This window comes from Coturnix japonica, chromosome 2, assembly GCF_001577835.2.
Source record: "Coturnix japonica isolate 7356 chromosome 2, Coturnix japonica 2.1, whole genome shotgun sequence".
NCBI classification, from domain to species: domain Eukaryota; kingdom Metazoa; phylum Chordata; class Aves; order Galliformes; family Phasianidae; genus Coturnix; species Coturnix japonica.
The window spans coordinates 62,217,899-62,362,077 of NC_029517.1; the positions used below are offsets into that span (position 1 = coordinate 62,217,899).

The 144,179-nt window shown below is 41.3% G+C and overlaps 1 protein-coding gene across 2 annotated transcripts; it reads right to left on the reverse strand.

The window, feature by feature from the left end:
* Positions 1–5,479: 5,479 nt before the first annotated feature.
* On the reverse strand, positions 5,480–116,266 carry CDH20 (cadherin 20). Of its 2 annotated transcripts, XM_015854639.2 has the most exons (13): positions 116,020–116,266; positions 53,882–54,017; positions 39,210–39,577; positions 32,828–33,122; positions 31,011–31,130; positions 27,811–27,978; positions 25,774–25,961; positions 22,384–22,637; positions 19,019–19,155; positions 16,405–16,526; positions 14,599–14,716; positions 8,373–8,624; positions 5,480–7,130 (listed from the first exon to the last, which is right to left on the reverse strand). In XM_015854639.2, exons 3-13 carry the CDS (start codon positions 39,450–39,452, stop codon positions 6,631–6,633), a joined length of 2,397 nt encoding a protein of 798 aa, XP_015710125.1. In that variant the 5' UTR covers positions 39,453–39,577; positions 53,882–54,017; positions 116,020–116,266; the 3' UTR covers positions 5,480–6,630. The 2 variants fall into 2 exon arrangements, with proteins under 2 accessions (XP_015710125.1, XP_015710126.1); XM_015854640.2 differs by lacking the exon at positions 53,882–54,017.
* Between the last annotated feature and the right edge of the window lie 27,913 nt (positions 116,267–144,179).

Here is a 144,179-nt window from a genome sequence, read left to right on the forward strand (position 1 = left end):
TGAAGAGGATTCATACTGATGGCTTAAAGGGAAAAACCGTATATTGATTATTGGCATCAAGCTCTCTGTCCCTGTGAGAATGTCTCCTCAATTTTTCTTCTTGGAAAAGCAGTGTGCAAAGTCAATAATGGTTTCATAGTAGAGTCAAAAGTATTTTCTCAGGTCTGTTTGTTTCATCTGGACTTTAAATTGCCTTAGGACTAAATCAGGGCAGATAGAATTGTTATAATTAAATTGATGAAGTCAGAGAGTGTAAGATGCAAATTACACATACAACAGCATGCAAATGTGTTTGGAGTAAATTGAATTAGAAAGGTTTAAGAGAAGAGTTTGGAGGCCCAGTTTTCCAGGAGATATCTTAGTGCCATTCCAGATGACTCCTAATTGTACTCTCCAGCTGCTTCTCTAGGAGGATGCAGATTTCCAGTCTCATGTCCTATATGTTGGCCCAACATAGATGGCTTGCAAACTTAAGAGCATCTGAAATGGCTCTTGATTCTTGTGCTCAGGCAGCTAAGTCCTCTCTGAACGACTGAAATGAGTGGCTACTTAGAAGAGTGGTTGACTTTACAATAAACCCTTGATAGTTATTGGACTTGAGTTTGAACACTAAAACATGCATGTGCTGTATTTATACGTTGTCATTCTTTCTTTTTCTTTGCCTAGCAAGATAATAAATTCAGTTATTTCAGAACTGTTCTGCTTCCTTTCTTCCAAAATTGTTCCAGTTCCTTTCAGTGAATAATAATTACTTTTTAAAGCAATTTTCTGTGCACTGGAGGGCAATATTTGATATTTGGAGAATCCAGGCTTTTTCAGTAATTCGTCTGAGAGAAGGATCTTGTCATTTTTGTATCCCATAAAGCAGCCAGTACACTGCTCTTCATTTCCATGTAGGGTTCTATGCCATTCCAGCATCTGAATGCCTTCTGGTGCTATGGTAAGCAGTGTGATTAGGATTTTGTGGACTCCAAATTCCTTTAGACTGAAAGCAGAGCTAGAGATTGCTTTTCCTTTGTTTTTCTAGCTACACTAGGGAGATATGAGCAGATTTTATACTTGGTGCTTCCATCTGACCTTGCAAATATCAGTTATAAAGGTTTCTTTAGATTGGTTTACAGAACAGTCTGCTTCTTTGGAGCTCAAACAATTAAATGAATTAAGCAACTTCGAGGTTTTAATGCAATTTAACAAAATAATGATATCTTTGAGTGTTTTAAGTACTCCTACTTCCAGCTAGATGAGTTAATCTGATAATAACTATGTGCTCAGAGTTTGCTGGTAACCCAAAATTTACAGGTTTACATACAGAACTATATTTTTTGCTGAGGAATCAATGTATTATGAGCTCTGATTGCTGCTGGCTAGTCTCTGCTGCCATCAGTTGTGTAGCTGAAAGATGAATTTCTCCCTTTTAAATTGTGAGCAGCTCTGTGGGAATCTTTTTAATCTGTGTAAAACAGGCCGTGCATAGCAATAGAAATTGCCATGATACCACGATGCAAACAGTATGGAGCAGGAAAAAAATGTTCTTCACACTGCTTTGTTTGTTTCAACTAACTCTTGAGCCGCATCAAAAACAATCTCCAAGAATAATTTTGAATTCTTGAAAACCTCTGTACCGTGTTAAAGTGGAGCAGTGGGAGGATGAATCAGTGTGAGAGAAGGAAATATGGCTGTGGGCATTACGTGATGCAGTACTTTGTGCAAAGTAGGCCTTTGAGATTTGTCATAATTTATTGACTATTTGGGAGGAAGAAAGAGGTTCTGTAATGACTGTTTGCACCAATAAATTGTCTTGTAGATGTACCAGAGCACATTACCAGAGCAGGAAGGCAAATTGGAAACTCTTACTTAACAAGTTGCCATGTTAAGGTTTCAATTATACACTTTTACTGAGCATCCCCAAAGTCAAATCTTCAATGAAGCAGCCTCAGTGTGCTGACTGTGGTTCACTGTCACACCATACCTGCTGTTGGGCCCACAGCTGTCCCTGCTGTGACTGTAGCTAGGCAGAACTTCTGAGACTTGAGCACAACTCTTCTCAGAGGTGCTCTGCTGCTCCACATGGCTTTGATATCAGATGCATGTGCCTTGCTGGTAGAATCCTGGTAAACTTCTAGCAGTTTTGCTTTGGGTGCTTGTGCGCTGTGAGCTGCCCTAGATAGATGCTTTTCAATACTCTCAGCTTCTTATTCCATTTAGCTGGAGGTTCTGATTGCCTCCTGGCATGCTGCTCAGCCTTTGAGCAGAAGTAGAAGACACTATAACATCCAGGCTTTGTACTCTTTCTGCCCACATATTATTCTCTGTGCCTAAGTGGAGCTCTGTTGTATTCCCTCTACACGAGAGCTCCTTCTGTAATGCGGATTACTTTAATTATTCACCATTCTCTGAACATAAACTATGAACATTGTCCCTTTTCTTCCTTCTGCCTTGTGAATCCCAATGAAAAAGTGTGGGAGGGTCATGATGAAGGTGTACAGAATACAAGATGTTGCATTATAAAGGTTTTACTGACACTCGTTTGGCATGACCTACATAAGTCACTGGTCACGTCATGCTTTAGAAAATTAGAAGGAATTAATTCATAAATGAAATTAATGGAGAAAAATGACCATGAATTTTAATAGAAGTATAACATTAAAAGAAATGGAACTCATTAAGCTTTGAAATATGAGCAGCCTCTTCATCCGCTAGACTCCACCACTATGATTATAACTGATGGGGATTCAGGGGCATTAAATTGGCTGCATGAGGGCTTTATAATTGGCCCATGAATAGAGTAAGAGTAAGGAGAAAGAAGAGATGTAGTTGTAGGGGAATAGCAAAAAAATAACACATGGGATTGAGAGAAAAACCTATTGAGCTTACACCATGCCTCTTCTCCAGTTTAGGGTGAGTTGCAGCGTTCATTATCTCCACCGCCTGGGAGTTTGGTTTCACTAGTAAGAGCTCCAGAAGACATTTTTCTACCTCTTACATCCTTCCTTGTGTGCATTCCCCAGTTAAAATGATTCCCCTGTGCTTGCTCTCTCTCCTGCCCAATCGGCAGCAATCTCTGTATAACCTGTTGCACTTTAGTCAGTTTCTTCAACACAATGTCTAAAGTTTGCCTTCGCTTTGCTTGTATGTCTGATTGGTGCCTAGTTCTGGTTCACTTAGTGTGCACTTATATGTCTTACTTTTCACTTGAACTTTTACCCGCCATGGGCTGAGAGCCAAGCTATATTGCCAGCTCTCAGTTAATTACCAGTGTCGTTATTGTTTTAATTTGTGGTGCCTGAGTAAGCAGGGGAGCAGCAGATTAAGTCACATTTGCAAAGAGATCATGACTCAATTTGTGCTTGCGAGTAAAAGAGAAAAAAGGCATAATGAAGGACATGACAGTAACAGCATCGTATGCTTGCCTAAATGATGAGGAACCTGCTCAAAACAGCAGCCCTATGAAAGAACAGAGGGCTAAAAAAAGTGTATAGAAAGCCTTGAAGGCAACCAGAAATTTCTGTGAGAGACTTCAAACAGAGGAATTAAAGGAGCTTGTTAAGAGCAGGGCAGAAAATCTTGACTCCTGTTTTGCAAAATCAATGAGCACAAATGCCCTGGTTTTGGAAGGTTTGCTGTGTGGCTCGTTTAATTTTGGTTGTGAAAGCAAAATAAAAAGCACCAAACATTCGAAGTCAACCCTGTCTGTTACAATTAGAAAGGCACTAAAGTGTAAAGATTTTGCTCATAAGCTTAGCTGTTTCTCACTGGGAAAACTGTTTTGATATTCAGCTATTCTTCTGCTTTCTCCAGTAACTTATTATTAGTTATACTAATTCACATTATTTTTCACTACTTGCATCAAAAATCAATGAAATACAAACTCAAGGACAAAATGGATCACTACATGAGATTTGCCTCTTCAACTTTCTGGACAGGTTGTGTGTTTTGTTATTCCTCAGACATGCTTTAATAACATGGTGCTGTGTTGTTGGGATATTTGTCCTTGGCTGAAAACTACCCTGAGGAACATAATGTGCATGCTGTTTATTATCTAAGTGAAATCTTTCTGAATGACATGGTAGTTAAAAGATTTTTGAAGCAATTATAGGGAAGAAATTGCTGTAGACGGTAGCACGGATAGTCCACAAAAGGTTCTCTACCTTTTGAAAATGTGAGCAATAAAGTTTTGCCCTTGAAATCAGTGTGCTGATTTCAGTGAGAGCAAGGGCACCATGGGATCCCATCAGGACACTGACTACTGTGTTTTCCACAGCCTTTCAGAGACGCAAGGGAAGTACTTACCTGGCTGAGTTTACAATGTTTTGATATGCTCGATGGCAATGACATCCATAAGGAAAACAAACAGAGCAGGAGAATTTCTCCAGCTTTTCTCCTGATGGTACTTCTCACTGTCTGAGCTTAGACATGAAGAATTCCACAAGCAAGTATTTGTTTAGCTTTTTCTATTTTGTCTGTTTTCAGATATATGGCCTTGTTACTATGTTTTCAGGAGAAATCAAGAAAACAAGAGCAGAGCTGTGCTAGCCAGGCTTGATGTATTACTATCTACTCTGGGTACTCTGTGGTACAGGTCCTACAGCAGCTGTCATGTCTCCTTTCCTCTCCATCCCCTGAGTATAGTGCTATGTTCATGACCCGCATGGATGCCTAACTGTGCAGCCTGCTGTAGGGAGACTGCTTTGCAGGGGATCTGGACTTGATGATCTCTGGAGATCTCTTCCAACCCCTACAATTCTGTGATTCTGTTATGCACGACTTCATTGATCACAGTGGTTACAGGTCTTTGTATAGTGTTATCAAGTGAACCCAGTATGGGAGGGTAAGTGCTACTGCGTGAGTAAAAGAATCATTATTGTGTATATTTCAGTGCATTTTCTCCAGAGGTGTTAAGCTCAGTTCCAGTTCAGTTCCAGTTGAGATGAAGAGGGTTCTTAGCTAGAAAGTAACCAGCAAATGCCACTGCAGACTGTTCTGATTCCAGAAGCTTTCTATGACCTTTTGTGAAACTTGCATTAGTGTAAGTTGTCCCCATTTATACAGGCAAACAAGATTAGATCCAGGCTCAAAACTTCATCTGCAGAGTAAAATGGACCATGAATGACTAATGTGTGTTGTGGATGGTCTTGTCATGTTTCTGAAGGCATGAGCTTCTTTTGGGGCTGTGTAACTAGTTTCCAAGATTCTTAGTGACCCAGCTGTAATACTCAAAAACAAACAGACTTCCTTGGGTCAGAAATGTTAACTACTCCGTTGGGCTAGTTGTGGGCTGATTCACTGCTAAGGGCACTGTCCAAGCCAATGCCAATAAAAGCAGGAGGCAGACTGCTCAAACCTACAGACTAAAGGCTTGTATCCTTGGTGCAGTGCAGAGAAACCACTTCTTCTTCTTGATGCCCGAGGCAGGTGACAATAAAGCCACAGATAAGCACTAACTGCTATTTGCAAGGTAGTCAATAAATTGCCATCAGACTTTCCCTTCTGTTTAACTTTTATTAAAAGAGGTGCTAAGGTAGTGTACTGTATGCAGTACATCATATTTATTACCAAAATTAACAAATATACAAAACTTATACATGTAATTTTCTTACATCCATTTATTGGTCTATAATACTGCATTTGTTCAAGTAGGTTATCTACAGTATGTAAACATCCCTTGGATTGACCTCACACAGATTAGGAAAGCCCATCTAACCCATGTAGTTACCAAATATAGCTTTTTCTTTTTTCTTTTTTTTTAATGTATTTGGCTTTCATTGGTAGAATCTAATCTTCACATTTGGCACATGGAAGAGACATCTACAGTGCAAAAGAGGCAGATTTTCTGGTTTTGTTCTGAGCAGTTTAGCAGTGTCATGGTTTTAAAGAGCCGAGAGGAGAATAAATTTACACAAACTCAATAGGAGATGGATTAGTATTAATGTCAATGACTCATAGGTCAGCCATTAAACTAGAGCAGAAAGTCAAAGCCTCTTCCCCAGCTCTCTCGGCCAGGTGAAGAAAAATCTCAGCCTTGCTTCCAAAGGTTTAGGAAAGGACTCTGTTAGCAACAGAGAAAGGAGGTTTAGTTTACAAAGAGCACTCTGAGATTCCAGTTTCAATTTTCTGCTTTGTGTTTTTGTTTTTTTGTTTTTTTTTTAATAATTATTTTCTCATAAGCAAGCATGTCTTTTTTATTTATTGTTTTCTCCCACTATAATCTGGGAAAATAACCAATGAGGAACCAGTCTTCTGTGAGTTGGAGATTACAATTGGTGCTTACAAATCTTTGAACCCAGACATACAGAGCTCAGTAAGCTGCCATTTATAAGAGAGAGAAAGAGGGAGGGAGGGAGGGATGGAGAGAGTAATGTCATTATATTCCAGGAGTGGAGCTTTCCAATTTTTCTGTAGAAAAACAGGAAAAACTTTCTTCCTTCTGCTTCTCATTGTTTCAGAAATGACTTAATTTAACCAAGTAAAGCTGATCCAGAGAGACCTTCATTCACGCTCTTCTTCCCATTCTCATTTGAGCACGGTATTGCTATTTTAGGAGGCCTCACCCATGTCCATGGAAGCATCTGATGAGAATGGATCTAATCGGACACCATTTCACAGGGAAACCCCTCTGCAATTCCTTGTCTGTTACCACAGGGCCCCGCTGCTGTCCGTGGCGCCATACATCTCGGCCAGCTTTTTGAAGCGTGGCCCCCAGTCCGTCAGGTAGTCGTAGCTCTGGTCTGAGTCTGTCGTCACTGACTGTAGGGAGCTGAGTGACTCTGCCACCGAGCCGTTCCCTTCAAACATGTATGTCTGGAGGGAGTCGAAGGGAGGAGCCCAGAGGTCCATGTCAGCCTCATACAGCTTAGCGAGCACATAGTTGTGGACATTGTTGTCCATGATGCACGCCTGAGGCACGTATCTGGAGAGGCTCTCTATTTCAGGGAGCATGTCCTGCCTGTTTTTCACCACAAGCTGGGCCTCCCGCGGGTTCCACATGGCGGCGATATCAAAGGCCTCAGTGTCCTCCTCCCCGCCGCCTTCATCGTCGTACCTGACGATGTTCTCATGGATGTTCTCCTCCTCGTCAATGATGTATGGCTGCTTCCGCTGGCGCCGCATGGAGAGGATGAGGAGCACCAGAACTGTGGGAGGCAATCAAAACATAGGGTTGTCAGTAAGAGGGCAGATCTTGCAAAGTCTTTATGCCCGAGGCAGACCCTTGGATATGAAGAGCTGTGATGTTTGAAGGTTGAGGGATGCAAATATCTGCCTGAAATCAGTGTCTTGAGATCCTGCTAATCTGTCCCTTAGCTTACCTTAAGTCTTAACTCTTGGTCACACTTGGGACAAGTCTAACCAATAGTGTTTGCAGTGTGGTACTTGAGATCCTTTAAAAGTAGCCGGATCAAGTATCAGTAACTACTTATCTGCAGCAGCACACAGCTCCACAAAGACGTGGGTTCTTTTTTCCCTCTTTGTAGCAGAGTTTTGCATCCTTTTTTAGAAAAGCCTCTTGGTCTGGGTGCTGCATGTGATGCAAGGAGGGGAATGGTAAACCCATGATGGAAGATGCACTGTGGTGATATGTCTTCCTACATGGCAAATGGCTGAGATAGCTCCTTCATTTGCTCCAAAGCATTTCTGCTTTTATCTGAAAGATGCTGCTTTGGGCTGAGCAGAACTAATACCAGTTGCTCAGCAATACTGAGATACAGATGATTCTTAGTATATACAGGAACCAAGAGGTTTTCCCTGCAGAAAATATGCTGTTACTTGGTGACTGTATGTTCAGCTGGAACTCAGCAAGTGTTTTGAATGCTGAAAGTTCGGGCTGAGGCATCTAGACTCCTTTATAGAGATAGAATGTAAAGTTTTTTGTTGTTTTTATTCCTCAGACTGACCTTCTGAAATTTCAGTGAGGATGTGTTTTGAACTAATATCTCACAAGTCAAGAGACTGAACAGAAGTTCTTTTGATAGTAAAAGCTAACAGGGGAAACAGAAGGTCTGGGCAAAAAAACCCCAAACAAACAAAAAAGATAAAATATGATTGTGGAGAAAGGACACAAGGAAGATGCTCAGCTTTCTACTTCCTCTTGGCAAACCTCTTCTCATATAGCAGGGCCATATGAGACAACCTGGCACAATGAGGATCTGCCAGAATACTTGCAGGCCATATTTTTTTCCCATCCCTATACCCCCGTCTGAAGCCATATGGTGCCAACTGCATCTGTTCCTTGTTTTGGCCCTTTATGTGCATGTGTGAGTCTACATGTAATATATATAAATGCACATGTGCATGTGTATCCTTCATCTTTGGTAGATCAGCAACCCCCTGGTCAGGACAGAAGAGCTCGTCCTATAAAGAAGCAGACAAGGCTTTACCTAGCAGGACAAATATGCAGGCGAGGATTGCAATGAGTGCCCCTCTGCTCAGGCTGACGGGGAGGACGTAGGCCTCAGCATTGCAGGACATCACCATGCCGCCTTCATCACAGCTGCACACGTGCACAGTCAGTGTGCCCGTGCTGCTCAGCACAGGGCGGCCGTTGTCACTGATCAGGATGGGGAGGTAAAAGATGTTCTGCTCGTGCTGTCTGAACCCAGAGCGCCTTGTCAAAATCCACGCTGTGTTGTCTATGGGTGGAAAATAAATGGAGAGAAAAGATCAAATATACCCATCAGAAAAGTAGGTTTAAAAAAAAAAATAATCAGCCCTAGACCCACATCCATTTGTCTCCCCCCCTTTTTTTTCCTCATCCTTTTTTTAAAATTAATTTGTCACTGATCAGCATTTTGCCTCTGCCTCCCTTATTTCAATCTCTTCCGAGGCCATAGCTCAAAACCTGCAAGGCATGCACACCTTATGATTTGCTGTTACCCCTTCTGACATAAAGTGCCTAGAGCAAACTCACAGCCTTCAGTTTTAGCCAGAAGAGCTCTCAGAAGGCAGGATGGAAATGAACAGTTGAAGGAAACTAGCTATCCCTGTTTGTTCTTGCTCAGCGCCTTTTCTAGACATGGCTCTTAAGGACCACCACCATTTTGTAGGTGCTGGTGTATAACCCTTGCAGACATGTCAAGGTTGTCTTTATGGTTTTTGATACGTGGCATGGCCATCTGCTTGAGGCAACAAGAAGACAAAGGAGCAAAAAAAACCAAAAATGACAGCTGGCTATCCTAAAGAGCAGTGAGTCGAAAATTTTGCAACTAAACATCTTTTCAGTGAAATATGTGCAATTTCATCAGCACTTCTGCCACTGGAAAAAGTCAGAGTACTTTGTCGTCATTGTCAAAATTGTTCTGATTTAATTTGACCATTCTGCCACCTGATTTTTATTAGAACTTGAAACAAATTGGGTTGAAATGATGCTGCAGAAACAAAGGAGTAAAAGAGTGACCAAAGAGGAAATCGTCTTTAATTTTCATGTCAAGGGAAATTCCTTCATCTGGGACTTTCCCCCCAAATATATATATATATGTATATAAGAACAAGACTATGTATACATATTTAATGTCAGGATTTCCCAGAGGCTTCTGATTCCATATACCTCTCCCTCAAATTCCTCAAACTGTGAACTGAGTTCCGTGGACTCAGGAATTTGTTCTCCTCAAGTCTTATCTCAGAAACCACCAAGGCAAATCCTTGGAGATTGCTGTCATTTCTTCGCCTCCCCGTAACCTGACTTTTAAGCTTTTTGTCCTCAGAGACTTGGGCTGAATTGAATGTCTCCAATGTGATCTGGCCCACCCCAGGCCCGGTCTAAAAGAACCTGCAGGAAAGTTGGCAAATCTTATAAATATGTTTGCAAATCCTGGGCCAGCAAAGATAGGTGGAAAACAAAGGACCTTTTTTCTCTTTTGGCAGACCTACAAACCCTGACCATGCCCAGTGTTGCTGTGGGATTTTGGGGATTTTGAGTTTCATGCAGTTCTTTTACTACTTAGTTTGTTTCCTGTTCCCTGGGTCCAAAATGGGTGGTCTATCCGCATCTTTAGGTTGTTTCCAGCATACATGTGCTGTACTTGGAACCTACAGCGCATCTCGGACACACCACCCCGAGGACTGAGCACACTGCAACCTACTCTCCCACTAAAGCCAAACGAAATGCACAAATCACACTCCCACTACTCACACCAATAACAGCTCACACATAAAAACACTCACGGTTAATTTCCACCTCTGTGATTCTATGATTCCTTATTATTTCTGTGTCAACTCACTGCTAAAATTTAAATCTTTGTGTTTTTTTTGTTTTTTTTGTTTTTTTTTTTTTTTTAGTGCTAGAAACTGACCTGTCTTGTAGGTTAATCAGTGGGATCAGAAATTGTTTGATGGCGTTTAGGAGTGAGATTGGGAGCCTGATATGCAGTCAGCTAGGGAATGTATACAAACTAATACTAGACTCTTTACACTTCCCTGCCAGACTTTAACTATGCTGCGAGTTCCATATTTTGTGCTGCAAATCTTTCAGCATCAGGCATTACTGGCATATGTGAGTGTCTGGCTCTGTAGTTTGTTGTTAAAAGTAATCTCCTGATCTTACACGCTTTATACATCCATGACATTTTAAGCTTTTGCTCTGAAAGCGTAAAATACTGAAGTGCACCTGTGTCCGTATGTAACAAAATTATAGGGTATCCTTAAATCACGGGATCCCAAGAGCTGAGGCTTTGAGAAGAACTGCCAAATTATAGCACCAGATGTAGGGTGAAATCCCCAAGGTTGCTTAAAACTGATGATATTTCAGCTTTTGCTGACTTTACCATCCTTCAATTGGCTTCTCTGAACAAGCGCAGCAGGTGTGACAGATTCAGACACACTTTCAGCACTGTGTCCCAGGACCCAGCAGAGATCAGACCCCCCTCCCAGGACACACACAAATGCTTTTTCTCCTTCTTCAGGCTATATACCTGCTCCACAGCTATCAACACCACATCTTTTCATTATTTGGCCTGTCGTGGCATGAGAGAAAGCAGTCCAAAGGGTAGAAAATGACAAAATGTCTGGATTTATATTGCACTTCAGTCATCCTAACAGTGTAGTGGTTTCGTTGCCTTTCTCTTTCCTGGGTGAAAGACTCACGCTCTTTAAACTGGCTTATAACAGAAGTCATAAATTCCACTCAGGTGACAGCAAACCTTCATTTTGTGTGAAGCTGCTCTTTGTGGAGGAAAAAGACTTCATTATTTTGGAGCTGGCCCATACTTTGCCTGTAGAAGAAATCACAGGCAGTGAATGTGATTCAAGTTGTGCAAAATCCCTTAGTGAGAGACCTCAAGAGTTTTTAACCATAATTCTTTATTTTTTATTTTTATTTTATTATATATATATATTTCCAGGCTGAGAAACAAGTTTTTGTAATCAAATGTTGACGGATATATACATATGTGTACATGTACATCATTTTGCTGTGATGTGCTGATCCTATCACATAGATCCTAAATATTCTTGGCTGGATGGTTCCCTTGGTGTCTGTCAGCATTATGTTTCAGCCCTTTTGCTTTGTTTTGCTCTGTACTAGGCAAGCATCTACATAAATCATCCCTAAGGAATCACTGTACCTGTTATACCACAGTGGCAATATGCTGGTGCCAGAGCTTGTTGTGTGACTCATCAGAAGCCAATGCCATTTGATGCGCTGCTGCAGTGCAAAGCTGCATGATGGAACATGGTGCAGCAAGGCAGAAACTGGAATAAGCTATGTTCTTCCAAATATGATATCTGCTAAATCCTAGCCAACAACAGAACAGGGCCTGGGAGAACACGACAGTCTCATTATATTAAAAATAAATTATTTTTAAAAGCACAATAAGAATGCACAGTACTTTTCCATCTAGCTTCCAGTACAGCACTGCTGTCTCGCAGAGGACTGGATGATATCAGTTAGCTACCACAGTGAGCAGAGGCACTGTAGAGCACAATGTGTGTCCCTGAGCCCCTGAAATTGGTGCAAATATGAGAACTATCATGGGCATTCTGACTGGTGTGTATGTGAGAGCAAGCCTTACAGCCTCTCCTCCCTGACTTTTAATTTAAATGCAAGAGAGAAGACTTCTAGAGACTTCCACTGATTGTCCTAATGGTGGTATGACACCAATGCCTGCACCCACTCAATTGACAATTCTCTTCATTAATTCCTGTTAATTAGCCAACAATTAATTAATGTAGCCAACAGGAGACCAGCTCAGAATTTAGTCTGGATATTTGGTAAGCTTATTTTGTTGCTCATCCCATTCATACAACAAGCCTCTTTTACCAACTCTTTCCCAGCACAATCTTACCTGGATTTAGAAGTGGGACAAAGACAGCTCACTGATGCCCTCTAACAGTTACCAAAGAGAAGGGAGAACTCAGCTCAGTTCCCTGCTTCATCACATATTCCCTCTATGTCCTTGAGAAGTAATACAGGCCATGATCTTTGCAGATATTCACATGACTATTGATCACTGATCTTACCAAACTCAAAGGGAACCAGGCACATAAGCAGATTAATTTCTCTTCACCCCAGATCCCTGTCTACAAAGTGGAGACAATAGGATTTCCCTGGCTGCCAGAGATACTGGGAGAATGAATAGCCTAAAGTAGTTCTCAGAGACTGTAATAACAAGGGCCAAAGAAATATGTAAAGCAGCTCATCAGAATGCGAACTGTGATCTATTTGTTACTCATTGTAAACCAAAGTTTTCATTGTTGCCAGGATGGCTTCATGTCTCGCAGTTTTTCTTACTGCTGTATGGCACAACCAAATAATTAGCACAACAGCTGATCTGAATAGCGTCTTCCCACAGCCAGGAAAGCATTGTTGTCTCATGGTTAGATGCACAGGCTGCAATGAGCAAGGCAGGATCCATTCCTTGCCACCCTATGACATGCAGTATATCTTTGCCTTCAGTGAATAAGTCGTACAATTTATGTAGTGCTTAGTGGTCCCTAGATGAAAATATAAATATAAATTATCGGTACTGAAACAACTACTGCACTCCAAATTTCTGCAGCAGTAAATTAACCCTTAATGTGTATATTTCAAATAGTTGGTGATATGATATTTCACATTTTTATTTCAGATTTGTAACCAACAGCACCCTCTGCTTCTTGTGATATGTAGCTCTGGAAAACTGGTATTTTACAGAGTGCAGGAGGCACGGCCATTCAGTCACTGCTGTCACTATAAATTACAGCATGTATGGCCTTAGACAGAAAAAATGCATCTGATGGCGGGAATTATGTGTTCCTTTTTTAGAACAATGCCTTCAGGACAGAATGAGCCTACACTGCCAAACGTTTTAGCAATGGTCGTGTTTTATCCTCTAATTTATTTTGGCAATACACATTCAAAAGTAAAAGAAACAAAAGAGAGAGAATGAGAGAGAAAAATGCAAGAAATGGTGTGGTGAGACTTAAGGGACTCTGAAGGACAGAATGGTTTTGGGATGTAAAAGCACTAGCATGCTGTGAAGGAGAGCTCCAGGCTCTGCAAGCAGCATCTTTTAAGATATATTTGGTTAGTGATGGAAGAAGCTTGTTTATTAGCCTATAGGTTACTCTTTCATATGCTTGCAAGAGGCACAGATGGGGGCTTACAGAAACAAGTGTGACAAGTAGGCATGTGTGCTTATGTGGGAGTAGGATCAGCACTATGCCTGGAGACAGGTCACGGATGCAGCAGGTGCCTCTATCCCCATTTATAACATAATTCCTTGCAGGTTTGTGGTACTTTGCAAGCTCCTATTGACACCACACCAACTTTCGGTGCTCTGCACTGGGTTATTCAAGGTCATTCCTCTTTTCTGCCAAAGGCAGCTGTGGACTTCACTTCTTCACCACTGTTTGCCCACAAAGATCCTCTATCAGCTAGAATCATACTTAAACAAGTAAACATGTGAATGCATGCTCACAACAGAGTTTTCCTTCAGGCTCCAAAACCACCAAAACTTCCCTAAAAGTAGTGAATTCCACTGGTGAGGATACACAAATGCCAGCCCTTAGCCACGAGTCTCCTCACTGGTATTACAGTTTCTGCTGAAACTTTTTACATAGACATTTAGCTGTATTCCAAATGACTCCCTAAGGCTTGGTATCTTTCCCCACCTCCCTGCCTTTCCTAGGCAATAAATGAGGATGTGTAAAGAGGAAGAAAAAAAGTGCTTGGGGAAGAAGATGGGAACAATATGAGAAACTTCTATTTCGGTGCCTGGAAGAAAACAAGAGTACAAAAATGAGCAATGTAATTCCCCTCAGATTTGTATCCTCATTCCAGTTTCTAACCTACCTTTAAGCATCTCCTTTTGAACGAATGCAATTTCCATTCTAGTAATCCAAGATGCCTGCAGCCTGACCACAGGACCTGAATTTGCACAAAACACTGACACATTTCCTCAAAGAAGAAAAGGGGGCCTATTGCTAGAGAATATTTATAGAGAAGAAAATATCATATAACCTTCAAATGTTTTAAGTAATCTGTCATTTTATCACTGCCTTTAAGGAGCAGGTGTCACTCGGTATTATTTGAAATGGCAGTCTTAGCACACATTGTAAGTCACAGACTCTCGAGCCTAATTCGGACATTAGAAATTAGAGTAGCTAACTGTCCATGTCTGCTCTGATTACCTTGATTGTCCCTCAGAGTAAAGTTGGGGTTGTTGGCAGCCTCTGGAGCCAGGCTGTAGTAGAAGTGCTGACCCTCCTGTGGGTCATCCCGGTCAATGGCGCTCACTGTCTGGATCAGCTGCTCAGTAGGAGAACAAAGCAGAAGCAGGTGAGAAGCCAAATACACATCACATACATAAACAAGTAAACAATCAGAATTATATATATTTATGTATGTAAATATAAGCAACCTGGGATAAAACTGCCTTGAAGGTTTCATTTTATTTTGCTATCACTCTGCAAATCACTTTTTAACAAAGGAGGAGACAATTTAGTTCAAATAACAGATACTTTTCCTCCATCTGTCTAGCTTTTGTCATGCCTTTTCTTTTGAGAACCTGGGGTGTTCAGAAAATACACCATGCTTTAGGGAGCTTGTAAGAAAGCCCATACATATTTTCAGCTTCATTTTGCAGGTAGAAAAGGACTTGAAGTTGGTTCCTCTTATCGCTCTCATTAAGCTCTCATTTTTTTTTCCGAAAAGTCAGTGGAAAACAAAGAAACAAAATGCAACCATGTAGAGCAACAAATAAAACAAAGGGAAGAAACTAAGACAATAATAAATCCAAGAAAAGATTTGTCAACTCACTTACAGAGGCTTAGAATCATAAAACTATTAAGGTTGGAAAAGACCACAAAGATCATTTAGTCCAACTGCTACCTGATCCCTACCATTCCCACTAACCATGTCCCTCAGTGAAACACCTACATGATTCTTGAACACCACCAAGGCAATGACTCCATCATTTCCCTGGGCAGCCTGTTCCGGTGTCTTATCACTCTTCCAGAAAATAAGTCTTCTGAATATCCAACCTGACATTGTCCTTTTGAAACCAGGAAAATGTCTGGGCAATGATTTCTATTCCTTATGTTCTTTATTAAGTTAGTAGGATGAAATTATCCCGTACATGGTTTTTAGCGAGCTGGTTGCCCCAGAAGTGAACAACTATTTCGTTCTGCTTCACAGCAAGCTGGGAGGAGCCCAACAACACCAATATTGCCACTGTCATTTTTTCTTCATAAATAATCAGTTGTGCATCTGTGTGCTTACACTATGCTTGTCAGCCATGTATTTGGAGACACAGGTCCCCACTGTGGCAGTGAAACAGCAGGTTGCATCCCACCAGCAATCAGCAATAGATCAGCAGGGGAGAGCTCCTGTCTGTGTGAGACACAGGTAGACCGTGTTCAAGGGGCTTTGGATGCAAGGAGGCATGATTGCTTGCTTGCAGATGTGGCTTCACAGTGTGCGGAAGGGGGAGTCCTGTTTTAACTATGATTCTCTGTAATTTTCAGTTCACAGCAGAATGGTTTCAGTTGGCCACCCTTTTAAGCTGATGTAGCATATTATGTCCAGCTCCCATAAGCTGAGGTGCTTAAGGCTCTTATAAATAGGGTCTTTTACAAATAAGCCTTGCTGGTCATACACAGGCTGGGATGACTCTGTGGCATTTCTTGTAACACTTGTCCTCTCTTCGTTGCTCCTACAGGAAACACTGGCTGCTTGCCTGCTGGCACCTGCCCAAGGGCAGGCTTTATTTCAGCAGTGAAATGTACTGTGCAGTGAATTTGGAAACTACTGTTGGAGAGAAAAATGGCTCTCTATATGATGCACATATCAGTGTGATGTGCTTGCCCTTAGAAAGCAGCACAGGCAACTGCTCACGAGAGCTCAGGTGCAATGTTTGGTTAGGCAAGCCCTGTTTTCCATGCTTATCCTTTCTGATGGGACCCCTGACAGCCCCCGGCATTCCCAGCATTTCTCACCTGTCCTGCTTTGGCATTTTCACAAACAAAAGCTTCATAGAACCTCGCAAACTCTGGCGCGTTGTCATTCACATCCAGGACTTTCACCGTGACGGAGACACTGCCCACCTGTGAGGGGTTGTCTGGAAGGAGGAGGGACAATGTAAGGAAAGGCAAAATGTGGCGAGGGAAAGGGCACGCTCCCTGCTCTGCTGACAAGCTACAGCAGCCTTTTTGCTACCAATTCCCATTAAGTTACTTTTATTCCATTAGAGACTGCAGTCACTTTTGTGTTTTATGACTCAGAGTGAAGCTGCAAATGCTACTCTATCTATCCTGGCTTTCCATCTGGTCACATCATTTTCAAATTCCTTTGGATACAAAAGGCTTCAAACTGGTTCAGTCAAAGCGGACTATTTCTATAGTAAAAGTTTTAGACAGTGCCCTGCAGTCACAGCGTTGGCTGGCAAATGCTGCTTGTTGAGCCTCCGTACCGGTAGCGTGAGTTATGCTGAGGCTGTTTTTAAGGACAGGCTTGTTATTTGGAGCCTGTTGGAAACAGTACTTCTGCATTTCAGGTATCTTTCTGCTGAGAATTTATATTCCTTGAACACAAAAATAAAGTGTCAAGATTTTTTACTACTTTGTACAGGGGGTTAAAACGCAATAACACATGAAGTGGTACAGAAAAGCTTTCAGTGAGGCTTAAAATTGCAATGAAAATTTCACATTCTGCATGACATCATTTGTGATATTTCTGTCCACTGGTTCATTAGCTCTCTTGCCCAGTATATTCAGACATCATTTCACATCTCTTCACAGTTTCCAAACTCGGTAGCCACAGAGTACGTTTTATTTTACTGTGTTTTTCTACCCCCAGAACAACTTTTTCCCCTCATTAAAAGATAAAATGAAACTCTAAGAGGAAAGAAAAAAGAAAATCATGATTAGGAGGTTAAGAAAGGGAGCAAAAATGTAGAAATTTCTTTAAAACTAAGCTTGTCTGAGCCGTAGAGTGTCATGCATAGATCTCCAAATACATCTCACTTCATGGCATAAAATGATGTGTTCATATAATTTTCTCACACTCTGGAATTCTCTTGAAAGCTCAGTGTGAAAAATCCATAATGTGTGTTATACCGCGTCATTCAGATAATACTCTTAAATTAAACTGTTTCTCCCTGATAGATTATTTCAACCTTTGGCTTCCCACATACTCATACATGTCTGGCTCACACACCCATCACTGTGGCACATGAGCATCTCCATTTATACTCAACAATACTCACCTGACTTCTGAAACTAAAAGCTTTAGGAGTGCACAGCTGTGGCACTTCTGAAGCTAAGATACTGTGCTGCACACGTACAGTGCAAAACTGGCAGAGGAGGCAGGGAGGGAGAGTAAAAGGAAGACATCATTGGACTGCTCTAGCTTTGCGGTGCAGCTACAGGGGTGTCTTCTAAGGACTTCCATGGCAGTGTGCATCTACACGGAACTGTGATGACCATCAGTGGCTGGAAATAAAACTAGCATTGAAGCAGATGGGGTGAGATCCCATCATGTCACCAGCCGCTCTTGCTATTAAAAATGCAACAGGAAGGCTTTGTAGGCTGTTCTAGCATGCAAATGTGCGGCAGATTCCCCCTCACTCTTGTGAAATATCCCCCCTGCTAACTTAGTTGATTGGTTGGGTTTGGGACAGCTTCTCACAGTTTGTTTCCTTTCAAACTGCCCCACATCTCTGGTGCACCCTGGATGTAACAGTAGCTTCCTCAGAGATGAGGAATGGCTCAGCTTATGGCAGAGAGCTTCTGGAAGACTGCTGTTTCTCCACCAACGAACTGAAATCCTGACCAATATCTATGTGGAACAGAGAGATTTCAGTTGAAGATTGAGTGAACTCTTTGTTTTATTTGCTCATATATTGTAAGCTCCTTTATTAAGCTCACATTTGTAAGTATTGCGAACTGAGTACCAGTTTTTATTGTATTGCTATAAAATGATCAGCATCTCCTTCTCACAGCCTTGTAAATATCTGGAGGGGGTGAATCCTGAGCTGAGCTTTAGTTCATTGTAAAATCTGAGAGTCTATTAAGTTCCATTTGCTGTGGGGTATTTGTGCAAGAGGATCCCACAGCACCCTCCACAAATCATCCATGCAGAGAGCAGATGGTGATGCCACTCATACACTACTGGCCCAGAGCAGATTTTCAACAGCAACCCACTAGTAAAGAATCACTGCTGCCTGCCAGCCCCTGCACCATGCAGTCCTCCCAGGTAGGACTGGCAGCTCTGGCAGCTGCACAGCCTTTGCACCTGCCCAGTCCTTCTGGAGAAACAGAGCTCTCACAGAGACATATTTCAGGAAGAGTTTTAAATAAATCCCTAGAATACTAATGAAAAGAAAACAATGCACTCTGCCTTTAATTGCCAGCCTCTACTTCTCCCACCACCTTGTGAAAAGGAGCATAAGAAATAAAGAAAATACAGCACCGGCTTGCTGGTATCTGAGAAGTAACTCAATACCACTTCCCCTTCAATACATAAGATCCCATGAATTACTGAATCCTGGTCTTTCAGTCTGCTTTGTCTATTACATCTCTTTAATCTGTGCACAGTCTGCATTCTCCTTACTCAGCTCCATGGCCAGCACTGTGATGTTGTGCCAGGAAACATCCTCCCGATCCAGAGGTCTTGCAGTCATCAGTGCTCCTGATGTGATGTCAACATAGAAGAACCTCCCCGGATCACTGCTCCTGTCAATCGAGTACCTGTGAGAGTACATATTGAAAGCGTTTTGTAACCCATGTGAGATCTGATAGAAACCTTCCAACATCCAAAATGGGGCTGTAAGAAAGAAGGGGGCAGATTCTTTAGCAGGGTCTGCTGTTTTAGGACAGTGGTTTTGAACTGAAAGAAGGGAAATTTAGATTGGATATAAGGAAGATTTTTTTTTCTTTTTTGCAATTAGAGTGGGCACAGGTTGCCCAGAGAGGTGGTGGAAGCCACATCCCTCAAGACACAAGGTCAGGCTGGATGGGGCTCTGAGCAGCCTGATCTCACTGTAGGTGTCCCTGTTCATTGCAGGGTAGTTGGACTGGATGGCATTTAAGTGTCCCTTCCAACACAAATTATTTTGTGATTCTATTTTCAACAAAGTACTCCAGCAGTGGGAGTACTGGGAATCCTATATAGCAAATCCACAACTCAGCTGTGTGCCCCAGTGACTTCTATAGGTATGGAGCAAGACACTTGAAAAATGAGTAGTTTGCATGGCTAATGGCACGTAACAGCGAGTACTGCTGGGATGGAGCTGGAGGACAGGAAGATTTAGAGGAAGCAGCCTCAAAGCAAGACACAGTTCAGCATGGGAACATCTGCTTTACAGAGAAAATCTGTCAGTGAGGAGTGCAAGCTCTTTTTCTAAGCAAAATAATTATACTTTTCCCTTGGGCACAATTCAGACTGTTTGAAAATGACTTCACACCAACTCCTTCACTGGCCACTTAAGCTGATGAGGAGGAACTGCTCCCTTCCTCCTGCTCATACATTCTCCCCTCCAGTGGAATTAACTCCACTTGCACCCTGAACTGCCCTACTGACAGAGCCCTGTCCTTGCAAGGTGAACATCAGGGTTTTTCCCATCAGTCATCAAGTTTTCCTTCAGCAGATGCCAAGACTGGTGGCAAAGACACATTTGCAGGGTGTGTAACATACTCAATTATGTGCTTCAAATACTCTTACCAACAGTCTGTACAAGTCGCTTTCCTAGCTAATTATGTTAACATGGCAAGAGATCCTCTGGCAAAAGCTACCCGTGTGCTTATGCAAATGCCACAGACTTGAACAGAGCCTGGACTACTTCTCTCTTAGTTCTTTCTTCAAAGTTGATGCGAATTGAAAGCATTAGTCATAACAGATGCTGAGCGGGGCTTGCTGTCTGAATTTTCTCCTTTCAGCATAAGTGCATTCACTGGAACGAGAATGCCAGCCCAATCTTTATATAGCGAAGCATTAAGCTGGGATCTAAAATACTGTTAGGTTATGCTGTTTCAGAAAACTGAAGGAGGGTGGAAAGGCAGGCTTGCCTCCCTTTCCCTACCAATTCTTTGTACCTCCTCTTAAATAAAGAGATTTCTGAGGAATGTGATTTAGTTTGGAAATATGTACGAGGGTTGCTATATTTTGCTATAATAATTATTTTTGCATGAAGCTATAAAAAGAATTTCCCTCTGACAGTTTAAGGCCAACAAGTATATGAAATTGAATACAGCCTTGTGACTAGTGGTGCAGAATTAATCACTGGTGTCAAGAAGTACAGGTGGAGTCTTAGTCTGGATTCTTTATTCATATTGTCCCATTAATAAGGCCTGCTTCGACACACTCATTTCTATTGTACTCTAGAGGCAATCTTCCTAAATCCCCTGACAACAGTCATGGGGTACTTCCAGCAATCTGAAGTTCACTGTGTGGGGGTCCAGATTCTGGAGGCTGGAAGAGGAGGCCTTGAGTTCCCATGTTTGATCAGTCTTCCTGAGATACAACCTGACTTCTGTATTTGAGAAAAAGGCCAAAGAAAGGGTCAGGTCTCAGTTTTAATTTCAGATGTATTCCATCTTACGTAATGAGATAGATAGGTGTCTGGGATTCTCCTATTTTGTTTCATCCAGCACAGAGTGAAATTGGAACAATCCCAAAACACAGCCAGACTGATACAGCACAGAGTTGGTGTGGATGGAGAAAACCACATTAGAGGCAAAAAGTGCAAAGTTGTTTGTGCTGCAGTGTCTGAATAATGCTAGACATCAATCAGCAAAATAGATGCAGGCAGAAAAAAAGTTTAGGGTAATGAAGCTGTGCTGCAGACAGTATAACAGTTTGGTTTTGCTCAGTAATTTGAGACAATGTCATGAGAAGTAGGATAGCTTTATAACATCGGTAGAAAAAGTAGGTATATTAAGTAGAAAAGATGGAAAACTTAATTACAGCAGTAACACATCAAGAAAAAAAGGCTTTATGTATGCTTGCACCTCCCAGCAGAAGCCCATAGAGTTGCTCATAGAGACTTCCCTTTCTTCGAAGACTCTCAATACTCAGTGTAATGACTCTCCAGTATTTTCCAGTACTGAGTACAGGTACCTGAGTGCAGACTATTCAGAATCCAAACTGACACAGCTTCAGGTTCAGCACCTAAAGCATTTCTCAGGTGAGAGGAACAGCTGACGTGCTGGGATTAATAACTTGCAATCACCTGGAGTTTCTGCAGGTGGTAAAAGCCAGTATGTGGGCTGGCCTCAGAGAAAATCAGTTTTCTCTAATAAATTGGGCTGGCTCAGCAGCCACCATGGAAAACAGTACTGATATCCTACAAAGCTGCCCCAGTGGCTTCTTTCTGAGTTGTAGCTCTGTAGCTCCCATGGCTTTAAATATACCTTTTACTTTCCATAACTCCTTATAGGTACATTTAGCTCTGCAGCTTTGACCAGGCACTATATAATCCAGTGGCTCATGTGTGCTTATTAGTATGCATTCCAACTACTCCAAAGGTAGCTGTGCATTTGAGCTGTTGACAAAGACAGGTTGCACACAGCTATGATTTTGAAACAGAATGGGAAGAGAGAAGTGAGCTCATTACTTTCCCCTCAGTCTTACAGCAGATTCTCAGCAATGCTGTCAGTTTTCCTGTCAGACTGTGCCAGCAAAAGCACAAAGGTCTGGAGTTTGTTTTTAATGTACGCTGTCAGGGCTTGCCTTGACCAGTTCATGGCAATGCTAGCTATGTGTGCCACAGAAAAAAGCAAGGGTGAGCTCTTGCTTTGCTTTGCTAGTTGTAACCGGGCCCCTTGTAGTATGAGATCTTGTATGATTAAACTCACCGATGATTATAGCAGGCTGGAAATAAAGAGTCCCTCCCACCCATCCTGTGTCAGCCCCATCACCAGTCCATCAACCAGAGGAATCAAGGAACACTCCCGGGGGACACACAAAGAAAAACAGACCTGATTGAATTGTTGGTCACATCCGGGTCCTTGGCAGAAATGATCTGTATGGTGGCCCCAATCTCCACATCCTCAGGCACCTCCACAAAGTAAAAACTGGGCTCGAACACAGGAGGCTCATCCACATCCTCCACGCTGATATGAACAGTGGTGGTGTCTCGGAAAGGACCCAGGTTCAGGAAGCGCATCTCCAGGTGGGGGTTGGCACCTTCTACTTTCAAGGTGTAGCTTTTCTTGCTCTCAAAGCTTAAAGGCTAGGAAGAAAAAATGTATCATAATCATAATCATATGATTTAGTCCATATTCTAATTTTCAGAAGGAAAAGATGCCCTCTCATATAAGCTATCTCTACCACAAGATTTATTCATAAGGGTTATAAAGATTAATATTTGCAGGTGGAGACAGAGCACTGAGTGACAGCTGTATTGGCAGTGGCAATATCTGCACCTTGTTTTTAATTATTTTTGACAGTTGAACTGAAAAAAAGTCAGTTTGCAATATGTATTCATACTGCAGTCACTTTAAAATATGTATTCTTTCATTCTTCTTGCCATAATGAAAACAAAAGTGGCTGCACCGCCCTCGTGTTGTGACTCAGTTTCATTCTACTCTGGGGAAAAAAAACAAAACCAAAAAACCAGTTCAGAAACAGGTAGACTGGAAGCACCTGAAAACAGGTAAAGATGTGATGAGCTGGTTCCTCAGAAATGGGCCCTGGTGGTAGTCATGATGAGGAGGTTCCAGGTCACGCATAAGAAGAGATGAGCTTTATCTATTAGTACTTGCATGATCTTGACTTCCTTTCTAGATAAAGTTATTTATTTGGGAATCCTGGAAATAATAGATTCTGACACTGAAATTTTCAATGAATAAATCTTTCATTTCCCTCTGTGCTCCTTTTCGCAGATCCCCGAATTAAATGGAGCTTCTCTAAGGCCTGCTTACATTTAAATGGACAATTTCATATTTAATGTGCAATTTACCAATCCCAGTAAGAGAAAACCTGACAAGAATGACTGCATGGAACTTTTTCACTGCCATTTAGTGCAATTTACAGAGGACACAGCCATATTTTTCCAGCAGTAGTCAGAAGTTACAAGCAATCATACAGGGATTAAATGATCACAACCCTTTATTTCTGTATCTCAGGGAGTTTTAATGCTGAAAGTCAGAACAACTGGATTTCCTTAACACAGATCCTGAACAGGACAGACTTTGTAACAGGAAAGAAATGTGCCCATTCTCAGGGTTTCCCCGTGAGATATCACGCTCCTTTTTGTTACATGGATGGCTTTCAAAATGTGTGGCTGCATTCATACGCATTGGAGTGCTGTGTGTGGAACTACCATGCACTCTCAGTCCATTCAGACTCCAGTAAGACCACTCTTGTTCTCATCCAAAACCTTTGCTTTTTCCTTTCAGCTTTTTCACTTTGAAGACGTATGACTAGAAAGGGTAAGGAGCTGGACAAGAAAATGGGGGTACAAGCAGATGATCCAAAACCTACGTTCCTGCTGCACTTAATTCTCCTGGAGAATCAGTGACTACTGCAGACATTGCACTTGTCAGCAAGGATTTAACTAGGTGTACAAATATATTACCCATTAGTACAGAGTCATTATGGTCTACCAGTTGCATATTTATGCATCATAAAATAGCAATAAAGTATATTCACATGATTAAGCAATAGTTATTGTCCATCTGGCAAGGAGCATGCAATGTAAAGATGCCTGAACGTATACGAGGAAGTAGGCCATTCTATCTCCTGGATTCTCACATGAAGAAGACCGTGTGAGAAACACTGCACGTAAACCAAAAAGCTGTTATAAAAAGAGCAGTTAAATCACAGAGAGACTTAAAAGCTATAAAACCCAACTATGTTAGGAAATACTTGCCTAGGGTACTCAAATTAGGAAAAAAAATAAAAGAAGAATTGAACATGTGACAGGCTCAAACCACCTCAGTTTGCTTTGGCCTCCTTCATTGTCAGCCATGGCTTAGACTTCTGAACCTTTCGCTTTGGGTGCATTCTGACCTCTTTCCAACATGGCTCCATAAGGAGGGCAAAGCAGACAGCCTCCTGCCAAGGACACAGCCAAAAGGACAGATGCCTTTCTTTCAACAAATTCATTCTGGTTTTAGAAGTTCTCTCTCCCTCTTTCCCCTTATTGTGACGTTCTTTTTTAATGATACCAATTGCATGATAATTTTTGGTTTTGGTTGAGTGGCTCCAAAGGACAACTTTCCAATGTTTGGCAATTGATAATCACAACACTTCAAACAGTGTCAGGTATAGATAACGTTCTAGAGGCATTTATGGATTGCGCAGTGTGATGTCAGTACATATCCAGTTTGATTGATGTCATAAACCTTTTATAACCATTCCTGGTACAAATTAACACCTAGTAAAACTATTTAGGATAACCAAAGTCACACTAATTGACATATGTACTCCACATAAACCGCTTTATTTCATCAAGAAATAAGTGAAAAATTCCAGGAGAGTTCTTTTTCAACATTTATTTTGTGGTAACAAAACATTCAAGCATGCACTCTAGGGCATAGTGCACATGAACAAGAGTTGGAGAGAGGTGACCATAAATATATGCTTAAATGCTTTGCTGTAGGGCACAGAGACTTGAGGGGTCAAATCAACCCCAGGTGTACTCCCATTTTAGTGCACATTTTTGTCCCAGGCTACTTAAAGGGAATATATATTCCCTTATTAGTACATCAGACATACACTTACTCAGAAATATGGTTACGATTTCATAACCTAGAAGTACTTCTTGCACTTATGTAAGACTGTAGAATAAATACCCTATAGCAGGGAGGCTAAGCAGAAAGGTCTACTCCATTCTGTATAGCCCGCAGTACTGAGCACTAGCAGCTTCACAGCTGCCATTTTAAAGACAGCTTCTTCCAGCCTAATTAGCATTTATGGATCTTCTAGCAGCAATTAAAAAAAACACTGCCTGGGTTTTATTGGTTTATAAATAATTCTAAGGCATGCTTTATTATTGTTTGTGGGACACCGTAGTGAAAAATGTGTATAGTTCAAATGCAAATATTGATCTAATTTCTTGCATTGTAGGATAATTAAGCTACAGAGAATATTTAAATAGATAAATAGTGAATCCAAATATTCCTTTGGTGGGAAAAGACATGTTTATGCTAACGCTGTCCCCACTTTTTAAAGGCTGCTCCTAGGAATGCAGTCTGCTCTCATATTTTAGCAATGAATGTTAAAGAAATGCTGTTTTACAGCAGGAAAGGGGCTACTGCCATGCAGTGGGAACCAACTTACTACATGCATAAGGGAATACTGCACACTTAAAGTGTAACCAGGACCACTAGCTATAAATTACCATAAAAAGGAAACTTTACTACCTTTCTTACAGTTATGATGCCAACTTGGTAATTAGGATCGGTATTAATATCAAAGACATCCAATCCATCTCCATCCACAAGGCTGTACTTCATCTCCGCGTTAATGCCTTCATCCAGGTCTTTAGCAACCACGCGGCCCACGGTAGAGCTGACAGGAGCAGACTCCAGCACACTCATCTGGTAGTGCTCTGCCACAAGAAACAGGGAGAAACAGAACAACAAGCTGTGAAAAGGAACCAGAAACTACACGGTAATTCAGAATGTAGCTCAAGATGGGCCATGATACCCCTAGTCTGATGGGAATCTCTATGTCCCTTCCCAGAGTGGACACAGCATGGTGCAATTGCCTTTAACAGACCACAGCCAAACTGAGTTGCCAAGGAATGTTTTATGCAGGTGTTCGTCTTATCAACAGGTTTGTTCAGAACTTTCTGTTGAAAACAGCAATAAAACCAAAACCAGGAACTTCAGGTGGAAAAAACTGAGAAATTAGCACTGATGGTGGTGCAGATATTATCTATAGCAGGATACGAAACACAGTTAGTGGGAAAGATACAGCTGGAGTAAACACACAAATGCTGAGCACCACAAATCCTTCCCGAAGTCTGCACAAACTTTTTTTCAGCCCTCAGTGGTGCTTTGAGAGCTCAGAAGCTTGCCTGATTTTACCAATTTAACAGGTACTCTATTAAAACATACTGCCTCTCCCTACAAACCTGGCCTTGAGCACATTTAGCGCATCACTCATTTGCTTAGCAGCAAATGAAAGAACTGCTATTTTAAAAGTGTGCATTTTAACACCACGCATTTTAAAAACAGAAATGCTCTCTCTAAAATACAGCCCTGCCATCCTACTTTATGTCCGAACCTTCCTCGCTCCACTCCCTCCATCCAATTATTGTGCTTTTACAAGGCAGACTAACACCAAGGGCAGGGTCTGATTTGTTCTCATTTTCCTTAACCCGGGCTTTGACATCAAAGTTACAATTCACGCCATTTTCCAAACAGGACTGATGATGACCAATAAGTTGTTCTCAAAGGAGAAGGAAAGTAGAAGTTGATGCTTCTTGCTGGCCCTTGTGGAGTGTTTTGATATATCAGTGCCACATGTAGAAACAGATGGAGAAGAAGCAGAGCAACAAAAAGAACTGCAGGAGCTTTTGTTCCTCATCCAGATAAGAAAAATGGCAAAACTAAAATAGCGTGAGACTGATCCGTGCCACCAGAAAATGGACTTCTTTTTTTAAAACGACAGGACTTTATTGTAGGTTCTATGGAAGATTTATTAAAATGAATCTGAAATTTAATTTCTGTTTTTTAAATGCAATATCATAGGTAAATTTGGCCTGGAATAATTAACAATAACAACAACAAAAGAGCAAAAGATTGCAAATTGTGCTTTGAGACTTTGTACAGACAAAGCAATGTTTCTGCTAAGAGCGGAGGTGCCTGTTTTCACACTGCATTGGCTGTTGCTGTTGTATTTCTTATCGTTTAGCTGTACACTGCTGAGGTTTAGGGGTACCTTTACTGGAGAACAGCCTGTGGGACAGCCTGCGTGACGCTTACAACTCAGCGACCAGACACTCCCTGCAGTGGCCTGGCTGCGGTGTTGAATGAATTATCTTCCAACTTCCAGCACTGCCACATGGCCCTGATCTGACAGACAGCCTTTTGGAGATAGGACAAGGAGAGAATCAGGGCAGCTATTAGCCGCCAATGGCAACGGCCACGAGCAGCCTTGGAACACAAAAGCCCTCATTCTCTCTCTCTCTTTTTAAAATGTCCCTTAAATTAATTTTCCACCCTGCGAAAAACAGGTTGCCTTTGATGATTTTGGCAGACAGAAACCTCTTCTGAAAGACAAACTATTGGAAGCTTCGTTTTGGTGTTTTCTGAGGGAAAGTTCTTCCTTTGATATGAAATTCTGCTCATCTCTTGTTATTGCCACACCGGGTTTGCAAATAGCTGGAACGGGAGCAGACAGCAGTCATGCAGTGCTGCCCTTTTTGCCATCTTGACAGGGTGGGTACTCACTCTGTGGAAATCTGGGTGGGTTGTCATTGACATCAGAGAGCGTGATGTTGACTGTGGTTGTTCCAGCTAATCCTCCCAGCTGTCCACCCATATCCTTGGCCTGGACAATCACTTCGTAATACTCTTTTGCTTCTCTGTCCATGTTCATCAGAGCTGTCCTAATTAAGCCTGTGAGATTGAAAGGGGAAGTGGTTTGGGGAACAAAGGAGACAGCAGTTAGTGCACAAATGAGGCAGGGTGGTCCTGCTTCTGCAGCGTGCTCCCTACACAAAGCATCAGACCAGACTCTGCACTCAGTCTCACCTTTGTTGGCAAAGTAAAACTCACCCAAATTAAATCTAGGTCAACAGAAGGAGTGAATTTTAAAGGAGCCCGGTTAAAGCGCATCAGATGTGGGGCAGGCTGTCCATTCAAAATTAAAAGCGCTGCCTTCCATGGCAGCTGGAGAAGTACTGTGGGAACACAGTGCGCTACGCTGAATTATGGCTGTGCTTAGGCTAAAAAAAAACAAAGTCTGCATAAAAGGTAGAAGTAATGGGATCAGAGGAAAGATACAGAGGTTTCCAGGGTGCCCTCCTGCATGCAGTCTCCTGGGGACAAGCTGACTGAAGTCCAATAGGCACCCATGCCAGGGGCAACTAGAATTTGACCTTGAAGGTCTTTTCCTACTGAAATGTTCTAATTCTATGGGAAGGCAAGAGGAGGGGGGGTGGGGAAGGTTGGCCATCCCCTTTCTCGGGTGACACTACTGCGAGAGGACATGAGGTGGCAGCAGCACTTCTCTTATAGATGCTGCAAGAATCCAACGGGGCAGGACGTGCAGCCGGGTGCCGCAGCACCCAAAGCCATGGCTACACTCAGACTGTATTTGGGGTGTCCCTCCACATGGCTCCCTCAGCCCCAGGCACCCACCTTGTCTGCACGGAGCAGCGTGCAGGGTGCACCGCCAGCTGGAGGCTTTATTTTTAGCAGGCAAACAATGTATGGGTTTAATAAAAAAGCAATAAAAGGATATTGCATTGGCAATTATCATTGTATGTAAAAGGAAAGAAATAGCGACCAGGACCAGGCAATTCACAGTGTGCTATTTTAATTTTGCTGCCCAAAGTCCTTAAGAGTCTCATCCTGCAAAGTTGAGAAACTCCTCAACTCCTCAGTAATAGAAACAAGAAGTGAAAATAGGTTGTGTAGCATTTTAGAATGTATTTTCTCTATTAGCAAATATTTTGTTGGGAATTTCTCCTCCTTGAGAGAGAGCAAGCTAGATCTAAAGACATAAGCACCTGCATTTGGAACCTGTGGTCCAGCACACCAACCATCACAGCCATTCAGATCCCCACATGCCCTCTGCTACCAGCCCTAGGTCCCCCTTACTCCAACAGGTTTGGCTTTTCTTGGAAAGCCCAGCACACCATTGGCTTGCTTTTCCAAAAAGAAAAATGCAGGTTTCTAAAGGGCCCCTGCACCTGGATATACAGCATTGCTGTGTAATGTTTGAAGGAGGGGCCATGCACCTCCTCCTGATGCTGCACACAATTGGTTGGCAAAGGAATGCTGAGGATGGTGATGAACCTTGAGCCTTCTCTGTGGCCATGGGAAGGGCTCTGATCTCAGATTCTCCAAAATCAGGTGCTAGTACTATTGGTTTTAGCAAATTGAAAACAACACTTAAAAATAGTAAAGAGCAGAGGTGATGTCCTTTCTGTTTCATAACAGCCAAATGGTTTCTCAGGATGTGGGAGAATCAGGGACCTTTGCCCACTGCCTGACAGGACTTAAATCCACATATTTAACATTCTAAGGGTATTTGGTCATGAACAGGCTGCAGAAGTACTCTGGAAAAAAGACAGAGGCTCTTGGCCATTCTTTGAATTGGTTTACATCAAGGCTAATGCAAAATCCATGAGGTGAACGACAGAACAGGGACAGGAGCGGTGTTGAGCTAGGCCATGTTGGGAGGTGAGGGATAAGGATCCCAAGGGCTGCTGGCAGAGGAGTGCACTGAAATGGCCTGCACACCCCTAGGTACTTTAATCATCAGGCATCACTACAAAGGAATTGGTGATTGCTTATGCTCTAGCTCTGCTTTTGAAGAACATGAGAGGGGCAATTACATTTTGTTGGTTATCAAATCCTGCAGGCAGGTTTGCACTGGGGAAATTGGCTAGAGTCCTGTACCTGTGATGGGGAAAAAGCAGTTTCTGAATGACAAGTGTGTGCACCCTTAAATGGATTGAGGTTACTCTGGATCTAATGTACAGAGATGCAGGTCTAAGTGACAGGGAAATTTCCAAATGGAGAGAGAGGATCTTTTCTCGACTAAACAGCAATCAAGGACACGATTTTGGACTAAAAGGACTTCTCTGCAGCCTAAGTTGCACTCTAGTTGTTAATTCAATACTGGATCTGAAGCAGAATGTTACCTCTTTGCTTTCCTAGAAATCATTCAGTACTTAACAAAAATGATGATTACGCCCTTATTTTTCCATGTTTGATAACCTGATTACAAAATGAATGTTACTGCTTTAATTAGATAGCATAGAGCTGGCTTGCCACATGCACTCTGTCTTTGGGTAATACACCTGCTAACCAGAAACTGCTAACTTTCAGAAGTGGATTACATAGTGATTTTTTTTCTACTTTGTTCCCTAGGGCTCAGCAGAGACTATCATCTTATGAGTTTCTGACCTTAGCACTACAGATGCCCTTTAGAAACTGTCAAAACCTGTCAGATTCCTCTTTTGGATATAATCCTTAGATATATACAGAAAAAGAGAGAGAAAACAAGCAAGACAGGGAGATTGTCTTGGAGATAAATTTAAGGTTATTAACAAGAACACCCTTAGGTAAAACTGCTCCACAGAACTACATACTTCAACTTGCACTTTCCAATTCTGGTTACCAACTAGATCTGCTGAAGACATTACAGCAGTGATAGAAGCTAACAAAGATATTTACAGCATCAAACAAGCCCAATTCCTTGACAGCATAATATGACCACTAAGATTAACATATTGCTGCAGTCCTTCTTCTGGAGTTCATTACCACATTCTTGCTTTAACCACCTCACAGTGCTGCTCTGTCCAGTTTCCAAGCCATGGAAATGTGTTTCTGAGTCCACAGTCATGATGTGCCTCTTCTTCTTCCTTCTTAAAACTTTTATTTTCCACACTGGCTCATTCCCAAATGAAATAACATACCTGTCCGAGAGTCCACAGAGAAATATGGCTGTCCTTGGAGAATGCTGTACACAACTCTTGCGCTGTTCCCATAGGTTGGGTCGTCAGCATCTGTTGCTGTCACCTGGATAACAGAGGTTCCTGATAATAAATAAACAAATAAATAAACAAATTAGGAAGATCATGTGGGATAAAGAGCTATTATGAAAAGTACACAGTTCAGACCAAGTCAAAATTTCTGACAAGTTTTCCCACACCAAATTTCTCCATTTGATTCTGGCAAATTTTTTTTTCATTTTTTTTTTTCATTATTATTTTATTCATTGCTTGTACTTGTATTTCAGTAGCACTACAGGAATTAACAGGCATAAATTCAGCAAGCATTTTTAAGAAGATATAATAAGAGCAAGAACTCTGTGGACCACAGTTGCAGAACTGCTTTATTTTGTGGCAGTTTACAGGGAGTTACTAGTAACATGTGACTTGTTTCTTTTCCCCCTTTCTTGCTTTAAAATGTTAACTGAAATCAGTTCAAATAATGTCTATAGAAATTCTGACTTGACCACTGATTGCTGCAGGAGGTCCATGGGTGCTGTATGTTGACTAAGGAATGGAAGTTGCTCACAAATTTTGAGCATGAAGGGATGCATCTCTCTGATAATCTCTCTGTAGCATTGCAATTTATGTTGCATGGACTAAAGATTACACCCTGCTAAAGTGCCTTTTGGGCCCTGCGCAGATGCATATACTTTTCTTTTCCTTCAATTGGTTTTCAAGGTCTGCTTCCTCTGAAGCTAATAATGGCATGTAGGTGATGCAATTTATCAAGAACAAGGAGAAGGTGAGACATAACTGTTTGAAGTATATGAGAGTTTTGACTCCTTAAAATGTCAGACGATGCCTTTACGAATGCCTTTAGCCTTCTACATAATGTTCTGTGTTAGAAACAAATCTAGTGTTACTAGATACACACTGGAAAATAAACACAAATTCAAGCTACCTGCTAGCATTAAGTAACATTACTTCTGAATGGAATTTCTGAATTTGATACTTGTTTCCAGCCTTATGCCAACATTGTATTGAAGAATGAGGACTTGAAGCGTATCTGTAACTTCAGGACGTGATTTATTTGGTATTATTTCAGAGATGATGTCACCGAGCCAAAAAGCAACACACCTCTCCAAAAGAAAGAAAAAAATCCAGTAAAAAAAGAGTATTTAATGTGACTATTAGAATTGTTATATGATAATGGGATAATAGTTTATCCTGACATGTAGATAGGAAGGATGCTATTTGCCCTCTGGCTACGCTGAAATAATGACTGTCTTTGACATGATCTCACTTTCTAGAAGTGCAGAGCAAACACTACTGGATCTTTGGGATCCACTGAACTGTGTTCAGTGCAGGCATACAGGATTATAAGGCAGAAAGTTGCTAAAATTTGTCATTGTGTCTATACAATTTCAAGGACTCCTGGACAGCATTTCAGCTCTCAGTATGAACTTGCGTTGGTTTCTGTAACCATACTTTCCTGGCTGGTAATGGTTATTACTGTTACTACCATCTGAGGGCAGGGGAGAAGAGGCACTACATTACTGCCAGTTGTCTGCAGAGGGCATGTTCAGATTACAGCTTTCTTCAGCTCTCCAGTTCCCCTCCACATTTTTCCATTCAGAGGTGCCCATCTGCTGCTGGTGCAAAGCCTACATTCCTCCTGCAGCAGCCAGGCACCCCTGAAGAAGATCTCCTGCCCCGCAGCTTTCACAAGGAGCAAAGACAGAGTCCAAAGAGTCAGGAAACTGATGTTTCAGAGACTTAAACCACAAAATCTGCCTTACCTACAGGTGACATTTCTGGAACAGAGGCCACATAAGGTCCATCCAGGAACTTGGGCTCATTGTCATTGATGTCTTGGATTTTGATGATGAACTCTGACTCTGGTTCCATTGGCCGGCCTGTTCGTCTGTCCAGAGCCTGTGCTCGCAGGGTATACTGCGATCTTTCTTCTCTGTCCAGCCTCTGAATGGCATGAATGTCCCCTGTGGTATCATCAATTGTAAACACGATGCCAGCTCCCTCTCCTGAGAGGATGTATTTGATGGAACCATCTCCTCTGTCCATGTCGGAATGGAGCTGTGGAAAGGAACAGGATTCAGTTAGAGCACAAACAGAGCAAGTAGCTTCCAACAGACACCAAGCACATCAGCATTTTGGTCTTACTGAACTTTACAATGAAGGAACAGCCCCTGTGCCTCTTTCAAATATCACTCAGCGCAACAATTATCCTTTGCCTGGTTGCAGTGGCCATTGAAAAGGACTCACTGCCAGGTCTGATGGAGAGGTCAGCAAAAATACAGACAGTGCTTGCTCATGGAAGAGAGAGATTGCAGGGGTAGCATAATATCAGGCAGATGAAGTAAATTTCTTTGTGATCAAGGAGGATGGCAGAGCTACTCAGTGAGTGCCATCATTCAGACATCTTCTAAAGAATATCCCCTGAAATTTTCCCATGAAAAGCAAGAAAAATTCAACTGGACCATTACATCTTCAGGAGAGAATTACTGTCAAGCTGTAGGTAAAATAATCAATGAGGAATGTTTCATTGTGTCTGTGGTAGGATATATAGATGAGAAGCATTCCAGAAATTCTAGGGAATTAGCAAATGGATTTATTGCATGACTGCTAATTAGTTCTGAGCAGCCACAGATAGCTGGGAATGCAATAGAACAGAGTAAAAGTAAATGCTGTGAAAATTATCATCTGAAACAGAAACAAATCATCCCAGGGAATACCATTCTGTTAAACACCTGGTTCCTCCAAAATACTGGAATGACTATCAAAAGTCAAACAGAACACTTAATTTCACTCATGCTGTCTGGGTGCTTAACAGTATGCTCATACTTCCATGGTTTTGAGGAACAGAGCGTAAAGTCTTGACCAGTGCCCAGAGAATAGAGAACTGTTTCAGTCCTAACCAACAGGATGGTATTAGAACTGAGGTGCAACAATCAAAAGGGACTTAAAGGAACAGCTGAGGTGTGAATGTTGTTTTGAAATGTGATTATCGTATCTGGAAATGAATAAAGAATAGATAAAACAAAACAACCAACCAACTCTTAATCATCATAGTATCATTCATAGTATCATAGTCTCATGCTGGTTGGAAGGGACCTTAGAGATCATCGAGTCCAACCCCCGGGATTTGAGCCTCTGTGTAGCAGAGCGGCATCAGAGTACTTTGGCGGCATGTTGACCTTCAACAACTACCATGACAACCATCGTCAAAGGCAGGAACCCATCTGCCACAGCTGAACTCTAAAGTGGCTGCAGGAGCTAAAGGTACAGACTGTGACAACTGTCTTGTCAGGTAATTGATTCTTCATTTCATCATTTTGCTCACAGTCTCTGCAGTGGCCGCTGTATCTGAGAAATCTGTATCGGGCCTTTGGAGGAATGCTGGCAGCTCTCAGGTGATGTATCAGCTAAATGGAGGAGGAACAAGCCCAGAAACGATTGGCAAAGCAGTTATGTTTAGATGACTGCCATATGTATTATTTCTCATGCAGGTGCCAGAATTGCAAACTGGCACATCTTCAAGAATCAGCATTTTGTGATTAATTTTAAAAAAACAACAACGGTGGTTGTCATTATTTGCCCTAAATACTCATAGCTCGGAGATTATCATTGTCATAGCTCATAAACAGCATACCTCCATAAGGAGGATGCTGTTATACAAGGGTTGCTCTGAAAGTAATGCCTCCTATTTTACCATGTTGGTACAGAAAGTCAGAGGCAGATATTGGTGCTATGGCAGTATAGGTTGAACCTTCCCACCATTATTCCATTACATTTTGTTGTCTTGTGACAGATGGCATAAGAGGGGCAGTCTGATTAAATTGCATCTGACATGGAAGTATGTATGAAACAAAAGTATGCCGCTGAATTCCTCTTTGTGGAAAAAATGGCACCCATTGACATTAATTGATGTTTATGAAGACCAAACAGTGGATGTGAGCACAGTGAGGCAGTGGGTGCTGTGTTTCAGCAACAATGACATCATAGCAGCTGTGAAACAGTGGGTCACCTCCACCAGTTCAGATTTTTACAAGTGTGTCATACAAGTTTGTTCATTGCTGGTGAAAATGCATAGCTGGTAGTGGTGAATATGCTGAAAAATAACAGTTTGTAGCTGAGAATTTGCTCTATCAAACAGTGTGATGTTGCTCTCTGCATCCATTGTAGTTCGCATGGAAATAAATAGAAGGCATTACTTTCAGAGCAACCTATGTAGGTTTTCAAATTGATTCAGCACCACTAAGCTAAATCTTAGGCATTTGTTTTGGTGCATAAGTGCACTGGTGAGTATGTACAGCTGCTGAGGCCGATACAGATGTTAGACCTGACTGGGGAATTAAGAGTTGGGCCTGATGGAAGAAAACATGTTTTGGAAAATTAGGAAGTCATTATTAAACAGGAAAAAAATAAATAATAAAAATAAAATAAAAAAAATAGCAGATGTTCTGAAAAGTTATGAAGACTTGGAAGAAGATATTGAGTACAACTGATGAGTTAAGTTACCCCTTCTGCTCAAAGCCCTGTTTGGAATGAATATATTTATGTAGGGAGAAAAACAAGGAACAACTGTGGCACACTAATAAGAATTCAGGAGTACAAGAAGATCTCTGTCTAACTGCGATTTGTTAAAAGCCTCAACCAAGGTCTCAGCTAAGACTAGGCAATAAGAAATGCTAGAAGCAGTTTTGTAACTTCTCATATAGCCTGAAGACATGGCAAAGAAAAAAGTAGAAGACTTAATAAATACAGACTGTAATAAATTGGAAAGAATGAGGTGTCCACAGAAACTGAAGCTCGCACTACTGCAGTGACAAACCCAGTATCACAATGGTGGAGTGTATGTAGAAGTGACTGTGCTGGAAAGGTGACTGGGCTTTAAGCTGGCTCTGTTTTATGGGTGGTGCAATAAATTGTGCTGCCATGTGACTGACTCAGAAGTCGGAACAATTCAAAAGTACTTTCTCTTCCGTACTAAAGAAATTTCTACCTGTGACAACCTGAGTTGTTTCTTTTGATAAGGATAGTGCAAAGATTAAGGAGGCTCAATTAAGGCAAAAAGTACATGCAAGAGAGTGGTGCTGCTGAGGGTGGCTCAGGGAAGGACTCACTCAGACCCACTGAATGGGTTGTGATGTGCTCTCCCATCTCTGCCTCCAGGGAGGTAGCACCTGCAGGGGAATCTGTGAGGATGCATGAGAGCACTTCGTTGATATGTAGTGATAGTCTGTAGAAAGAAGGCATTTTATTCGCTCATTCAGTTGCTGTGGTTGAAATGCCTCTTTCCTCTGAAATAGGACTAGGGAGGCTCTGACACTGCAAAGCAATAAAGTCTGTCTCCAGTTCAAGTACCGAAGCAGTTTAGTTTGCCAGACAAATGTGGAAAATACCTGCTACAGCACATGCAGGGACTGTGGTTTCCCTAGTTTGTCCTACTAGCTAACAATAGTTATAAGAAAGCTCAAGCCTCATATCTATGACATGGAAACTTCTGAAGATAAAAAACACTTTATATAAGAATAACGAGCACTGGAGAAAAGCAAAAATTATACTGATTTCATCTCAGGAAGTTTCCTTTCATTTCCCTGCCCAATAGATATTTTGCTCCATGACTTACAGATACATAGGAAAATACAATTTTTATAGCAGCCTTGAAAATCATATTAGGCTCAAGCTATTTTGAGGTTACTTCAGTAGTGCATAACTAGCCAGAAACAGCTGCAGAAGAGCATCAGAGGAGCTCCTCCCTTGTGGGGTTCCTTTAGAGTATGAAGTAAATATATCTGGACCAACACTGTACACTGTTTCCATCTGCCACAGGCTGTGGAAAGCAGGCAGATGAAAGCAAGGCTTGGCAAGCAGGATGTTCCAGGGTGCTGTGGGTGGTAGGGGTCAGAGGAGGCTCTGTCTGTCCAGCAGGCACCCAGGGCAGTTTCAAGGGCTGGTACTTGCACCGAGACCATGGGCCTGAAGTCCTTCTCCATTGCCGCCCAGCTCTGCACGAGATATTTCTGAGCCTGCCTGAGGTGGCTTGGGCTGAAGAATTTCTATCCTGCCAGAACAATTAATTCAGCCCACAGCCTCTTCCCTGCTGACCCCTTTCCTAAGGATCCCTCAGGTGCAAGCAGCATGAACGCAGCCACGGTGATGGATTATGGTAGGCTGCAGCTCCTTCCAAGGGTCTGCGCCTTCAGCTGTTTGAGGGGAGGCCCTTCCCCCCCGGCAGCTGCTGCAGCGTTCACCACACTGCTCTGCACTTGGTTTAGGAATGGGAGAGGGTGAGAGGATGAGATTTTGAACCCCAAAGGCCATTTTGGCAGCGTAATTCCATGATGGTTGGTGTACATGAAACACAGGAGGCTGTTGGAACATGCTAGCCAGCAGCCTGGGAGTACATGAGGCTAATTGGCCTCATGTTAACCCTGAGAGCTAATTAGCCCTAGCTTGCCCCTACTGTAACCCAGCCGTGGTCTAGAAAAGAGATCACTCATGGCAGCTTGGCCCTTTATATAGTGGACACAGACCATGCAGTGCCACTGCTGCTAATCCAATTCAGTAGAACTGAGTGGGAACAAGGTCAAGAGCACTGCTGGATGTGCTGTTTTTGTGCTCCTAATACCACAAGTCTAAAGCAAAGAGGAGTTGATCTCTTCCTGTACTACTTGTAGCTGAAATTCAGCTTACAGTGCAAGTCTGTATTCATTTCAGATGAAACTGAGTATGCAAAATATTGTTTGGTCATTGTTCCAAAGTAATAAGTGGCACGAAAATAAGAATATCTTTAATCAATAGAGATCTCAAGAGCTGAAAAGTTAGGTGCGGAGATGAATGAAGACAAATGTCATCCTATTTGATGGCAATCACTAGTAATACCACTGCTGTGGGAGAAAGGAAGGAGAGCACATCTTGCTGTCAGTCTCACAAGGATAAATTGGAAGGAGGTCCTTTGAAGCCAGTGCATTCATTTTGATTTATACTGGTATGACTGAAGGCTCAGTTTAACTCCGTGGATTTGTAAAACAATAAATGCAAGTCCAGAATGTGCCTTTGGATTTGTGATTCATTTTCTGTGGATGGATAGCTTGGAAAGAAAGTGATGAAATCTAAAGGAATTGTTTTCTGGCATAATTTCTTGGCCTAGTTTGTCATATCTACCTATATTTAGGCCGTACTCATCATCTATGCATGTAAAATCTCATTTGCATTGTTCAAACACTTCACTACAGTAACCCACCCCATTTTTTCCCAGATTTGTCAACTCGGTTTTAATGAAATGCAAACTTAGTGCTGCCCATAGGCCTTTGAATAGCCGGTCAATACTTTGATTAGCAGGTCAATACTTTAAATAGTTCAGAGTCTTTACAAATGTTGGGAAAGCAGACTAAGGAGGATGGATACAGCGACGTATGTTGCGATGGCAGACATTACAGGTCTGACTTCCATCAGCATGTTCTTTGAGGAGGTAAAGTGAATTCAAAATGCTGCCAGATAGACAAGGTGAGCACAGAAGTCAATTTTACAAATATTTGTACTGATGTATATATTCTCAATGTGCAAGGGGTCTGAAAATAGGATTGTTGCATTTAATAAGCTGTCCCTCTACCCTTCCGCTTCTCCCTAGTCCACATAATTAACCTGGGGTCAAACTGTGGTAATAAAGAAGATACTCCGACCCCAGAGATTTTTAGAAAACAAAAACTGAAATGTCAGTTTTCAAGAGATAGTGGCTATTTCATTTGATTGTGAATTTCATCTTCCAGCTGACTTGATCACAGACAGAAGCATGATCACAAACACTTCCTTTCCTTCCTAATCCCCTCATGTCAATACAACCTTGCTTTGTCTTGACATTGAAGGAGTCCCTGGAAAGATCACTGCAGACTTTCTAGCGCTACCTCAATTACAGCTGATGATGGTTACAGCAGATCTCTTTGAAATAGGCAAATATATTGACAGCACCTTGAAAAGGAAATTCTTCACGGCTAAAGGTGACACTGGTGAAGAGTCCTTGGGGGCTGAAGTAAAATTAAGTGTATAGATTCACTGCCAGAAAGAAGGGAATAAAAATGCACTTAGAGAAACCTCCCACGGTCTGCATGCACACAGATGCATGTACTCTACCAGACATCCTCCTGGGGCAGCTCTTACCTTCCCAACATAAAGAGGATCCGTTCCTGTGTACTCCTCCAGAACGAAGAACTGGTTCCACACCCAGCTCCTCTTCATACGCTGATGCAGCTTGTCTGACAGGTTGTCTTCTGGCCCTTCAGTGAAGGGCCTGGCACTCCCTGACAGCACAGTTGTAGTTAGGTCCATCAGTCCCCAAAAGTACAAGGAGACCCCAAGTCCAAACAAGTTCTTTGCATTGCTCATTCTACCTGAAGTCCACATCCGTATACTAGGGCTGACTTAAAAGTCAAAACACAGTATCTTGGGTCCCTTGAGAAGAAAGCAGGTCTTGTGTGTAGTCCTTTGAAATGTCCAAGAGAGATCCTGGTTCTGAGAACGGCAGCCTCCTGTAAAGTTAAAGGAAATTCATAGCAGGATCTTATTTTCCCCAAGGTAAAAGAATTTCCTCAATAGGCAAATATACTATAAAATATTTAATCTTCAATATAAAAATATAATAACAGGATGCGCACATTCTGAAACTTTGAAGACTATTACCATATAAGCAGCAGAACTGGAAACTCAGATAAAAGAATCACCAGGACTCAGTAAGTAAGAGTTCTCTACTTTTTAACTTAGTTACAGGGTTTCTTTATAGTATTGATTGGCATGAGCTAAGTGCACACTCTTTAGAAATATTTATGACCTGAAGTCCTCAGAGAATATTTAATACTACCAACTCTGGAAATTTATATCTTTCTATCTTCTTGGCAACAGGTTTCTTTTTTAATTGTTGTTTGAAAACTATGCCATTGTCATTACACACACGTGGACGCAAACATGTCTACTTAAATACATATATTGCTGCATTACCAACCTTGAATTTCATTTCTAGCAGCTGCAAGTTATTTCTGGTTTTAATTGTACTTTAAACCTTCCCTGCTGCTTGAATTCAGGTTTCACACTCTGCTGCCTCCCCTCTGAGGAGCTGATCGCTGCTACAAATGCAACATTTCTAGAATTTGAATGGTCAGTTAATCATTTTATAACCCACAAAAGGTTTCAGAGTGCTGACGGTCACATGCTATTGTGTGATATGTCCTAACACACTTTCCCTCCACCAGTCTGAAAGACCCATTTTGGCTAAGGAATGCTGACCTCTATCAGAGGACACTTTCTCATCAGTCCGGGATCTTTTGTAGTCATAAAGTCAGATTAGTCGGTGACCTCAGTCCAGGCTATGGATTGTAGCTACCCATTCCTTCGCCGTTATGCTGGGTTTAATGATGTGATACTGCACTCAAATTACACTTCTAAAACTACTCCATACATCCTCTATGGGCTGAGTGTTGTTGCTGCTCTTTTTCAGAACTCTGCTATCAATTCTTTTCAAGACAAATGGATTCATTAGGAAAGGCATACTGGGCTCTGAGGCTTAAGAAAGTAGCATACACTTCATTTTACTGCTGTTCCATAGTTAAGTCTTTTGCCTTAATTAATCGTTCTATCTCCTGGAAATAAAAAGTAGCAGGAGACATCTGTCAAATATTCCTAATTGAAATTCTTGAATGAGTTCAATATCATAAAAAGTATTACAGACTTTTTCAGCAAAGTATTTTGAAGTGATGACTGAGACGGTACAATGTTTTCAACAGAGAAGAGAGCATTAGAAAAACTTCTAGCATCCAAGCTGGTATAACAGGAGTCCTGGGACCCATAGAAATCTCTACTATCTGCTGAATTAGCAAATTGGAATTTAATTCAAAAGTTCACTGAAATCTGAAGGAGACAGATTAATTCTGAAATACATGTCCTCAAGGAAAGTAAACTCAAAATAACTGTCTTAGATTGATTTCTACACAAAATGATGTTTCCAAATATAAAGCCCTGAAGGAATATAACTACACAGTGCTGCTAGCTGATACAGTTGTGAAGAATAACAACAAACAACTACCCAGTGCTTACCTTGAAAAGTTTTAAACCTAGGGTTAGGTGCAAAAAAGAAAAGAAAAACTATAAACAAAGAACATGGTAGATCTCTTCTGAGCACAGCAATTTACAGAACTGCTATCTTGTTTAGATATTAGCTACATAATATGTTGGGTTCGCTGTTTGAAAAGGGATTTATTTGAGCTGTACAAGCCTAGAAGGACCACAGTAAACTCTGTGTATTTGTCATATCACAAAGAAGCCGGCACCTGTGTGAAAGGCAGGGGCAAGGTTCAGCTTTTACTGGATGCTCACAGTCTAAGGAGTTCAACAGCAGTGCATGGAGTGCTTGCTTCACTCTGTCCTGCAAATCCTTAGCTCCTGATGGCCAAAATATGTTTACACTGGGGAAAGGAAGCTGAAGGCCTTATCACATAATAGGTACGTACACTGTGCTCTTTGTATGCTGTCAAGAACAAGTTTTTCTCAACTAAGTTAAGGGGACATCATTGACAACCTGTGTTTTACTGTTGAATAAAGATGAGGAGAGGCTTCCCACCACCTTTCCCTATGTGTTGAGGGAACACATCACTGCCTCCACTGTGCTGCTGGATGGGAAAGCAGAGACAGCCACTGGCTGAGGTCCCATCTAGAGTTTTACTTTTAGAATTCCATCTCCTGTACAAGTCAGTTACATTTTTCTCTGTACGAGAAAAGTAATGACACAGCATGATGAACCATTTCCTGTGGCAATGAGAATTATGTTATAGGTGAATGCCCCAAACATGAATTCAGAACTAATGATGCCAGTTGTCTCCTGCAATTAAATTCAGCCAATGAAGGTCAATAGCCCTCAATCAGGGTAGTATTAGGATATGAATATATAAACTTAAAGAATTAACAGCATACCTGTAGTAAGGTAATAGCAGAAGAATTCTGGTCATCAGGATGTTTTTCCTCTGGATATGCACTATTACAGGTTGTCTATGAAAACAGCTTTTGTTATTTGAAGGTCACACTGTCATGCAGTTCCTTGAAGAACCTTTCTTAAAGAATGTTCAACATTGTGATCCTCAGCAGCAAAATTAGGAAGAGTATTTACTATTCCCAATGCAATCCTACTTTAGTGTAGGGCACTAACAGGAAACACACCAGTAAGTAATATGAAGTCTTGTAGAAGGATGCTTCTTCTCTGAGTAACAGTAGTTTCTCCATTTAATGCCAGCCCACAGTGACATAGTCATATATTTTTATAAGCATGGAAACTACTTGTACTGAGGTGGCTCAGTTGATTTTCAGTTTTTGGTGTCTCATTCCTTTCCAAAACTGTTAACAAGCGGGCCCAATACTACAATGAACAACAGAGTTTAATCACAAATAGCTCCTCTACTTCTGAAGCTGAAGGAGTATTACACTATTTTTTTCTATCTCAGGTCCTTAGCTTATACTGACAGAATGAACAGACCTTTGTAAACTTCTGGTCTGTGGTGCTGTTGATCTCTTTGGTGCTCCTTCTCCTCAGCTTCACCTACTGTTGATCCTTGGCTCTGCAAGGGATACTATTTTTCAAGTGAGGTATTTTTTCAGACATATAAAAATCACTTGTGTAGAACTGGAGTTTGAATTGTACAGTTAAAAGTTATGGATGACTGAGTCTTTCAAAGGACTTGTGCAAATGGCTGCATCACCAGCTGAGTGTGATGGATGAGTACGGAGTCACCTGGACTGTAGCTACAACAGTTGACCAGGATGATAGCCATATGCTCTGATAGTGTTGGCTTGGTAGAGTCTCTAGCCCCATGTGGACCTTAGAGCTTTTTGCTACAGTTGGATGACACGGGCATTTATGCAGTCTGTTCTGCCTCAGGCAGGGTAGTTCTCTGCAGGAACATCAAGGCAATTGATCATACAGGAAGGCACTTGTTAGCATAACTGATAAAGACCTTTAATGGTCTCTTAATGGAAGTCGTTTCTTGGAGCTTTCCAAAACAAGCTCATAATTATATCTGCAAACACAGAATTCATGAACTTCTCCCTATTATATAAAATATATAACAGAAACTCATGTTTCATAGCTCAGTATGGGGATAGGCAAAGGATTTCAAAGCAGTAAAAGGAGGGAAGTCTTATTTTCCTTACTCATACACACAAAAAAACTATTAAGCATAAGAAGATTGAATATGTCCACAATATTCAGAGGGTATTTTACCTTTCGAGAAAAATTAAAATGTGTTTCAGAACACACTTTGTTACTCACAGTAGAGAACCCTACTGTAATAAGCTTAGCTGCATCTGTGCAGTTTAGATCCCTGATCCAAAGTGAACTCCTTGCTTTCCCTTTCTTTTGTGATGAATATTTGACTACCATCTCAGTTGTTGAGGTTGCTTTCTTTTCCTGCACTTGCCTTGAACACGCTGCTGAAAATCCTTTTTCTTGCCAGTCAACAGTTACAAATATGGCTTTTGGCTTCATAAAGACCCATGAAGATCTAATTGAACCCCATGCAACTGGTGGCATATATACAACACAAAGGAACCATCTAATTGTTCTACACAAAAGAGGCACAAGGCACTTTCCACTTTTTCAAATACAAATCTCTCTTTTAGCACACACTCTGCAAGTAAAACAGGCACATTCCAATTGTGAGATATTGCTAATGTTCCATTTTTAAAGACTCCACCACCCCTCCATATTTGTACGGTAATTAAACTGTTCTCAATTGAATGTCTAATTCTGGTCAAAGATGAAAAGGAAAGAGAAATATACACCAGAACCAACTTCTAGCATTTCTTGCGAGTGACACATTTATTGTGTTAATTCTGAAGAGAACAGCACTTCCAAAGAAAGGATAAAGATATTAATAGTTAGGATGACCATGTGAGCAAGCAGAGAGTTCCACTGGGATTGAAATGTATTGTGCTCAATACATATTTACATAAATGCCAAGGGTTCTGTAGTTAAAAAGCTGAAACTTGAAAAGGTTTACACGCATGCTTAGTGAATTTGCCATTTTGAGCAAGTAGTCTCCCAGAAAGTTAGCAGACTATTTGCATTCATAAAATTAATTACATGCTTACATCCTTTATCCCTAGTCTTTCTAATGGATTTTGCTGTATGAACCTAGCACTCATACACAACATTGCAGAGTTCACAGGATCCCATGCAGGCACATCCCCAGAGCAGAAGCAATTCATTTACAGGAGACATACTAAAGTGAAAAATGGGGAAGAAAGAGGCAATCACTTTTAAACTCCTTCCTCCACTTAATCCATACATAAGTACACAAATACATGTGATATTTTTTGATGCATATATTTAAATGCTACTTGGCAGTACATATACTGAAATAATATGTTAATGGAAAATGATTTCCGTGCTTAATGACACTTTTTAAAAGAGTGGGGGACATGCTGTTTTGCCAAAAGAATCCAAACAATCTTAACGAACCCAGTAGGAAGAAACTGAAGTTCAATGAAAAGAATTCTTCAAGTGAGCTATATACTTTGCTCATTGAATTTCTTGTGACATTTTGAACCCAAGATGGGGGTATAAGTGCTATTCTGTTTTTTCCCTTATCAAATATATTGTTCTTTTATGTTTTCAGCTTACTACTTAGTTTCCCATACCCTTACTTACTCATGGCTTTGTTGTCAGATGCCTTTGCAGTAAACCAGTACGAGCATCGGTCAGAAAGAAAGTGCAAGCTGTGTTCTTTGCTAGGCAGACATCCTGTAAAAGGTGCCTAAACACCAGCCTCCAAGACTACTCCCCTGCACTGAACTAGGTTCTAAAATTTCCATGGCAATTTGCATAATCCTGTCTCATTTTGGATTTCCTAATGCTTTCAGCACGTAAAAGTTAGGTACCTTCAACAGGCTGGTTACAGTCCTAAATGAATCTGTACTACTTCCAGAACTGCGTATGTTTTATCCCTGGCCCAGGCCAGTCTTACTGCTATTAGCCCTTGTTATAATCACTAGGCAAGTTCAATGTAAAAAGAAAAACCCAGAGGAGATTGTTACTGAAAATAGACTGGGCCTGAATATGTATTTTTATTTTTGCTTCATTTTATTGAGATCTTCGTAAATACAATGAAGGTTGACAATGTACCATATGGTGCATAAACATTAACTCACAATACAATCCATTGTCATAAAATTACATCCACAGACCAGTCAGCGGTCTCTCCTGGGACACATCAGTGAACTCATTTTACTCAAGATCTGAAGTGCTTCAAAGCTACAGAGTGCAGTCAGAGCAAAAAATCCCACAGAATGACAGGGAATCCCATCGTATAAATCCCAGCCCTATCGTTACAGGCTCATAAAAAGATCAAAAAGAATGAAATATGCACACAGTCACAAAGTAAACATTTCTAAATAAAATGATGCTGATAACTTACATCAGGTGAAGATCTGATACACAGCTTTTACTCAGTGGGAGGTACTGTAAATACTATAGTAAAAAAGCAAGAGAGATGGAAGATAGGATTTCAGACACTGGTTTAACTGACTCTACTGAAGTCAGCCTCAATAGGAACAAATAAGGCATTGCAAATACATAGGAAAATCCAAATAAATGCCAGATAAAAAACTACTGTCCAATAAAGGATATGCAAAAATGTATAATGCATATGAAAGCACACAAAATAAGCTTTCATTATGAATACAAGATTCACTTTAGTTCACACTGTTTTCTGACTGATTTTGACACGCTGTCTAGAAAAAAAATGTATGCAAGCAACTCTAAATTGTTACTTGATGTTCATGTCCTCTCAGACAGGTAACATTTTAAAATATAGGAACTCAAAAATAGGCATATAGGACTATAGGAATTCAAAAAGGAAGAAGGATAGGTCAGGTGTAGCGTGAAGACATGGGCGCCTGTTAGAGAGCCAGTGTAGAGAAGACGAGACGGAAATGCTGGATGAGTCTGCCCTCCATTCTGAATACTGCAGTGCCTACCCAATCTCTGCAAGCCGAGGCCAGCAGGGACATAGCTTAGGGGTACAAATTTGTGCCTCAGCCATTGGAGTACTTATGGCCAGAGTAGGACCTTCTCAGAACTGTTACAATCCTCTCTGACCAAAAAAAAATAAAATATATATATATATATATCAACAGCCCCTTCCTTCTTTCTTATTTTCATTTACTTCCTTCTGCCCCTGTGTCTCCCCTTTTCCAGGTCCTGAGTGGATTCTAACCTGACCTCTCATTCCCCTGCAACCAGATAAAACCCATCCTGCTGCACACCTAGAATGCGTTTTGAACCTGAAGTGTCCCTGTCTGTATTACATGGTGGCTGTGGTAGCAAATCATCTCCTTAGGCTATTAAACATCACACTTCGGGTATGCAAGTCCTCAGAATATGACAGATTTCCAAGCAGCAATGAAAACTGGACTCTTTCTTATCCCTGAGCTGCTGGATAAATGATAAGGCTCACTGATACCCACTAAGTGCTGAAGATGGAAAAAAGAGTTATCTCCTATCTGGAGACAGATAAGGGAAGCAGCTGTCTGTCTGAAGCAGATAGAGGTCTTTCAGGTATATATTTTTACTCATGCATGATGATTGAAAGCAATGATAGGCCAGAACCAATGTGCTGTCATTGGTGAAGACAACTTCCTAGTTTCATAATGATCGCATTCCTTGTTAGCTCAGTATTTCATACAGCATTTTGACACATTAAAACTAGACCCAAAACATCTCACATCCAAGAGTAACTGCTGAAGGCAAAGAATTGAATGGGGTATTTTTATTTCCAGCCAGAAAACATTATTTAGCCATTTCTCAAAATAAGTGCATATACTCACTGGTACTTTTTTTTTATTAACTTAAAACTGTCTCTGTATTCATTTAGAAGAAGCTTCAGAATAGCTGCAGGTGCTGTAAGAGGTGAACATTTTTCCTCTAATTCATATTTCTTGAGTATGACATTGTTCCAGCTGTTCGACACTGGCATCTGTACCTTGTCTTGACTTCAGAGATTTCCCTGTCTGAACATGGAGACATGCTACAAACCAAGAGGATGAACATTTCCATGCTGACTTTAAGCTGCTGTCTATGAAATGAAACAAAAAGTAAAAGAAACAGAAGACTTAAAGCCTTTTTCTATCTGAACTCTTAGTGCTACCTTGTTCTTATCACACAGCTTCAAAATGTTTCTAGAAATACAGAATATGAGTCCCTGGCCTTCACAGGACACTTTCAGACTGAAAAAATGAAAAAGGAATAAAAAATCTGCTGACCTCATTTGCCCCACATCTGTTTAAATATGGTAAGAATAATGTTCATAAAATCTGAAAAACAACCTCATATGCTTTGCATGCCAACTGCTAGATTTTGGTATTCAAAGTCAATTGTTGCAGTCTCCACAGGGAGTGTATGAGAGGTATTAACTAATTGACCCGTGAAAATGTGACATGCACAGAGAGTACCTCTTAAGAAGATGATTCCATTATCTATTTTCTGTCTTCTTCATAATCCACTGTTGGGAGATGTTCCCAGGTTTCCCAGCCCCCTCCCCTGTCAGAAGCTGAGTATTGTAAATGAATTAGTTCCTCTGTCTGGGTTTCTTAAACTCTAAGTATGGACCTGAAAGTAGGCTACGGCTTCCATTTGCTATCCTTCACTGGTGGTCACAAGCAGGTCATTTTGGACCCCTTTAATATCTAAGCATAATGCCTTCTTTTTAAATACAGAGACATCAGTCAGGATATGAAGAACTGCTGATCCTGGACACGGCACATAAGCAGAGAAAGACTCTATTTCCAATAACTGCATGAGACATCAAGGCCCATTTCTCCCACTGTGGGCAGTTTCTTAATGTGATCTCTCAAAGAACTTAATGAGTCTTTCTTAATTCTCAAGAATTCAGGCAGAGCTGCTAATATGTCATCAAAGGAGGGCAAGAAAATGCAGAAAATGTATAAAAGAAAACCAAAATATACTGCAGAAGAGCTTCTCAAATGAGATTGCAGCTTAGCTTCTGGCTTGTGTGCACACTGCAGCAGTTGGTGGTTTTATTTTATTTATTTCTATTCTATCTTACTTGTAGATCTACATTTTTTATTCAGTACTGCGCTGTATCTTTTCAAGACGTGAGGATTCCAAACCAGATCTCTGCTCTGAATGTTGAGATTTTTGCCTTTAGAAATTGGCAATAACTGGTAGTTCCAAGTAGTTAAAAGTTCCCCGCGGTATTCTTCGGATGTGATAGTTCAGAAGCAAAGGAAATTCTGACAAAAGAAACTTGGCATCAGAATAGCTGTAATTAATAGAAGTAAAGAGGATTACAGCAAGAAGCTGGAGGGATAGTACTTCCCAAGCGAAAATGGAGTAGGCTTCTGGTCAGGAACAAGTGAAATACTAACTGCAGAAAGTGTGAGAAAAGGAGGAAAAGTGGAATTTTTCTTAGATACCATTTGATGGATTGCTGGGAAAATGTTTGAAACTTGAAAGACAAGTGCATGCAAACTTAAACAATTTGCCTGAAAGTCAGTTGCTCAAGAAAACTTTGCTTGCAGATGAAGATGAAACATCCATCCTTGATCTCGCTGTTTCCTCCTCTTTGTGGGTGAAATCTAATTAATTAAATATTTTGTATTTGAAATTTTAGACAGGGAAAGGAAGAGAAGAGGAAAACAAAGAGAAATGAGAATAAGCACCAGTGCTTTTAGAGGTCAATAGTGTGAGTCTGCTTGATACATCATCTTTAGTTAATAATGATGAAAAAGAAGGCTGTTCTGTTGTGAGGTGCTGTAAGAGGTAAGAATTCCTTTCTGACCCTTGCAAGTGGTTTAGATACTGAAGTGTGAGTTTTATTTTCTTCCTTTTGACTGAAGAATTATTTCATCTCTAAATATCTAGCAGTGAAAATATCACCTTCTATTTCTTCCAAATTTTCCAGCCTTTACCCCATCTTCTGTTTTAAAGTCTGGGAGAAGCACAAAGAAAAATATAGTTTTACTACATCAGCATAGCTCAGTCTTGGCCAAAGCCTGATCTAGTGTCCAGTGAAAAATTGATGGGGTATCTAGATATTATGTTTGCTTCCTCTCAGGCTGCATAGCCTACTCTTTTGGAATCCCTTGCCAAATCAATCAGTCCACATGAAATTTATCCCTAGTTACTTAGAAACAAGCTGGAGCAATAGCCAAAACATTAGTGATTATCTTCATATGCTTATAGAAGATGAGTGAGTTCCTAGAGGACTGAGAGAAATAAAAATCTACATTTAAAGTAAGGTGAGAGGAATGGGCTTGCTGGGGTGTCAACAGTTAATTACAGATCCTTCAGCTTAAGTTCAGTACCAGGAAATTTACTGGAACAACCAACCAGCTTTTTAGTATCTAGAGGATAGCAGGGTGGTAAGGAACAGTGAATATGGATTTATGAAGAGCACGTTGGCAACAACCTGATCTCCCTCGCTTTGTTAAGACAGTTAGCCTAATAGATGCAAGACGAGACAAACAAAACACATTTTGACTTCTGTAAGATATTTTACAAAGCTCTACAATTCATTGTCAAAAGCAAGACGGGCAATATGGCCCAGGTGAAATAAGACAGACTGGAAAAGAACTCAAAGAGTAGCTATCCATGGCTCAGCGTCTCAGCTAATGGGAGACAACAACAAATGACCATACCAGACTTTGTTTCTTGTCCAGGACTATTCATTTATACTAAGTATTTATACTAACATCTCGGATGATGCAGGACAGTTGTAAAATGTGAGGATGACATCAGGCTGGGAGAGGCTGCAAACACTCGGGAAGATGGGGTTAGACTTAAAAATGATCCTGATAAACTGAAGAAAGGGTAAGAAATCAATATGAGAAAATTCAATAAGGGCAAATTGAAAACACAAGCCTTAGAATTGCTAAATCAAATGCCCGGGAATATGGAAGTGAATAATAGCCTAGGAATCAGCATTGTAAGAAAAGAGCTGACTACAAACCAAATAGGAGCCAGAGCCTCAATGCATGGGTTGTGGTGAACAAGGAAAATGCTGCTCTCATTGTATTAACAGTGTACCATGTGTCTTGCGTGTGTTGTGTATGTGAAACACTTATACTGGCATCCTCAGCACAGAAAAGCAGTGTGCCACAGCTCCTGTTCTGGTGAGTTTGATCTTGTACCATAAGCAAAACACAGAAGGAAGTTAGGAAATTCCTATATTTCTATGATCCCAAAACATATAAAGTCACATATTACAATGTAAAAATAAACAAACAACACAAGTGAGTACTCATTTTGTCTCAGTCTTCTATCATTCCCTTGGGTCTTTTCACCCTTTTGCTTCCTCCTGTTACACTGAATCCACATGTGCTCTGAATTGCCTCTACTGTGCTAGTGCTCAAATAAACCAGTCAGTCTTGTTTAGTGGTAGTGGCTGATACTTTTAAGCATATGTGAACAACTGCTGTGCTGCGGGGCTGTCTGGGAACAGTGCATCCACCCCAACAGCACTCTGCTCCCACTTCTGTAACAGCAGTGTTTTGATGACAAGTAGATTAGACCCAGAGTCTTGTATGTCAAAATATCCTTTATTTATTTATTTATTTGTTTTTAGATTATCTCTGAGGTTGTACCCTCATTCTCTCTATTTTTGTGTAATAGAGTATTCTGCAATCCCTATAACTGCACAAAGGCTGTAATTTTATTTCATCAAATGATCAAGTGATGTTGTATTGATTCAGAAGGAGCTTCTGTTTCTGTATGTGTTAACTGAAGCTTTATGAAAGCTCAAGTTAATATAAAAATGGTAGCTAGGCAGAACTCCCTATAGCTTGTAAGACCATTCTTCCCCACTGCCTTCCAAATGTAAGAAAAACTACCCACACACTTTTCTTATTGATTCCCATCTCAGAGTAAGTTTCACTAAGTATCCAAGTGAAAATAATTAACTGATCCTTCCTGGTAAGTACAACACATTCCCAGTAAAACAAAGTTTGAGTCCCAGTGACTCCATCATAACTTGTACAACATCGGGGGACACACTGAGTAATGCAGACTTTGCATTAGCTCAGGCATAGAAGACTGTAGCTATTTCTGCCTTTAAAAAATGATCGTAACTTACAGTAATAGTGTATGTTCTTTCTCACCTCCTGTAAGCTTACTTTTCTGTTTGTCCAAATTCACTTACAGCTGGCATTGATTCACTTCTGGCCTATACAGCATTACAACAACACTCCACATTATTGCATTCAACCTTGGATGTGCATATTTCAAAAGCAAGAACAGTGCTTTTCTGTGCCTAAGACTGTATTTTCCCTAATGGACTCTGGCCTAGCCTCTACACTTGTACAGACTTCACACAGGACAAATCTCACTTGCTTTGCTCATCTGCACCAGTCAGCATACTCAGGTGAATGGAAACATGAAGATATGACCTCAGGTTCTGCACAGGCACAGAAAAGAATTACAGTTCCTAACTGCATACTTTATAGGCAGCTTTGACATTCAGATGGTGGAGTTAAATGTTTATATTATATCATTTATGACCATTAGCCTATTAACTGTCTCATTAGCAACAATGAATAATTGCAGGCACAAAATAGGTTTGAAGAAATGAAAATTATATTCAGGTGCTATTTATGTAACTGTGACATACTTTGGGATGGAAGTGCAATATAAATTCATAGCATTACCTGTCAAAAATCTATCACATCTTCTCCAGCCACTAAAACATCTTTCCTCCAAGAAATACTTTTCCTGCCAATCACATGATAATAAGCAAAATAGAGATTAAATGAAATTTTCTGCTTTTTAATGTCAGAATGATCTCCACTTGCATAATAGGAGAGGACTGGATTTCTTAATCAATATTTCATTCGCCTAAAATAAAAGGGTATAATATAATATAATAAAATATACTTTAAAAGTAATATAATGCAATATAATATGACACTTATGGAATGCATGGTGTCCATTTTCCCTAGAGGATATGACATACTCATGAATACGCATAGTTTTGTGATCCTAAGAAGGTCAAACCCAACTCATGCAGCTCACATCCACAACTACTTGAACAGTCCCAGGTCACCTTTAAGTCCAGAGTTTCAGTCACACTGAAGAAATTACCAGCTTTTATTAAGATCTGTTGTTGCTAATTTTTAGATAAATATTGAAGGTGGAGTAATAAACCAATGAATGTGACTGGCTTAGGAAGCCACAGTGAAAACTTGCATTTCTAGGAATATATAAGTAGGAGAGAGCTATCTTGCAAAACCTGAATAGAGAAAGCATTGCAGGCTGCTGGTGTGACATGGAGACACAGCAGTCTGGGCTATCCCATTTCTGCAGTGTCAGTCTCAAGCAACACTGTTCAAAGCTGGAACAGGGTTTTCTGCTTGTTCCTTGCTTTGTCTATGGCACCCTCTGTGATCCTTGCATCTTCCACCTGCCCCAGAGGGAACAGGCTCTCAGAAGAACCCCTTCCATAGCTATTTTGATAGGAACTCTCTTGCCACTGCCCTGGGCAGAGGGCAAGCACCATACTCTGGTCTATGGAGATCTTGGTCCCCCTGTGACAGTGTCACCACAACATGTGGGGCAGGGAGGTGGATAGGCATCTGAAGAAGTGGCTTTGACTAAACAGAACAATTACTGCTCCTTGTCCTGCTGCACATGGGGGAAGTGCAAATTTCCTTGTGTGAAGGAATCCTGCTCTTCTGCTTGTGAAGGTCTTCACCTGTTGCTGCGACTTTCCTTAAAGGACACAGAAGACTTTGTCTGATGACAGTCCTCAACTCTACTAATTTCAGTGAGTGCGGCCTGTAGCTGTAGTCCCTAATCATCCTGCTATGAAGGGAAATTGAATAAACTACAAGAAATGTGTACAGTGATTTGGAAAGAAATATGTCAAGGATGATAAAACTTTTGATTTCTGGTTTAACACTCATTCAGTATTCCAAGAGTAGCTGTAGCGCCTGTCCAATGCTATTAATTAGCATAACTGAGCTTCATTCACTCTAACTGTTCTTTTCAAACACATATATTGTTATTTATTCCCTATTTTGTTTTCCCACAAGGCACATTTCAAAACAGCATGTGCTGTTTCTGACGCAATACCATATCAATCTGATTATATTGTACATAATAAAATATGCCCTAAGATAGAGCACTGCAAGATATTTATTTAGAAGGACACCTTTGATGTTATGTGAACTAAAGAAATCTTTAAATTCTACTGAAATAAAAGTGAAATCTGGTGTCACTGTAATCAATCTTGATCCACTGCACAAGTCAGAGCTCTCTACAAGTGCAATTCTAATCTACTTCCAAATACAAGCTTCCAACTAGACAGTCAAGACAGGCGGATTAGCTCTTTGAACAGGAATTTTCTGAAAGCACCAATAGAAATGTATGGGTCTAATGCCTATTTTACAAATCAACTTTTCAATTAGAAGACTTTTACAACTTGTTTAAGAATAAGACGCCCATGTCACTGTCACTGTCACTCCTAAGTAATTCATGGGTTTAAAATTAGAGCCTCCTTGAACAGACTTTTGAGGAGCAAATAATGGAATTATTCCTGAGCTTTTTATATGGATACCAATGACTGCAATAGACAGCTACTTAATACTTCTCAATAACTGTTTTAGACAACTTGTCTAGATCCTGGAGAACACGGCAGATGCATTTGTTTCTTACCAACACAAAAATACAAGGCTTTCTAGAACTTCTCAGTTTTCAATCAATCCATCATATTCAACAAGAAGCTCTACAGAAAGTGCATGTTATAGCAAAGAGAAAAAGAAACAGTAGCATTACAACATACCTTTCACTGTGTTTGTACTACTCTGTGCTCCTGTCATTTGCTATGGCAGCTCAGCTTATCACTGCTTTTCCCTCGTATGCTCCTGGGCAGCACAACAGGCACTTCGGCAGCTTTGTTCTCTTTAACACAATCGGCTCTAAAGAAAAAGTTTCATTTGTATTATAGTATGTGGTAATTTTCAAGGAAAAAAAAAGACATCACCCCAAACCAATCAGAACAGCCTTTGTCTGAAGATCTAGCCTCTTTCTCAACTGATGCACTAATATGTGAATGAGGCCAGTAATCCATGAGATGAGGTATACAGAAGCCACTCACTCAAAAAGATGCTGAGAGAACATAAGCTACGTGGGTGGATGGTGGGAACAATAGCAAACATTTCATGTCGAGGTAGCTGGGAATGAATAATGCATGTGTTGGGGAAACAGTTGCCCCATTCTGGTGTGGGGAGGATGGAAAGCGTGGGTGTGGGAGGTATTTTCCTGATCAAGTTAGCATTTCTAATTAAAATCATCATCTGCATAGACCCAGAAGACGCAGTATGACGATAAAACAATGCATTTATATCCAAAGGGGAACCAATTACTGCTATATGGACCTACAAAGAAAGCTGCTCAGATGCAAAAATAATATTTTATGTAGGCAGGCAAGCAGACATACAAAAATGAAACCAAAAGACCAAGAGAAACTTTAACAGACTACGTGCTCTTTTGATCTGTGTTGTTTAGATATGCCATATAAATGAACACTTCATCTCAGCTGAACCATCCTTTCAAATTATCGTTAATTAAGTAATAATCCCTGAGAAATCTGTCATTACCAACAGTTAGGAACTGCTTTATTATGTTTGCCCCAGGCTATTGATGCTCAGACACAATGGCCACTAATTGCAGTAAGAACTAATTTCCCTAGAAAGACACACACATCTTCTAACTATCTGGCAGCATATTTTTGTTCTAAAATTTACTTTCAACTTGTGTAACTGAAGCATTGATCAGTCAGAAAATCTTTAATCTTTCCTCAAAGAAATCACCATTAACAAAAAGAAGGCAGATTTTCATTAGTGTTGTATGTTCTTAAATTTCTCTTGCAGACAACAACAACGGCAGGGGTTATAATCCCTATAAACGATGCATCAGCTCCAAATCCAGCATTTTCAATCAATGCAGTGAGCTTTGGATCAGTCCCAGCAATTCCTTTAAAAACAAGGGGGGTCTGTTATTTCCTTGGTTAACATTGCAGCTCTTCTTCTGTAACAAATAATTAAAGCAATAAGAAATTCCTGGGATGTCAATGACCAAAGTATGACATTTCATTCTGATAGCTATTTTCAGTGTAGACAAGCCAACTGGCCGTGAGAATTACCATTAAGTTACTGTTAAAGGGATAAATTGACAAAATTAATTGAGAGGCAGGGGGGAAAAAAAGAAATCTACCTGGAATTTAAAGTGATTTGCTCCACAAACACTTCTTCCCTCTTCTCAGGAGCAGAGTGTAAGGAAAAGCCTTAGAGAAAAGTTGCCACTGTCATTGCATTTCAACAGCACCCACACCACAATTTTAAAGGAACTGCCATTTCAGCTATTCCTTAAATAACCTCTTTTTTCCTCCATAATCATGTAATATATTTCTTTCACCTTTTGACTAGTACGTTGCTTTTTCTTTTTTTCTTTTTAATAAACTTACACATTCATTTTGCAGGAAATTGTATTTTAAAATGCTTCTCAAAGGGTTTTTTTTTTTTTTATCCTAACTCTTTCATTTGGGTTGAATTAATGCTGAATCCTGATTTGCAAAATAGAGGGAGAAGAAGAGAGGGAGAGAAAGGGAGAGAAAAAAAGCAGCTTAGCTTGTATCCCGGCTCCAAAACGCACATCCCCAATTCACGTTTCAAAATCAATCTTATTGTAACCTTTATCTGCACTAACGGCACTATTCTGTTACTTCTGAAACACAAACAGCAGCAGTGTAGTTATCTATCAGACTAGGTAGTCAAATCTGTTTTCTCCTCCTTTCCCCCTTTCATCACCAGTTCAGTTTGTTTTCAAGCCCTCAATGCCAGCTCTCACTTTATAGTTTTTATCCTTTTCCTTTTATTCCTTTTTCTTTTATTTTCTTTTCTTTTTTTTTCCCTAATGTTCTTCTCTCTCTTTTTTCCCCATTAAGATTCGAATAGGCCGGTTCCTCCACCAATATGTCTAACATGCGTGAATAGCCTTGCAGAAAAGCAGGGTCTCCTTTTGTCTGGGCCTGTATGGCTTGTAAGTCATTCTGCACCGATAGGCAAGGGCTACTCTCTCTGTGGGAGACTTCCAATAATTGCCAGAACAAATTAAACTGAGGCTTATCTATTCCTCTCTCCTTTCAGCTTGAAAATGGAGGGAACTGAGGAACAAGACCAATTTTAGCAGGTGACAATGCAGTGTACAAATAGATTGGATACAGCTTGTGTGAAGTCATGTTGCAGTCAGCAGTGGCAGGACACTGCTTTGAGGAGTAGGGTGGTGATGTGCTCCATGGACCCAGACAATCCTTCTGATCTGACAAATAAAAAATGAGTTGGAGATTAACAACAGCCCTTATAATCCCCATTGTGGCAGGCAGAATTAAGAAAAGGAGTATTTCTGGTCATACTTATGTGGACTGGGGTGCCCAGAAAAGCAGAATGGAATGTTGTGTGTACAAAGACAGACATGGCGTACCTTGAGAAAAAAAAGACAAGAAGTGCATAAGAAGTTCTGATATTCCCCCTTATACTCCCTACACAGTCTCTCCCAGCAGGCCCACTGTGTGCCTTAGTCTACGGGCAAGTGTCATGAAGTGCAGAATTAACGCTTACAGAGAACCAAAGTAATGAGGAGAGTTCTGTTTTGCCTCTGTGGTGAGCATTTGGCTGTCTGGGGCTGAAAAGAGTGTTTTAAGAGATAATATAGTTATCAGACACAGATTTTCTATAGCAATGAGCTGTCATCTTTTTTTGCAGACGAGATAAAGTGAGTTCAAAGTGCTTTCTCCAGGCAAAGATACACTCAAAGCCATGCAGTGGAAATGAATTCTTTGTCAGTGTCTGACAGAGAGATATGTGAACCATCAGATTTGAAAGGGACTTTTAATTTTTGGGGCTGCTGAATGTTAGTGAGAAATATTAGCATCTTCTCTTGACCAGCATGATTACTGCTATCACATGAGAGTATGTCCAACACTTTTCAGCATACTGTTGTCTGTCAAGCTCTGAAAAAACATCATTCACTGTAAACTAACTTCTCATTAACCACTCCCCCTCAATCAGGCTGTCCAGTTCTCACAGTCAATGAGAAATTAATGTGGAAAAAAAAAAAAACACAACAAAACCAGCAGTACTCAACATTAAGTTTCCTTCTATTTTACTCTCTGAACTATTCAGCAACTATTCACGTAGAGAACCTCCCTGGGCGTCCTCAACCACTGACCTGATGTGTGACTGTGCCAGGGTAGAAGTTAAGCTGAAACAGAAGAGGCAAACACTAGGACCTATAAGACCTAAAGGCAATAAGAAGATAGGGAGTAAATTGAAGGTTGGTGTGGTGCAGAAAAAGGGACTGAAGAATGAATGTGGAAAGAGGTGCGATGGGGTAATTTGATGAGCAAAAACAAGGTTCTCTTCTGAGAGCAAAGAGAGAGAGACTGCATTGTAAAGCCTCTACATCATCTATAGCAGATTTGGAAGATGTGGTTAGATGAGAGGGTATAACTACTGTCCTTTAACCCAATCTTTTATCAGGCATCTCCTAACTGTCCTACATTTACTGGGTTTAAGATTTATCACTCCCTCATATAATCTGCCAAACCTCTGGCCATTTGCTGCTTATGAAACACGGATTCTAAATATAAAATACAAAAAAAAATTTGAAGCAGCTTATAATAGGGCATGCAAAAACAATGGCCTCTGTGACTCAGTTCCTCATTTACAAAGCAGGAATAATATAGTATCAGTATTTCATCTCACATGAGCAATGAGAAGATGCCAAAATCACTAGTCATTTTTGCAAAATAGGGAACAGCAGAGAATTTGAAACCGCGGTGTCCTTGTTTTATCAGTATTCCATATCATGGCATCATGCAGCAGGCTGTCTGATGCTTAAGCACAGTGCTGGGTGCATTTCTCATGTGCTGTGCTTCTAGCAGACTCAGCTACTTCATGTGAGTTCTGGCTCTGGGAGATGTGATTTCCCAATTCCAGGTGAGGGGGAAGCTCTCTCATCTTTTCTAGAAGGCCAGCCGTGCAGGGCCTGCCAATAAAGACTCATACTGACTCTCTTTCTCTCTCCTATGATTACTTTTTGGCTCATTTGATTTATTATTCTTAATTATTCTGTATTATCTCACATTCCTTTTAATAAATTAGTTTCTCCTATCTCAATTGGGTTTCTTCCTCTTCCTTCCCCCAGCTTCTCTCAAGGGGATGAAGGGGTGCTACGAGATTAACTCTTCAAACTGTGACATGGTTACATACTTATACCTATAGTTGAACAAAATGGCTAAAAACCCAGAAGACGAAGTAGACCAACTCAAGAACCATATCAAATTTACTAAGATTATTATGACATAAATTTTTCATTTGGATTATTTCTCTGGGGGGGAACAAGGAAGTGAAGGGTCTACATTATAGAGATTTTATGAACTTTGAAGAGCATTTACAATTGTAACTAATAGCAGTATGGCACAGGTTACAACGTTGATTTGAGGCCAGATCAATTTATACTCTTTAGAGATCCTCTTCAGTATCATGGCCAGGGAAGCACTGCAGTAGCCATCCCTGGAAGTACATAAAAGATGTGTGGACATGGTGCTCAGGGATGTGGTGCAGTGGTGGACCTGGTAGTGTTAGGTTGATGGTTGTATTTGCTGGTCTCTTCCAACCTAAATTATTCTAAATGATATTTGGCATAGAACTCAGGACAAGAGTTAGGCTTGCTCAACAAAGCACTAGAATTTGGCTACTGTCGTTTACAAAGATGATCTCACTCTAACATCAAACATCAAAAGCAAAAACATAATAAAAGGAGGGAAATTATCATGGAATATCAGAGGGATTGAAAAAAAAATAAAATGCAAAGTCATGCTTTCAGTTTGTAATGTCAGACCCGAGAATGGCTTTTTGACCTTGATAACTTCTCTAACTTATCTTAGACAAGCAATTTTGTTTCTTAAACAGCCCATAACTGAACTAATTACTTAAAAAGACGTCGTAATTTTAGATCATTTTTAAAGATCTCTGGAGGAAACTATGGAAAAATACTTAACAGCTTCATTTTCCATTAGGTTCTCCATAAAAAAGAAAAGAAAAAAAAGGAAGAAAGAAATGTGGAAGTTTTACAGTGTGATTTTAATTTCTAAAAACTATGAACAGTCAGCAAATCTGCAACGACAAATCCATTCTGAATTGACTTTTTAACAGTCATAAGCCCACAAATTCAACTACTTCAGAAGCACACACCTCAGATACTCTGCACTATTTTAGCCCCACACACTCTTGTTTCTAGCAGTTCTTTTCAATCAAGGCAGGTAATGGTCAGTCACCATCCAGTGGGCAAATGCTTACATTGGAAATGGGTATTTTTAGAACCCTATGCAAATTAGCTTCTGCTTCCCTCTTGAAAACACAGCGAAGTCAATAAAACATACATTCCTGCAAACAAAATAAGAACTGAGGTTTTAGGATCAATTTCAGACATCATTGTTTATATTCAGGAAACCTTCCTTACTTAGGAGGAGTCAGTGAAGGGGATTTAGTGTCTATAAAATGGGCTAGATTGTCACTGGCTTTAATTAGTGCCATGCTGGAGAAATCTGAATATAGGATGAATGTGACCTTTCTCTTCATAAATAGGGAAATGCATTCATAGCAAGTAATTTTTTTTTGCAGAAAAACAAAGATCTGAAAGTAATTGCATTCTAGGGTGAATTTGGGGTTGACCTTTGAAGTCAATATACAGTGAAGAATGAGACATGCTCTCTGAGGCATGGACATCTATTCACCTGACCAGGACAGACCTCTTGCCAAAGCTTCAGGAACACAAGTCTGACTTTGCTTGTCGTGGCACTCAGTCTGCCCGGCCTGCTGCACCAAATGGGAACAAAACCAATGACTTCAAAAAGCACAAGATTTCATCTGGCTACAAGGCTGTGAGTGAACAAAGTTTTCTAAAGCCATCCATGTTTACCTTGCAGAACTGAAGTCTGTTGGTCCTTTATCACTTCCCCGTGGCTGTCAAAGGCTTCTAATGTAGCAAGGACAACATTACGGCATTCTGGATGCTCATCGACTGCTGCCTGACCTTTGTGGCTTTGGTGGGGCCTGAGGACCAACGTGTTCACTACCCTGCCAACTGCTCTGCAAATGCTTAATACATCAGGCTTTCGACTGGCCTCAATTGCAAATGGATCCAAAATAGCTTTTCCCTCTGCAGCCTGAATTGCTTATTTTTGAACACTGGACCAAACAAGCTTGTCTTTCTTTTGATTAGACAATCTAACTTTCCTGCCTGTTGAAGACCTTGGCAGTCTCATGTCTGCTGACCTCATGCTCAGTGCACAGAGTTCTCTGAAGGCCACTGTGGCCATTCACGTTTCTTTCTTCATAACAATTCTTTTTTTCCTGATTTGGCAAACTTTAATGCCCAAATAGAAACAGAACCCTTCCTGGATGTATCCTGTGGCAGCTTTTAAGCACTCATGTCATATCATATTATGATTCCTGGCCACTTTAAAGCTAGGAAAGGGCTGCACAATGTCATGACTGGGAAACCTCCAAGGAACACCCACTTGTCACAGATATTTCTTGCTAATTCTGCAGATGGTATGTTCTTTCTTCTGAATAGGACTCTGAGGCTTTAAAAGATGCAGCAGTCCTTTCAACAAGGGCAGCAGTGAAGTCTTGTGTGTCCTTTCCAAATTCTCATCCAGCTAATCACATGTGCAAGACACACTGCTAAGCTCTATCACTAGATGCCTGCTTCCTGCTAGAATTTTCTGCATAGCTAAATCCGCTGTTGTTTCCTCTGTGTGTAGCAGCCATCTTTGGTTCCTGGACCATTTGAGAGCATACAGACTCTAACTGCTGTTCTATCTTATTCCAGATAATGGAATGGAGAAATATGGAGAAAATTCAATGATTGTAGCCCATAAAAAAAATCCATAAAGATGAAAGGTGTTATAACTGTACGTTAATTATTCATCACTAATGTTACACATACTAATGCTTTCCTCAAATGATAATGCACCCACCTGAGCTGTAAACATGTAGTTAAAGAGCTATAGGTTTTTTTAATTTGATTTTATTTTTATTATTCAAACTTGGCTAAGATCTTTACCAGAGAGGTAGAAACAAGGTTTTGTGAATATAAAATCCCTTCCTCACCTGGGGATGAATTTAGAGAAGTAAAGGAAAAAGACACTGTTGATAGCTTCTAGAGAACCACGAAGCCCCTGCATCAGATCAAGCACGATTCAAAGCCACCACTACAGCACACATATGCTGTATATGCACAGCAAGGATGCTGAAATCTCTGCTGAGCACAGAACTGCTTAATGCTGTCTGCAAAATTACCCTGTAGGCTGTCCAGCCTATTAACTACTGACGTCAACAAAAATAGCAACTGGAGATTCCTGTAGCTAAATATATTTTTGCCCTGCAAAGCTGTTTTGGGTCTAAACACAAAGATCTCTTCACAACCATGTGAAACAACCGACTCCCGGCAGTAATGCTTAATGGCTCTGTTCAATGTAAACTGTGCACTTAGGAGTGATCATGGTATAATTGTAGAAAAATGCATTAACAAATAAAGCTTTAAAGGAAAAAAAGCACTAAAAATCAGATAGTTAGCTGGAAATGAAGTTGTGAATCTCAGGTAAATTCAATGCAAACTGCAGTCTCTCTAAATAGGAACAGCAATAAAGAAGCTTTGGTATTATATTGTTATGAATGAGATGGTGAGTGGTCTCCTGTTGTTTCACTTTTTCTAAATTCTGCCAACAGATGCTATTAAAAGGAAATAAGATTAAGCTGTAAAACAGAATCTTTTACAGTGGTAATCACAACAGAGTAAACAGTGTCTGTCTCCAGTTCTGAACAGGAGGCAGCAAGTAGCTTTCCACTCAGTAAAACCATATTCATGCCGGAATTTTCTTTCCTTGCGGGACTAAAAAGAACAAGGATGAAGTGAGACCCTGGGCTACAGGCTGCAAGGCACTGAGGTGAGATACGGTGATGGATGTGATCCTGTCACCAGATGAAATGTGTCTGTGAATGTGTGTGTGTACCTAGATGTACATAACATTTACTTTTAGTTAGCTTAACATCAGGTAAAACATTTTACTGTAATTTAGTCACTGCCCATGAAGAAGAGCTTAGAGGGGAACGGTGATCCGGCTGCTGCTTGGAGGAAGGAGTCAGTGCTGGGACACTTGTGGCAAATTCTGTCCTGGGGTGTGAATTGGCAAACACAGCTCCCTGTCCAAGTCAGAGAGTTCATCCAGGGTGCATATCCCATGCTGTGAACTCTCATCCAACCAAGAGCTGCCAAGTACTAGTTTCCAGTAAGCAGGAAACAGTAGTTTCCAAAATATGCATGGTTTGAAAGGCAGAGCACAAAGCTGCTGCAGGTGAGCTGGGAGACCCTATCTAGGTGACCCTGTATAATAATTCCAACTATACTAGCGTTTTCTTTTTGTCTGGACTGGAAATTACAATCAATACTACAAGCCACAGCTAAACACAGTAACTTCAAAACTGTTTTATGTTTTGGATGTGGCATTGCATTAACATGATGAAAATCAGAGGAGCTCATTCTCAATTATTTAGATTTGTCTCATCTGTCCAGACTGAAGAACTATATGGGGTCACGGAGCAGTTATCTCAGTCTTTTATGTCAACAGATGACAAGTTTTTTGTTACATGGGAAAACTGGAGATAGTGCATCTTCTGGGGTTTGATCACTACCCAGCCTGGCTGCACGCCTCAGCAGCACATGAAATATGCAGCCCATGTTAACTTCTCAACAGGCACATCCTGGCAGTTCTTGTGAGCTCCGGTCTCAGCAGGAGATAAGATGCTATGCATCATTAAATCAGCACCAAACAACCACCTATTACTAGTGCAGGAGAAAGGCTCAATCAACAAGTGTTCCCAGTAAGGAATAATCACTAATAATGAACACTGCATGAATTTCAACAATATCTATTGAAACATAAGCCAGAAGACCACAAAAACATCTTCAGTACTACTGAAGCTTGAGCACAAGCACTAGAATAACATGCCAAAAGCTGTTTGAAATTAGATATTTGGAACAGTATTTATGTTCTTGTTCAAGGCCCCTCAGCTCTCAGCTTTTAGACAAAGCAGACAATTTGGCTGCAAAAAAGTTATCATGTACCTTAGTAGGGTAAGTCACCACTTAACATGACTGGAAAACATCAATTTCCTATCATATAACAGATATAATTTGGGACTAATTTTCAGTTGAAATAAAAACTTTGTTCCAGGCTACCCTTAAGAAATGAAATCAAGGTTTTTTGTTTGTTTGTTTTGCTTTGTTTTTTGTTTGTATGTTTTTTCTTTACTGTTGGATAGTATGTGGTGATTGGGATAGACAGAGTGAGAGAAAAATGAAAGGTTAACCAGTACCAAGTTTGTCTGTTCTGCACAGACAAAATATTAGTGGTCTGAACCACTACCCTTGTCTTTGACCAAGGAGGTTCTGGCCTAATCTCTGCTCTCTGGGAGCAGTTCTGCCTCATTATCATCTCACTTAAGCAGCACGTTGCAGCTTGTCCTTGGGTGTCTTCAAACCTCCCTTCAATTTTCACTCCAAGAAAGATGAGTTTTGTTTTTTTTCTTTTTTTAAAATTTAATTTAATTTTTATTTTTCAAATCATAGAATAGAATCACAGAAGGGCTCAGGTTGGAAGGGACCTCAAAGCCCACCAATCCCAAACCCCTGCCATGGTCAGGGCTGCCACCACCAACTCAGCTGCCCAGGGCCCCATCCAACCTGGCCTTGAGCACCTCCAGGGATGGGGCACCACAGCTTCTCTGGGCAGCTGTGCCAGGGCCTCACTGTCCTCTGAATGAAAGATTTCTTGCTAACATCTAACTTGAATTTCCTTTCTTTTAGTTTAAATCCATTCTCCCTTGTCCTGTCACTTTTAAACCATGCTCTTGCACCTTCCGCTGGACTTCTAAACACTTAGCACCCTTTCAGTGCAAATAAATGTTCCTTTCTTCTGCTTCTCAGGATTCACGTGGCTTACAGTGCAATGGGGACACTGACATTTGATTCTAAGGATGGCACGCAATATTTGCTGGCACCCATTATGCCCATATGTAACCTCCTGAGGCTCTGCAGATGTTCAGAGGGCTCAGGGATGCCCAGGGCTTCTTCTGCTAGCAAGAGGACAGTCTCAGAAAACATCTGTGTAGCCTCACTTTTTCCCTTGTAGCTTTGCAGCTTAAAAATACAGCTGTAAATCATACCATGTTGCTGGGAGTAATAACACTTGTATAGTCAACCTTGAGAATAAAGGATTTTAGTTGGATTTCCCAAAGAAAAGGGTGTACAGTCATTTCTTACTGCCTGTCAGTCCTCATCTAATACAATTGGAATCCATTTAGCCAATTTCAACTCTGTTTGACAGAGAAGATGTTATAGCAGATAAGGAAGAGGATTATATGTGATATACCCAAAGGACTTCTTTTTCCACAGCAACTTTGTGTATCAACTTCTCTACAAATATATCTGCTATTTTAATGTGCCACATACATGTTGCTTGAGCAGTTGTGTAATAAATGTCATCTTTTTAATGTGTATTTACAGTTTAAAATATGCCCCGAGATCTTAATTTGGAATGAGAATGATAGTGTGCAATTAAAATCTGAAATGAAATATAGCAGGAACACTGTAGGTTGTAACTGCAATTATTGCCATGAAAAGATGACATGCCTGAGATACAGTCTGTCTATCATTGTGTGAGTGCAAGTTCAGCAGGGAAAGAACCACTATTTGTTATGAGGTTATACCTGCCAATCAGGATAGTCACCTTGATCCTCTCTGTTAAGATAAGATAAAGCCAAGCTGTATCATCAGTGATCTAGTGCTTGATCTAGTGGGGGGAGGGGGCAACCCTGCCCACAGCAGGGAGTTGAAACTAGATGGTCTTTGAGGTTCTTCCAACCCAAGTCATTCAATGAATCCATGATAACCATGACAGCAAAGTATCTGCTTGCTTTTAGAAGATGGCAGCAATGCTGCATCTTCAGGAAGACCTGTGTGGTAAAAGTTAAGTGACCTTTTAATTGTGACAGTTATACGAAATGGTTTGAATAATTACCTATGAAAAGATCCTTTTGTATATCTTTACAGACATCTTGCAATGAGATGCTCTTTTGTGGCATTTTCATTTCCATTCTAAACCACATTAATGATTCATTGAGTTGGAGAATCTGATGGAAAGGAAAAAAACAAAATAACTTGATGCTTCTAATGTTATCACTTGGAGGCTCAGCTGAGCAGCCTCTGTGGCTGTGGTGGGTGAGATCCCTTCAGTGCAGCAGAGAATGTGGGGAGCTCTGCCTTGTACTGGACCATCTCACCCCCCCCCCTCCCCGCAGCCATTCCCAAGCAGATGGTGGGGAAAGACCATCTGAAACAGCTGTAAGCAGCAGTAAACAAGCTGCAAACAAGCCTACCAAGGGAAATTCTCATTTGGTGGTGCTGGCTTTATCATCTGCATCTGAAAGTTTGTGAGTCGTTGCTTCTGTTTAATTCAACATATAACATGCTGCAATAGAAATCAAAATGGGGGATGAAAGAAGAGGTGAAAATTGGAGAAAAGGAACTTGTGTTACAGACAAAGCAGAGACCTGAAAGCCATAATGCAGATTAAAACAGTAGGGTTTTTTTTTTTTTGTATGTTTTTAGCTGTTTCCTTCCCCCTGCCCCAGACACAGATGTTCAAGGTAATATCTACAGAGTAAGAAATGTCCTGCCTATACAGGAGAGGAGTATAAGCTTAATTATATCTGTATGCTTTTGCAGGAAATCACAGAGGTGATGCACTTGTATTAATCTCATCGAACTCTTCTGCATTATTACAATCCTGCAGGAAATTTAAGCCCATATAAACCTAAAGCCTTCCCATTCAAAAGCGAGACCCCAAATCAGCAATTCTTTTCTGTTTTGCATTTTCAGCATGAGAGACAGAATAAGATATACGTTTAGAGAAAGGAAGCAGGCTCCGCAATGCTCACACAAACCTATACGGGATATGAAATGGAAATTAGAAGCATTTTATGTCATGTGTTTCCTCTAGCCTGTCGGCGAAACTTAAAACAGTGGTGATGACAACTGATAACAAACAGCAATATTAATCTTTTCAAGGAAAAGTAACCTGAGATCACTACAAAGCTGAAACTCGGTTTTGTGAAATTCAGAGGTGGTATCGTCAGAAGTCTGAAGGAGTCTCCATCAGCCTTAATTTTTCTCCATACTTTGTGAAAGGAAGTTGTAACAAACTAGGGGGAAAGTGCTATAATGTGATGGAAAGTACAGCAATAACAGCAAGGTAGCAAAGTCTTTATCTGCAGAAAATGAGGACAAGCCCAAATGAGGCAGCCATGGTTGCAAAAATGAAGAAAAATAGCTGCTTATCCTTGGAAGGCCTCAGGTAGGCAGGGATTTCAAGTGAGATCCCTCACCTGCCAACCCTTCAGTGAGGTCTGGGAAGGGGTGCATCCTGATTCCACCTCTTCTAGTCATTCAGATGCATTGCATGCACCTGAGCTCCCCTGAGTTGGCCCTGCCTTCCTACCAGGTGCTCAATCATTGGTTCAAGCCATGATTTAGCATGGCTACAGGGGGTCAACCTCTCCTCCCATGTAACAGCTATAGGACAAGAGGTCCGGGCATCAGGTTGTGCTGGGGAGGTTCAGGTTGGATATTAGAAAAAATCTCTAATCAGAAAGAGTGGCACAGCCTGCCTAGAGAGATGGTGGAGTCACTGTCCATGGAGGTGTTCAAGAAACACATAGATGTGGCACTGAGGGACATGGTCAGTGGGCATGGTGGGGATGGGTTGATGGTTGGACTAGATCATCTTAGAGGTCATTTCTAATCTTAACAATTTGACGATTCTATGACTCATGGTATTTATATAAGACAAATTCTCTAAGTGCCACTGAAGGCAGGTATCACAGTAGTACCACAGACTAAAGGAGCTTCTATAAAGTGATGAAGGACACCTCAAATACAAAACTCAAGTAGCAATCTAACAATCATAATTCTCTTCAGAGTTGAAATATTCTTTTAATAAAACACCTCAAGTAAGAACGGTATTTCAGCATCAGCTTTCCTAGTATTTCAATTGGGTAAATTGTGCCATGCTAACAGGTAGGGTAGAAGTGATGGTGAGATTTTTCTATGTTAGAAGAAGTTGCCATAGAGAACATGAGAAACACTGACCCTAAGACCCTGTAAGGAAATGAGCCCTGTGAGGCTCTTTCTTGTTCATTTTGCAGTCAATATCTTCACAAATTCACTCAATACAATATCTTCAGTCCCTAATTAAGACGTTGGCAGGTAGAGTTTGTTTGAATTTATGTCAGGGGATTTATTCTAATCTCCTCCTTTTCTGTAATGCTCATCTGGAAGGGCAAAGAAAATGTTTCACCACTTCTTGTGAAAGGGACTCTACCTGATACTCCCCTAATTGTGTTAGAAATCCCTGTGAATCTGGGCAGAAGCGAAACATCACCCAGACACGTCTCCTCTTGGATAATCAGCATTTGCTGCCTACAGTGCACTAACTACCTGGCTCACAGCAAGTGGTGCAGGAAGACCATGCTGCAGGAGCTAGAGCTGAGGGAGATCACTTTGGAGGGTCTGAGTCAAGAGAGTAGAACTGGTCTATGCGTCACAGATCATATTCATCAGAAAGTCACAAGTGGAAAAACAGCATTAGTCTAGACCATTCCCAACACAGTTACTCAGCCAGGACCAAATCTGCCACTGATGCATATTAAGAAAGCACTTCATGAATAGCTCACAGAGTAAGGTTGCCTTCAGCATGAATACATCTATTGCAAACTGGCCACAAGCAGGGAAAAGCGCTGCTTGAACAATATCCAGTGAATATGCTATTCAGCTGATTTGTATTGTTGTTGTTTAAAAAAAAAAGATCAACAAAACCTCCCCCCTCTTCCCACTATTCAGCATGCTTTGCTCATCAGAAGAGTTACAACAAGTCCCTACCCTTACATACATCTGCCAGCCCAGTCCACAGAGAAAAGTTCTTCACCAGAGGGCAGCGAGCATGGAACAGGCTGCCCAGGGCAGTGGGCATGACTCCAAGAACACTCCAGAGTTCATGGAGTGTTTGGTCAGTGATCTCATAGGGTTCAGATGTTTGGTAGTGCTGTCTGGAGCCAGGAGTTGGACCTGATGGTCCTTGTGGTCCCCTCCAACTCAGGATATTCTACGATTCTATGAGATGCCCTTCTCCCTTCTCCCTCGCCTACTACTCCACCTCTGCTTCCTCCCTTGCACCCTGCTGCCCATAGCCCTCATAAGCAAGGTCATTCAGGGCTTTTCTTTCATATTTTGACTGCTGCAGCACTTCCCTGCTCTCCTATCTTTTGCTTTGGCTCAGTGCACCATTTGCTCATGGTCCGGTTTATCTGTGTAAGTTAAATGGAAGTCACTTGTGATGCATTCAGCCAGGGATGTGTGGGAAGAGTACAGCACAGCCTGACATTGTGCATGGAGTGGATCTGCTGTGTTGCCACTCCTAACAGTCTCGGGACTGAAAATATCTGCCTTTATCAGATGCTGTGAACATGGCTGGCTTTAATTAAGTCCAACAAAGATATGCTGGGGCTCAGCAGGCTTGCGTTTTAGATGCTAAGGTACGAAGGTAGTGGCATCATTCCATTCCATGCATTAAAATGAGGATTCAGCATGAACCGTGCAATTAAGGACAAAAAGGAGAAAAAAATGCAATTGAATTGAACCTGACAGCGTGAAAGGAATCAATAGCTTTATTTGCTGCTTAATGGTGATGATACTGTTTTCATTTCATTATATGTGAGTCACAACCAGCTTTGTGCTGGCTTAATTGTATTCCTCAGCAAGTAAACTGAGGCATGCAATTTGCACCTGTTAAAGAAAGCTTATTTAAGACTATCATAAATTGGTTCTGAGAAACCAAATCAATTTGCTTCCAATCTAGCACACTAGATCATTTAAGCATGATATCCTTTTAACTTTTTTGTTTTTTATTTTTATTTATTTTTAATAAGAACAGCCTAATAAGGATTCTTTTTACTGACGAGACAGAAAATCTAAAGGGGCTGCAGCAATGCATCTTGTGATCTGTGCACCACAATGACCTGCTTCAGTTTTCACATGTTCAGGATTCCATAGTAAACCCCAGCTTCCTCTGTCTCTCTGAAGTGACTCCAGCTTTTGGCAGTGGTTGAACACACTGTATTTACTGCCTTTCCTTTTCATGGCCTCTCAACCAAAAATATCACATAAAAGAAGCAGAAAGAGGAACAGAAGTGGGTGAGAAAAGAACTTAAAGGAGGCAGCTGAGGAAGGAATGATGGTCACAAGACTGAGGTCATTGTAGGTGTTTTTTAAGCAAAGTTGTAACGAGGAACACTCTCCTCATTCATATTTACTGTACTCTTACTGAGCAGTTCAGCTTTGAAGAGGTTTTGCTATGGTGTATCTGAAAAGGCACAGAGCTGCAAATGAGTTTCAGTAGACCACAGATGCTAGGATGCACTGGCAAAATGCGAAAGAGGTCCGGGATTGCCACCCATGACCAACCCCTTTGTCTTTGTCCTCTTCACATGGTCTACTTTGCCCAATTCCTCTTCCCCCTCAGTGCCTGTGTCTTTGTTTTTAGTAGCCTACTTTCCTCTAGCATCCTGGAGAGGGCTGTGCATGTCATCATCTGTATGTGGGAGTCACACGGAGCCCTCCAGGAGCCCGGAGAGCTCCAGGAAACTGATTAACTCCAGATACCTGCAGAGTTCCATGAGCCTATCGCCCACCTCAGTTGCTGGAGCAGTCAGAAATACCCAGACACTGCCAAATCTACCCCAGGCTCTTCCTGAGTCCTCAAGTGAAGGTGAAACAGAGAGATGCTGAGGCTCTCATCCTGCCTCTAGAACAAGGATGCAAATGCTATTTCTGCTTGATCCTCAGATTTAGCCTGAAGTGGCAGCTTTCTCAGACTTAAATTTGGTTTTGCCCCGGTGCTCTCTTTTTCCTCTTTCTTCATCTTGCAGCACCTGTGCCACTGCTGGATATTCACAAGTTCATGTTTCACGGGAGCAAAGGGACTCATAATTATTACCGCCATTTCCAAATTGCCTTTGCTTCACTGATCTGTCCTTAACTACAATCTCAATTACCAGGGATTGCACGTTTTAATATCACTCTGAATTGCTAAAGTGGGGAGCTTTAAATAGCTCAACTGTCACATCACAGCTGAGGCCTAATATTGTTTTCCTCTAATCAAGAAATGTTAGCTGTGGAGAGGTGTTGAGGTGGGCCTAACAATAGGGTCTCTGCATGGGGAAGGCAGATTTTCATGGCTTTGTGTAGAACCTGAAGATTTCCTTGGGGACCTAATGAATTAAACATTAAGCCTATGTATATGATGGTAGATATAATTCTATGATTAAATTCAGAAAAAGAAAAAAAAAAAAAAAAAGCATCTACATATGAAGACCTCCAAGACCTTTATTATGTCTCACAGCATAATTGGGAGTTAAAATGCACTGCTATTCTACAACAAAAATCACACTATGGATATCTATTATTTCACATTGACTTTCTGCATAAAATACATTCAGCTTGAGAGTAAAGTGCCTACCTGTTTCCTGACTGCAGACTGTACATAGATCTTTCTGGGTGATGTCTTTTTCACAACTACCAAGCACAGATTGCTAACTGGCCACACTATGCCACCGTATACAGTTCTACTGGCCATATTGCTATAAGGCAGGTTGTGACTAATTATCTGTCTGAAAACATTTCTGAGGATTACAGAAACTTCAGTGTCTGCCTGCCTATCTGTGTTGAGTCTTCAGGGCACAGTGAAGAAAAAGCAGTGAAAGAAACTCATGAGTTTCGTTAGACCCTGAGCAAGTAGGTGTTCTTTTTAAGTGGTAATTTTTCAGAATAAAGTTACATGCAAATAGAAGAAAAATCCTCTCCTTCCCCCTCCTCTCTGGGCTATTTAACACCTTTTCAATGTAAGAGGAATCCCTGACAGAGGACCATCAGGTTCTTGGAATAGTAACTTGGGATCTCCACTTCAATCATTCATGACCCCTTTTCTCATTTGATAGAGCTGAGGCCAACTGCAAGGCAAGGAAGGACTTTAAGGGAACTGCAGATTAAGATGTGTTGCCTGTTCCTACCCTTCATAGTTTCTGAGAATAATCAAGAGAAGTCCTTTTTAAGCAGCTGACTTCCATTCCCCTCCTTTCCCGTGCATTAAGGCACATACAGCCTGAAGGTAAGAAGAAAACATAGTCATGGAGACCTTCTGAAAATAACACGCCTTCTCTTCAAGTTGCTCATAGCTAACATTTCCAATTTCCATTATGTGAAGTCAGAATGAATGTTTTGAGTTTTGCTCTGGTGTCAGAGTTGGGAAATTTAATTTCCATGGGCCACCAGAGTGACTGCTGGGCAGACTTTATGGCTTCCCTTACCTCTGGCTCCAGGGGGGAAATGTGGGTGAGAGCACTGCCCAAACTATCAAGGAGACTGTGAAGACAAATACATCCAGTACCTGTCAGCAGATTGGTGCTGTGCAGGCAGAATAGACAGAGATCACACACCACTGGGCTATTTACCCAGAGTTGCTATTTCTGATTGGAAAAGTATCTGATTTAGCAGCTGGGATGTATGACTCTGGGCCAGTATAGCCCAGAGAATAACATTTTATCTAAGTGGAGGTCTGATGCCTATAATGACATAATTTATTCAGCCTGGTTTGGGGAGGAATTTCTATTTTACAAGTTGTATTGATTCAAGAACAAAAGAAAGTATTGTTTTGTTTTTCTCCTTTTGATCCTGAAAGAAAGAAGGAACTGTAGAATAGGAAAGAACCTTTATGCTCAAAACAAGAGGCTAGAATCACTTTGCATAAAGTCTAATATGTCCCTGTGCCCAAAGATCCACTAAGTAAAAATAGGTTGCAAGGTCCTGATTGAGACCAGATCACTGCAGTATGTTAGCAGCCTTTGTCTGCCTGTACATGAGGGGGAGTACAGAGAGAGAAATGCTTTCATGGAAAACAAAGCAAACAGCACTTTGCAATTGCTTTATTAGGGTATTATGAGCTTCCAGACGAGCAAGGTAAACAACTGTTTTTTATTAAAAGTAGCAGATCAATGCTACAAGATCAGCAGGAACTGAGAATAAAGCAGAAAAAGAGAAGATCGACTCTGCTTAGTTGCACCCTCTCTGTCCCATTTTTGCAACCCAATTTAAAATTTCCCCAAATTTAAAACCTAATGTGAAACGTGGCCATCTGTCTATGCTGAGGAAGGGCACACAACTGTGTACAAGCAGAGGAATGAAAGCATGACTCAGCGGATCAGCTCTTCACTGGCTTTCCAGTTTTCTGTGAAGAGTAAGATAATAGAACCCCAGAGAGGTTGGCTTTCTGTCTTCTCTTGGCCATGGAACAGACTCCTGGTTCCAGCTGCTTTGAAGCCGGTCATGGAGGAAAGCCGAACTCAGGAGTTCCTGCTTTTCTCCCAAGGCTGGAGCTGGAACATAAGCAGAGTTGACTGAAAAGCAGAGACATATTGCGACACTTGTGGCTGGGAGATTTGAAGTTTTCCATAGATCTAATTGCCAAATTGGATTACACCAGAAGACAATGATTATATGGGCATCATTCAGCTTGCCTCTTCACTGAGGTTGGAGAACTTTATATCTCATAAACTATGTGAACCTCTGTCCTTTTGCCAGCATGTCAGTATAAAAGCTACTGTTAAGACAGGAAAGCAAGTGATGCTTATGTGAACAGTCAATACAAAGCACAACTATAGCTTTCCATAGTATCTGGTAGCTATACCAGAACTTTTTTTGATGCATCTACCTAGGAAAACCTCATGCTCTTTGCCAATTACATGACTGGGTTATTAGGAAAGCAAAGATGCAACCCTGGCATTCATTTACCAGTGTTTGGAAAACAACAGAAAGAAGATTCAAGTTTGGAAATCAGAAAACAAATGGTGTAAATTATGAAAACCTGAGTTCAAGAGATTAATTGATTACTGGAAAACTGTCCTCTTGATAGTCCCTCTATTACATTTTGAGCACCTATCATGACATTAAAGTATCTGTGAATTTCCATGTATGTTCTAAACATCATTGTTACATTAGTGACAAAACTTTATCTAATGTGTGGTAAAAACAGTCATTGAATGATTCAATACATTTCTGTATTTCCTGGTGGATAAATAATCATCAACAGCTGAGTGAAATAAACAAACTAGATAGCTCTCACATTTCCTTAAGGCTATTGCTGACTTCTGTGAAACATGCAAAAGCGAAGTCATTCTGGTTTCTGTTTGGTAAATCCACAGACAACCAAATCTTTCAAAACTGAAAAACACCATCATGAAATTCTGTATAGTCATATACAGACTTTGCTACTGGTGGCTAGGAGTAAATGATTTGCTATTGCAATAAATAAGAAAAGCTAAATTACACATAGCAAATGAGTGCACAAGAGCTCTTCAAGCGACCCATTTTCCTCTTATATTATTCTGTTCATGTGACACATTACAGAACTCAGACATTCCAAATGAGTAACCCATTTCTTGTTTTACAGTGGATGCAACATGGGAGGAACAAGGTAAGGTATATGTCTTATTTGGGTTAATCAGCCACACTTGTCCTGGGGGAAAATCGTAATGTGCAGTTCAATGGAAAAAGCTCAGAGGTGGTAACAGACCACAAACTGAACAAGACTCAAAAATGTCCTGCTGCTACTGAGAAAGGAAGCACCATACTGGGACGTAGGAACAGGGAAACAGCAAGATATCTAGAACAGCCCTTCTCATTACACTTTGCACTGGGGAAGCTTCATGTGGGGTTGTGTCCGTATCTGTTCGTATTCAACGTGTGTGCAGCTCAAGTGGAGATGTGGCAGAGGTAGGCACTGAGACAGATAAGAGGTCTGGAAAATATGGCTTCAGAGTAGAGCTTTAACGAACAGCAGCTAATTAGCCTGAAGAAGAAGGAACTAAGGAAGCAGTATTGTAACAGTCATCAAGAATGTAAGATGGTGTCATGAAGAAGAAAGGCATGATCTGCTCCTCTGTGCCCATTGGGAACAGTCTACACAGTCAGGCCAGGGAGGGGTGGATCATGGATGAAGGACACTGCGCAGATGTGCCTCATCGAGCATGGTGACAGGCCACGTGGGGAAGTTCTTGTATCTCCACTTGAGGACATCTTAAAAAGCAGGCTTAAGTTGGAGGTATAATTGATCCTGTGTTCAGGAAGAGATGGCCTCTTGACCTTGCAACCCTACTTTCTTTATATTTTACAGATCTACAACTGCTGCTGAGTCAGCACAGAGCACTTACATCCCTCACCCAGGCTCCTGGCTTCACCAGTGTCCAGTCACAGAGATTTCAGAGGGTGTGCAAAGATCCTGTGCAAATGCATGACCAAATCACTTTAGCATTTGGCTCCCCTTGGAAGAATGTACCTTTATGATCCGATATGTTTTTAAGATGATCCAGTTTATCAATAGATATTTCTGCTATTCTGGTATTTCAATAGATACCAATAGCTATGTATGCATGCTGACACAAATATATTTCCAAATTCTTAAGTTTGTCTGTTTGTTTTCTTTTTTCTTTTTTTTCTTTTTTTTCTTTTTTTTTTTTTTTACTAGATTCTTAGCATCAGTGAAAACTAGTGACAATGAATTTCACATTTAACTGTGCTCTTGGGTAAAAAAGATAACCCCTCTAAGCAGTTTGTTGTGTGTTATAAAGAAAAGGTAATTGTGAGTTCCTAAGTTGCCTCCTCTATAATATTCATTACTTAGTATACACCCATCATGCTCCATTTTATTTGTTTAATCTTCAGACTAAACAGCTTCAGGATTTTCACTGTCTCTTCATATGGAAGTCTTTTTGTGTCTCTAGCAATTTTCATCACCAGTTCCTGAATCATCTCTGCTGAACTAAACAGCATGTACAAACCTCTTTCTTTTGATTGAGGCAATGGAAATAAATGCACATTTGGGGGATGGGAAGTAGGGGAGAGAGGAGAATTTATTATTACATTTGTTTTTAGAACATTTTTTCTACATCTGGTTTTCCACAGCTTTTAAAATACATGGCAGTATTGGAGAAATTGCAGACATTTCCAAGGGTTTGTTCTGATCTCAGGAAACAGTGCATGCAAGGCATATCGATTTCTTTCTCTGTATTGATCCTGCTTCATTACTTAACTTTCAAGCCCATAAAATCTGATTGTTGGAAAAAATACTGATAGCTTATTATTGGTTAATTAGAATTTCTATTACAGCTGGTGTGTGATTTTCCCTTTCAAAAGAAAAACAAGAAACTAAATTCAAGATTATTATTCTTCATAGAATTAAAATGTAAACTCCATTAAGAATTAATGAAAAGCACCCAAAGAACTGTAAGCTCTGTACTATTTGTCCAGTATATATGAATAGGAACCTCGTATTTATTGTTCTTGCTGTCTTTTCAAGAGCTGTGTAGATTTTTCAAGCAGTATGTGGTTCATGGTGATAATATACATATTTGCTTCAGTATTTCTCCAAAGCAGATACAACTTCTGACTTCTAGCCCAGCCAGTCAGAGGTTGATAGAATCAAAGAATTACTCAGGCTGGAAAAGACCTCAAAGATCATCAAGTCCAACCACAGCCTAACCATAGTACCCTAACTCTAACAACCCTCTGCTAAATCACATCTCTGAGCACCACATCCAGACTTCTCTAAACACAGTCCAGAGGGATGTGACTCAACCAACCTCGCGGGGGACTGATTCCAGTGTTTAATTACCCCTTCTGTAAAGAAGTGTTTCCTAACATTCAATCTAAACTTACCTTGGCACAACTTGAGGCCATTTCCCCTTGTCCTGTCACCTGTCACCAGTGAGAAGAGACTTGCCCCGCTCTCACTGTAAGCACCTTTCAGATACTGGAAGACAGCAATAAGGTCTTCCCTCAGCCTCCTTTTCCCCAGACTAAACAGCCCCAGCTCCCTCAGCCTCTCCTCATAGGGCTGATTTTCCAAGCCTGAAGAAGACACCACTGAATCCCAAACTCAGCACCACCTCCATACCCTTGCCAAAGTTGACTAGCAATGTAAGAAGTACAAAGCTGCTCTCACTAGCAGGAGAAATAGTGACAGGAAGGTTTGATAAGGGCAAGGAGGTGAGGAACATTCCTGCAAGGCAGAACGTCCCAAGGCCGTCTTCAAGGGGAAAGTGAATCTCAAGCTTTCTCAGTGCATGGATGTCTGTCCCTGTCTTTTGAGGTAATAAATTTTGGCATTTTAAAAATATTCCAATGACAATGTTACCGTTGTGAAAAGTGATCAGTTGGGCATACTCACTTTGTCTGCCTTCAGGTCCTTTTGTCACAGAATTACAGCATAAAAGCTGACATTTTTTTGGAACCTTTTACTGATTTGCATTAATGGCTAGAGGTAGACACAGAATTCTAATATTGTCTATGGGTTGCTTGGCATTTGAGGGCTTATGTCAGATCTTTTGGGTTATATGAATATTTCCTTTGATGTAATGATATTCTTTATTCTTACAAAAAACTATTTAAAAGGCAAAGAAGAATCTCTTTTCAATATGTATAGTTAATGAAACAGCAGTCCATATCACCTCATCCATTGTGCATTTCATAAATATATATTACAACGGGCAGCTTTTAACATTTCCCTTGTTCATCTCAGTCTAATTCTTTGACATCTTCTGGGTCACTGTAGATTTCTTTGAGAAATATGGACACAGCGATGTACACATCAGTACATATAGACATCAAGGAGAGTACGTGGTCTCCCAGACTTTGAGTATTTCTCAAGTATATATTACATGTACTTGATAATACAGGGGTCAAACTACAGTTTTGAATAGATTCCTGTATCACTGGCTCTTCCTTCTAAATTTCTACAGACTCATGTAACTGCTCAAGTTCAACTACAACTTACAGTTTTTACATTTGGTAGGGCCGTGTTTCTTCACTTCATGGTCTTTTTTACAGTATCTGAGCAGATGTAAGTAAGTAACTACTTTTCCTGAAGCAGCATGTATGCAATTCGTTGTGTTGCACAAAATTAACAGCACATAGTCAGCCAAATTCATGAAGAACAATGAGGTATCCAACTGATAAGAATGGGAATTCTGCTGAAGTCTGAGCAACAGGCATGAGAAATTAGACCAAAAATCAATGGTATAAAACAGCGTGCTAATAAAATAAAGAGAATACATGCTATTCTACCTCCTTTTAGGAGGGATATATTTGGAAAACTAATTGGAAGGAAGTATAATTAGACACTAAGGCCATGAATACAAGCAAGCAGTTAGTTATGTGTGATGGGGACACCTCTGATCACTTTCCTTACTTCCCCTGGTCCTGGAAAACAAGGAGATTGAACCAAGGAAGACAGAGAGATCTAGGGGACATCAGCAGCATTTTGTCTCATGACCAGGTCTAGCAAAGCTCTATTGAATTATGAACAAATTCATGGCCCCCTATCTTCTTTTTGTGTTTCTTTCCATTTCCAACCCTTTTCTTTTTCCTTACTCTCCTTTTACCTTCTGTGTAACCTGGACACTCTTATATACTTTGTGTGCGCTTTGGTGTGCCTCTGTCTCTCTGTGTGACTCCTAGTGTGCTTGGCTAAGAGGAGAGCTTTTGTTGCTGCACTGCATATAAAAGGAGTTAACAAATAATTGGCTTAACAGCATTCCAAAGACACCAGCTCTTAAACTGGCCAAGAAGAGTATGTATGTGCTGTGCATGCTACTCTAGAAGTGTCGTTGCAAGTAACAGCCCATCTCAGAAACGAAAACCATTTTTCACTTTTTTTGATGCCCTTTGTGTCTTCTTTGGTTCTTGTTTATCCAATTTTTCCCTTGTCTTCAGGGAGCCAAGACATGACAAAACAGCTACGCTCTAGCTCACCTGACATTTTATCTTTTCTTTAACAAGAATAATTACTATAATCTCGAATATACTGCCGAAGGCTTCCCAAATTGTCTTTCTACAGCTGAAGTCTAAGGAAATGGGGTATACTGCTAAAACTAAGTTAGTTTGCTGTTTATATGTCAAATGCATTAATCTTTTTCTATTCTTACTCTGCATATTTAATAAAGGATGATAGAATTTTAAGCTAGTTGTTTACCATAGTATTACGCAGACTGAGATTTCTCTGTCAAAAACATGAGTGTATTTAATTGTCTAATGTTCAGCTGTGACAAGGTCATGTTAACACCACTGCATTTCTGGACCTATTAACCCACTGAAACCCACACAGAATTCAGTTGTTTTTCCCCTCATGGGAATTTTACATCAGACGGTGATTTGTCTACAAGTTTTACACTTTTCTAATTTCTCAAAGCATTCACACCCAGGTAGCTTTCCCATCTCCCTTCAGGATACATCTTAGTTACATTTCCCCCCTGACAGATTGAGTACTGACTTTCTTCTCATGCAGCAAAAGAGAATTTGGGCATGAAACCAAGACTACTGGTCTTCACCAAATCCCAGACAGAGCTTCAAATGGCTGCATTAACTGCCAGAGACAGGAAAATCTCCCATCTTTATAAGTCTTCCCATCTTTACAAGTCCATTACACTCACTCTTTCCTGGATGAAGACATTCCCGTTCTCCTCCTTGTTCTGGGTACATCTGGGAGGTCTACCATGACACTGTGGAGCTGACTCCCCATTGCTCTCCAGCAAGTGGTGCCGAAAATCGAAAGTAAGGCCAAGCCTACATCCTGGATGAACTGAGCTGCTCCTGGGTATAATGGCCAGGATGGCTGGATGCAGGATATATACATATCACGGGGAATTTGGATGCAGTCCATTTGCAAGCACGAACTACAGTACAGCACCCTTGGAGAAGGGAGCTGCAGGGATCAGCAGCTACTAGTCCAAGAGCCTTTATATTGCTTCTGGAAAAAAGTAAGTAAATCCCTATGGTACCACATGCTGCTGTTGGAGTTATGGAGGTGTGCTCTGAGAATGCAAGATGTTTGGCTATCTTTACCTCAGTAAATTACATCGTGATGGGGCTTAATATTCACCCATCTTTCAGGATTGTAAGAACTCTCCCCAGTCTCACAAGCTCTTTCGTGTCCACTGGTTTCAGTGCTGGAGAGCGGCCCCAGGCATGATTAACTAGGTAGGAAAGAAAAAGCCTCAGGCTCCCTTTAGCAGCTGCCCCTAATCTTCTCCCAGATTCTACTACTACTGAACATCAGAATGTTTTCATTGGGTTGGTGCAGCTGTCCCTCGCAGGAAAAACAAAACACTGTAAATAAATAAGACATAGTAACTTATTCAGGGAGTGTTTGTGCACATGTGGTTCTTCTGAAACCCCCTAAGCTCTTAAGAAATCCATGCAATTGTCTTCTGTTACCTATGGTTTTGTTAAAATATAACTTCAGGCAAAATGTGTCTGACACCTAAAAAACCCTGAGTTTATGCAAATCTAGAAAGTTATGCAAACGCGAAACCTACTTATTATTTTTTACAGATGATGATGGCAAGTATATATAACCTGTCAGCTCTTAGTGTGAGCCCATTATAGTGGTAATACATTCATATGCTCCGTTCTGAAATGACAACCGTCTAATACGTGTGCGCTGGGCAGCACTCAGATGTTCAAAACTCAGCGATTTAAATTTGAAGAGAATGGGAAAAAGAAAAAAAAAAAAAAAGAGCTCATCTACATCATTAATTTCTGTTACACAACATTTCATTTTGAAGAAAAGAACTAAAATTATAGGAGCCTTGAGAAACAGCCAAAACTCTAACTAATTTCTTCTTTCCCACACTAGAACCAACAGGAGAAGTAGTTTACCTGAGCCTTTATTGTTTTGGATTTGAATGGTTTAACAGCATGTGCAAAATGAGCACTCTCTGAAGGGCAGGAAATAACTGCTGCAAGGAAGTCTACCTACGAAACATTAGCAATGCTGCAAGCAGTCATCAAGCCACATTCTAAACCTTTTTTAGGTTTTTTTTTTGGTTTGTTTTTAATACTCACTAATAAGTACCACATCAGTAACAGTAGAAGTGGAGCACCTCAGGTTGTTTATACAAACCAGCCAGCAAAGAAAATGGTTTTCTCCATCTACCATGAAGATGTATCACTTGTGCATCAAATTGCAAACATCTCTGCAAACACTCTGTATTTTTTTCTCTCTCATAAGACTGCAGAGTAAGTCACGCCAGCTGAAAAGCTGGACATTTTCTTCTAGTTTTATATGAAAAAGCCAGCTACAAAACATCAAATTATACTGAGGGTTTTTTTTTTCAACAGACAAACCCAAAACAAAAGAACTACTTCAAGCCACATTTAGTTTTGCACTCCTCACTACTGAAATGGACAAAAATCAATCAAAACATCTCACTTTACTCTTCCTCCTCCCATACTCTTTGCTTTGACTGAGAAGAGATTTCAGTGCTCCTTAAGCACTGAAAAAAAAAAAAAAGGCAAATCAATAAAAATTAGAGCTCAATACATTTTGGAACATTCTATGTGGACTTGAATAAGTGGGAAAATGGGCTTTAAACCTCTGCTTTGAAACAGAGAAATAAGGGATTTCAAACAGGACTTCCAGAGCCAAAAGGTCAAGTTTTCCATCCTAGTTGTCACCAAACATTTTTAAAAACAGGCACAAACATGTTTCTGAGGTTAACTGGTTTCTCGTTCCACATCTGTCTACCATCTCTGTGCACAGGGTGGGTATCTGCCATTTTGTACATCCTGTGCAAGACTCACTTAGACTCTGAGCAAATTGTACCCAGCCGTACGTGCCTTCAAACTGCTGACGCACTGTGAACTGCAAAAGCACCAGGAAAGAAAATTATCATTTCTCAATACAGGTCTCTAAAACACACACATACTTTAAAATAAATTGACTGAACATTTAAACCTGCTTAATTTTGGAATCAATTCCACGTTTGAAATAATCTACAAGTTGGAGCAGCTGAAGCATAAAATGTGTTTGAAACTGAACAAGTTTAAATATTGAATCAATTTTGACATAAATGTGTTTGCATATTAAAGCATTAAAAATGAATCCAGTTTAAATATTAAGCTGATGAGAGAAAGAGCTGTGCTAGGGAAAAAAAGATTAAGGATGACCACTAAAATTACAACACACTCAAATATTAGAAAATCCCAGAGTTTTTTAATCTTAGTGAAACAGCTATGGGTAAAGGAAAACGAAAAATTCTGCTAGCACTGGTATGTTAAAGAGCTCATAAGGCATTTGGGACACAGAATGGTGATGGGTGGAAAGTTTTTAATTCACATTTCACTTGGAGTTTCATCCTTATCTGATTTCAAGGGCCTTCCTATAGGACCTCCTTCCCTCTGCAGCTCCAGTCTCTATTTCTACCTTTAGCTTTCCTTGGGAGCAAAGGAAGGGTTCACAAGTCTCATCCTTCCATCTCACACGTATCATCTTCAGTCACTCTGCCCCTTCCCTGAATTTCTAGCACATTCTTACACTGTAATCATTCACAATGAGCTAGCTGTAGTGGGCTGGGTCTTAAAATACAGATTTCTTGGTCTAGCCAAAGCTACTACTGATGAAGTCTGAGGGGGAACTGCCTTCCAAATGGAGTATTAAGTGCAGCTTGTGGAAAGGCCTCAGCCTTCCTGCATCTGTCCCAGTGCCTGCACGAGGCATGCTGGACAAAGAGAGGGGAGGAGGAGTTGGGTACAAACTTTGGTGTGCAAAGGAGAATAAGCAACTGGGGTAAATGTGCTCCATCACAGGCTGTCATGAGCAATTTCTGTAGCCTGGCACAAGAGAAAGCTCGTTACTGCTTGGGAGCAGCAGCAGGTTCACTAGCTCAGCCCGTGTTTTTCATCTGAATCCAGATGACTGAGGATCGTTGGATTTCATGGTATTTAACCAATTATTCACTTGGGCTGCTCACGCTCTGTTAAGAAAGATGCAGAGACACTGCTCTATGTGCTGCTCTGAGAGCCCACCCAGCTTGAGATGCTGCCTGTCCTTGCAGGCATTCAGCTGTGTGCGGCTGTTAGCAGCCCCTGCACACCTAAACTTGAGCACCTCCTTCATGTCCTTCACCAAGGCAGAACTCATCAGCCAGTTTACATTCTGCCTCCAATATTAATTTCATAGCCGAAGATAGATGGCTATCACTTAGCCATTTTACCCGTGAAGTTGTCCCTTCCTCCACCTCAGTGCCTGGCACTGTTCCTGCTGCAGAGCTCAAGCAGTACCGGTGCTCCAGGTGAGGGGCATGCTCAGCAAGAAGCAACACAACCTCTGGGAAAACATCCTGCTATCATTGACCGCTGCTGAGAGTTTTGGTTCTGAGAACCAAAATCACAGAAGGATCAGTCTCTTGAGAACCGGTTGTCATTTCTGCTAGACTGCACAGCACTGACATTTACTAACCTCTGTAGCAAAGCCAGCACACCACCTCCACATCTCTCCCTGCCAACCCAGTACAAGAAAGTAGCACTTTTGTAGGAATGAATGAAAGCTGGAGGTGAAGACTTGAATGTCTGGAATGATCAGATCTGTACTTATCAAAGAAAACCCCTAGATTACTGTGAGCATTAACAGTCCATGAGCTAAAACATTTCATTAGGAGGACGTTAAATACTTAGATGTCTGGAGCTGCATCTCCTTGCTGGAGAAGTTTCAAAGAGGATGGCGGTTTTAGCTCTTTGTCCGTGCTGTGTGGAAATCTCAAAGTGTGCATTTTTTACTGGAAGTTTATTTTAATAATAGAAAAGTTTATGCATGATGAGAACTATTGGTTGATTATGTGAATCTGACTGCCATCAAGCTGTGGTTATCAAAAGATAATGTTAAGGAAGAGTTGCCTGTACTTGTGCGACGTGCATTAAAAATGTAATCTTCAGAGAAAAGCAAGTAGGGAAGCTTGTTGACAGCAGGTACAAAACCAAGGCTCTGCTCATCCTCCTGACACGCAGCTGTGAAATTCCTCATTGCTGTAAGAACAAGGCAAACCAGTGCTATCACAGCCACCTGTATTTTCGATATTTGCTTGCATCTTCTCAAAAATAACAATGGAAACTGAATGCACGGTTTATTCCACTCATTTTCTTTCCTTGTATAGATTCTCCTCTCACCTGTGAGGACGGCAGACTACTTTATTCTGCAGCATACTATAAATCCTTTGGACTCATTGATTGGAGCTTATCAGCAAGTTGCCTCTCTCCGTATGCTTCTGTGAGAGAAGTCCCTCACAGAACTCACCTTGGCAATGTAAGCTGAAATCCTTTATTCACACAGCATCACAGAATGGCCTGGGTTAGAAGGGACCTCAAGGATCATGAAGCTTCAACCCCTACGCTGCGTGCACCAACATCCACATTTAATATTAGATCAGACTGCCCAGGGCCCCATCCAACCTGGCCTTGAACACCTCCAGGGATGGAGTATCCGCAGCCACCCTGGGCTGAGAGGTTCCTTCATGCAGGAGGGATTTCTATCCTTAACTTTATTGGGTGAGATCTGACGTAGCATTTTTTCCAGCCCTGGCTGTAGGGACTGTGTAGGACACCTCCCCAACTGTGCTGGAGCACAGGACAAACCTTAATCTGGTGCACTTCATTCATTTCCTTTATTCATTTGCTGACGACCTTTCCTTTATCACACATGAAATATTGTCTGCATAAAAAGACCGAAGGAACTCTATCCTGCTTCTTCCTATCTCAGCCTGAATAGGTTAAATTGCCATGGTTACCTCTCCTGTGCTGCTAGACCTTGAAATACATCTCTATTTCACTTCAGCTTTCCAAGCTCAAAGCTGAGCTCTAGACAAATTTAGGAAGACTTTCCATCAGGATATTAGCTCCCCTCCCAGAAGTCCCCTTTTGGGTTTTGCTCATGCCTCCAGCTTTCTTCTGTGCCTGTTTAAACCAACAGTTGCAGCAAACCTCCAAATCAACAGCCTTGTCAGGATGAATAATCTAAAATTAATGTGCACTTGTCGACACGCATTACTGTTCCTGACAGAGATGCGTTGCCGGCGCTGGCTACAAACCGACAATCCTTCAGAAGAAGTTTGCTCAGCGCAGTCTCAGGGCTGATGGAGAGCAGGGATAAGGCTGGCAGCCGGGTTTCAGCCGATAAGTACAATGGCTCCTGACACGGCAGGCTCACAGTGAATCCACCAAAGACCAGGCTGCCTGCTTTTTTCTTTTTTTCTTTTTTTTTTTTTTTTCCCCCCATTTTCCTGCCGTTTGCTTTATTCTCACTGGTGGTGGTTATCACATTTACACAGCACCCCCTGAGAAATCATCCAGATGGGTTCTGAACATCTTGTTTTTACCATCCTCGACTTCCAAGTGGCAGAGCGGGTGTGTGAATAACCCAGCGCACCTCAGGAGCATCACAGCCACACACTTTAACCCATACCTATGTGCCCGGCTCCCCAGTTCCCACCTTGCTTTTTTTTCTCAGCTTAGTCCTGCATTCTCTGCTGTAGTGGTATGGGAAAACTGCAGTGAGTGAAGACAGAGTGGGACATGGGACAGAATCCATAAAAGCGGGTGTGGGGCTGAGGCTGTTAGCTCTGTGCCTGCTAAAGTAATGAAACTCGCTTGGAATGAAAATAAAAGAATGAAGTATTGCTCTGATTTTTGCCCCCTTTTTTTACACAGCTCAGTAATCAGCATTCAGCATATTGCTGCATTTTTTAAGTTAACTGCTACAGAATTCATGAATTCTTCCTCATGAATACCAAAGGATTCAGTCTTCTGCAATTTAATAGGTAACAGAGTCCCTTTAAAAAAAAATTGTTGCCAAGCTTTTGTGTATCAACACTGCTATATGAAAATGGAGAGAGGCCTTTATTTCTGGTTCCACTCAGCCCTCATCACTCCCTCACCCTCTGCACCCAGTGACAACTTGGGGCTGCATGCTGCACAGGGTATCCCCAAGACCCTTGGGAAACATGGTGACAAGCAGTGTTCCCCAGGCTGGAGAGGATGCCCATGCCTCCTGTTCTATGCATCTTCAGGAGCAGCAGGGGCTCGTGGGGGGCAGTGTGTCTGTTGCAGTCCTCTCCCACCTGCTCACACTGGCTCCCAACCATCTTTCATCTTGCAGTTTTTACTACCAAAGAGCTCAAGGCAACTGTGCCTTCACCCTGGGGCACACTGGCCAAGTGCCCTGATCCTGAATCCTCAGCTGAGAGAAGCTGTCCCCTGAGAACGCTGCTTTCCCTTACCAGTGCCACCAATGCCTACTAGGGGCTTTGTAGACAGTGAGGAGCAGCCCTTGTTGCTCATCCTAAGGAACATTTCTACATAGTGCCTGGAGAATTGCAGATTATTCTTCTTTACCGTTTTTCCCTATTTTCTTTACACTTCTAAGAAGAAAATTACCTAGAATTTACTAAGCTGCACAAACAACTACTTGGCAGCTTTCTGCATATTTGGAAAAAACACTTCCTTGGCAGAATGTTATACAGGTTTGCAACTTTGGGATGGTATTGCCATAATACATCTCACGCAGCCCAGACTGGCATCCTGGTGGATTAAATACAGGAGAAATACTTGCAGTCCCGAGAGACTCCCTGCCTCGGATGCACAGTCCCTGGATGCTGCTGCTGAACAAACACTGTGGAAGCCCTCCACTAATGGTTGGCTAATGCTACATACCCCATCCGCTCATTCTGCACTGACTGCAAACAGAGCCAAGGTCTGGGCACAAGGCACGGCTTTCTCTCTCACTTTTGCCTTTGGACTCTTGTCTAGCCGGGAAAGAGTGTGCTGGAAGAGATCAGAATATGAGCTGCAAGAATTTTTTGGGGGGCTATGGGAAGGAGAGATCATGTTTGCAGAAATGTAGGTGAGAAACAAAGCTGCAGAAATGATCTCCTGGTATATGGTGGAACTCTGTGGCTAGGCATGCTCATTTCTATTGCAAACGATCATACAAAAGTGCTGGGAAGCAGAAATGTATCTGCATTTTAATAGTGAAAATAGCCAGCCTGTGGAAGAACCTTCAGGGTTTCAATGGAGGGATGGCACATAGGGAACAAGGCTCAGGGAATCTTAATTAGGTACATCACAGAATCATAAAATGTCTCAGGTTGGAAGGGACCTCAAAGACCGTTACTTAAAATCTTCTGCCGTGGGCAGGGCTGCCCTGTACCAGCTCGGGCTGCCCAGGGCACCATCCAACCTGGTCTTGTGTACCTCCAGAGGTGGGGCCACTGCCTCTCTGCCCTCTGGGTGACAAATTTCCCTCTGACATCTAATCTAAATCTCCTATCTTTTAGTTAAAAACTATTCCCCCTTGTCCTATCACTATCTATCCATGTAAAAAGTTGATTTTCCTCCTGCTTATAAGCTTCCTTTAAGTACTGGAAGATCGCTTTCAAATAAATTCTTTTTTTTTTTAAACCAAAAAGAGAAGAAAGCATGAGAAGGGTTTTCCCATTTCTTTTATTCCTTGTTCTTGAACCCAAGGATTCTTGGATTGGTTTTTTTTGGAGGGACCTTCAGGGTTTTTCAGGTTCCGCCCCTTTTGTTGCGGGCGTTTTTGCCACCCCTTGGTTCAGTTCCAGATTCGGTTTGCCCGGGTTCCTTTTTTTCTTTGCTTTCATTCCTTCCGGGTTCGGGGCTTCCCGGGCTTTTTTGGTTGGCCGTTTACCATTTTTTTCCAGGTTTTTTTAAAACAGGAATGGAGTTGATTTAAACCCATGTAAAGATCGAGGCCTCCAAGCCCAAAACCCACTGACTGCCTCAAACACACAACTAACATACCCTTCTCAGAACCCAGTGAGCCAGCCTTTTCTCCCTTCTTCCCTTTCCCCAAGGCTTTCTGCAGACAGGCTGCTAGGAGGCTCTATCAGCATGCTGACTCCCTGATGCTGATTGGAGCACAGGTTACATCTCATCAGGTTATGCCATGGCACATGTCTATGAAGACAACATGAGGTGCGATCGTGCCACAGAAATTAACAATGCAGAAAGACATTTTCTTGATTCACAGTGTGGCATCAGCTGATGCATCTGAGCAGTGGATTAAGGGCTTCCAGCAGAGAGATGGGGAGGAAGTAAGGGAACAAGCTGCCAAATGGTAAGTATCTACACTAATTTCGCAAATTCAGGTATTTCATGTCTTTCCTAATCTAATTGTGAATGCAAACCGGATTACTGTATCTGACATGACAAGAATACAACATCATCAATGCACGTTTGAAATGAGCAAGTGAGTTTGTTGGATGAAATACATTGCTGATACAAATAACTCATAATAAAAGACACTCATAAAGGTGGAAAGAGATGGGAAGGGAATAAAAAAAAGTAGGAGGCAGCCTTTTCTCCTGACTACTATGCATCATTAAGTTAATTCAGCTGACAAGAGAATTTAAGGAAGGATGCAGCAAGAAAAGCAAAGGTGGTTGTAGCACATTTCCAGGGACAGGAAAAGACATGCTTATGGAGATGCTTGGAGGTTCAGGAGAGAGATCAATGAAAGTAGAGGGGTAGAAGAGGAGCTGTACTTGGTGCACAGCAGTACAGAGAGGCATGGAGAAGTCTCCCATTGGGCAATTGCTTGAAGTACTGCAATGTCACTCTAAAGAGAAAGCACTCAAATCTCTTGCTCTGAAATCTTCTGTCTGTTGTTTGGGTTATTTATTATCAAAGCCCTTACCACTAGAGAAGCTGTAGTTTCCCCAGGCTCTACGTTCTGTCTGTGGCAGGGCTGAGGTAGCCTCAAAACTACCTATGATCAGAAGTGGAAGAGCTGCACCTCACCCTAAGCTTCAGGCTGTTTCCTGGCTTTAGCACATGTAAAAAGTGGGGGCAACATGCAATGAGAAAGGTTGCAAAAAGAGAAGATGGAAAAAGAAAGAAACAAGCAGGTCAAAGAAAATAACTCCTTTTACAGGTGTTGTCTGCGGAGAAAGTGGGCAGAAAGCCAAAATGAAAAAGCTGCCGCACTGCGAGGAGGAGCAGAGCCCACAGAGATAAAATGGAGAGGACTATCTCCACAGGAGAGGTGAGAAGAAAAACAAACCATTAACACTGCTACAGAAAAGACCAAAATAAGGTGTATTAAAGAAGCAGAAGCTATTTTCCATAGGCCTTGGTGTGAACGAGTCTCCCAAACCCCCACCTGCCCCACGAAAGGAAACTTTTCCTTTGCTGATGAATTAGCATGGATAAGATGGCGAGTCTGCTTTCAGGGAGCCATGTGTGGCGTCAGGGCTTCCTGGAGGGCCGTCAGCCTTCTTCCCTGCAGTTGACAGGAGGAGGCACTGCCAAGGAACAATGCCAGCAGGCAGCTGGGACAGCCACCGCAGGGCAGCAAAAGGGAATGGGGACACTGAGCACAGCCTGAGGAGATGAGGGATGGAGAGCAGCAGTGATGGTGGACATGGGGACAGGGAGCAGACAGCAGGAACAACTGTGAATCACCAACACAAACTGTGTTGCTGCCTGAGCATCAGGAAAACCTGCCTTCAGCGGTGCAGTGCTGAAGGAAGTGATAAAGGAAAAAAAAATAATGAATCGGGCTTGAAGCAAAGAGAAAAGAAAATGTCAGTCTCAAAGAGAAGGAGATGGAAATGCCAGGCCTCAAGGCAGAAATGAATAAGCTTAAAGCTACAGAAGAAGAAATTAAGGCAGGGAAAACTAAAGAAGAGGGCACAATGAAAGAGAGCCAAGTGACTGTGGAGACAGGCTCATCACTGTCTGCTTTAGCTGCCCTTCCACAGCAAAGTCTGCCATGAGACCCAGCGACATAGTTTGGTGTTAAGAACTCTTTCTGGAATTAAACATCAAAGGTTTTCTGAGAGAAAAGCCAAGATGTTGATGCTGGTTGTAACACTGCCCCCACAAGCCATCTCCAATGTTATTCCTAACCATGGGTTCACTCTGCTCTGTCTCTGCACCAGACCACTATAGCATCAAGGCAGGGGATGTACTCCTGTGTTGACATTCCAGCAGGACTACTTTGCCTTAGATGAAAATGCTACTGCTTACTCCTGCCTCTCCCTCCACAGGCAATTGCTTAAGTAACAGTATTTTTAGCTTGGCTGCAGCAAGCCTCCAGTTACAAACTTCCTATCCTCATATGTCACTGGCAATAATAATGTCTATGTCTACCATCGTGATGGGGAAAGATTATAATTTTTGGCATTTATTTTTTTTCTCCTCAGAAATAAAGCTTTTAACCCATTTCATTTCAGTCACACAGTTCATTCTTAAATCTCTCTCTGCTGCCTTCTATCAAATTGCTATGTTGTTTCTGGGAAATGTCCTGTTAACCTCACATTTTCCCAGCAAGGAACATCTGACTTAACCAGCAAGAAGAGTGAAGGAACTAAAGTACAGGGAAATAAAACAGCCATGAAAACAAAGTAATCTTGCTTTAGCTCAGTTTAATGAGAGCAAAACTTGCCCCTAAGCTTTCAAAGTATTGCATAGGCTCAAAAGACAACTCTTTCTCCAGACATTAATAGAGTTAGGATTCTGTCCTACTTAGAAACTGTAGAGACAAAAGACAGGAGGCTGCCTGAACAGTAATGGAGCTTTAATTCCTGGAAATCAAATGCTATGTCTGCTGGTATTCAAATAAGCACAAAAGGCACTGTCTTAACTTAAATCCTAGGAGCCCTCAAGAGCAGCAATGAAGTGGCTTTGTCTGTACATAAAGAAAATGCTTCCTAGTCCATGCCTGCTGTCCCAGAATCTCTAAAGAACTACTGAATACTCTCCCAAGCAAACATCCCTGGGTGGTGCCATGAGGAGGCATCAAGCAAATTCCACCCATTTTCATCCTCTGCTGTGTCACACTCCCTATTATAAGAAGATGAGCCATGTTTCCCTTTTGACCTTTTCCTTCTGGACTCTTGAGGGGCCATACCTGACCAGGACCACTGAGAAGCTGGGATGTGTCTTGGGCTCTACCCACTGCTCTGCAGAAGATGGTCATGCTCTTCTGTGTGGTCCTGCCAGCATGCTTCATCCCACAGTGACTGAGACAGTAGTTTAGCCAGTTGATTACACCAGTTAATTTTTAACTAATTGAAAACTAATGACAAAATGCATCACACAAAGGCTACCATTATTTTCTGTCCTTTATGTAGTCTGTGTTTGAAGCCCTGGACATTAGTTCAGAGGGTTTATGTCTTCTGACAACCTCTAAAATAAAGTTATTTTCCATATAGATGTGCCATACGCTAGGTTCACCGTATGTGGGGAAAAAAGGAAAATATGAGAGAAAGTGAAGGGAAGAAAGGAGAGGGAAACAAGATAATGGGTAATGCGAAAAAGGAAAGGAGCACTTCAATCCAAACTAATGAAGAAGTTTGATGGACAAAGTCTGCACTATGCAAACGTAGGTACTGCAACATGATGATTTTATGCTGCCACCATAGTATGAATTTACATTTTACTGCACCCATCTCCAGTAAAATCCAGCTCTCTGGCTTGACCGTCCTTCCATTACAGAGGGGAAGGAGAAGGACGAACGTTTGTCTTTCCAAGGGGCTGCTCCTGCCCGTTTGCATGCTGGGTTTGTAACACCGTGGCATTTTGCAAAGCCGCACCGCCTGATGATGCCAGATGGAAGCATTACAAGGGGAGGATGTAGCTCAGGTTGGGGCTGCCTAATAGGACTGGCTGTAATTCAAACCCAAGCACCAACCCGCCAAGTCCCTCGTCCTAATTAAAGGTCAGGGCCTTACATGGCTCTGCCCCCACTGATCTCTGTATTGTGCAGTCACCTGGGGAGGGGGGACAGGCCGAGTAGGCAGCAGTCCTTGAGGAAGCACTGGTGCAGAAGCAGCTCCTCTGAGGAGACTTAAAGGAGACTGAGGAACACATGACTGATTAAAGCAAGTTAATAGAATTGATTTAAATCATTCTTAATTGTATTATTCCTGGCTAATTATTTTTTCCAGTAGGAAAGGGAAGAATCAAAAAGCCGACCAGCTAGAACTAATGAAGAAATATTTTATGGTAACTGTTTGCATTAATAATAATATGGAGTGTTATGATTAATCAGAAGGGCACAAACACAGCGAGTTAATTGCAGGTTGCTGATTACAGATTCTGAGTTTCAGACTAATGCAGTAAGCAGACACAGAACCAGATTTAAATATGAAGCAGCATTACTGATTGCCCTGAAGTTTTCAGCAGCTTAACACAGATCCAAATCTAACCCTTGGTCTTCTTTTTTTCTACACAGTTAGGCCTGTTTAGACAGGTAATTAGATCAGCTGAATACCCTATTCTTTGACTTTAGTGCCTAAGTGGAAAAGCTTTGTATACTAGCTTATTGTGAGCCTAGCAAGTGAGCATTCAGTCACTGATGCCAAGAAGTTAATGACTCAGCCCTATGTTTTCTGGAGAGAACTTGGCTGTTTATCTGAGAGGCAAGGCGAGTTCCCGAAAGGAAGAAAAGTGATGGTCACTGAAAGGGACAAGCTAAGGTGAGCAGTCTGAAAAAGTTTCTGTCATTTTTGGATTGTGGGCATTATGTGGCAACATAATGTTGCATCATTTCTAGGACACAAAAGCAATTGCTATTTAAACAAACATCAAATCCAAGTCAGGGACTTCGGGCTTCATCTCGAGGCTAAAAAATTAATTACCATGAGCATTAGGAAGTATTTCTTCTTGTCCTCCTCTCATACCTCCTCTGTAGTATTTCATAATTGAATGAGCTTGTTGGAGAGGCTTTGCTTTCCCTGCACTATTTTGCGAGTTTTGGAAAAGAGAAAACAGGCTAAGGTATTGTTTGAGTTTTGGCAATGCACATTCTTACATAACAAAAGCTTTTCCAGCATCATCAATATATAGTGCAATTCTAATCAACTGAGATTGCAGAGATTGTAACTATGGGTACGCATTAGTTGCACCGTTATCCAATAATTATTAATAAATGATGAAGTAGTGCATTATCCTGTTAACTGCAATAGTTAGACCTCCTAAATATCTGTAATGAAACACACAGTTGAATGCACTTTCATTTGAGGCAGATGTCTTTGTACTTGAGATGATGATCAGGAGTGGATTACAGCAGGTACTCGGGGACTTGCTAAAAGTTAAGCAGGTACTTAACTACCGCCTTGCAATGGGATGGACTTCAGCACCATTAAATTCACCAGGGCAGAAACGTGCATCTTTTATTAAGCGTGTCCTTAACTGAACAGAGACAGTGCCGGAGGATGGGGTGCTAGTGAAAAACAGGGTCAGGCTTCTGTCTCAGTTTTACTGCATATAGGAGACTCACATCACATTCATTTTTAAAACTGTCCAGTCCTGAATTCACTCCATTTTATGATAGAGAAGGGGAATATTCATCTTCAGTTTAGGTAAGGGCTTTCTTGCCTTGCTGATGATCTTTGTTCTCTCATCCTTCTGGAAATATTATCCCTTTCAGTGCTTGCACCATTTCAAGCATGGCCTCATAATGAAACAATATAATTTTAACCATCCCTCTGTCCGTGACAGAGTGACCATATGACTGCTGAAGGACAGTGCTGAACGGGACCCTCCACTATTCTGGATAAATATGTGTTACGTGAGAACGACTGCCCTGTGCCTGTGTGGTAGGGTCTGGGCAGGCATGCTGCCCATGGTGGGCACAGTCTCTCTGCAGATGCAGCCCAGTACATCAGATTTACAGCCCACGGCTGACTTATCTGCAAGCAAACAGCAGTCAGCTCCTGGATATGCAGCAGCCTGGGGTGATGAGCATATGTGAAAGCATCTTGCTGCCACAAAAACACAGAAAATACCTGTCCCATCAAAAGGTTTTCCCATATGAGATCTGGGATTGGACCATCTATACAACATTGTGTAATACAGGATCATCTCTGTTATCAAGCACAATCCTAGCACTGACTGATGGGTCTCTATGGGCTTTCCAAAGCTGAGGCCATGGGAGCTTATGTACTCACAGCATGTTCTTTAAGACGTGGCTCTGTATTTATGTCTGTCCTTCCAGGGTGCACATAATTAGTTTAAAACCCGAGGGCTTATTTCAATTTCTGCTATTTCAGCCAGTTTCAGCTGGCTTATTTCAGAGCTGACAGAACTGGAAATTATGAGGGTCCTGCACATATAATGTAAAAATACAACTAAGAGAAGAGAAACTCAAATGAATGTCCCATGGAGAGAAAATCTGTAGGTAGTTCTCCCCAATTAGTTATGCTTTGAGCCTTGGCCAGAAGTCTAGCAAGAGTGGCTTGGGCCTTGTCATGGACCACATCTCTGGGGGCCTTGAAAGGGTCTGGTTTTGTCTGGAAGCTCATGGGGCACATGGAGGCAAAAAGAAGATGTTGTGGGGCTGACCCTGCCTATAGCAGCCAAAATAGAGGTAACAGGGGTACTGTAGAAGAAGAACAGGCATCTGTGAGTGTAGAAAACAAATCCGAAGGCTTTTTTAGCTGCTCTGCTCCTGCAGCAACTGGTTCTTAAATTTCGTGGCACTCGCTATTTCTCTGCTTACTTCTAACTGGGAAATTATATGACAGAAGTCCCAGAGCTCTCACATCTCTCCATGGGATAGATCTCAGCATCTCCAAGTTAGGAATTTATTTTACCTGTGTGGTCCCTAGAGACTTCATTCAGTATTCTTGTGAGCCTTATCTTTACTACCTAAAAGATTCCATGGTAATTTGTCACCATTATCTATTGCTTTACTAATATTACTTAGGTAAATTATTATAATCTCATTAAAAATATTTCAGTATTTCCTTTACAACTTTGTTCAAAGTCATCTAACGAAAATTAAATTAATAAAACATCTGTCTTTCAATATAGTTCAAAGTATTCTAGCAAGATATGTGCATGCCCATTAATTCTGCAGCAAGAAGCAGAATTTAAAAGGCTGCTTTTTGTGATCAGGACAAGTAGCCACATCTTCCATTTTTCTTTAAAACCTATCTGTAACGCAGGGTGTACAGTTCAGCCCCCGAATCAAATATCCTCGTCTCTGTTAACATATTTCACTAAGCAAAAGTGCCAATGCTCAAGGCACGTTGGGATCAAGAATCTTCCTATGCCTTAAAAAATTCTAAATTTTTCTGTCTTCCTATTAACTTCCCATTTTCTGCATGTGCACAGCTCATATTTCCCTGCTAGCCTGGGACCACACATAATCTGGTCCCCCACAGCTGTCTCTGTGGCTCACACAAGAAATGTCTTTCTAGGACAGACTCTAGTTTACAGTCAAATAACTCCTGCGGGCTCACTTCCAGTTGCTCATTGGCATCTAATAACACTGAGCCTAACAGGCATCTAAACATATTCTATTTATCCTCAGGTGCCTGTCTTCAAGGAAAAAAAAATACATTATGTTACTACGGAGTACATTACCAGTATTACAATATCATTACCATGAGATGTTGCTGTCCTAACTCGTCTCTTTCCCATATACTTTTTCTGAATACAGAATCCACTCAGGCTCTCAGCTCAAAGGAACACCACCATTGCTTTTCTATTTTTTTTTCTCCAGCACCACACGAGTCTACATGCTTGCTGAATTTAATGACAACAGTAATAAAGCACTGCAAGGGAGGACTAAGTGATGATACACGAACAAGACGGTGACCCCTGCAGCAATTCAAAAGCAGCATTATTTAAATCTATCCCTAGCACTTCTTACAAACAGTTCTTAAGTCTTAATTAAAGAAGAAAAAGAAAACACAATAATGTAATAGCATTTAAAATAAATCTTATTCTTGTACTGTAAAAAATAGGACTACTCTACATTTGGGATACAAAGCTTTTGGGAGAAAGAATGCACCGCACTTGCTTCTGTGGCATATGGAAGCTGACAACAGGATCTGGGACTATTTTCTGGACAAGTCAAAAATGGTAGGAAAAAAAAAAAAGCTCTTAATTCTTTGAAAAAGCTTTCCATAGGGACCTGTCACTGGCCAGTTTAAAGCTCTCTGCTGAAGGGTTTGTCTTCCTGTATGTTTCTGTACCAGCACCCCTTGAGAGTCAGCCCTTAATAATAAATAACAGGAGCACAGGATGTAGGGTAGCTAATTTTCCACCTGGAAAATGGTATTCACTGATATAGTCTACTCTTTCCTGTATTAGTGGGTATAATATTTCAAAGGAATTCATCGCTGAAATTCCCATCAAACTCAGTAGAGCTGAATTCAGATCTGATGCTTAAGATATGTTTGATAATTTTCAGTCCAACCTTTATTAGCAAATATTTCATGTTCAGAGACTGTCAGTGGCAGTGACTGAAGTCTGCCGTTAAAAGAGACTTCTCTGCACTTCCACTGTAATGGTCCTTCCTCACAATGCCTTCAAGGCATTTTCTTGCTAAGGACACTGAGAAGAAGCAGCACAAATGATCCCACGGTTCCCACTGCTACCTTTCTGAGGCAAGTATCACCCATTAGTCTGAACTGCAGTAGGTTACCTGTGCTGATACAATGTACAGGTCAGGGTATCTAGATATCTCATTTAACCAGCTGAAAAAAATATATTTTGCATTGCAGTCTACCAGTCACTTCCACAGTGTGACTGGTTTTACTAGCATCTTTATGAGATGCACTCAATAAGCTGGGAATAAATACCCCTGAACACTTGAGGCAAAGCTGAACACATCTTCAGAGACCTTTTATTGCTTAAGTGAAATCAATGATCCATGATAGGCCATTATTAGTAGCACAAGGTGGAATTGCTATCCTAGAAGAACTTCATTTTGAATGCTCTTCATTCAAACCCTGAAACTGATCTCAGAAAAGAAAATGGACCACAGCACTTAAAAAAACCCTCCTTACTGTTATCTTCTGCAGGCCTGTCTTATCTTCCGGTCCCAACTCTGACATGTATACGACGTCCCCACAGAAGGATTTCAGTGTTATTGCAGGAACTTGTCAGAAGAGTGCAGTGTATAGTAAGAGAGAGTAGCACGGGTGTCATGCAACAAGTCTTGTGAACGGAACTAATATCCTTCATTAGATAGGCTGGTGCAGATGTATAAAAGTTATGGGTCCAAATGTGTGTTCAGCTATAACATCTGGTCCTATATCAGTTACTGTCTTCTCTTAGAAACGTTGCTTACACAATTAAAGTTGCAATAAGCGCCTTCCAATAGGAGGAGGCTGGACTGCGTGTCCTCAGTGATGCTTTGTGTGCAGACCGCGTGCAGTGTTTGATGACATGACACCTCATAAAATTACCTCCATCTTAAGAACTCAGAAGTTTTACAGCAGAGTACATCTAATGGATGCTTGTAAAAAACCCCACTTCTTTGTCACAAGAAGTAAATAGGGTGAGAACTCGTTCAATATTTAGGTACTTACATTCTGCTCTAATTCTAAACTAATGTACTTAGTATATAATTTTGCAACCAAGCAGTGTAATAGAATCGAATGTCGTAATGCATAACACTTTTCATCCTGTATGCTGCAGCCAGACAGCTTTTTACAATTAGTACTACCACTTTTTACTTTTTTTTCTAGTAAAGTAATACAAGTACAGTCATTAAGAACCGCAATGAAATACACAGGATGCTCACAGTTTTCTTTTCACTTAATCTTCAGCGTGAAGAAAAAAAGGAAAGAAAAATAGATCATCTAATGTGACTAGAAGATGCATGCATAGCTAAGAATGAATACAGACTGTGTGCTCAAAAAAAGCATTAAAGCATTAGGGCAGGCATTAGTAATCCCACACTGTGTACATTAGAATAACTTTCTGCTAGAAAGATGGATAGTCGAGATAAAAATAAAATAAAACAAACAAACCAGCAAAAAATACAAGAAATTTTGTGAATTTCTCACCCAGGCTAACAGAAACACTTGTAGCAACAATATGGGGATATTTCAGTCAGTCACAAAGCAGACTGATTGAACGAGAATGCTTAGGGATAAATCATAGCTTGTGATTGCATGAGCATCAATTATTTTAAAACATTGCACTGTTTCTGCAAATTGTATTTTGTAAAACTGAACAAAAGCTTCAAATCTTCTCCAAGGTGAGCACATTTTGATTGTGATGGCTCCTGTAATTTCACATCTACTTACACAGTTACCCACATTCCTGCACCTTGGCCAGAGGCGCTGGGCAGGGCCATGCTGAGCGGAGCAGCGTGGATCCAGCTCTTTGCCCTGACTTGGTCCTTGCTCTCCCCTAATTTCCTGATTCCCACTCAGCTCACAGCCCCATGCACACTTGCACCATTAGTTTGCTCAACACCCCTGGTATGTGACTCTCATTGCATTCGTTCTCTCTTCAGTACTTGTTGCCTTCCTTAGGCTAGGATGCTCAGGGCAAGGCTGGCACAGTTTCAAATGCTGGCTAGATATATGGAGGAGACGGGTACAGGGATGTGCCTTGCACAGACACCTAGCTCCTGCCACAAATACTGCAGCACAGGTGCCAAAGCCCTGTGGTGAACCCATCCCTTTAGTAGCACCCTGGGTGAGGAGAGGGAGCTGGCAGCTGGTGGTGAGGCAAAGTCGATCAGGCTATGACGCTAGGCAAAGCAGGCCACAGCATGGCTCCCTCTCCACTGCCAGATGCCAGAGCCAGGCGCTGGGATGGTGCTGGGGTGAGAACAAGCAGCAAACAGTCAACTTCCACCTGCTGCCTGTGGAACACTGTGTTCAGGCTCCACAGGGGCTGGAGACACAGCCCTTGACCTTGCCCTGTCCTCACTGCTTCTGGGAGCAGCCCCCAGGTGGCTCTGAGAGGGGGGACCCGCTCCTGTCCCCTGCCAGGATGCAACGCACGTGCACAGCAGAGTTAAATATGCCACCTGTAGAGGTGCTTTCCTTCCAATGTTAACCTTCTGCTTCTCCCATATGTTCTCTTATGGGCCAAGTTTTGTTCACAAGCAGAACTGTATTACAGCTAGGAAATGACAGCTGAGCTTAACCTGTGTAATATCAAAACCAGAAGTCACCTGACTTTGATAAATACAGTTTTTTTGGGGAAAAAAAAGGTAAATTAATTTAAACACATTTCACCTTTTCCTCCCGTACCTTAAGTTCTTAGGACTAATTTGAATTCAAGAGATAAATTAAATTTGATAGTCTTTGTCATGAAACATTTTGATCTATGCCTGGCAGGAGATCAGTGAGAAGACACAGGCTGCCTTATCTCTGTGTCCTTTCTGCAGCCTTCCCACTTCACATCCTTATTGCTCTCCAAATATGCCCAGTTCTGCAAGTGTAGAAAGCATTATGGAATTCAGATACAATCTCTGTTAAACTTGGGAAGAGCGGAAGAACCATCTATATTGTGCTATAATGATAAAAATACAGCATTAATTACTCAAATAACAGATGCAATAAACATACAGTCTTAATAAATTCCTATTCATTCTTATCAAGAGTAACAAAATTGGACAGTAATGTCTCTCACAGTCTCTCTACCTGGTATCTGAAAACAGACTGTGTCCGCAACTGGCTGAAATCCTTACCAGCCCTACAAAAGTGCTAATGGTTGTGAGGGATGCCCCAAACACATCATTTGGAGAGGTGCTTTGATGAATAAAGGGTCTCTGTTTTCCAGTGAGTTGCAACTATGCGCACAAATGCTCATCCATAATGTGAATTTAAAATAATCCTGATGAGATTGAGGGCAGGGAAGGGAAGGGACAAATGGCAATAAGCACACAGACTTTGACCCTTTGTGTCAGAAAACAAAGCCTTCTGGTTCAAATGTGAATTAGCGTTCCCATTTGACATGGTTTCAACAAACATATGCGCATTCTGGCTTGAGTCTGTCCCTAAAGGATACTAAGACCAAGCAAAGCTTGCTTACAAGTCACCCAAGCACAACACGATGGTTTTAAGTGGAAACAAATGAATGGAATAGATGTAATTAAAAATCCAAACTGAATTAAGCAAAATTGCTTCAGCAAAGTCAGCGAAGGGCAGGAATGGAGCATCTGAAATGGTTATTTGGCATAGGGTCACCGTGAAGATGAATTAGGGTTAATTTTCTGCTGGAGTGTAGGTCAGGCAGTGTGCTGTGGCAGAACGCTCGTTTTACTGGATATGTTTTGGCCTACTTACAATTTTAGAAAATAAATATTACCATGTTAAATTAAATATGCTCTGTGACAAGGACTTGCAAGATTGGGAGAATGTGATTTATATGCAATTGGCGCACATATACCATCTAATATGATATGCACAGTGTAACGAAAGCTCAGGGGTCTGATCTGCAGTGAAGAAATGCTTTACAGTCCTCTCTCAGGTTGCCTGTTGTTTTTCCTTTCTCCTTTTTTTCTTTTTTTTTTTCTCTTTAATGACTACATGAGTTAATTAGTGGTTATGTACTCTGTCTCTTTGCCTGGCCTAGCTTATCCCTTCCGCAATAAATCTCGTTTCTTTCCCTCTCCCAAGGATCATTACAACATTAGCCAGCACTGTCAACAAAACTAATTGAAAGCCACCTGCTTTTAGGATCACCCTAATGAAAAAGAGCAAAGTTAAGAAACAAAATTCAATCAACTTTCTAATAGTCTTCCAGTTCCTATTAATTCACACAAATATGGAGGCAGAAAAAAAACCCACAAGATCCTTTTTTTTCATTACTAACCTTATCCTCCTTCCATTTATATAATTAGAAATGATTATTTTTGTAACCTTAATCTTTCATCACTCCTTAAAGTAGAACTGATACTATTACATTTTGTCTTTTGCACTAGAGCTGCATGAGAAAGTACCTGCAAGTAGCCTTACTATTACAAGCGATCTGATCTTTCGGCTGAACATTTCAGCACCTTTTAATCAGGCAGGTCTAGATTCAGCGAAACTTTAAAGAAGTGGAAGTCCACGTAAGCACTTATGCGAAAGATCTAAGTCTCATTGTCTTTGATGAAATTCAAGCACCTGCAGAAGCTTGAAAAAAGGCTGAATGGGCAGGACTGAATCAGTATGGATTTCTGGAACCCAGTGTGCACAACCCTTCAGCACGTGCTGAACCTCAGGCAGGTGATTAAGTGCTATTGAAGTCGATAGGAAATAAGCATGTGCTTCAAGATAAGTATTTTGCCACCATCGCACCGGAGCACACAATTTAGTCAAGTAAGTGTCAGTAATGAACACATTCTTGATGGCTAAACTGTTTCCCATAAGTAGCTTCCCTGCTCATCCTTAATTGTGGAGAAAAGAAAGCCTTAAAAAGGATAAAAACGAGTGATTTGTTGCTGTTAGGCCAGCTGAAGAAAAATACTGAGAAAGGTAAAATAAAAGGGGAAAGAACAAGACTGGCAGTACTAATGATTGTTACAGTAGTGCTTAGATGTCCCAGCAAACTGGAGGTCCCACTGTGCTGGATGCTGTGCAGACATGTCAGAGAGGGTGTTGAGTAGAGGAGCGTTGCCTGTAAACACGACAAGTGGAAGTCCCTTTGAAGTTAGTCAGAATCCAGGCATGCAAACAGTTTGCACTGTGGGGCGACACGTTGCAAGGTAAATGATTAATTGCTATCAAGTATGCCAAAGCTGAAGACAAGGTCTCTCATACTGCGGCCACCAAAAATACTGTCAGCTGTGGAAAAAAAATAAGGTCATGGATAATATATTGGAGATATTTAATAGACCAGTGTTTACTTCCCAGGACTGTAAACACATCATTATTTTTCCTACTTCAAAAGATTAAAAACATCATTTAAATGAAATACATTTAAAACAATGCAGGTGACGTGCAATATGGGATAAAGCCTACCTTCATGCAAATGTATGCATCTCTCATTGATTACAGTAATGAGATATGCAAAGAAGATCAGAGGAATATAATTTGATCCTTTTCAGAAGCTACTTGGAAATTCATGCTGGATGTCGTGTGCCTGCATCCACTACAGAATGAGAAGGGTGCAGAGTAGAACTGTGGATTCTTCATGGAGAGGGCAAATTCCTCCTGCCCTGCAAGAAGCCTGATGCCTAATGGAGGTCAGGGACCCAGGAAGGAGGAGAGCTCCCCTGTTTGTGAACCCACAGTTTCAACGGTGCAGTCAGTACTACAACAAACAAAAAAAAAGGCTTAAAAACAGAGTAGTACTGAAGAATGAAAGGGAGGAAAAAATACCAGTCAGGAATAATTATCACAGTGTATAAAACTTTCCACTCCTTTATTATCATAAATTGCAAAGTTTTATTGATGCATATTTTATCACAGCACTCTTGCCATATGTGATCTGAAGATTCAGAGCCTGTCCCCAGGGACAACGGTACTGATACAGATAATCAAGAATTCCTTTTATGCTTCTCTCAGCACAGCCACAGCTCAGATTGAAATTAACATCTTTTACAATGAAACACCAGTTTGCTGCCACAACTAGACATGACAGCTAAAGAGAAAGGCTTTTCCTTCAAGTCTCAGTTTCATTACGGACCGTGAAGATGTAAACTATGTGCAAAGCAAGGCGGATGGACATTAGATATCACGACAGGGAATCTGCCTGCAACCTGACACATGAAGAAACGGGAGATATTTTTCAAAATAAAGCCAGGGATGAAAAGCCAAGATCAGAGGGAGTACCTAGAAAAGCAATGAAGAGGAATCCTAGAGCTTTGAACTTCTGCAGTTTACACTGCTTGGGATGCTTTGGGTGATGCTCACACACGCACACATACAGGGACGGAATCTGTACCCAGTAAGATGCTTTTAATTGCTCTTCCATGCAATTGGGAGCACAGGGACATGTGTACACTGTAGGATCACCAAGGCATTCTCTCCTAGTTGCGTTTTCAGGTTTCCCATTTCCATGTGCAGATGGGTCCCTTTTCTCACACTGCTGAGGGACATGGAGGTTGTTTTGCTCTGTTCCCCATGGGGTCATATGTCACTGTAGCATCCTGCAGATCATTAAACAACCAACATCTGCCATGTGGGGTGCATTGTCCCTCTCATCCTCTTTGCAAGATGGACTGGGTATGCAGTGTGGTGTTTTGTTTTGGCTGGACTTTGTTGTTTTAAATCTACATGCTGCCAAATGTTAGGCAAATAAAAAAGCAGCACTTTGCTTGTGAAGGAGAAGGTGAGGTCTGTGATGGCTATTATTTTCTGAGGGCATTATTGCCAAGGTCTCAGGGTGGCTTTCCAAAAGCTGTAGCCTCATCATGGCTGCTAAAAATGAGCAAACTACACAAGTGGTCACAGGGAGCTAGAGATGATAATGCACTGGAATCACATCTTTTCATGTGCAAAATTATTTCAAGCTCAGCTTTGAGCACGTCTCCCTCCCACAACATCACGTGCCTGTTGTTCTGTTATGTTACATGCTGGCACGATACACAGTAAAGCCTACTCCATTGAGTTGTATTTTTTTTTTTCCTGATTAATGTTGTATCATCTAGAGGGTACATCCAAACAATGACAAGAGAGAATCAATTTAAGGTTTGAACCATATAAGTGGACAAATGTATTGACAGAGGGGCAAGGACCCTCAGGAAACATTCAAAGCATACTGCATGTCTCCACTAGAGATCAGGAATGAAGTATACTAAGGACAACAGATCCAATGCCATTTTGCTGCCTAGTGTCTTTTTCTCTCCACAGGTTGCATGAAGCATTACTTCTGCAGTTGAATGCTATGGATGATCTCATGCTAAAGCGTGCATAATAGCAAGCCCACTTTATGGCTATAATCAAGTAAGAAAAGGAAACAGAAGGCTATGAAAAGATGGTTATATGGCAGAACTGCAGCGTAAGGATTTAATTCACATCAGCAACAGAAAAATAGTACTAATAGATTAGTTACATGAGACTTCAGTGAACAAAAAAAGACAGGGCCTTTTGTGTGGGACATTGTCATTTCTGCTTTCCTGAAGCTAAGAAATGCTGGGAATTTTTGGCTCCTCACCCCACTGGAAGACCATATCTCTTGGGAAGGGATGATTCTGAAGCCCTCCAATCTTTGTGCAATCACAAAGTAGACTCTATAGAGGGCTACTTCAATCTCTTTTCTATTATATTTTTAATTTACACATTTCCCAGAGTTCCCTTTTATAAGATGCTAATATTGGAGGAATTTAATATTGGAGACAGTCTTGTGCATCATAAGGAGAATCCATAGGTTCAGATGACAAGGATCTCTCCAGTTGTATGTGTGCACACACAGCGATAGCTGCAGCCTCACTATCACAGTAGAGTCTAAGTTAGTCAAGGACCATTTGAAGAGAAATGTAGCAGTACATATTATTTTTTTCTATTTCAAAAAAATTACAGATATTTACTACGGCCATACAATTTTTATATTTGATTGAAAAACAGTATTTTTACCTCACAAGAAGTTATAGTATTTGGTATTTTTCCCAAGTCACAATAAAATGTAAAAATAACACAATTTCTCCTCCTATAAACATTAAAAACAAATCAGTTTTAAGAAGCAAAAATTGCAATTGCTGTGAAATGAGTCATTGTGAAGTTTCTGAAATGAACTGTTGAGTGCCACGGGCAGGAGGGTTGTGGTGGCATCACTCCTTGGTGCCATCTAAAGGGCTGTGTCTGGGAGATGATGTTCTTGGTTCACTTGTCTCTGTCGTACCCATGGATCCATCTCCCCAGCCATGCTTAGTGCTCCACCAGCCATGACAATCTAACCCTCAAGATGCTTAAGACAGGTGCAAAATCCCATCTCAAATACAAAATATATGTCAGCCACATTTTCCTTTGCAGAACAATTTGCCAGAAGGTCAGTTTTCACTAAGAATCTTTTCCAATTTAATGAATCTCCTCTTCCAACAGGAAAATACTTGATTTGACACTTCTGTGCTCAAACCAAGCTGTTTATTATAGCTTGTTTTTTGAATCATTTGAGTGGGACTATCAAGACAGAATACCTGGTATGAACACTATTATCAAGCTAGTGACTCAGTGTGATGTCTAGCTAAAGAACGCCTTTGAAAATCTTTTCAGATTAATCTTTTTTCAAAACAGCAGATTTTTAAAGTACTGTCTACAAGCAACCCTGTGTACCGTACTTCTCACAATAGCGTTGGTTTCAAAAATTATTTTAAACCTGGACATCAAGAAGCACATCGGGTATAAACACTTTCCCATAACCACTCTAGAAAGGTAGAAACCTCCTCAGTAATCTCTGTAAGATCTGCTCTGATGGATGGAACCTCCAAGCTGGAGGGGGTCATCATTGTAACACAGCAATAACAGTAAGCTAATTAAAAAAACAACAACAGAAGTCATCAAGCAAGTAAAAATCAGTTGCTTATTATGAACCAAATTCAGACCCTCCTTTGGTGAAATTAATTCTGATTTCACCAGGGTAACCAATCCCATGAAAACCAGTGTGTTAAAGCCAAATAACATAGATAGTGCTGTGTTGTAAAGATCTTTTACATCTTTCTTTGAAATATCTGACATGGGTCATTTTTCCAGACAAGACGCCAGAGCTATTAGACCACCAGTCTGTCCTGAGATAGTAAATCCTGGATCTTTAAGATAGATAGGGTGTAATTAAAACTAGAATTTGGCCTGTGGGGCTAGATCTGAACCCACTTAAATCAAATTGCCTTCACTGCTGTACTGGTGTAAATGGTATTTTTATGTATGTGTCCAGAAGAGAACTCAGCTGCAATATTTCATTCGTACTGCTGAAATATTAGCATTAAAAGAGCAGTATTTTACAAAAGCCATATAAACATAGTGCCTATAATACAATCAATTTTGCTGGAATTATTTTATACCAAACCTTCGTCTTTGAAACGATATCCCTTCCTTTGTGGAATGGCTTAAAACTTAAAAATGTTATTTGAAGTAAGACACAACAGTACATTAACCAGTAAAAATCAAAGTACTCCTTTTTTTCCCCCCCCCAAGTCCAGAAGAATTAATTTTGCTGCCACTAAGAAGTGCAGACACCCAACTTTTGAAGAGGAACTGACCTACTATTTCTGAAAGCCCTGCATGCAATTAGCTTCTTGTAAGAACCATCTTTCAAGTAGTCTTTTTCTGCCTCTGAACTCCAAAAGCTGCTCATCAGATCCAGTAAAATTAGAATATTAAGAGAGTACCATTTATCATGCTCGACAGATTTGTTAGAAGCACACTCATCCAGTGAACCAACACTGCTGAAGTTTCTGTTAAAGCAAGAATGCTCTTCCCAGTAATCTTAACGATATTGTGGCAGTCTTCCTGATGTGTTCATTCCTGCATCATTCTTCCCCAGCAGTGTTTTCTCCAGCAGTGGGTTGGAAGCAGTGCTGCCCTAGGAAGTGGTTTTCAGATGGAAGAAGGTGTCCCCACACAAGGAGCCCTCCTTGGCTACAGTGTGGTGCCAGGGCCTTCAGGGGTTGCATCAGCCTCCTTAGGGCCTTGCACACAGAGCATCATTACTGGTGGGTCTCCAAAGCAAAGAGCTCTGCCATCCCCTGGACCATAGGGCTTGAGCCTCATGGCTCAGAAACAGTTCACACAAGGAAGATGGATGCATCTGATGGATGTAGCATGGGAGTAGGAACCAAGGGCCTGAATCCAGGCTTAGCTTTTGATCTCTGGTGGCCCACGTGGTTTTCTGGGACTGCTCTATCATTGCTCTGCCTTGTGTTTTTATTGTGCTGGCCACAGAATTCAGAAGTGAATTGACTTTTGCTAACAGCATGTCTAGCAATGGCAGAAGTTATACTAAGGCTGGGCTCTTTTCCCACTCCATTCCAGTCTCCTTTTTCAGCCTCAGCTGCCTCTGCTTGAGGCTCTCATTTATTGGCATTGATATCATACAAGTTTCTGATGGGGCAGGACCATTCCTTCCTCTTTGTTTCTCTACTCATTCAATACACTATTTTTGTGCTTCTTTTAGTTCCAGTGGTTTGTGAAGTAGGAATGTAGAGATTATCTTACAGATGTTCATAATACCTCACACATGACTGGGTACAAGAGCATAAAACATTGGGTGTCCCTCTTCCCCACCTCTTTCTTTTCTACATCCTATAAACCACTGGAAAAGATTGTTCTGCAAAGTCATAAATAAAGTATACTTGTCAGAAGCTACAGTCTTAAAATATTCTAACGGTTTGTCTGTGCTCTTTCCATAAATTGTTTATTGGTCAATATGGCTAGAACTTTCAAATGTATCCTCCTCTGCCGTTTTCTGATATTATCTGTGTTCTAAATACTTTCATCTAGTACTGAGCTTTCAAGAAAAACAGTTTCTGCCTTTTTTCATTGATGACAGAGAGATCTTTTCAATGCTGAACATGTAGATTATGCAGCATTACACTGCTCTGTTTCTTATCCTTACAGAGATTGCTACCAACCTGCTGAAGGAGAACGGGATGGTTATTTCTAAAGTTACGACTAGCAGTGGGATTATGCAGCAGGAGGAAACTTTTCAAGTGGTCTCTACATATGCAGTAAAGCAAATGAGTAAAGAAAAATCTCTGTATAAGTTATCACTCTAATCTGTATTCTACTTCACTAAGTCATGTAAATGTTCTTCAAGTAACAGTCTGACATTGCAAAATGGTACCCTGATGAGTAAATTACCATAGAAAGAAGTTCATCAAAGCAATGATTTCAGACATGTGTCTGAATAGCCTGTGAGCATACAGAACCAAAGCCATCTCTTCAGGCAGAGATGACACCAATAACTGACATATGAGAAAATAGGAAGATAGACTTTCTTCTTACTCTTCTCAAGCCCTGCAATGCAGGGGGTCTTCCTAGGAAATAATTATCCTGGTATTTTATATCAGAAATTAAGTGGTTTCTTCCCTTTTTGAGGTGCCTAAAAAGAAAGACCAATGGACCTAAGAAAATTATAAATGCACATAACATCTGATAGACTGGATATTTACAGCTAGTAAGTCAAATATGTTATGACATTTGATAATTGCTTCTTCAATAATTAACTTAGTAAGCTCCTGGAGAGAGGACGAAGGTAATTTATCTCAGAATAAAAGCAGTTTTGGTCCACCAACTCTTTGAGGACAATTTGGTGGGTAACTGTAGCTACTTTGGGAATTTTGATGCTCAGTGATCATTAAAAATAATGGGGATATAGTGTCCAGACCCTATAGTAGCTTCAAAAATACTCATCATGCACTTCTGTGGAAATCATATTTTGCCCACTGTGCAGGTATTAACACTGAAGCAGTTATATCTCAGCAAAGAATGAGATCAATGGGATAAAAAGTATTTCAAATGGTTATCTAGAACCATTTCACTGATGCTTTATTAAACTGACACATGAAAAAGAAAACAAGTAGCACACCCTTTAAGTTATTTTTGATGTAACTATTGAAGCTCCAGCAAAATAAGGACCTCATAATTAAAGGAATAAAACTAGAAACACATTTTACTCAAAATGTATTTTTCAAGGCTGGAAATACATGTTAAAAATAAAGACATATCTGCCACACATCATTATGCATGGTTATTCTGCATAAACACCTCTGCAACCCAGTAAGAGACTGCAGATGTAATACAATGGAGCTCCTCTCCAGTGAAGAGTGAATTCTCTGGGAGAACCCAGAGGTAGGAAGGAAACGTTGTGGAGATATGGATTTGTTAATTAACAAATGGGGAAGTTAATAGTTTTGCAGGGTATCGCTGCTGAGAACCGTGGTTCATTCATTATCTCACTAATAGGCAAGTGTTTAGTAGTCATCATGACATAAATGAATTTTAATGGAAGCTCCTTCCACTGCCACAGAGCAGCCTGACAGAATGCAAGACGGGCAAGAAAAAGACAGAGACTGTCAACTGAGTTGCTGGTTGAGTGGGTTTGCTGGGGTCTTTTGATCATTAGCTCCTCTACAAATTTGAGTCTAACATCTTTCATGTTGAGACACACCATGTGCATACATGAGTCATTACAAATACCATACTTCAATCATAGCATACGTAATAGAATGCAGTTCCACCATGCCCACAGCAGTGCCCCTGAATACCCCTAATGAGAATTAACCCTCCAAAAGTCTAGAATACTAGGAAGAGCTTAGCCATGAGTCAGTACAGAATTTCTATACAATTGTTCCATTTCTGATGTGTACAACTCTAGTATCTACAACACACTCGCAACAGATGCCTTTCTTTTGGCTTACTGACGAACTACCTGAAATTCCACGCACAAAACAAGGAACCTGATTTTCTTATAAAACCGCTCCAATATCAAATACTCACCCAGAGGCTTCTTGTGAGATCTAGGTGCAGTTCTGCCTGTCTTTATTACCACAAACTCCTCTGTTTTCTGCCATGCTTGTCCACAAGCCTGCAAGTTATTTGTCTTCCTTTTATATTAGTTCTTCTCCAAGTCACTGCCAAATTCCATACCTGTCACTGATCAAATCTGTCCCCTACTGTCTGTTATTTTATTAAGACATTTGCTATTTCTTTCTTTCTGCCTCACTATTCAAATCCTCTGCTTCCTTGCTTTCCTGCAGCTTCTTCCTCTGTTCAGTTTCTGCAAGGTTTTGTTGCTATTATCATCGTTTTCTCTCAATGTGCTCTCTGTACTCTTAAAGGCTGTTTTGACAGATCCTCTCTTGTTATCTGCTTGAAGGCTGATTTCAGCTTCTCCTTACAGCACTGTGCCTATGCGCCTCCTCTGCTACAGCTGCCTGGCATTCAGCATGTTCTACCAGGGCAATTTGTCTGCTGCATCTGGCTCTTCCACCCAAGGAGGGCTGATGGGACGGAACGTGTGCAGGACTGTGGGCCACAGGCACTGGTCTAGGTCAGTATTTCACTGATGACTTACCAAGGGTCTGGTAGCTCTTCCTGTTGTCACTATTAAAGATGCTCTTTATTCACTTTACAAGATCTACCCTACTCCTCATGGGGTGCCCTTAAATAGGGTGCTCGGGAGCAGGCTTCCCATCAGAATAAATTTAACAGCTTGTGTTCCTTCTCCCTTGCCTTAGAGACTAATGCTTACAAAGAGCTGGCAACCCTAATTGCTTGCACAGAGTCTGCGCATCTCCATATCACTTCCTGAAGGAGACACAGGAGTACAGCAAGTTCATATGGGAAACACAAACCAAACAGATGAGTGCAATGGATCCTCTCAAGAGATATGGTAGTGGTAGACACATGCAGTGGTGAAAAACCCCTCAAACGGACACAAACCACCGATCCATACTCTTCCCCAAATCTCTTTCCTTGGAAGGCATATCTCTGCCCTAAGTAGTTTCGTATATCCTTGAGCAGGCATGCTGATTTCTCTTATACTTCTTTGTCACTTAAACACGCGAAGTGTTTTCCCTGTGAAGCAAGACCTTCAAGTCAAGCAACAAGTAATATGTATTTGAATGGTCAATGACCTCCACATAACGTTTGGACTGGAGGACAAAAGTTCAGATCTTCAGCTGGGAAACACTTCTAAACCATTGAGGAAATGTCATTTTTTTTTCTTCTTCTTTTTTTTTTTTCTTTTCCCCAGAAGTTGGTCTCTTAATTCTCACTGTGAAACTTCACCTGTTAATTCACCTCTCTCCTTTTCAAGAGTATCTTAAAATTAAAGGACAGACTAATTTCAGCAATGGGCTAAGTACACAGAAGACGTTCCATCTATAATAACCTCGTGAGGAACCTATGTTCTTCTTAAGACATTTTCCAAGTAGTGATCTGCTACCACTATTTTAATTTATGCTACATCACGATGGCAATCCTAAATTAAATTCATACAAGCAAGGAAATTTATAGTTAAGTGTTTCACTCAATCCTTAACTCGCTTTTCTGTAACTAAGTTACATATTGCAAGGCCTCTTAACTACGTGTCACAATACCAAGGCAGAAAGGTTAATTATGTAGACTCTTTTTTTTTTTTATTTTACCTTTGATTTGCTACTGTAGTAGGCTTAAAGGAATCGTGTAGAATAAGTCATCCCCAGTGTGCTGTCAATTTGAAAACTGTCAGGACCTCTTGGGCCGTGTTGCTGGCTGCTGCATACTTCAGCAGAGAAGCCCTACATGGTTTGGTGCTGGGCTTGCTCCATCAATTACCTATTTATTGGGAAGGTCAAAAGCATGAAGGACTTCCATTCTGATGAAAAAAAAAAAAGGGCACTGGGGGCAGCTCTGGGTGCCACAATATAAGGAGGGCAAAGAACTATTAGAAAGCATCTAAAGGAGGGCTATGAAAATAGTGAACGGTCTGGAGGGCAAGGTGTGTGAGGAGCAGCTGAGGTCCCTGGTTTGCTCAGCGCAGAGCAGAGGAGCTGAGGGGAGGCCTGATGGCGGCTGCAGCTCCTCACAGGGAGCGGAGGGGCAGCGCTGAGCTCTGCTCTGTGTGACAGCAACAGGGCCCAAGGGAACGGCACATTTCTTAGTATATGAACTATACTTAAGTTTTCAAAGTAAGACAAGCACTTTAAAATCCAGTACCTCCTATGACTGCATAAAATGCCACTTTCATGCACAAATTCTTTACATGAAGGCCCAAGTTAGCACCTTCATAACAGTGATGGTTGCTCAAGTCTGCAAATACTTTTCAAAGGGGAATATCGTTGTGACAAGGCTGGTAGTGTCAGAGCTTATGAATTTTAAGCATTTAATGTTTTGATGAAACGTATGTAACTATGTTAAAAATTCCTCTGAAAAAGTAGGTCTTACACATGTACTGCAGCCAGTATTCACAGTTCTATCCTTTTTTAATTACCCTAGGCATGCTGATTAAAGAGCTACAAAGTAGACTATTTAAAATTGGGTTTTACAGTGATTTAATGGGCACAAAAAGCATACAGAATTAGAAAACGTTTACTTCTCTTCCCCTCCTTCTTATATTGCCAAATATATTTAAATCAAATTTGTTTTAAAAAACAAATATTCCCAGGGTGAGGACTTTCTTATCAACTTCCAGTTTCAAACAAGTTGCTACGGCAGAATTAGAAACCCCTGGCAATTTTTTTTTTCCCGATGAAATGTAAATGATGTACACCACTAGAAGACTATAAGTGTCTTGCACGCCTCAAACTTCCCCTTCCTTAAGTACAATGCCTTAGAGGCAGCAGTGTTTAAATAGCACAAAGTACTCCACTACCACCAGCCTGAATCGTTATTTAGGAGAACAAGCTTTGCATTCTTTCCCACTAATGCAGTATATGGGCATGTTCGGCTCCTCCATAAAACACACTCATACACTATTCCTGTCTCAAACAGGGTACAGTACTGACACGACAGATTCATGTTCCCAGCTGTGACATAAGGGTTCTTTGACAATACCACAGTGAAAGCACTATTAAGAAAACATGTGCCGGACAGTGCATCTGATGCAGTTAAATGCTATAAAAGATTTTCCAGGTGTTAATGAGTTCCACGAGTAGAATGAAAATGAGATAGATCTGTGCACTTGGAAATTCTCAAGAAGCAGGACTCTGACTCTCAGAGAGACAGACAAACAGCGCTTTATAAGCATTACTGGCCAAACTCTGCACCTGACGGCATGAGGTGATGAGCCACCCTGACTATTCACTGAGAGAACTGTTCTCTGAGGATCATTTGCATAGGAAAAGACAGACTTTCATGCCTTCCTGCAGTTTACTACATCCTTTTCACCTTGCTCAGTTGCTGAAAAAGCACTAGTTATTTCCCCACATTTTGTATTATTTTTTTTTTTCCTAAAGAGAAGGAAAACATTATGTCTGCAACTTTTTGTCTCATCCTGAGTTCTATCAAGGATCCTGCTTGACCCAGCACAGATGAGAAACAGTAATTTAACCCATGTTTAAGTACCACTATTTACAGTTTAATGGACAAAAGCACTCCTCTGTGTACTTTGAAACAACACTGGTTGTAATATTTCACAGCGATACTGGGGCTTCAGATATGTATTTTCCCTTAAAATAAAACTTAAAAAAATAAAAGGTATGAGAAAATATACATGGACTGCCCCGAAGACTTCAACCACTGATATTTCAGAAGATGCGCAGGCAGGATCTTGAGCATCAAGTGCCTAAACCAGAATTGTTTGTTGACTTGATAAAAGATTGTTTCATTTTCATTTTTATTTTTAGGATGTATGACTTTCATGGTTACTGTCCCATGGGAGAGAAGTTTTGTTTTATCTGTAGATGACAGGTACAGGGTGGGAAGCCTGCAATGCAGATTTTTCCATGCTGTCATGACCACAACCTCAGCCTTTATTCCGACTTACAACTGAATCTACAAAAGATTTTGTCCCTGTGCAAATTCCAGCCCACTTTTCCTTAGAGGGTGCACCTATGAATACTGGGATCTATGGAGAGTCTCCTACCAGAAGTTTGTTTCCTGCAGTGACAAGCCAGCGCTATGTTACCTTGCTTTCCCAATCTAATATCCCAAGCTCACTTCCCACTCTTCCCCTACCAAAGGGAGTCACTCACTTACATACACTTGGAGAACCAAATTTTCTTAAATGCATAATAAGACCAGGTGAGGAGAATGAGCAATCAAATCTAATAGTGCATTGATACAGATTCTTGAAATGAATGTGTTAAGGGTTAAAATTCCTCTGGCTTGCCAGGTGTTCTATGCAAATGCTGCATTCATGCAACTTAGTATCTGACCATTTAACCATATGTCAAACAAACTCTGCTATGACAACCAGATGTAGACACTGCCATAGAATGAAATTATCATTTTATTAATTACCCTTTAATTAGTTGATACAGCAGAGAACATGCAGTAATTTAGTCATAATTGGCCTGACTGAGACTCAATACTTACAGGGATGGAATCTGTTTGTGAGACTACTTGTTATGAATAACAATTACGTCTGTGACAATGCAATTTTATTATGAAGATGTACTGTCCGTTTCAAACAACTTTTAGGTATAAGGTACTATTCAGTATTTGACTAAAATTCAATGACATGTGTTTTCCTTGAATATCAGTCTATAATCCTCTGTGTATTTTGTTAAACATGTAACAGTGCGAGAAAGAACCTCTTCCCCAACTTACTGTGATGCCCAAAATATGTTTTCATCTCATGTTATTAAAGAACAGAGGAGCCATTTGGTAAATGTTGTATTTAGGAATGCAAGAAAAAAACTAACACACCTCAGACTTCTCTCAAAATCATGTATCTGTACTAAATGTTTCGTTCTAAAATTTAACATCATCTTTGTGTAAGAAAATCTCTACGTGGACTTTAGAACCATTCTTTGTCAGAACATCACAAGCAAAAGCTTGAGCGGTCTCCTATGTGACCACTTGATCACTGTGCTTTTGGAACTGCTTTAACAAGAGCAGAACACTCTAAGGTGCCTTGGAGTGCAAATAAAGCTACCAACATCCCTCTCTAGATTGTACTAGCAAGCAAAATACCTGGAAGACTTTCTGTCAATACACCTTGCAATTAAATCAGGAATACTCTTCACAGACAGAATACCAGGATCATTGTGGTTGGACAAAGAACGTTCAACAGCTTAATAAAAATGCTCGTGAAGCACATTTAGACCACGTCACTTGCATATCCCCTTGATTTTCTTTACCATCACTTTGGACAAATCTCTGGAGTCACCTTTCTGTCCTGGCTGCCCTAAACTCTGTGACCAGAGCAAAGGCTGCAGTGTTTTGTACCTGTTTTGTACCATTGGACAGACAGTATGTTTCTTGTTTTCTCCACCTTTCTTCCCTCAGAAATCTAGCAAAGTTCAGATTGAAACATTCAACAAAATACGACAAATTGTTCCACTTTTGAGAGCTGAATGAAAGGTCTGTTTCTGTTTGACGATGCTTCCTGCATGGGCAGTGACAGAAAATTATATTTAACTGAGCTTCTCTCGCCTGACCCCACCACCTTTATGTATTTTCTTACGATGGATGGGGAGGCTACATGGATGTCTTTGAGCAGACGGAATCTTTCATATAACTTCTCTGGAGTCCATGAAGTCATGTGAGAGACGAACGTGTTTCCTTTACAATCAGACTTTTAAACTCTCTTCCACTTTGCTCAAATGCCTAGGAACTTAGGAAGTTTTCTTTCTTTTAAACACAGCACTCTTCCTTCTTTTCTGACAACCCATTAGCATGCTTCTCTGACATGAACTAACACATATGGAAAAGCATTCTGCATAGGAAAGAGAACCTTTCTTGCCTGTGGTGCCATCTTTCAGTTCCCATCAGTGAGTCCTATTCTAATGCTAGTAAGCACATCTTGCTCGACAACTTACAGCCTCCCCCAGCACAAGCACAAGCAGGTTGCGCTTTCCTACTGCCTCACAGGGAACAGCTCGCAGTGCAACAAGAGAGCTTTTCCTTAGACTACCATAGAAGAGTCAGCACTGCAAGGAGCTCGATTTGAAGGGGGGCACAATCACAGCGTTAAAAACTCTGAACGGTTTACCAATAAAACCTTGTGTGCCTGCTTGAAAAATGTCTTGGAGCAGCACAAAAGCTGGCACCATTAGCTTGCATCCCTGCTGAGCCGGCAATAAAGTGTACACATAAGTAAAATGCATTAATTGCTATCAGTCAATCGAGCTCAGACATTCATTCTCCTGGCATCTTCAGATTTCATTTCCATAAAATGAGATTTCTCTAAGTCTCATAATTCGATTTGGTCCAGCCCACAGTGATGTTGACACAGTGGCTGCAAAAGCACAATTACACCCTGGCTGTACAAAGGTGTTCTCTATCTAAACAGAGCGGCACCCACGTGCTCTCAGCCTCAAAAGAAAAACCTGCGGGAGAGGAAAAAGTGATACATATTCCTATCATTTTCCTATTGCTGTTTTTCCTCCCTTTCCCCTGTATTTTTCCTACTGTGCACTACTGATTGCTGCACTTTAAGATCAGAATGAACAATTAACCGCCTAATTATTCTAGTCACACCGAGCCACAATGAAATCTTTATTCAGTGTTTACAGCAATCTTTGGCAGAGACTGTCTTGCTGTTTTTAAACCAAGAAGAACTGCTCCCTTTGGCTCCCCTCAGCATCAGCTGCCTGGGATTCGGAGCTGGATGCCAATAATCAGCCTCCTTTTTCTCTTCCAGAGTGGCTATTTTTTTTTAAGGGTGAAAAGACCTATTCTCATCAACTCCCCATATATTCTGCCTGATTTATGTCCCAGCCACTGGGGCTCTTCCTTCCGTATCTTTTACCATCCGCGCCCGCTCACCCGCCCCGCTCCCCCCGCGCCCGCTGCCTCTCCCGCATCGCCCACCGAGCCCGGAACCCTCCAGGGGGCTTCGCTGCTTCCTCGGGAGCCCCGGAGGGGGCAGCTCCCGCCGCTCGCCTCGCACCGCCCGCACCTTCTCCGCATAAACCCCCGTGCCCCGGGAAAGTTGGAGGCGGCCGCTCCGTGCCCACGCTCCGGCTCCGAGTGTCCTCGATGCGCCTCCCCGGAGCTCCCCCTCCCCTCTTGCCGCACCTGCAGCCGGGAGCGTCCCGGGGCAGCTCCGGAGAGGGACGTGGTGGGATTGCCCCTAACCCAGTCCTGGGAGAGAGACTGGGAGGGGAGGGGGACTGGAAAGGAGGAGGGGAAATAAAATAAACAGGGGAAATGAAAAACAAGGAAAGAAAAAGGGGGAAAGAGAAAGAGAAAAGGAGGAAATTGAGGAAGAAAAGGAGGAAAGAGAGAGAGAAAAGGAGGAAAGAGAGAGAAAAGGAGGAAAGAGAGAGAGAAAAAGGGGGAAAGAGAGAGAGAAAAAGGGGGAAAGAGAGAGAAAAAGGGGGGAAAGAGGGGGAAAAAAAGAAAAAAGAAAGAGAGGGAAAGAGGGGAAAAAAAGAAAAAAAAAAGAGGGGAGGAAAAAAAGAAGGAAAAAGAGAAGAAGAAAATATAAAAGAGAGGCGAAAAAGAAGGAAAATGAAGGAAAAAAAAGGGGGAACGGGGTTGGAAAAAAACAGAAAAGATAAAGATGGGGTAATAGTGAGCCAGAAGGAAAGAAAGCAGCCCCACTGAGGACCGGACGCGTTACCTTGCTACTCGCAGGAGCTCCGGGCTGCCTCCCCGGCGCTGGGGCTGCCCCGCTCGCTGGCTGCGCCCTCACATCGCCGCCCCACTCCGCTCCGCTCCCCTCCGCTCCTCGTATGGACCCACCGGGCGCCTCCGCGCAGCGCTGCCGCTCGCTCCCTCCTCCGGCTGCGCGGGGCGCAGCGCCGCCTGCCTTGCGCGGGGCGTGCGCGGGCTTTGCGCGGAGCTGGCGCTGCCCGTGGCTATCGCGGCGGGTGCGAGCGGGAGGCGATTGGTGCCGGGCGCTGCGCCCTCCTCCGCCGGCTCCCCACTTCGGTCCACCCCCTCGTGGAACCCCCCGGGTGACGCCGCGGCCCCGTGCAGCCCCTTCCGTGAGGGTGTCCGCACCGCGGGAGCGTATGGGCACGGCTGAGAGGGAATGGGATGAGGGAGAGCAAAAGTAGTACTGAGTGTGTGCGTTTGTGTGTATGTGTGTGTGGGGGGGGGGAGGGTTGGTGGGGGTTGAAGCTTTGCTTTATTTAACAAAAAGAGATAGAGATGAAAGCTGATTTTCTTTAAAAGGCTCAGTTTTAGTTAATAAACATCCCCAGACTAATGTCAGAGCTACTTTTATGAGGGTAAACAGTACGGTTTCCTGGAGGGTTTGTGTAATACTTTGGAAAAGCAACCAAATGATAAAAGGGTTTTACTTCTACTTTTAAAGATCATCTCAGCATCCATAAAAGCTGCTGGGCTGGCTGGGATACGCTGCCCATAGAGTGGCACGGCACAGGGTCAGCAGGGCAGGGCATGGAGCATCCGCTCTGCCATCAACCTGCCTTATAGCCACCCAGCCACCCTCACCTTCCAGCAGGCAGAAGGGGAAGGGTGCAAACTCATGCCAACCTCAGTGACTTGGGGACAGAATCTCACCCACTTGGATACCAGGGCCGTACTTCTGGCCACTGCCAGCACACTGCACACTTCAGCCCAGGTAAAGCTGGAAGCTCTCAGGCAGCCCCACTGAGCTCAGAGAAGAGCAGAATCCTGACAGCTTGTGGCTGAACCTGAGCTGGGCAGTGGGAGGCTCTAAATCTCATTATCGATTCTTTGGGACAGCGCCAGTCCCTCTGTAGTCAGATCTAGAGATGAAGATTCAGATGATACAATCGAGATTTTGGTTTTTTTAATCTCCATCCAGATCTGCACTAATGGTTATTTGCAGAACTAAGGTCACACTGACTAGTTCTCTGGCCCCGGATTTTTCATACTGACCACAGCTCAGTCATTTCAGCATCATGAAAGAAAAAGGGCATGGGAATCTCTTGAGAGAAGTTATTGGGAGTTTGGAGCCTGGCATGGTGCCCCAAACATGGTGAATTACAGCGGTGATAAATGAATGCTTTGATCTGTTGGGAAGCCTTAAGATGTTATCTCAGCTTGCTTTGTCACGTGCTTATCTCTGGACTCAGTGTAAGAGCCCAGAGGGGCCAGAACAGGCTCTCATGTCAGCTCCACTGGTCAGCACCAGAGGCTGGGGATAGTTCTGGTGATGAGAAAGCCAAATGTGCCCCTCAGTGCCACTTCTCCCCGACAGCAGGATGGGATGTGTGTAACATGGTCTCAGAAAGTTATCAGTGCACCATCACACTGGGACTCTGATCCCAGGAGCAACGACCTGTTGCTGGAATCCAGCTGATATTGAATGAGCGTGTACATCCAGGCTGGGATTTGATTCACAACATGTATCTTCCTGCAGTGTATACAAACATCTCTATTTCTCTGCTTCAATATAGTGTATTGTGTATGTCATAAAATCATAGATTCAATGAGGCTGGAAGAGACCGCTAAGATCATCCAGTCCAACCACCAAGTCACTCCCCCCACTGTCCATGTCCCTTAGTGCCACATCCACACGTCTCTTGGAACACCTCCAGGGCTGGTGACTCCACAACCTCCCTGGGCAGCCTGCTCTAATGTCTGATTTTAACTTAAAAGGCAAAACAGATGCCACTATGTTTACATCTTGGTTTGAAGTTGTCTGTAAGTTTGTACTTTTTCCCTCCTTACTGCTCCTACTGCAGCAGTAAGGAAAAAAAAAATAAAGAAAGAAGAAAAAAATAAAAGGATAAAATACATATGACAGCTTGAATGGAATGGAAGCTGCGGCAGAGGCTCTTTGATTATTGTGTATGTCACAGCACCACAAAAATAAATGCAGATACTGCCTGTTGTTTCAGGTTATAATTTAGGGTTGATATACATTATGTAATCCAGCACTTGTATATATGACGGAGAAAACCCATGAGAATTTTAGAATATACAGCGTAAGCATTGAAAAAAAACCCAGTACCCATTTAACACACGAGATCTTCGGTTTCACATACACAGCAGAATGGATTATCCAAACACTGCGTTTTACCAGAGCAGGTGTGGCTGGGTACTCTTAATTTCTCCCTTGTGCGTTGCCTTCCTTCATAGGGACGCATCTCAGTGACAGCGACTGTCTTTTCTGGGAGCTGTTGTGAGATGCACAGTAAAAGAGGAGGAACTTAACACTGCCAGTGGTTGTCTCATGCTCCCCCCTTGCGCAGGGCTGAGTCATGCGAACTGAAGAGTGCTCTCACGCGCCTATGAAATCAGAATTGAGTGTACGTGGCAGAAATATGCCCATCATTCCACCTGTCTCAGCATCATCTGTGTGATGTCAACCACCAGGCTTTTCACAGAGAAAGCAAGCAAGTTTTCAAACATCCTCATGCCAAATGTACGCACTATGTGCAGAACAGGTGGGTAAGAATCTACCTCACCTCCTTCCTCAAAAACAGAGCATCCAAGTTCAATCTGAAATGAAATAAACCTGACTCTAGCTCTCATTAACCTTAAACGAACCACAAAAATCAGTTCTTGAATACAGATTATTGTATTAAGCACAACTGTGGTTAAATGTCCTTACATGAAAGAACTAAGTCTTTTGTCTCCAATACTGGATGTTCTCCCTGCCATCATATTATGCATAATGCTAAAGCCATGCAAGACAGAGTAAAAAATACTAAAGAATGCAGCATGCTGAGTAGTTTTAAAATTTAGAGGCTTTCGGAGAGATGAAAGGAACATTTTGCTATCACTGTTTGAACAAGAGAATTTTGCATGCTGCAAGCTATTTACACTGTTCCCCTACAAGGAAAACTTGAGAGCAGCAGCATTACATATGGATATTGCTTACGGGTTCATATAGTAGTCTGTCTTGCAGGACTGAGATGAAGAATGAGTTACAAGTTACCTAAAGGACAGAGCTAAAGAAATGAAAGAGGAGAAAGCTGAAAAATAAACCTAGCTATTTTAAGCTTTGGTGTTGTCATTTCGTGTCATACAACAGCTTTTGTGTCGCTGCATAACTTACACCCCTTCTTCACGTTATCAAACTGTGTTCATGATTCTTTAGACTGAAGTTGTGCAGGTGTGGGCTGTGTCGTGGAACCACTGTACAGCTGGTAGCACTAATGGGAACCGCTCAGTCTTCAGCACTACTAGCACCGGATATTTGCACCAAGAAGGGTTGCAGGACTCAACAAGATATAGCTGAGTTTCTCAAATAGTCCTTTAACTACTGCTTTGTTTTTGAGGTTAATCTTGAATGAGATTGTATTATTATCTTTTTTTTTTTTTTTTAAAAAGTGTGCACTGAATCATGCCTTTTCAAATGCAACAAGTTTTGAGGAAGGCAAAAAGAGAATGTTAAAAAAAGGATTTTATATGACAAGTGGCAAAATGAGGCCAGCACCCAAAAGCAAGAAGGCACCAAAGTAATAAAACAAAACTGCACACTGCTGAAAAAGTGATGTACAGAGACAACACATCCGTAACAGCAGGGATGGTGAAAGCAATGTGCACAGTCATAAAGGCAGACTGACTTTGTAAAATGTCACTAAATCAGTAATAGGAACGGCTTTCAAGCTGTCATGTCCACAGATGAGAATACCAACTCTACTGGCCAAGAAAGCACCAGATGTCATGTGCTGCAATGGTAATACTCTCGAACTCCTCAGCCTCTTGAAGAGTTCAAGTGCGCACAAATTCCAGCAGAGAGCTCAGTGTGATACTGACATGGCCAAAGTAAAGAAGGAATGTATGGATGGAAGCTCTACAATGCTGGACTGCTTAGGCCTTTGTATTACCTCCTCTCTCCCTTTCCTCCAGGTAATTGGTGATTAGACCCCAGACACAGCTCAGTGCTAGAGCCTAAGTTTTCAACCCTTATAGGGGTCTATCTGGGCTTAGCACTGTCAAAGAGTGCTGTAAAGGTCTCCCCTTCCCTCAGAACTGCATCTTTGCTCTGCTTGTTCCCTTAATTGGCATTAGTCAGTCACTTAATGCAGAGGGTTGTCTTCACAAATAGTAGGACAAATCCCGCAAGGCTTTCTTATCTTCTACCTTAATTAATGACAGCCTGAGACAAACACATATCCAAACCTGGCCATTTGGCAGCACAGCTGTGTTTTGGACTATCTTCTGCTCTTAAAAATTAAGCCTTTGCTTGCCTCATACACCTCTTGTAAATCTAATTTTCAGTTCATCATTTCAGTCCCTCTTTAGTCTATTGTCTATTTGAAGGGAGGCAGTAGAATTCAGCATCTTCTTTCTGAATGGCTGTCCTTAGGGAAGACACTGAATTGAATGCAGACTTCTATTTCTGCCTTTTACAAAGAGACCATCACCACACTCTACTCCATCCGTATCTTCAGAAGAGTTTGATTCCCTCGTTTGTCTGGAGCCACTGAGGAAAACACTGCCCTTTCTCCCACTGATGTGTATTAATTTTCCCTTCATGCTGAGGCTTTCAAACTCCAGAGTGCCAGGGAATCCCAAGAGCAGGAACCAACTTGAAAACTTGTCTGGGCTTTACTGGTTTCATTTGAGACCTGATTTCATTTTCAGACAGAAGTACAAAAGTTCAAAGTCCTACTCACACCTGAGAATTTCACCCCAGACAGAGCGCACCATGAGGCTTGTGCAGTTGAAGGCCTCTGAGGCAAGCTGCCAAGCAATCGCCATGATACCTTGGCTTCATCCTGGCCTTCCTCACCCTACAGTACCACTTTTTATTATCCAGCACGTGAAATTTCAAATCCAAAACACACAGAACTGTATTACTACCACAGTATTTACTTTTAAAAGCTTTTCTCAAACAACTGTTCTGATGAGCAGCTTTTCTGCTCTTACAGTCGTTTGAAAAAAAAACCACCTGTGAATATCTGTAGCTGCGCTGGTTAGGTGCAAGGACTGAAATGTTTGGTGTGGTGTATCTGCTACCAGGTGTTGTGTGGACTGTGGACAAACTGGAGGGAATATTCTGTATGGTATACAAGCAGTTGTCATATTGGTAGTTACACCCTTGCAGCAAGAGAAGTGTATCATCATCATTGAATCATAGAGTGGCCTGGGTTGAAAAGGACCCCAAAGATCATCTATTTTCAACCCCCCTGCTATGTGCAGGGTCACCAACCACCAGACCAGGCTGCCCAGATTCACATCCAGCCTGGCCTTGGATTCCTCCAGAGATGGGGCATCCACAGCCTCCTTGGGCAACCTGTTCCAGTGCATCACCACCCTCTGTGTGAAAAACTTCCTCCTAATATCCAACCTAAACCTCCCCTGTCTTGGTTTAAAACCATTCCCCCTTGTCCTATCTGTATCCTCCCTCATAAACAGATGTACCCCCTCCTGTTTCTATGCTCCTTTCAAGTATTGGAAGGAAGTATAGATAATGAAGGATTGTCTTCTCCCCATGGATGATGACAGGCACTAATGGGGAGGGAGTAAGGTGAAGAAGGAAAAACGGTTCAAATTTCTCAATATGAATATTAAAAGGACAGACTTCTATTGTCAGAAGTCAGTGATGTCTGTGTTTGGGCTGCTTTTCCTGATTGCACTGGATGTCACAATACAAAATGCAGCATAACTCTGATTGCCCAGCACTGTTCATGTTCTCTCTATGGGAACTGGGCAGTCATTTTTTTCTTTGAATACATCATTTACAGCTTGCTACAGTGATTTTACAAAGTCAATACATATCCTTAACACAAAGCAAAGAATGAAGGGCATTATGGAGACAGAGAAAGATACTACAGAGGAAGTTGAATTACATTGTACAAGCACATTACAGGTTTCATTCATAGTAATAATTTTTTTTTTAAACAGAATATATGTTTTTTCAAAATACACTTAATTTGGTTTGTATTTAAAAAGATTTCTGTGTGCAGCCTACATGTCACTACTACTCATCAGCCTTAAATTATCATATGCTTATTAATTGTGCGATGAAGATCTATTTATTGATTCAAATCACATATATTTGCAAGGCAGGGTTTGTAGACACAGGCAACATTTCCTATTAGACCAACTGATTAGAATGGAAGGATGGATCAGGCACACATGCCCTTCTCAGAGCAAAAGCTGGTCTGCTTTTTTTTTTCTTCCCTAGGTACAAGCTTGTTTCATGACAGGCATTACTTCTCCTCCCAAACTTAGCCTCTGTTATATAGCCTTAGATCACTCTGACTGTTACAATGCTGCTACTTATGTAATTATAAAATACCTATCTGGGAACCTGGTTACTCCTCTGCAATATTAATAGCTTCTGACATGTTTTCACTGCTGTATTGGGAATACGATTAAACAAAATCTCCTGACCACACAAAGTAATCAAATTGCAGCCTACAAGTGTTGAAGCTTATGGAAAACAGTATTCAGCCACAGCGTAATGGTAGAAGCAGTGGTAGAAGCAGGATGCCAAAAAGCAGTTCCATTGCTTTGGACTTGCAATAGGTACATGCTGTCATTCCTGCATCTTATCTTCACAGATAACAAAAAGAGTAAGAAGGTGCTCTACCTGTCTAATATTTGTGTCTTTCTTGAAAACGCTGCTGTTGTAAGGCATGGTTTGGAGACCATGTTTTCTGACTGGACTTAAGGACTAGATAGGAAATAAATGTATTATTACACAGACCAGGGTCCTCAGGCTCTTGTCTTAATTCAGGTAAGACTTAGGATTTTCAATGGATGAAAAGCTTCAGGAATAGCTTCAGGAATCCACGTCATTTTTGGAGATACATAGCATCTTTTCCCTCTTGAAATCTACACAGTAACCTCTATTAAATTATTTCCTTGCAGTTTAGAGGGATCTAATTAATTCTATTCCTTCCTCATTTTACATGTGCACTGCTTCAGGACTGGGTCCACTGACAGCCAAAGCCAAAGCATCCAGGGACCTTCTGAACAGAACTGTCTTCCCACAGCATTGCCACAGTGTGGATATACCTCAGCGAGGTGCATGGACATTCCTCAGTGCCCTGGGAACTAGGTGATGGCTCTGAGGGTGACAGTCTGCACCACAGCTGGAGACCTTTATCCAAGCAGGAGCCAGAGTGTAGGATGCGAACAGGGCACAAACTGGGAGCACTGTGCTTGTCTGCAGAAATCCCACTCATGCCTTGAATAATGCTCACCAACTGGCTGAAGGTAGCACAGCACAAACAATGCCGGACTGTCAAGCACATCAATAAGGAGAAGTTTTATTCTCATCTCGCCCCTTCACAATCTACACTGACAGCCAAAAATTGAACCTGTCCTTAACACTAGAAGAGAGGAATCTATTTTGTAGTATGCTACAGGCATGATCTAGACAAATTGCACCTGTATTTTATTTGAACCCATCACAACACAACATAACAAGGCATTTCAATTACCTCAACAAGGTACCAATACAACTTTATCATTTCAATTTTTCATCTTTTTTTTTCTTCCAACTCGGTGTTTCTTCTATATATCACTGTAAATCTCATCAGTTCCAGCCCAGTTTAGGCTAATAAATTCAGTCACCTTCTCTAGCCTAATGAAAAGAGGAAACTCTTAGCAAAGGAAGCCAGTGGCTTAGAGTTATTACCTGGGGCCTTGTGCTTGCCCCTCTGTACAGTGTGGCGGATGGGCTCTTTCATCCCAGTGCACCTTTTCATGTCCCACCTGTGAAGGGAAGAAGGGAACCACATCGACAAATCATCCCTGTCAGATTAAGGGGAAACAACACTCAAGGTTCATACATAAGAGGGAAAAAGAATTAACATCAGTAGGATACTAAGAAGAGGCCTGGGCCATCCTCCCATTAGCCCCTATTTATAGTGTCAAAGCAAAAAACCAAAGGGCCATCCCCTCCTTGCTCCTGTTTATAGTATGAAAGCAAAAAAGGGAAGGGACAGTCTCCCCTATCACTTACTGATATTTGTAGTTGGCTCTAGTTCCAGGAGTGGTTGAGACACCAGGCACAAGGTGAACCTTGGCTAGGACACTGGAAACCAACCAAATCAAAGGAGGTGACACCAGGACCCCTCCCATGACTTATTTCTTGGGCACTGTTCTAAACTTCTCCAGAAGTGGCTGAGACATCACTTGAATTAACAGAAGGGAGACTTGGCTTCTCTCTGTGGCTTAAATATCACTCAGGGTGTTGACCAGGTTCACATTAACAGTCACTCTGGAGTTCATCCCTTTCACAACCCCAGAAACAGTCATGTGTGACCTTGAAGAAAAATTCAAGTAGCAGTCTGAAGCACGCCATGCAAGAGCACAGTCTTAGCTGGCGTAAGTGGAGCTTGAAGACATACCAGTGCTCTGCGTGCAGCTCAGGGGCAACTTATTTAGCCAAAACTTTTATCATCTTCTGCCACACTATTCCTGTCTTCAAGGAGAGGGACAAGTTATGCAGGAAAACAGTTATTTGCATATTAGCTAGAAGTGCACTGAGATCCCAACAGACAGAGTGAGAGAAAGCTAATTTCATACCATGATTATGTTTTTTCTAAGAGACAGTGATAAAGCTTAAGGTTTTCAAAGATTTTATGAATACACAGAAGAGGAGAACAAGATGAAATAATACTGCAAATCAACATGCTTATATGTTTATTAATTCTGACTAAAATTTGCCATCTGTGACTGAGAGTTTTACTAAATAAACCCAACAAATTATAGACTATTCTAGCTAAGAATTTTCATGGCACTGTTTCTTAAGCTCTGGTACTGAAATAGCTCTGCTGTAAATGAATATTTACAATAAAAGTACGCTCGTAAAAGTTCCAAAGCGTTTTCTAGTGACAGTCTGTTCAACTATTTAGTGATTCAGAGAAAACTCTTCAAGAAAAGCTCCATATCAGTGCAGTACATAAAATACAGAAGTGTATGAAAAATGACAAAGGCGGTATGTTACTACTGAGGTGCCTCTAACTTGATTGCTAAGCTAGTTGAAGTAGCTTTTCATAAATGAAATATGTCCACAGTTTTCCTAGAATAGATAGAATAAGAGCAAAGTCAACAAGAAATCTCTTCTTTATTTTCCTTTGAAGACGTGACTTTCTCTGAGTATAGTAAAAATCTGTGTTCAGGGCACGTTAGCTAATTCTGGGGCATGTGTTCACAAGCAGACACATCGGAGGCTAATTTACATTTTTAAGACAACTGAAGCTTTGTTTTGCATATGTAAATGTACCTGTCCAGAGTAGGAAGTGGGCTTTCCAGTATGCCCATGTGTGAGCTGGGTTTACAGGCTAAAAATGTCTGATTCTCTGCTGCTGTCACTGTAGCTGTCATCTCAGCACTGTTGTGGCAGAAAACCTCAAGACACCTATCAGACCAAATCTTGCGGACCTTACTCAAGCAAAAAATCCTGTTCATGTCAACAAACATTTTCCCCAAAGAATTTATACACAATTGAGCCTTCTTTATACATTCCTAGTACAGTATCATTGAATATCTGCAGAAAAAAAACCAAAATAGGCTTTCCTCTCTAACTCAGGCACTGAGCCATTTGGGAATGAAAAGTAAAAGATGCCCTCCTTTAAATTGAGGATAGAGACTACTTTTGTGATTTTAGGATCCCATTGGAAGAGTCTGAGCTTCTGGATGAGTGTGAGAATAGTCTGAAGAGCAAGCCTTCCTAAGGACAAACCATGATGATCATCTGCATAGACATTAACTACTCAAGACCTGTTTCAAAAGAGTGCCCCATGCTTCTTTTCCTATCAGGTAATCATGTTAATATAAGAGGCACAAACTTAATGTCCAATGGGTTCAAAATATTAACCACTAGTCAACAAACCTGCCTCTCAAGTGTATTTTTTTTAATTTGCTTAGGACCTCCCCAAGACCAGGGCCTGCTCTGCCAGAGATGATATATCCTTAGGTTGTAATTCTAGCTAGGGTCTGCTTGCTTGAAATCACAGAATCTTAGAATGATTTGGGTTGGAAGGGACCTGAAAGATCATCTAGTTCCAATTCCCTGCTGTAGGCAGGGACACCTCCCACTAGACTAGGTTACACAAAGCCCCATCCAGTCTGGCCTTGAGTGCTCCCAGGAAGGGTGCAGCTGCAACCTCTCTGAGTAACCTGTTCCAGGCTCTCACTACCTTCACAGTAAATAATTTCTTCCTGATAACTAGATTAAATGTCCCCTCTTCCAGTTTAAAACTGTTTGCACTTGACACTGCTTGCTATTATTAAACATCCCTCCCCTGCTTTCCTGTAGGCACCATTCAGGTACTGGAAGGCTGCTATTAGGTCCCTCTGGATCCTTCTCTTCTCTGGGCTGAAGCCCCAGCTCTCTCAGCTTGTCCTTGTAGGAGAGGTGCTCCAGCCCTCTGATCATCTTTGTGACCCTCCTCTGGACCCTCTCCAACAGCTCCATGTCCTTCTCGTGGTGGGAGCCCCAGAACTGGATGCGGTACTCCAGATGGAGTCTCAAGAGAGCAGAGCAGAGAGGAAGAATCACATACACATTTCCTCCATACAAAGGGATTCAAGTTTTAAGGTGAACAAACCACATTTGTAATAGTACGGAGAGTTTCAGCATTGACAGCACTTGCGGGTGCAAGAGCTGTTGAGAAAAGAGAAGGCACCAGAAACCTTCTGGTGAAGGGGGGGTGGCTGCTAGAGGTAAACCAAAGAGGGGAAAAGGGAACATTTTCCAGAAGCATCTTAGTGGTTAACGTAGTCTGTATCTGTAGAGGAAGTTGCTCTTTACTAAACTCTACTAGCTATTAATTTATCATAATGTGTTTATTTAATATTTAGTGATCTGATAGAATGAACAGATATAAAAACATGAATTTAGAGAAGGGATGTGGTATCCTGAGAGCCACATTTACACGAGATGGGACAAATGCATGGTTCATGTAAATCAGTTTAGCTCCAACAAAGTGGGGAGAACTACATTGATTTGCACACATCACCTAGTTGCTCAGTTCTGCAGCAGTGCTCTTGCTAGATGAAACAAAGAGACTACGTGAAGATTCAAGCTCAATAATGCAACAGTTACTTAATGAGGTGACTTAGTAAAATGACCCCAAAACTCCAGCTTCTAACCTCCATATAGACGCAGAAAGAGGGAACATGTGCTTAAGATCCATGCTGAGACAGATCTTCTCCAGTTGTACCATAGTGTATCACAGAAATTAAAGACAAGATTTGTGTAGCCTTTAAAGCTTTTCCTGCTCCATTTGATGATTTTCCTCCAGAGTGCGGAGTTTGAAACAAAAAGTGCTTTGGAAGCTGTGTCAGTCACAGGGCTATTCTTGGTATAGCTACTGGCAATATGAGAGTAAAGCAGAGTGACTTCTGGAGCAAGAGGAAGACCAAATACCTCTGAGTCAAATTCTAACTAGGTGGAAATATCTGTAGGAAAGAATCATTAAATAGAAATATAACAGGGTTTGGCACAGACCTGTCTGGCAAGTGGAGAGATACAAATTAATCTATGTGCCAGGGCTTTCTTTTTTTGAGATATACCTATAAAGAGTTTATGACTTTTTGCATTGCTTTTTAAAAATTTTTCTAGCTTTTGAAAATGTGGGAATGTTGTCTTCAGCTGTAAGAAATTTACTGCTCTTGGAGCTTTAACTCAACCATTACCTGTGCCGGCACTACTGCAATTGAACAAAACACTGACGTTCAACATCAGCTTAACTGTTTTCTGAATTAGTTACCCACATGCAGCGTTATAATTTGCCTTCAGTTTCTTTGCTGGTTCCATCACATGGTACATGTACTTCAGATGATTTAAGCCAACTCAGCCAGTTTGTCTCCTGCAATGAAGGGCTCACTTCCTTCAGTGACAACTTATGTTAATGATAATCAGATGCTTTTTTAATTAACAATGACCTACAAGCATCCTAATACATTTCTCTTTCTCCCTGATGGTAGTTTTTACAAGACTGTGTCACTCCGTTTCATCTGAAACTTGGGGGCTCTTAAATTTATTCAGACAGCACCGGTCCTACAGCTCCTTTTGCTTTCATGGTGTGTATGTTCATATTTCCCTGCCAGTATGCATGCAGCTTGAGAAACAGTAGCACAATTGGGGGGCTGAGGAGGGCTGTATTGCTCCAGCAGTGCAGGATTGTTCTTTACGTGTGCAATAACTCTGAAATTGCTCAGATTCACTAGGCTGCCTACACATTCTTAAAGTAGCTATGTAGCACATGTACAGAAGTAGTGTTGTCGTGGACACACCACCAAAATGGCAAGGATGTATCAATAATAGCAATGATGTAGAAGACAATCGATAAAAATAGGTAGTAAAAAGCAGAAGACATATGTATACAAAAGGCAGCAATGTATGAGGGATGCTCTGAATGTAATGCCTCTTGTTTTGTTGGTGGATGTTAGTGGTATGGCAGTAGAGGGTGAGCCTTCCAATCAGTACTCCATTACATGTTGTTGCTGTGCAACAAATGGCAGCAGAGGGGCAGTCTGGCCAAGTCTGATCAGTCTGATGTAGAAGTGTGCATAAACCAAAGGTATGTCACTGAATTCCTCTATGTACAAAAGATGGCACTCACTGACATTTACTGACACCTGCTGAACATTTATGGAGACCAAACAGTGGACATGAGCACAGTGAGGCAGTGGGTGGTGCATTTCAGCAGTGGTGACAGCAAAGTGAAAGATAAGCCATGTTCTTCACAGCCATGAACAGCTGTCACACCATGAATTGAAGAGCTCCTGTGCATCTCTGGCAAAAATGTGTAACTAGTGGTTGTTAGTGACTGTGTTGAAAAATAGTGTTTTGTAGCTGAGAATTTTCTCTAACATTATTGTGCTCTTTGCATTTGTTGTAGTTTCCATTGAAATAAATAGGAGGCATTACTTTCAGAGCAACCTGTATAAAATGCAGTTCCTTTAGTTCTGCACCATATTTATATCTAACAAATAATGTTCTTCATAAATTGCTCCAGTGCAGAAAGATACAGTCCCTAGTCTTGCCTCCTGCGCAGAAAAAAAAAGCACCGAGGCTCATAGCTCAGAATTATTTTAAGTTCCTCACCAAAGCCTTTTTTTCTGCATATTGTGTCATGGGTATGAGGCAGTGCAGGCAGCTCTCTAGAACAACGGGGACAGCAGATATGTTCCTATATCTCAGCTGTCCCATGTCACACCCTGTCATGTTATGACAAATCTGCCTTCTTCCTTGGCTTCTGCTAATAATGCAGGAGTGTGACCTGTGGTGGCTGAGGCACTGTGCACGTCATGCTCCTTGCCCTCTCTTCTACAATTCCAGGAGGACACACATCCAACTGTAATGCAATGGGGATTTGGATGCCAACCACAGGTCAGAAGTATCTAGCAGAGATACGGCACCTTTTATGCTGTCTGATCATAGGCTGGTTGGTTCTCTAGAGGTCTTATTCTGAAGTCTTCTGCATACAGTTCTCCAGTTGCTATTTGCAAGGCAAGGCTGCGTGGGTGCAGTGGTCTCACTTTAGTAGCATGGGAAGAGGTGTGAGACCATTTACACTGTAAGGCACTGTGTGGGAACTATTGAGTCACAGCCTGAACCACTGATTGATCAGTTGGGGAAAGGACCGGTCAGCCCTGGGAGCACAAGTGAAGGCAATTCAGCTGTGTGACCTGAAGGGGTGGAGCCTGGCTGCACCTCTTCTAGACCCCATTTAAGGGCTGACTGCCACTGGGGAAGGATCTCTTTCTGGAGATCCCCCCTTTGTAGAGCTTTTCCCTGTAAGCCTAGATTTTTGAATATGAATGGGCATTCTTTTCCTTTTTGTCTCTTTTGCTATTCCACCATGCTAATCTTTCCAACTGCAACAGGCATTGTTAAAGAAAAGGAGACAGAACTCGATTTTATGATGTGCTGATGACTCCAAATTCAGGAGAGTCGAAGGTCTTTTCAGAACCTTGCATTTTTAGATGCCACTGGTTTTAGGGTTTTTGAACTGCGGTTCAGAAAGCTGGGATTGTCTCAAATACCACTCCTGTAGCTTAGAATGAAGGTCCTAGCTGATGTCATACAATCCTTGTTGTGGTCATTAAAATAGGGGAAAAAAAACAACCAACACCTTTACTTGGAAGGAGAATTTGGAATATTTCCAGTTAACAGACTCTGTAGACAGCAGAAAGCTGGGTTTTGTGGCTGCCAGAGCTGATGAGTTGCTTTAGGCACAGGGAATTTAGTTAACCCAGATGGGAGCTGATAAATACCTGACCTGGTTGTCAGGAACCAGACTCACTCACAGGAGAAAAGATCAACGTTTCCTCGAAACCTAAAGCTGAAAGACATAGTGTGCGTGTTTCAGTTGTAATCATTGTCATTAGCTGATCGTCCAAGCTGAGGAGAAGGTTCAGATAACACCTGAAAGTTTTATTGCAGTTCGACAAAGTCAGCTGTATCCTTCACACACAGGTAGTACACACTAGTACACACTAAACTAGGTTTTTTGTTTGTTTAATTGTTTGGTTTCTGTTTTATTTTACCAGTCATAGATAAGCAATACATAACTGCTACACTAATACATAATACTACTAATACATAACGCAAGTACACACTTAATATTATATGAAACATATCATAAACTCAGATTATGGACAACTGGCTGAAATTCAGACAGTTGTTGTGACTGATTTCCATTACAGGGAGTCAGGAGGCAGTATTAAGAAAGAGACAATCAGAGAACCATAAAGACTGAAGAATAAGGAGTCAGACTGTCAAATACATGCACTATCTGGTATATTATCATTTATTCTGAGTGTTGGGACTGTTATATGACAAGAGCAGAGCACAGGCTTTTATTTAAATCCATCCAAAGAATACTTTGCATTTTGCCAACCCAGAAAAAATTTCACTTGTTTTCTGCCAGCTTTGTTGCCTGAAACCTGCATAAAATAGTTACTCCTGAAACAAAAGGCAGATGCTAGACAGCTGACAGGAACTTCAGTTTTTTCCTACCACATTTGCCCACTCTCTTGCTCAATACGAGCCAGTGATGGACAAAGGTAAAGAAAGAGACTATGGATAGGCAGTCCATCAGAAGCAGAAAAGGAAATCCAGCAAATTGCACTGTAGATTTCTTCTGACTCAGGTAGAGCTCAGGCAGAATACAGTGGCTCACAGGCATGCCTGCCTTCTTCAGGACATTGGCCTTCTCTTTTTGCCTGTGTTGAGCCCTATGGGAAATAGGATTCAACAATGGAGGCTTTGACTTTGTGTTTTTCCTTGGTCTGGGCAGAGGCTACTAGGACTTTTGAGAGGCTTACATGGGACTGTAGTATTTGAAGTCTTAAAGGTATTCCTTAGACTTTTCTGAAGCTTGTCCCTCATCCTACACAATGTTCAAACTTTCCCTTTGGCTCCATTAACACTAAAACACATGTTTTGCCTCACAAACGAGTGCTTGAGTTCTGTTTTGACAAAAGGTGCCAGACTACACTAGATAAAATGTCCTTCATGCTCTTAAACTCCTGCAGTTGCAAGCAGGTCTGGTACAGACATAAAAACCTTGCTCAGTTGCATGAGAACCACTTCTTAAGAGTAAGAGTGCTTATTCATGTTATTTTGTGTCTAAAATTGCTCAGAACTTAACCTACCTATGGGTTTAATTGATTTCCTGAACAGCACCACTTTACTGAACTGACATGTCAGGTCATGGCCATTAGGAGTCTTTGACATTGGGAGCCGTATTTTAGTTACAGTAATAGCGTTTAAATAACTGCCTTGATTTGACAAAGAAAACATAAGATTTTTACTTCTTCCTTTCCTTCCTTTCCTTCCCATCTTCCTTTCTGCCTGCCTGCTTCCCTTCTATTCTGCCTGCCTGCCATTCTGCTTTCATTACTACCTTTCTGCTTGCTTGCCTTCCTTCTTTCCTGCCTGCCTTCCCACCTTCCTGAGCAGCCAGCTGGGCAGCACGGCTTGTACCATTTATCATCTTGCCTTCCATAATGAAACTAACTGTAACACACAAACACAACTTTTTTTCATAGCTACCATGTGGAATTGGCTCTTCACCTGAACTGCTATACCAATGCTCTAATAAGAAGCATGTTTCCCAAGTGCCCTCATGAGGTAACGCTTGCCTATTCACAAATACCAAGGAGGTTTACAATGCTGAAGAAATCATAAGGAAAAGAGAACATCCACAAGGCAGAAAAAAATTGTATTTTAATACTTTCCTTAATGACCAGTAAATGTCACTCCCAGTTTAAATTTACCTGTAGTCCATTGCCTTTTATTTTCATGTGCTGGTGTGAATATGCAAATAGCAAGTATAATTTATTGTATCATATCTCAGGTCCCATGCAGTAACTGTTACTCATCGTTTGGTGACAGCAGGAAACGTGGTGAACCCTCCTCCCTTGGGAAGTATTATCTAGTTTTGCTTTGAGGCTCCTGCAATTAACATATCTCTGATGATTTCAGTTTTGTTGCATGAATAGGCAGGAGAAGCATCAGAAGAATTCACTGTGCTCTACTCATCCTCTGTAGTTTGCTAAGTGTCTCACTGGGAGAACAATTTAAGTCATCCCAGACTGAGGAGTTGTCCTTGGCTATCTTACACTGAACAATACTCCCAGCTGTTCATAGTCTTTCAAGGGAAACAGCCAGCCTGCCAGGAACATGGTCCTCCTTGGAGAATTGAGGCTTTTCTCTTGCTCTCAGTTCAGCTCAATTCCCCAGCCAATTCTGCTTTTGTTTTTAGCCATGGCTGCTGCCACTTTATCATCAGTGGAAACTCAGAAGGAAGTTGATATCAAGGAAACACGTGTTTCTTTTCTTCAATTACTGAGCCAGTAATTCCTCAGTTCCTAAATTTTCTACACATTTCAAGTTCGGAGTAAATATCTGAGGGACTGACTCTCCATATTTTTTCTTCTGCTCAGCAATCACAGAATTGTAGAGGTTGGAAGGGACCTCTGGAGATCATCGAGTCCAACCCCCCTGCCAAAGCAGGTTCCCTACACGAGGTTGCACAGGTAGGCATCCAAGATGTAGGAGAAGAGAGGTTGCTGTTCACATATCATTTATACCTGGTATCTCAAGGATCACAGAGCAAGGAGAAAGCAAGTGACCTATAAATACAGTTTCCAATTTTGAAGAACATATCAGTCTAACAGTTGCTGATAGATAAACACACATAACTTAAAGTGCAGTGCTTGTATCCATGTTACTGTCTTCCCCCCCCCCATCTTTTTCTGGTCATCTTGGTATGAACTTCATCACTTCCACATTATAAGCCTTCTCTTGCTTCTTCTCAGCTTTCCTGTGATGGTTTTTATTTACTTCATCCCAAATACCATAGACTCAAAAGCCTTCAAACTGGATGGAGCTTCTCTATGTTTGACAGACACTATCAACAGGCTAGTGCAAGAGGAAGCATATAAAAACTTCCATTCTTTTCAGCACCAAGTTTAGTGAACACCTGCCATGCCTGAATGTGGCTCAGTAGATCAGATGCGTGTATAATCTACAGTTTACACTTCACTGGTAGACTAGTCCCAGGATCTATGGATGGACATAGCTTTTTTTCAGTGAAAACTCTAGGAGTGATGGGATAGAAAGTGTGGGGGAGCTGAGCCAAGGGCTCCAGCAGATGTGACAGCTATTTCCCAAAGTCACTGAGATTTGTCTTCCTGTCTGAGGAGCAAAGACCCTGACTGTGATGTGCTCAGCAGCTGGTGGTGAGTGCCTGTGCTCTCATGAAAGCCATGGTTACTCTTGGGATGCCACAGAGACAACTCAATGCACACTTCTGAGGGTAGGACAAAGCCATCTGGCTATCAGTCCATATGAATGTTTTTGGAGGGACATTTGTAATGGTTATAAAAATATATGAATCTAGAAAATCTAAATGAGTGTTCACTGTGTTTCAAGATGCAAGGTTTTCATATTATTATTAATATTCAAAAACATCACTGCAATGTGTTGATACTGTACAAGCTGTTTTCAAATAAACTACCAGAAGATTAAATGCCAGAATTCACACAACTCTGGAGCATTTATCATACTACATTATTACATTCTTCAATTTCCAAACACATGCCACTTGTCTGAGACAGCTTAATGTGATCTGGGATAGTTTTGCATTAATATCCTCTTTGGCTAGATCTGCATTAGCAAACAATGCTGCATAATAGGAGTGGATCTGCAGAGTGAAAAAGTTGATATCTGACATCAAGGCTGAAGACATTTTGGAAAGGGTTTCCTTTGGGTTAGGTCTGGTCCTAGTCTAGTACTGCGAATGGAATACCTGCTAATGGTTGTAGCACATCAGGTGTGCTCCCAGAGTACATCCTTCAGTTTATTTTCATTCAAAAGTAGCACATTTTCAATATCAATACAATACAGAGCAGAGTAAGTGTGACAACTGAGAAATTAGCTTAAAAAATCCACTCCTTATCTGAAATAAAACTCTTAGGAAGGAGCACTTTAGAGACAAATTGCTTTTCCATGTAAGAAATCAAAGCAAATCTTAATGAAAATCAGAGAATTCATATTATAAGGCCTTAACTGATTAATGCATGAAACAACTGATGGAGTCCCATGGGAATTTTAGGACAGGTCTGGTTTGGCTGTGTACCTCCTGGAAGGCAAAGAAGGATAGTGTGTGTGGGTGGGGAGATGGGGCCCATGTACTTCACAGAAGAGAACACTGCACCTCTCAGAGAGGGCAGGTCTGGCCAAGGCCATTGTGTTTCATGAGGAAGAGAGAAATCAGGATTTAACACTGAGCAAGTCAGCATCATAGGCTGCAATTTACAGCAGCCTGCAACCTTCTGAATAAATGAGATATACCAACATACAGTTCAGAATAAGGGAAGTAGCCTGAAACTCTTGGAATTCGAGTGATAGACTGTAGGAAATAAAACTTTTTAAATAGCACAAAAGAGGAGAAAATAAAAATGCACTTAGTCATCCCCAGGAGCACAAACAGCCATTGAGACGGTATTCTGAGTAAAGATGAGATTTAAGGCTCTGCGCATGGGGTAGACACTGAAAAAAATCAAAGAATTCCAATTTTCATCTATTTCTGTTGTTAGAGGCTTGCTGTTGACTAGAATAAAGCCTCATCAGTGGAGGGTAACTGAGGCTTTTGGACTCTCAGGCACAACCTTCAATAAGTGTAGTAAAACATACCACTGTTATAGAAACTTTGGAACAGATATACTTGGTCAGTTCATTTCTGAGGTGGAGATCAGCAGAACCAGAGATAATATCAAGAGGGAAGGCATACTACCAATATCTACAACAGCAGTAAAATATTTCCAGGTTTATTCTCCTGACTTCTCTTAATGCAGCTAGTTTTGTTTTTATGTTCTTTTATGTCTTGTGCTTACTTTTTGGCTGAAGTATTTCACTCAGCAGATGTTTTTATGGAGTTGGCCATAGCAATAAATGGTTTTTCTAGGATTCATCTATTTTGAGTCCAGCAGAGGCCACGTGTTGTACTAAAAGTGACCTTTGCACACATTTTCAACTGACAACACATTATTACCCAAATGCTTACATCTGGCTTGTATTAATTTCTTCACATTTGCATTGAGAGCTCTACAATAAACCTACATTTCTAGGTTATCAAGTCCAATAATCCTGAAGGAATCTGTTGTTGTGAGAGTGTGAAGGATGACACGCTTAAAGAAGGGCTTGACTCACAGTGAGGCTTCTTTTCGCGCCTTCAATAGTCTTTGGATCATAAGCCAAGCAATAAATTCTGGCAAGGCCTAAAATGCATCAGGCACGTAATGCAATCTGAATGTAAGCACACCAATCCACACTTCAGGTCCCTTCTGGAGAGGTGGACTTTCTAAATGCCCCTAATACATCGATGTATCCAAACAGACACAAAATAAAACAGCCAAATACAGATTCCCTCATTGACAGGAAGGGAGAAAAAGAGGCATACAAAACAGGTACTGGCTGCATCTCATAAACAAGATTAGCTCTCACATGCTGATAGAATTACTCTGAGTTTATATCATCTTGGCTGAGAAAAGTATCTTCCCTGTACTTCATATTGAAAAGAATGCAGCTGTAGTAATTGCAGTTACCTACACGTGCCAAAAGGAGATGTTTCTGACAGACTGCCACGCTGCCAGAACTGCTGGTGGCTCAAAACCTTACTCTTTAAATCCAAATAGCAAAACTTTCAGTTCCTCCCTTCCTGACTAAATCTCATGATGTTAAACTGTTTTTCCATCTCACTAAAAGGATCACATTCTTGATTTGTTTCAGAGAATTTGTCCCTTTGTTACATCGTTTCTCCCTTATTAACTCACTTCATAGACATGGAGGTCTTCATCACGATGTTGTCATCACTGAATCTCTGGATTTCTGCCTTATTTGTAAAAATCAAATGGTGAGAAAACCAAAGAAAAAAAAGAAACAAACAGGTGAAACTACTGGTAATTATTTTTGAGAACTCAGAACAGCTTTCTTGTCTTTTTCTGCACCATCCAGTGACTTAGGGCAACCTTGAAGAAAATAGGTGAGAGAAAGTGTCTAAAATAACATGCCTCATTTTGCAGCATATGCTTTACTGACGTCCTGCTCCATGACCTTTGCTATTTGCAAATGCCATTGTATGTTCTTATTTGAGGCAGCTCTTGTCCTTTTGGCTCCTGCTACACGTTTAGTACCTTTGAAATCTGATGTTCAGGTGTATTTCCACACATTTTTCATTTCAGTCCCCAAGCAGCAGACTTGATGTGGTCTGGAGTCTTAGACAGATGCTTATATGCTGGTCTGCCTTTCTTCTCTCTCTCCCTACTGCTGTAGGGGCTCTTAGTATCTGAGTGTGGCTTTAGAGTACCTTCTAGAGCACCTCCACTCTGTGCAGGTGGCTCTGCTAGCAGGGTGCCGCATCCATCAGCCTTTCACTATTTAAGACTCCTGAGGGAGCTGACTCCTGGGTCTGAGACCAGTAACAAAGAGCTTTGTATCACTTCAGCAGATTCTCAGGCCACCACACAAGCTCTGCCTAGGGAGCTAAGCATAATCCTCAGCAACTTCCCTTGCAACATTAAAATGCCAGCTGGAACACTTTTAGTGCCCAGCTCAACACAACTGCAGCCATAATAACACCTGCACCTCCTCCAGGAGCTCAAACGCTGCTGCTCAAGTTCTTGGAGTTGACTCCAACCCTACTGCCACTTGCCTGAGGAGGCAGGGAGCCTCACAACACAACTCAGATGCCTGTGTCCCACAGGCCCCCGCGGCTCCATCCTGCTGAGCAGCCTTCAGAGGAGCCAGCTTGTCCCAAGCAGACCCAGCCTCTCCTTCCTGAGACTTGTAGAAGGTGGCACACCTGTCTGTCTTGACAGTTCCAGGCAGCTGCAGATAACCACCACCTCCTGTGATACTGGGGCAATCTACAGCCAGCACTACTGATGTGGGTAGGTAAGGTTTCTTTCTGTGAAGTGGTGGCAGCCCTAGGGCCTCCAGCTCCTATCCGTCAGGGGGTTGTTTTGCTTTAACTGTCACTTTGCATCTATGTAATTTCCCAAAGACTCTGGCATCTGTTCCTAACAGCCCAGGCATTCTTGTTTTCAGTAGAACAAAATCTTATGCCTGCAGACTAGCCACTGTCAGAAACAGTTACCTTCTGAATCTCTCCCTTTCTAATGCACCTGTGGATGCTTTTTGCAGATATAGTCAAATGCTGTCTCATCTTCTCCCCTATGTTTTGCACAATTTCAGATAACCTCAGGACTCACACACACACATATATATTTTACTTATTCCCCTTCTCCCACTCACCCCAACACCTATTTTGATTGCCTTTTACTTCTGGAACCATGGGACTTTTGGAGCTCCCTAAGTACTCAAACTGCTTCGGGATGATTGGCTGCAGTCTTTGCTATTTAGATTGCTCATTAAACCAGCAAGAGTTTATGAGCTCCTGGCTCAGGCTGAGTTCATCCTGCTTATGTGAAGAACCTTCAGGTGGAACTCATCTCTTTAGACTTCTGACTGCAGCAAATGGTGGAGGAGGATGAGTACTGTTCCCTGCAACTGTCTCTCCCTCATTTCTTCCCCCTTCTGTAGGAGAAGATAACGAGTGTAAAGAGATTAGGTTCCTTCTGGAAGTATCTTGGGGAAATGAAATGAGATGGATCTGGGCCAGAAAGTAATCCTGAATTTAGAAGGGTTTCATTGTTTTTTTGCGTAACTTCTATTGAGCAAATGTAACTGGTAACAAATAAACACCGACTGATACACTTAAATACCTTGCTATATCAACCCTTTATAAAAAGCTTTATGGGGTGGTTGAATTATTGAGGGTGAGGGGATGAAACGTCTTTCTTTGCTTTCTTAGGAGAAGTCAGAGCTTTTCCAAGAAAAAAAGTTGTAAATCAAAGTGAGCAGAGGGTACATAGGTACCCCAGCAAGCATAGTGCTACCTTCAGTTAGGTTAGGCATCATATTGGACCTAGCTTTACGCAGAAAAAATTATCCCTTGGATAGAAACAAAGAGCTGTGCCTTCCCTGTAGCAAAGAACACTAAGAGTCAATTACACTGTAATTCTGCTGTTATCCCTGATGTCTCCAGACAGCAAGAATTTGGCATGCAAAGCCTTCCCTCTCCTTCACAATATGGAAGAACTGAAAAGGAGGGAGATACATGGTAGAGTCACCTCCTTCTTCTCAGAGAAGCATACCCTTGCCCAGCAGATGCACTCAGAGCAGTGCATCCACAACAGTGTCAGACAAGAACTGTTCTGTTCTCCATGCTATTTGGTGGGTTTTAGAACAGCTCTCTTTTCAGGTATCAGCACAGTTTCATCAGCTTTCTTTCTCAAATGCACAAGTTGCAAATTACCTCTGTTGGGAATTCTGGCAGATAACTGGACAAAGGTTGGGATGTTGGTGTTTTGCAACTGATGCCCCTCTGGCTCATAAAATCTTTTGTATTACGCTTCTGAATTTTCTACCATAATCAAATTCTTACAGGTAATTTGAGATAATAAGCAGTTTTTTTTTTTTGGCCGTGGTTAAACACTGCAGTCTGCAAGATGTACACTGAAGCTGGTGTGAGATTGTGGTGGATCACCACATTCTCATACAACCACTCTCTCACTGTTCCTCCTCAGTGGAACAGGGGAAGATGGAAAAGCTGACATGTCCATATAGAGATAGGGAGATTATCTTCTCCTCCCACAGGTACTGGTAGGACTGTTTATCCCCCTGCCTGTGGCTGCTGACATTATTGTGCCTCTCTTCCCCAAAGCTCTTCCTGAATCGCCCTGCCATGCACTGTGGTGTGGCTCTGGAGTCCTGAGTTCACCCCATACAGCAGCCCCGCATATCTGGGATGACACCTGGTACTCACACCAACACATCTCTTTGTTTAGGGAGCTAACAAATACTGTTTTCCTCTTCCAAACCAGCTCTTCTTTAAGTAACAAGCCAGACCATAGCTCTTACAAATTGAGCACGAACACAATCATGTGCATTTCGCAGTGCAATCATGAAGAAATGGGCCTCTAGAAGTAGTGCTTGAGTTAGGAGCTAAATCAAGATGAAGTACCCTTCTTCTTCTTACTGACTACTTAGGTAACTTGTCTGGGAATTATTTGATTCTGTACAGACATTCTGTTAAATTTTTTATTTGGGGATATTGGGTGTTATTTGAGACCCTTTGATCTCTGGAAACCGCTGTTTGAGTATTTGTATTTCTATACTAACTCTTCTATCAACATCCCATATTCCCAGATTGTTATTTTTGTCTACAGTTTAGCTCCACAGAATATAGAGGTGGGGGGAGCGGGGGAAAGATAGCTCAGTTCATCTCCTGTAAATATGCCATTGCTTCCTAAAATGTCTCGATAGGCTCTTTTCCTCTTTAAATACACATAAACCATGCCTTTTAGTTGAGGTGCTTAAACTTTCAGACCATCCAGTGTTTTTGATGGGATTTATTTTATTTCATGGGGTACCTGGTCCACAACTGCCTTATGCTTGAAGTCCATTTGGTCTGGGCAACACCTCACTTGCAGACAAGAAGCTGCCTCTACTGAGTTCTGTTTTCCTTCTTTGACAGTTTCCTGTGCTGGGACCGGTTAGAGAAGGCAGCAGTTTTTGGCATCCTTGAGTTTTCTTCCAAGAGTTGTTCATACTCGGGTCTGTTCTTGAGTCAATGAACATCAGCAAAGTACCACAGAAAATGAGAAGTATCAGATGACCTGGATCTTAACGAGAGCCCTAGCGGACTTAGGATCTAACCCTTTACATCCCACTAAAATGCATTTCTCTGATAAACTTTTTAGTGCCAAGATCTACCCCCCTTTCAAGAGGCTTGTGATCTCAAGGATGAATGTAGAAAAATATCATGCTTTTATAATGCACAAATAAGAAGAGTTACTTTTTTTTTCTTAAAATCATTGATTATCTTTCTTCTTTCAGTTGAGAAATGCAGCAAGAATTAAGGCTCACAGTATCTGCCTGAGAACTGAGACTGCTGATGCGCAGCATACTCTTATTTTTCATGCTTAAACTGCTGTAATTCTCTTTTAACTGGTCTTCCCACTAGGCAAATTTAACGCCTTCAAGCTGCACAAAACTATGCAGCTCATCTTCCCATTGGGAGTAAGCCAAATCTACATATTTTTTCTTCGTGGCAGTAAAGTTCTGCAGTGATTTCAAAATGTTATCACTCACATTTTTTAAAGCTCTCTGCGGTCTGTCTCCAGGACCTGCTGATAGCATATTCCCAAAAATTCAAGCAAGAAGAACCTCTTAAGTGTCCTCAGACTTAATCAGAAAAAATTATCAAAGCTTCCTCATTTGATGCACAGATGAGGGGATATTTTTTAAACCATAGAATATTTGACACTCGATTTCCTCTTTGCATTCCACGCTTAGATGAAAGGACTCTTTTATTATTTTTATTTAGCCTTGGGTATTTTAACTTATAAGTGGCCTAATGCATTTTTTAATGTGGTTTGAAATAGACTTTAGAGCTGAAAACCTCTCCATCAAATTTTAGCCCAGATTACATTTCCATACTTTGCTGGGGTTTATAGTGGAGTTGTTGACACAGTCTAACTTGGTAGCACAAATAAACTGCTTACACATTTTCCCATGTAAAAGTGAATTTGGGGTTTAAGAAGAAAGACTAGATTGAAAACATGAGAAATTCTGTACTTTCTTTATTCAGAGTAAGGAAAAAAACCACACGTACTAGCACTGCAGTGTTCCCTCACGCTGCCTGAATAATCTGTTTTATCTCTGTTTTGGACTATAGTCCTTTCATAAGAGATTAATTCCACCTCTGTGCCCAGTCTGTCTTTGGCTTCTATGCTGAAGCTTATGTGAAGAATGCCAAATGCAATGATGGGATTTTTTTGATGGCACAGACATCTGTCAACTAGAAATTAGGCTAGAACCGCCATTCATATCACACAGGCCACCCAGAGGTAATAACTTGCAGTTAGTATTGATTTGGAATACATTTGAACCCTTGACCTCTGAGATGAGAGTCCTTACACAAAATCCCAACCCACTTAGGGGTCTACTCAATCACTGGTGAAATTAGACAATTTGTCTATTTTTAACCGTGATATTGATGTCATATGTAGTATAAAGACATATTTTATGTGTAAACTGAACATACAAGTATCTTAGAAATTCTGGTAGCTTTAGCAAAAGTTGTGAGCATTTAGAATGTAAGCAGCTGCACCACTACAGTCATAGCAAAGATGAAACACTGCAGCAGGTGAAATGACTCCATTAATGCCCGTCTGTACCGAATGGGAGTATCTTGTTTTAATCAAGTCTGTCTAAATAAGTAAAGATCTGCTTATCCTTATGGATGGATCTGAACCTTTGCAAAAGTCTACAGTACATTTTCCTCTGTACCGAGGCTGGTAGAATCTTTTTCACTTCTACCTCATCACCTTTTTTCCCACTTACACACCACCACTGTTCCCTGTCTCACCTGTTGTACTGACAGCTGTAATTAAGGTTATGCTGCACATATATTTATCTAGAAAACCTGGATTAAAACAGTAGAATTTAAGGAAATAATAGATTAAAAAACAAAACCAAAGATTACTTCCATGTTCCGATTTGGCTTACAGGGTGGAGGTGGGTTGGGATGGTGATGGAATTGGTAGTCAATGAGAAAAGAAGGGGGGAAAGGGCAGAATTTCTTAAATAAAGATTCAGTTTGCCACTGAAAAAAGATTTTCTTTCAACCTTTGAAAGAAAGAAACATAAACATCTTCCAACTCATTTATGTTGCCTCCCATGACAAGAGTGAACCCATCTAGAGCAAATAACAGGGCAAAAAAATATGAGCAGGTGTTAAGTAAAGCCCTACGAAATCTGAAATATCTTTTATTTAGGAATTACTACCTGAGACATTTTTGCACTAAGTGAAAACATGATTTTCCTGAATGTAATATTGAAGACAAAGGGAGTTAAATAAAATACATACAAAAAAATACCCCAAAACCCAAAAAACAAAAACCAAAACAGAACAAAACCAAACCCAAACCTTTTAGAGAAGCTGGAAAGACCCATTTTATAGTGTTTGAATATTTTGTTAGAATCTCACTTTTAAACCAGACTATAAAATTATTATAATTAAAAGAAACACCATGCTGGTAATGTTCAGAAACACTTCAAAACACAATGTTTTGATACCACTAAAAGGATTCATTTACTGCCCCTCCTTCCCATTTTGTCATAATTGACATATTCCCGCAGAGACTGTTTTGCTCAGAGGAAATACCATTTTCTGATAGGAAATGTTACAGTCAAAATTTCCTGGCCATCAATAACACTAAAAAAAAAACACCCCTACTCTATGAGTATTTCACTTGTCTTTTAATTTTCAGTTTATCTGTTCTACATTATTATTATTACTATTATTATTATTATTAATGTGTTGCCTGTAGTTATTTTAAAATATCTCATTTAATATTAAGCATGTGCTTTGAGAAAAAAAAAAAAAGGGCTGCAATTTAATTTAGCTAACTTTGCCTTTCTTTCCAGACTATCAATGTCTTTCACAATGTTGTATTTAAGAGTAATTATTTTAAGTAAGCCACCTGAACATCCAGCTTCTTAAATATCAAATGAGAAATAACACAGCACCAAGCAATATTTTCTGGTATCTCATGCAGGGTTCCCCAGAATGAGTTTTGGGTTGAACTCATGTGGTAACACGATTGACCAGACAGGAAGCAAAGTTCTGTGATGCATAATGAGGTAACAGGAAGTCGGATATTGCCCACGGTTCCTTTGCTATTCAGTTTATAAAGGATGCCAGAAAATAACACCAACTGTGTTGCATTAGTACAGATGAACAGCATTGCATGCATTCACTAACTACTGCACCTTCTTGCTGCCTTGCTGGCTTCCCGGGAATATTACATATTCATATACCTTTTCATACCCTCTTTGGTCACCTTTCCTATCCTACAAAGAGCCTTCTCATTCCTGGATAGAAAAGGTTATACAGTCATGAGCAAAACCTGATCTTTGACATTGAGTATCAAAGATAATTGCCTCATTTGAGCTGTGAACAACTTGCATTGACTACATATCTGATTAGGGCATTTTAATTAAAGTATGCTGGGCTATTCTCCAGGAAAAAAAATCAAAATATTTTACAGGCAGGTTAAACAAATTAATTTTAAACTGTGCATCACTGTAGGTTCACAAGGCTATTTGAGATACATCTGGATGAAAGAAATCAGCTGAAGCCATTTCCCCAAGCATTATGATAGGAGAGGGAAAGCACAGATGGGTGATGAACATGTAAAGAAATTTGTCCTTTGAGCTCTCTGGCCTAGCCGGAAGCTCCAAAAGCTCTTCCACAGTCATTTGTCCATGCATATAGGTGA

Coding starts and splice junctions, on each gene's coding strand:
- CDH20 (XM_015854640.2), bottom strand. CDS start 39,452: ATGTGGACTTCAGGTAGAATGAGCAATGCAAAGAACTTGTTTGGACTT. Junction 33,123..39,209: donor ATCCTCTTTATGTTGGGAAG/GTAAGAGCTGCC, acceptor TCCTTTCCACAG/CTCCATTCCGACATGGACAG. Junction 25,962..27,810: donor CCCACCCAGATTTCCACAGA/GTGAGTACCCAC, acceptor TTCTTGTGGCAG/AGCACTACCAGATGAGTGTG.